This window comes from Gorilla gorilla, chromosome 2 (genome assembly GCF_029281585.2).
Source record: "Gorilla gorilla gorilla isolate KB3781 chromosome 2, NHGRI_mGorGor1-v2.1_pri, whole genome shotgun sequence".
NCBI lineage: Eukaryota > Metazoa > Chordata > Mammalia > Primates > Hominidae > Gorilla > Gorilla gorilla.
Genome location: NC_086017.1, coordinates 83,682,984 through 83,827,162, shown reverse-complemented (window position 1 = coordinate 83,827,162; position 144,179 = coordinate 83,682,984). Strand labels below are relative to the sequence as shown.

Sequence of the window (144,179 nt, the reverse complement as noted above, 5' to 3'; positions counted from 1 at the left end):
TTGTGTCCCAAGGATCTCATGAGAATGAGGGAGAAATCCACAAAAAGCCGAGACCCTAGATCACAGAATGTTACTTTATACTTTCTTTTCTTTCAAAACCCTTGAGAAATTGAGAAGCACACAAAATGGGTTAGGCTGTCAATTGCTTTTCATTTTTTTGAACACATTTGTTATTTGTTTTAATTAAAGTGACAAGAGAGAATGACATTGAAAAACAATGCCATTTATTTCACAGGTACCCAACACCAGGTTTTATAAACGATTCTCACAGCATCACCAAAACAACTTGCCTTAAAATCAGGGGAAATTTTATGTCTAAAGCCCTACCCTCAACTTCAAACCATGTGTATTGCCAAAAAGGATGTGAAATGCTCTCCCTGACAAGATTTGTATAGATTTTTTCTTTCCAGGAGTGACAGATGAGACAGAAATGCTTCCCCCAAAGCCTGCCAACCACAAGAAAAGAAAGCATTTTCTCACCCTCCTCTTCCTCTAGAAATAAGGATTGTAATGATTTAACTTCTATTCTGATGCCAGTTAAGATGTGATGGATAAAATTCCGCTAAAATTAGATACCTTTAAAAAGTGATAATTACTCTGGCTTTTCAAAGATCCCTTAATAAACAGCACAATCAAAATGTTGTCATTTCTCTGTTGTTTTGCTAGATGGACACTGTTAATAAACTCAAGGCCTTGCTAAAGGAGACTTGGAGGCTACGGTGCAGGAGTTGTCTCCAACCCATCCATGTGGTGGTCAGTGTCCAGGAACTGGGACAATGAGATAAAAGTCAAGAGACCCAGCCCGGGGACAAACCTAGAAGGTACGCATTCATGAGTTGCTTTAGCCACACTTTACTCAGGATAGCATGAGTAATCATGTATGGTATGGCAACTCAAGTCAGTTGCTGATCATGAACATCTACAGCTTTTGGTTCCGTTTCTTATTTGTGTTAATCCTGTGCCCGGTCTGGCCTGAGGAGCGTGATGGGATCATAGAGGAACCCATGTGTGGTAGATTAAAGTTCACAAAGCCAGGTTAGGATTCAAATTCTTTTGCTTGCAAGTTGTATAACCTTGGGCAAGTCACTTGATCTTTCTGAATTCATTTTCCACACCTAATTTACAACTTATCCAGATTTTTTGTAAACAACAACAAACTCTAAAATTGCTTACACATGGAAGCCATTACCAAATGTGCTCTCCCTTCCCATTGGAAAGCTATAGACTGTTGACGATGACCTAATAAATCATTCATTCGTCATGTAATAGGTGATTAATTCATGACTCAAAGAAGTTGTATACTTGCCCAGTGGCATGTAAGGAGACATACCCAACTTCTCTCTGAAGTTGGAGAGAGCTAGATGACAGTCCTCTTTCTGCTACTTGCAACATGTATTTTTTGAGCAAATTAGATAGTCTCTTAAGTCTCAGTTTTCTCCTCTGGAAAATGGATATAGTCATAATCCGACTTCATAGGTTTGTTAGGAGGATTCAATGAGATATTATAACCTTATATAATGTTAGCATAATATTTGGCAAATAGTAAGCAGTGAATTTTGACAAAATAAAAAATACAGCATTATTCTGATAAGAAGCAAGATGTGGCTTAGGACTAAATATTAAGTGTAATCAGACTAGAGCATCAGGGAAAAGAAGATAATCATGACGTTAGATGAGGAAATAGGGATGAGGTCATGAACACAGGATGAGCAGGGCTCAGAAAAGCAACATGCTCTGCTCTGCTGGGTTATAAGATGGCTCAGTCGCCCTGTGCTTTGCTGGGCTTTCATCTGTGCATCCCAAGTAATGCTGAGTTCCAGAACTCTGCTGCATATTGTAGGCTCAGCTGAAAACAAGACAGACCCATTTTTGCCTTAGTCCTTGGAGCTGATGATCCAGCTGGGAAAAGTTGAATAAGCAATGATGGAAAAAGAGAAGGCTGGCTCAGCTGAGAGAATTTTGTATATGACAGAAAGGGGGTAGCTTAAGGGCACATTGGGCTACTTGAATGGAAAATGCGGTAGCTTGGTGGCCCTCCTGGCTGGACCCATGTTCTTTTGGGAGCCCTGTACTAGAAACTAGTATTGGCAACACAAGTGTGTCCAATAAACTTTCTTACACAGCTTGAGCTCATGCTCCATTTATTTATTGTGAGACCTTTGCTTAGAGGATGGAGTTCAGTTTACTCTGTGACAGAGGCCAGGCTATTCACAGTAATCTGGAAATACTAGTTTAGGTCAGAAATTTCTTAAAATTTTCTATGCCATGGGTGCTTTGCAGCATGGTGAGGCCTATAAATCCCCATTAGTATACTGTTTCAAAATGAATAAGATAGCAGAGGAAGCCAATTATAGTAAAATACAGTTATCAAAATATCAAAGACGTTTGTGATATAATATATCCTTCCTTATAATGAATAATAAGAACTAGCTATGAATCCAATAATTCTAATTTCAAAATAGTAAGTGTAAATGATTGAGATATCTGCAATAATTGTAATATGATTTGGCAATATTGCAATTTTCATTAGTGACAAAGTCACAGTTACTGTTTATCCTACTGTGGCTTGTTTCCAACAACTACAAAAAAATGCTGCATTTCAGTTAGAAGTTAGTGCAAAAAGCAATACTGAGTTTGCCCATCCAAGTTCATGGGCACTGGATTATATCCATGAAATTGGAAAGGTGTGAACCCCAGGTTAAGAATCCCTGTTTGGACACAGACAGCAATAAAGCCATGACAAAGTCTCTCATAGCCAATGTTTCAGATATAGATAATTTATGACAGAATATCCATCTATTCAGATATTCACTCCAAAAAAGAAAAAAAAAGACAAAGAACCTTTATTAGTCTCCTCAAGCTGCTGTAACTGAATACCACAGACTAGGCAGCCGAAACTACAGAAAATTATTTTCGCACAGTTCTGGAGGCTGGAAAGTCAAGGTGCCATCAAGGTTGATGTCTGGTGGGGACTCTCTTCCTGGCTTGCCGACGGCTACTTTCTTGCTGTGTGCTCACATGCTTTTCCTCTATGTGCATACTCTCTTCCTTTTTTTTATTTTTTTTATTTTTTTTTTTTGAGACTGAGTCTCGCTCTATTGCTCAGGCTGGAGTGCAGTGGCGCAACCTCGGCTCACTTCAATCTCTGCCTCCTGGGTTCAAGCGATTCTCCTGCCTCAGCCTTCCAAATAGCTGGGACTACAGTCATGCACCACCATGCCCGCCACCACGCCCAGCTAATTTTTGCATTTTTACTAGAGTAGGGGTTTCACCATGTTGTCCAGGCTAGTCTCGATCTCCTGACCTCAAATGATCCGCCTGCCTCGGCCTCCAAATGTTCTGGGATTACAGGCATGAGCCACCACACCCGGCCTCTTCCTCTTCTCATAAGGACACCAATCCCATAGGGTTAGGGCTGCACCCTGGACCTCATTTAACCTTAATCATCTCCTTAAAGGCTCTGCCTGCAGATACAATCACATTGTGGGTTGTGGCTTCAAAATAAGAATTTAGGGGAAACAAAATTCAGCCCATAAGAAGACCACTCAGCAGAGATGGTTCACAAGGAACCCACAGTCAGATCCAAGTCAAAAATGAGATTTGTGTGTCTGCATAATGTTGGCCCACGCATAGATTTTTGAACTCTGTAAATTAATTTTGAACATTAAGACATCAGTATCTTTCAGCCAAACAGATTTGATTTCCAATTTCTCTAGATTTGGAAACCTCGGGCCCAAATTCTCACATCTTATTTGGTTATAGTCACTAAAGCATGGTAGCGACTACCCCGTTTATAACACCAGGCCAGCCTTGCTCTTGTAGATACCCACCTGGACCCTGTTAGTATTTGAGAATGCAGCCTCTTGTAGAGATAGTATTACGGGGCACCCTAAGAGGCTACAATGATGCCCAGAACAGCCTCTGATTGGCAGGTAAAAAAGAGCGAACAGCTAGAAATTCACACAGTTTGATTTAATAGACCATTTAAAGGTGTTTCCTTTGTGCTTCATTATTAGTGGGAAAGGGGAAGGGAGGTCAAATTACATGTCTAGACTCTTATCTCATTACTGAATTATTCTAACATCACCACATCTGTCAATTTTCTCTACTACTGTCCTGAATTGAACTAGGGTCTGCATATATAAATATTCTTCCAAAACAACATAATTTGCACAGAAAGGATGAGGCTGCACAAGATACAAAAAATAATTTTTAGAAGAAAAGAGAACATAACAAGGTTGATTTTTGTGAAGGTGGATGCAGAAGGTAGATTATCTTCTTAATTTGCTTGTTATAAATTTTACACACACTGAAAGGGGAAGTAAAAGGCAACACATTGTGTTCAGCCAAAAAAATATATAGATTTTACCCAGACATTAGGATCAGCTCCTGTTGGGGCCTTGACAGTATCATTCCAGGAAACATAAAATTTACCAGACTCACTATTATATCTCAACTTAGCCTGAAAACAGGTGTTTGACCTCCCCCGTCTTCCTGGTAAAATTTGATAACAATCATCCTAGCACAACACACCTGTTCATCAACCTAAGCTTGGTAAACATGGCCTTTCATACTTGATTTTTCTTATAGCATGGATCTATGGTACAACACTTACATGCTCCATACTTCATTTTTTATTTTTATTTTAAGTTCAGGGGTTCATGTGCAGGCTTGTGACATAGGTAAACTTGTGTCATGGGGGTTTGTTATACAGATTATTTCATCACCCAGGTATTAAGCCTAGTACCCATTAGTTATTTTTCCTGATCCTCTCCCTCCTCCCACCCTCCATCCTATGAAAGGCCCCAGTGTGTATTGTTTCCCTCTATGTGTCCATATGTTTTCATCATTTAGCTCCCACTTATAAGTGAGAACATGCGGTATTTGGTTTTCTGTTCCTGCATTAGTTTGCTAAGGATAATGGCCTCCAGCTTCATACGTGTCCCTGCAGATGACATGATCTCATTCTTTTTTAGAGCTGCATAGTATTCCATTGTGTATATGTGCCACGTATTCTTTAATAATCCATGCTTTTTAAAAATTTGTTTACTTCGAACATTTTTCAAGCTTGTAGAATATTTGCAAGCATAGTATAAAGAACTACTCTATACCCTTCACTGAGATTCAACTTTAATAATTTGATACATCATTTATTCTCTCTCTCTCTCTTCTCTGCCTCTCTCTCTTTATATATATACACACACAAACACATATATACATACACATATAAATAAACCTATGTGTATATATACGCACACAAACATGTCTTTATTGTAATTGTTATTTTCTAAAACGTGTGAGAGTAAGTTTCAGTGAATTATTTTGCCCTGAGAGTATTTCTATTTTTCCAAAGAGTGTTAACAATGGTCAAGTTCATAAAACTACCTAAAAGTCCATTTTAAACTATGCTGTTTGTCAAATTGCAATACCAGTAGTAACACTGAATACTAAGAACACTGTAGAAAAAAGAGGAATGAAAGAGACCTTGTGTGCCTTTGGTATGGCCCTAATTAAATTTTCGAGTAGGAATTTTCTTACATATGGCATCGCCCTTTATATCCTAGGAATATATTGTGAATCAAAATGCACCCCTTTCCCCCTCAGATTTCTCTTGGACCACCCACCCCTTGGCTTTCCTAAAGCTACTGCATGTTATGTGGCACCTACCCATCTCCAGGTACCCAATCCCTCACTGTAATTGACTTTACCTAAAAGTGTTAAGAGGGGGTAAGCTGATTGACCCAGTTTATACTAACGTGTGAAGGATGCTATTTACATTCTCAAAGACATTTACATTTCCACAACGACTTCACTGATACAAATTAATTTCCTCAGTGGTGAAAATAAAGGTGATAAATTAAAATCAAATGGAGAAATAAAGACAGGAGAATAAGAAGAGTCAGAAACTGCCACCTAAACAGGAAAAGCCTGCCTCTGTAATCAACTATCTGAAACTATTCCTGCTGTACACATTTTCTTTTTCTTTCCCTGGATGTAAATCTAAGATATCACCAAAATATATGGACACTGAAAATTGGCCAATATTTCTGGCATTTAAATAAATCAATAGCTTCCAAATATTTGTCTGACATTCATTTAAAGTAGGGGTTAAAACACTGCATGAGGGAAGAATTGGGAAATAAAAATCACTTCTCTTAAAGTATTGCCATCCCAAGCAATTCAACCCTGACCCCAACTTTGCATTCTCCTTTCAGCCTAACAAATGGACCAACCTTCTTAGAAGGTGAATTACTGAGGTAAGTGTTTGCCAGTTATGGTGACTCAACTGTCCCCTTGGCTGTATTTGACCGTTCTTGTCACCATCACACCACCCAAAGCACATGTACACAATTACACAAGGCTAGCTGATCAAATTTGCCCTGCCAATCACATTCAGCAGAATTTTGAAGCTTGTGACCTGGGTGCAATATGTTTTGCCTGATCACTGGTTAATAAGAAAATTTGAGTTAGATGCCTGCTTTAAAAAATCATGAGATTTTAACATAAGAATCTGCATTTCCTTCTTCTTTTAAAAACCAAACGATGTCTTCACCCTGCGCCCAAATTCCTGCACAACAACAACGGACTAGAGCCCAGCAGCAACATCACCTGGAGACCCTGTAACCAGGCAGGGTATGCTCCCCATTTGCCACCTGCTGAGCCCTTCTTCCCTGCCCTAACTGTGACCATAGTTAGTTACATCTGCAATCCTGACATCTGAAACTTCCCCTGAGGGAAATCCTAGTAGAGATTATTTTTCCATGCCTTTACTTTTCAGTGATAGCTTATCTTTTCCAATGATATTCTTTGACACTGGCACCTTGGCAAACTGCCCAGATTGGCCATTAATTGGGATCAGAAAAAAAATCTCTAAAACACAGATTTTTAACAAGAGTTTTTGTGGCACAGCAGCTGTTGGGGTAGAGGGATGAGGAAGGAAGGCAGAGAAGGGGCTGTAAAAGGTGGCCTTTGTATCCTTGACAAAATTATGTCAAGGACAGGCTATAAAAATGGAGCTTGGTGATTTTACAGGCCAGTTAAATAGAAGCGAGCATGCTGGCTTATTCCCTTTTCTTGAACGTCTAAGTGGAGTTCTTCTATTCACATTGTGCTTCCTCTTAGAGCAATTCAAACGATTGATGGAGTAAGAGCAGTGGGAATCAAAGTCCAAATTCCAGATTCCTCTCAAACAGAAATTCTCTCAATGATCAATTTCTATCATTTAATCAAATCATTTTTTAACTAAGCAGGAATCTGTCAACTGGTGTTCATTTCATGCCCCATAGCTCTGGTAGAAAGATTTTTTTTCCCCTTTCCTGTTGCTTCCTATGGTGTTAAATTGGCAATTTTCAGAGAGACACCTCCTGCCAATTACTAATGAGAATCAGTCTTGACTTTTACAGATTCAATTTTATAAATTGGTTTTATTGAAAGTGAGAAATAGCATAAAGAACTACAGAAAGGAGAAAGATTAAGAGTGTACCCAAAGAACAGAGGCCTTGTTATAATCTGTCTTTAGAAAAGTGATTGTGTGCTTTGGGTCTGGACCTAGCACGAGATGGCTTACGATTCTCTTCCAGATTCAGACACTCTCCTTTCCCACCCTGATCTATACACACAGGGCAGTAAATTATCATCACTACATAACACTGAGGTATTGCAAGGATTAATGACTTACACAGCAACCTGCATGCTAGGATGTAAAGGGTCTCATTGCAGAGAAAATTATTGTCATAATTCTTTGAACATTACATTGTTCACCCAAAGAGGTGATACTACAGAACTCTACCCAAAACTGAACCCAACAGGAACATTTTCTCAACTTTCATTATTTACTGTGTCAAGATTATAAAGAAGCCAACTTTCTTTGTTTTTCTGATGTATACATATTTTTCATATTCTCTTTTAAAAAGTCAATTTTGAGGGTTGATGCTTTATACACAGAAATTTAAATTGGTCTAGCATATCTGACTTGTATCTAGTATTTCTTATTTCTCTTCAAAGAAGAAAAGATGATTTATGGGGCGAAATTTGACATAGAATATCAAATCCCACTGATCTACTTTGACAAGAATGCTTCATCTCATCCAAATACATAAATCTACTTTATTTTAGCATGATGTGATTTTCAACATAATGTTTTCATGAAATGTAAAAGAATAGCAAATACGTATCGAATACTTTAGTGTTCCATGAACTGCGCTAAGCAGGCACTTTAACTGCATTAAGTAGCTTTATACAACCCAATGAGGTAAAGATTAATATTCTCCTTTTTAAAAAAAAGAATAAAGAAACTGAGGCTTGGGGAGATTATATGATTTGCCCAATTTCACACAGTTATTTAGTAAAGGAGCTGAGAGTCAAACCAGCTGGTCTACCTCCAGCACTGTATTGCAAAATAAGGCTAGTGAACTTTGCATCCCGTGTGCCCTCCTCTTTGGGAGGATATGAGCAATGCCCTGTAGTGTAGAAGCCTATCTAATTTCCCTTTACCTAGCATTTCTAGAAGTTACTTCACTGCAGAACCTCTTCTCCCCCAGAGTGCTGACTAATATTAAGAATCTTCAGAACGTAGTCAGGAAAGCTCTGCCTTAACCATCTGAGTACAGATTATCACACTACACATGCTCGCTCACACAACTCTCTCTGCCTGGGATGCCCCATCTCCATCTACTCAAACACCAGTCATTTAAAGCCTGGCATATCTTTTTTAACTTCCTTTGGGATATCTTTCCCAAGGATTCAGAATGTTCTTTCCCTTTGCTTAACAAAAACCGAATAAGCAATAGCACTTTTCTAGCACTAGAACATTCTCTTGTTACTGCCTTGTTCTATGATTGTCTCCACTATTTGACTGTGAGCTCCTTAAGGGTCTGCTTGAATTGTTGTATGACTAGTGGCAACCACAGACCTTGACACAAAATAGATATTCAATGAACACTGATGGAATAACTTATTGGTCCTCTTGTAAGGAAACAAAGTATTTCACAGTTATCCATTGTTCAAGAAAACAGAGGCAATAGAAAATGGTGAGAAGTTAAGAGGAGAAAAGAGGTAAAAAAAAAAATCAAGCTAAACATACGAAATACTAGTATAATCTTTACTTTTGAGATTTGTAATTTTATTTTTGCAAGTCTATAAATGTAGATATGCTGTAACTCACAACAAATGACAGGAATAGCATTTTTTGAGGGTTTACTGTGTGCCAGTCACCACCGTCCTCTTCACACATAGGAACTTATGGAAGACCAACCTCAACGAAGTAATTGCAATTCGCACACACAGTCTCCACCAACAAGGAAGAAAAAAGTGGAAATTTAATTCCCAGTTTATAGACCGCTCCGGTGAGTTCTGAAACAGCAGGCAAAACAGATGTTGCCCTGACTTCCACTCCCTGGAATGTGACAGCCACCTTGATTGCCCTTTTCCAGCCATTTAATTTGGTTATTTAGCGAGGCAGTGACATTGATGCATCTGTAAGAGGTAGGCTGACATAAATCAGATCCTCTTACATTTTCTAAGGAAAAACCTCTACCCTTTCCATCAGACTATTGCATTATTTCTGTAGTGATGCTGAAAAGGGAGAGAGGTGATTCGTATTCGTCAGGATTCTAAAATAAATGAAATATCTGCTGGCCTGGCAAATAGGTAATGCTGCTATTCAGAAGACTTGCACGCATGACTGGATTACCAACAGATGCCCATAAAATGTTCCTTCTCGCCTCCTGTCACCTAAGAATGAATTCTGTATGTTTCTTTTTCCTTTACTAATTTCCAGAACATTCAACTCCATCTGGTGTTGGTGGGCCCTGAATAAAGGCCCTTGTCATCAAATCGTTCACTATTGATTAGGAAAAGCAGATACACAAATAGCTAACTACCTTCCATACATATAACGGTAAAACTTCAAAGGGCTCCCAGCCAATGAGGACCAACACTTTGCTAGGCTCAATAATGTATTAACCGTCCCATAATGAGGATGCCAGCTGTCAGCCACAGGAAATATTAAAACAGGGAAGAGAATATTTTCAACAATTCAGTTAATGATTTCCATAATGTGCTTGCCAAAGCCCACGCAGCATCTTTGGATCATATTAAGGTCCCTGCTTTAAAATCTTCTCTGGCTCCTAATTGCACACAGGATAAAATTCTCACTCCTGTTTTGCATCCCATGGTGGTATGGTACTGTAATTAAGAGTTTAGCTTCTGGAGTCAGGCATGCTCTAACTTACCTGCTATGTGGTGTGTCAATTATTTATATTTGGTCTTCTCACCTGTAAAATGAGGGCAATAGTAGTACCTACTCAAAGGGTTTGGAGAAATTTAAATGAGATAGTCTATGTGAAATGCTTAGTACAAAATAAATGTAGAAATAATGGTGGTAGAGTAAGTTGTGGTGGTGGTAGTGGTAAAATAGTAGACAGGTAGTAATTCTAGTTTTTAGTTTTCCACAGTATAATACAATGTTATATTAATATATTTGTGTGCATGTATGTGTATGTCATATATTTATACATTCATATGCACATATGTATGTGCATATATGTATAATTTTAATTAGGCTATCTTAGTTTAAAATAACATTTCTTCCATTTATTTAATATTGGACATTTTATTTAACCTTAACTTTGCTTTGATTTATTATCTATAAACTGGAAGTCATAATAATACCTACCTCAGGCTTATCTTAAGGTTTAAACGGCATGAAACATGTAAAGTAACTGACACATAGTAAGTGCCCAGTAAGTGTTTATTTTCAAAAATACCCTTTGCAAAATACCTTTTGAAAGATAAAGCATCTTTATTTCTATAGTAGGAAATATTATTCTTATTCTTATTACTTCCAATTCATAAAAATTATTTATTTCCTGACTCTCCCCTTGAGTTTGCTAAATTCTAATAAATTTAACAGGCATACATGAAACAACATACCAACAGCTGTACTCCTAGGACACATACACAATTTCTGTAGTATGAGAAACTTCCAGTTTAAAGCCTAGAAACTCTGAGTTATTGAAGTTGAAAGTATAGAAATCTACTCTGTCACAGTCACTTTCGATGAAAACTACAATTTGTGATAAGTTCCATAAAACCTGCTTAATTCAACATTTATGAGAGACACTAAAGATAAATGAAAGATATAGAAATGGAAACCTTTCTAATCAGTCATTTGTCAAGAATAAAGGACAAGAATGATAGGCATGAAAATAGACTAGATGTGCATATAAATAACCTGCTGGAAATAAATGATTAAATATTTTTATAAATTTAGCCAAAATAGACTTTGGTCCATAACATAAAGCTTAATTCATGTGCCAGTGAAAGATCAGGTGCACTGGTTCATTCAGCACACCTAGGCAGGCCCAGGTTGGGGTTTGGGAAAGCATGTACATTTCACATATTTCAACAGGAGTAAAAGAAAAGACAAGAAAGCTGATTTCACAAGACTAGAGAAAATCTCCTCTCTCCTTTAATTGCCATGGTGGGTGAGCTGCAGTATATAATTAATCCCCTGGAGGAAGTTTTGTAGCCACATCATATTGTTGGAAATGAGTTAACACTGAAGCACAAAAACAACACTATTAAAGGAAGTGGATAGTTCTATAGAGTGAAGAGGGTATCACAGGTAGACCACTTTTTGAATGTCCCTTTCTTTAACCCAGTAGAAGGGGCAGGTGCAGGAAGCTGGCATGGCCAGATGACCGGATCTCAGTGGGGAATGGGAATATGGTTTACCCTATACTGTGGGTCTTGGCCCCACAGGAAAGCTTTTGTGAAGCACCAGAGATTGGGCTTTCTCTATATGTTCAGTATCCAGTTTCTCAGGACCTTAGGGAATGATAAATTGCTTGAGGAGTGATTTGATAAGTCTCCCAAGTCATGTTATTTTCCACCATTAGAACTTCTGGTTTCTCTTTGCTATTGTGAATAATGCTGCAATAAACATACGTGTGCATATGTCTTTATAGCAGCATGATTTATAGTCCTTTGGGTATATACCCAGTAATGGGATGGCTGGGTCAAATGGTATTTCTAGTTCGAGATCCCTGAGGAATCGCCACACTGACTTCCACAATGGTTGAACTACTTTACAGTCCCAATAACAGTGTAAAAGTGTTCCTATTTCTCCACATCCTCTCCAGCACCTGTTGTTTCCTGACTTTTTAATGATTGCCATTCTAACTGGTGTGAGATGGTATCTCATTGTGGTTTTGATTTGCATTTCTCTGATGGCCAGTGATGGTGAGCATTTTTTCATGTGTTTTTTGGCTGCATAAATGTCTTCTTTTGAGAAGTGTCTGTTCATGTCCTTCGCCCACTTTTTGATGGGGTTGTTTTTTTTTTCTTGTAAATTTGTTTGAGTTCATTGTAGATTCTGGATATTAGCCCTTTGTCAGATGAGTAGGTTGTGAAAATTTTCTCCCATCTTGTAGGTTGCCTGTTCACTCTGATGGTGGTTTCTTTTGCTGTGCAGAAGCTCTTTAGTTTAATTAGATCTCGTTTGTCAATTTTGGCTTTTATTGCCATTGCTTTTGGTGTTTTAGACATGAAGTCCTTGCCCACGCCTATGTCCTGAATGGTAATGCCTAGGTTTTCTTCTAGGGTTTTTATGGTTTTGGGTCTAACGTTTAAGTCTTTAATCCATCTTGAATTGATTTTTGTATAAGGTGTAAGGAAGGGATCCAGTTTCAGCTTTCTACATATGGCTAGCCAGTTTTCCCAGCGCCATTCATTAAATAGGGAATCCTTTCCCCAAAGCTTGTTTTTCTCAGGTTTGTCAAAGATCAGATAGTTGTAGATATGCGGCGTTATTTCTGAGGGCTCTGTTCTGTTCCATTGATCTATATCTCTGTTTTGGTACCAGTACCATGCCATTTTGGTTACTGTAGCCTTGTAGTATAGTTTGAAGTCAGGTAGCATGATGCCTCCAGCTTTGCTCTTTTGGCTTAGGATTGACTTAGCGATGCGGGCTCTTTTTTGGTTCCATATGAACTTTAGTTTTTTCCAATTCTGTGAAGAAAGTCATTTATAGCCTGATGGGGATGGCATTGAATCTGTAAATTACCTTGGGCAGTATGGCCATTTTCATGATATTGATTCTTCCTACCCATGAGCATGGACTGTTCTTCCATTTGTTTGTATCCTCTTTTATTTCCTTGAGCAGTGGTTTGTAGTTCTCCTTGAAGAGGTCCTTCACATCCCTTGTAAGTTGGATTCCTAGGTATTTTATTCTCTTTGAAGCAATTGTGAATGGGAGTTCACTCATGATTTGGCTCTCTGTCTGTTGTTGGTGTATAAGAATGCTTGTGATTTTTGTACATTGATTTTGTATCCTGAGACTTTGCTGAAGTTGCTTATCAGCTTAAATGTGGCACATATACACCATGGAATACTATGCAGCCATAAAAAATGATGAGTTCATGTCCTTTGTAGGGACATGGATGAAATTGGAAATCATCATTCTCAGTAAACTATCGCAAGAACAAAAAACCAAACACCGTATATTCTCACTCATAGGTGGGAATTGAACAATGAGAACACATGGACACAGGAAGGGGAACATCACACTCTGGGGACTGTTGTGGGGTGGGGGAAGGGGGGAGGGATAGCATTGGGAGATATACCTAATGCTAGATGACGAGTTAGTGGGTGCAGCGCACCAGCATGGCACATGTATACATATGTAACTAACTTGCACATTGTGCACATGTACCCTAAAACTTAAAGTATAATAATAATAAAAAAAGAAGAGATTTTTAAAATTACCATAATAATTGACCTATTATCCTCTATGAGTCTCATCATCTGATAAAGATTTATTCTCAATTGTATAAAAATCATCAGTTATTGTTAAATAAGAAACTCAGTATATGTAGACTCCTCCAGTCTCTTGGATTTACATATATAGTTTTAATTGTACAATATTATTGTAAAAGTTAATATCCTTTCAATGTATCTGATTTAAAATTACCACAGAGCATTGTGGGATTAAAGGAGTACTGTGTCAAGGGAAAAAACAAACAAACAAACAAAAAAGAACTTCTGGTTTCCCACACTCTCTACCCCTTGAGTGAGTCCAATGAGTGCAGTTGTGCTCAGTGTGAGGAGTGGCACGAAACCACCCACCTCAACCCAGCCGGGATTCTCCTAGCCTGGAGGTGCTTGAACACATTCCCCTAATGACTGTAATGTACACCCAGGTGGAGGAACACCGCCCAGCCCTTTCTTGACGGAAGGCTTCAGGCTCGGGCTGCTTCCGTATCACTTAGCTCCATTCTCCCTAAGAACTGATTGTCCCTAACACCTGTATCTTCGGATCCACCAGTAAGTTTAGAAAGTCTTCCTACTATTCTAGTCCCTTTGGCCAAAATGAGCCTGATCTGCCTGTCTCATGGGCAACCACTCATTTGGCCCAAGGTAGCTATCTTAATTTTAATTATTTTTAATTTACTTTTGGGCTGCAGCCTAATACAAATAAAACTGATACTTGCTTTTAGGTTTGTCCAGATTCTCAAAATGTGCTCCCCAAATTAGCAGCATCAGCATCAGCTGGAAACTCATTAGAAATGCAAATCTCAGGTCCCACTCAGGACCCAATGAATCAGAAACCATGGAGGTAGGACCTAGAAATCTGTGTGTTAACAAGCCCTCCAGGTGATGCTGATGCACAATCAAGTGTGAGAACCATGGTTTAGCCTCCCGATGGTTCTCAGATTATAGCTGGGTGGGGCTCAAAAAGGAAAGTTTGGCATGTTCCAGCTTCTTTAGAGTTTAACAATGCCTACGAGAAACCTGAACTTCAGTAGGTGACTTTCTTTTATTTAAATTTTTAGAATATCAGTCACAAACTCAAATGTTTATAGAGACCAAGAAAGTAAATAAGTAGATTGAGAATGGGCACGTCACTTACGGAGGCAGTGGGATCCTGGTGAATTACAGAGCACTTGCCCCACTTGAGATATTGACAAAAGAATATTCAAAAACTGCTATGCAGACAAAGCAAACCATTTCCTTGGGGTCCCAATTTGTCCTGCAGGTAGCCTGTTTGTGGTCTTGATTATGTCATATCTCCTGCTATAAAACAGGAAATAAGGGTGGCTCTTCGCTGGACCAAGTTTTTTGGTTCATACAAAAGGGAATGGTTATTTTAAAACAGGTTTAGTCCTCTAATAAGTTGAAGAATTTTGCCTCAATATTTATAAATCCTGTGACCAAGGTGCATGCTGTCCTGATGAATGAGGTCCTACAGCCCTAAGAGGAGACTTAAGGGAGAACATTCTGCAGGAACAGTACATGGACTACCTTAGCTGTTGCTTGGGCATCAAAAGATGGTTCATTTTGCTTCATCTTCCTCTCAACAAAACATACTTGCAGTATGTGAGCCTCCAAAAAAATTATAGTTAACTCACATGAAGGGGTAATATTTAGTGACAATATGTTACCCACAGAAGGGCAATTTGCATTTAGAAAGGATGGAATCCTGGAGAAGGAATTAAGCATTCTCTAATTCCAAGTGTTGGCAGCAGCTTATAGTGAAGTTGTAATCAGGTCTATTAACTATATATTCATGTAGTGTCAGAATTTCTGATATTACTAACTTTGTTATGATTTTTTGTGTACAATTAAATGTTTTAGTGTATTCACAGAGTTGTATAACTATCATCACAATTTCAGAACATTTTCATCACTCCAAAAAGAAACCACATACCTACCAATAGTTACCCCTCAACACTTCTCCCCAACCCCAAAGCCCTAGGCTACCATTAATCTACTTTCTCTCTCTATAGTTTGGCTCATTCTGGACATTTAATATAAAAGGAATTATGCAACATTCAGTCGTTGTGACTGGCTTATTTCACTTGTAGTGTTTTCAATGTTCATTTGTATTGTAGCATATATTATGACATTATTCCATTTTTATTGATGAATAATATTCCATTGTATGAATATAACACATTTTGTTTATCATTCATCAGCTGATGAAAATTTGTTTACACTTTATTTATTATGAATAATGTTGCTACAAACATTTGTGTACAAGTTTTGTATGAACATATGTTTTCTCTTCTTTTGGATACATACCTGGGATTGAAATTGCTAGGTCATATGGAAACTATGCTTAACCTTTTGAGAAACCGACACTGTTTTCCAAAGTAGCTGCACCATTTACACTTCCATCAGCAGTACATAAGGGTTCCAATATCTCCACATTATTTGTCTTTTTGATTAAGGCCATCTTAGCATCCTAGTAGATGTGAAGTGGTATCTGGTAATCTTGGTTTGCTTTTACCTGACGACTAGTGTAACTTTGCTGGTATTAAATACAAATAGTTGTAGATGATTTATGGTGTACTAAACACTGGGAATACTAGAGTGCACAAAGCTTGAATGGATTGTGTACATGTCACATTCTATTGCCTTATAAACCATGTGTATCTGAAAAATAGTAAAGATTTTGGTGGTTTAATGGAGCAAGTTATATTCATTGGGTGCTTACTATATGCCATGGAGTATGCTTTAATGTCTTATAGGTATGATCACAATTATCTCCCATAATAATTCTGTTTTTAAGTAGTATTTTAATTCCCACCGAACATATAAACAATCCAAGGGATACAGAGTTTATGTGATTGTTCCAGATGACAGAGTCAAATGTTGATATTGCATCTACACAAGCTCAAATCTGCTTGCCTCCAAATTCCATGCACTTTACTTCTAAACTGCTCGTCTCATATTTTCAAGTGAAATTTTACATGTAGAAAAAATAAAGCAAGTAAAATTTGCTGCTTGACATTGCATTTGCTCATTCATTTCATGAGAACCAAACAAAGAGTTGAAGCTATGAGTTTGGTTACTTGGGCAAGACCTGAACCAAAAATTCAAGAATGTGGTCTTAATCTCATTCCTGGGTTTAATTGAAAATGAGCAAGTTTACTTATCTGTCTCCCTCTCCACACAAGTGAGTGTGATTAAGTCTAAATTTCCAAGTCTGAAATAGAAAATATTTTGATATTGCTCAATGAATTACCCATGCTAACTTGTTGGATTTAAAATGGGTTTTCTTGGGTTTGTTTGCTATAATTTAAATTTAAATGATTTCTGTGACAGTAACCAAAGCACCATGAAATTTCATTTCATATCAGTTTTATTATTAAATTGACAATGTTACATATGTATTTATATGCTCATCTTCTGACAACATTCTCTTTACCCGCCCACCATTTGCAACCAGTTTACTGACTCGGAATGAATGACAGATTAATTCTAATTATAAATATGAACACCCTTTCTGAAGTTTCCATTGATTTGTTTTTGTTAGCTAAGATACTGTAAATGTCAATGCTCCTTTTGATTCTCACAAAAATCTATGTGGATAAAAGGCAACAATTTCCTGAACATACTGATTATTCCCCATTGACCAATAATAAAAGGATTTATGATGTCTAAATAACATGGGCAAAAGTACTGATGACAATACATTGCTTCTCTATTTTTACATTGACTAAATTAAGCTCTCAGAAAAATTTTCTCTTGGTGCTTATTGCATTGATAATTTCTCCTTCTAACAGGCTAGGAATTTTTGTTTGCCATATTTTCGTTAGCGGTTTTCATTGTTCTGTGTGCCATTTAAATTCCCAGACTCCCTCATCTAATTTCTTCATGAGTGTCAGTTTGGTATCTCTGCTTGTTCAGTGAGTTCACAGCTTAGTTAGGCTTACTTCTTTCAGTCACTGTAAGGAAAGTGATATACTTTAAAGATTTTTAAAAGGCCAATTGCTAAAAATAACCTGAATAAACCCTTTGAACAGACCAAGCATATTTTGTGATTTAAAAAAAAATTCTGGCATTAGACTAGCTAGTTGTAACTACAAAGTTTATATATTATTTCTATATTATGTTCCTATTCAACATTTTATTCAACGTCACCTTCCTACTGAGATATCTCAATTCCCATGGTACGTGTTCTTCTTCTCTGCAATGACTAATAATCTCCATTTGTTAATCACGGATGTGTTCCTGGTGGTCTTTGGCTAGAGGTCATTGCCAAGGGAAAGTTGTGGACTCTGCCAGAGATGTCCTTAAAGTACAGGGAAGATGTGACAGCACACAGTCGAAGGCAGTTATTGGAAAAAAAACCAAAACGAAACTGTGGACCATTTCATGCTGGTGTCCTGCCCTATTCACACTGTTCAATCAACTGGTTATGCTTATTTTACTCTTTGTTCGCTAAAACTGAAGATACAAGAGTAAACTCCAGTCTAGTTCCAACCTACAAATCTCAAATTGGTCATGTCAAAATTAATTGATTGTGGCTGTCTGTTGCTCATTAATGCACTTCAACTGTTATGAAATATTTTTTGAAAATAAAATGTAGCGTTAGGAAAATTTAAAAGCATGAACACATCTAATCCTCACCAGCAGGAGTAATGGCTTTTATTTCTTCTACTTTCAATTCAAATCTGCCTTTGTCCCCATTTACATAATCACATGTAATAGTTGTTACTTGACTTGCATTGGCATGTATAAATATGTGAAACGTACTTAAAAATCAAGTTTGCAATAATAATATCAATGAAATGAAAAAATTGAAAGAGCCAGGCCAGCTTGAAAGTGTGACCAATTTGATCCAACTTAATCCTTATTTGCATGCAAGTAACCTTAAAATTTCTCGCCGGAGCTCATTCCACCTTTCTCTTTTCCTCACTTCCTAATAAATGGACGGGTAAATAAAAATTAAGGTAAGCTTATTGTTAAGCTAGAATATTTCCCCTCTTTTCTCTTTTTTAAAAAAATATTAGTATAGTACTTTCTCTCCCTACTCTCAGTTGCATCTCTGGGTCCCCAGTTTAAAATATTTCGGAGTTCTATTAAGATATAGACCTCTCAATACCATCATTTCCAAATAGGCTATTTATCCCCCTCTTCCACACCCGCCACCCATAGCAACACTTTCTATTGTTTTTAAAAATGTATACACATCATATATAATTCTGGCTCTAAGTTATAAATAGACACAACCAAGTTATTCATTCAAATGGCATTCTCTTAAATTTTTTAAGACTAGAGATGGTGAAATCTGATGAACTTCAACTTGTTACTCTCCATATTCCTTTCCATATAGCAGAATACTGGGGAGATGATTAGTTTATGTCAAGAATATATTTTTTTACTCAATAAAGCTAAATTTAATTCTCAATATAACTGTCTGCATTAACACTGCCAGGCCATTTGAAACCAATCTCAAACCCTTTTTGAAATAACACTAAATATAAATAAAATAACAAAGATTTTTAATAAATAAATGACTGGAATGGATTTCAAGAAGCAAGCTTGCTATTAAATCAACACTTCTTGACCTTAGAATCCAGTAAATTCTGTAATTTTTTATCCTTCATTAAAAATATTGCTTTTTTTTTTGAAGGACCAAACATTTAATCCTAGAGAGTAAATATGAATTTTAAAGAAGTTATTTTATCTCCTTCCAGATTTCTGGAAAAACTAAAATCCTCAAGGGGGAAAAGTAACTATTGCCCATTGAAGCTCTTATTCAGATAGGAATAGCACTGGGTAGTTGCAGGTGGATGGAAAAACCCAAAAACCAGCTAAAACAAGAACTAGGCAAAGAAACCATAGGATAATAGAAAACCCAAAATAAGGAAGAGAGAACAGTCAAAATCCCAATCAGGGTGAGATGCCATGACTCTTCCAGGCAAACCCAAACAAGGGAGAAAGGGGGTGGCAACTGGGGGGGGGGTCCCTGAAATCCCCTCCTTTTCCAGAATACCTAGTAATTGATCTCACCCTAATTAAAGAAACACCATAAAATTAGAAAGCCAGACTCATTGTGAGTGACACCTCAGGACTACCCCTGCACTTCTCTGTTAAGTGTGTACTTTTGCTTTGCAATGAAAGCTTCTTCTGACTTGTCCCTGAATTCTTTCTCAAGATGGTGTCAAGAATCTGAAAAACTGGCTGGGGCTGGAGTTCCACCAGCATCCAGAGGCCCTCCTGAGCCTTCCAGCAACATTATAATCATACTACTTTATGCATCAGGGTCTATCCAAGTATGATATGGAAGGATGTATTGCTAATGGGCAAAACCGTATGTTTGATTTGTCTCAATGAAATATACAGTGTTTAGATTATTATGAGCTGATATCAATGTGGGCAGGCTGTCAAGGTGGCCTTCCCTCTCTGTTTTGGCTCTGGTCTTGAAGCTGAGAACACCACAAAAACTGCCAGGCCACCACAGCAGCATATGATAAAAAGTTCGTAGAACTAGTTTTGTAAACTTTTAGCTTATCAGCCCCTAACTAAAAAGGTATAAAAAAGAAGTATTTGCAGACACAAAAAAGAGGACATACGTTGTTTGACTCCACTCATCTGAGGCACCTAGAACCAGCAAATTCAGAGACAGAGTAGAATAGAGCTTACCAGGAGCTGTGGGGAGTGGAGAATGAGGAATACACAGTTTGTTTGGGATGATGAAAAAGTTCTGAAAATAGATAGTGATATGGTTGCACTACATCGTAAGTGCACTTAATGCCATTGAATTGCACACTTAAGAATGGTTGGAATGGTACATTTTATATTACATACACTTTATCACAAGATAGATAGATATATAGACAAATAGATAAATGAATACATTAACAACATGGAAATTTAAAAATAAAAAGTGCCTGGAAATAGAAGAAACAGGCAGGTTTTTCCTCCTCTCAGGAAACGACAACAGATACTATCTGTGGACATGCTCCTTCTGAGTACGCACTACCCAACAAATCCCAAATACAAGCATGTGTAACTCTTTGACTGCAGGCTTTCTCTAGCTGACTTGTCCTGTACACAAGGTGGGCAGAAGTGAAGGGGATATAACACCCTCAGTGAAAGGCAGAAAGGAATTGGTGGATAAATGTCCCAGCTCATCTTTCCCCAATGGGGATGACTCCAAGCATGTGCAACACTGTCTCCCAAAACTCCCCAATGAGAATGAGTCCCAGTTGCTTTCAGTGGTATAAACTGCTTGATAATTTGCCCCTTATTGGCTTTCTGCCCTTCCCTGTCTCAACCCCCTAATAGTTCTTCCTGGGATCACCTCTCACACAAATAACTTGTACTTAAATCTTGGTCTCGGAGTCTGCTTCTTGGAGAATCACCCTGAAACTTGAAACGTTGAACTAGGATTTGAGGATGCAGGGTTGGTTCCTGGCACACACCAGAGAGACTTGCCTGGCAGGTGAGGAGAATCTGAGTTTACCGAAGAACAGCTTGCCTTCCCGAAGCATGGAAGTAGCAAATGTGCTCACCGATGTGGACCAGGGAGAAAGAATGATCATAAGAACCGTCCTTCCAAGAGGACTCCCTGGAGCCCAAAAGAAGGACGATCTGGCAGAAACCGGATTCTGAGGGGCTGATCATATCTACAGTGGGCTATGCTTTTATTAGGGACATTTGCAAGGTTTCTGAAGAACTCACAAAATTACCCAGAAAATACAGAATTAGTTTTGGACATTTGAATACCAAGAGGTCACCAAAGCAAATGGTAGTTATACCAGCCTGATAAGGTATTTTTTGATACTGACTTCTCTCTCTCTCCTTCTGCTCCTGCCCTGGAGAAACCAGAGGAAGCCCAGAAAGTCAGACAGTGGATATAAAACATAAGGTGAAGAAATTACGAAAGGGCCGGTGAGACTTCCCCCAACTCCCTACTCTAACCTCACGTCAGATTTATAAGCCCAAAGCAGGTCTGAATTGAAGGAGGGAAGTTGTAAGCTGGGTGAGAGTCTGGGATATTTACATGAGATGCAGAAAATTAGTGAGACTAACCTGAGATTTCAACTAAGAGGTGGAAAAGCACATATTCATCAGAATTAGTGAGCAGATGCCATTGTAAGAATGAATAAGCTTATTTTCTGCTTGATTTCTATAGATTATGGTTTGCTCAACAAGCTACTACATAAATATTTTTTTCCATTTTGATTCTTTAAAATAATAGAAAAATTATGTCTATAAAATATCTAACAGAAATGTTAAAAAGTGTTATCAAAGTTGATTAACACCCACATTATGCACAGAGAAAAACTGTGATGCTCTAAAATCTCATAATATTCACACTGTGCTTTTTGCCATAGTTGTACTAATAGAAAATGACCTGATTTTCCTTTGTTCCTTTGGAACATTTAATCTGTCTTCTACAGTATCTTCAGTGAGCATGTGTTGCTTGTATAAATAGAAAATAAAATAATATTAAAAAAGAATATCACCCTATAACAAAGAAGATGAAATTGAGAAAGTTAAATTAATAGAGGCAACATTGATATCCATCATGTTATTAACCAGAACAACAAAGACCAACAGATTGTATTCCATAATTGGAAAAAATAATTCCTGTTTATAATTTAAAAAAACCCTGAGGCCACTGGAAGATCTTGAAGCACCTTCCAATCTTTGAATGTAGATTGATTTCCAAAGCTAATTCTTTGAAAACTAGTCTAGTTTTCATACCCAAGGTAAAAAAAAAAATACAAGGCTACTCGATTTACTAGAAGACCCCATAGTCTACCCTGCCAAATCACAGAATATAATATGTCTTCTTTTAAGTCCTAGTATGCACAAAAAACATTTTATGATGAGAAAACAGGCTTGTATTATTCAGAGTCCTCTACAGTTCTCTATTCTCAGAAATTCTACATATCATTTTGGCTACCAAACCTTCTTATTTGGACATCCCTTTTGTACAGACATCTCTAAATGTTCAGCTGGGAATTTCTGCTAATTAATTTTCTTCTTCTACAATAATTAAAGACCTTTAAAAGTCATGATCTTCTCTTTTTTAATTAGATGCAATGATTAGAAAATATTTTATATTACACAGCACTTTGCCTCTAATTGATTACATTTTCCCTTCCTTTAATTAATTTTTGTACAATGATAAAGCATTTTTGCCTTTGGGCCCTTGTAAATGTTTGTGTGCACATAAAAACACATATGTGTATATGTATAAGTGCTGCTATTTCACTGACTTTGCCCCAAGAACAGTCTTGAGAAGAGAAGCAAATAAAATACATGTTGTATGTGATATGAATATTGTCACCATATCTTATTGTTTGTTTGTTTGTTTTGGTCTGGTTAGGTGTGTCTTTAGCACGTTTTCATTAATTTTCTTGAAGCCCTAAGCATTTGAGGAGTAAGTGTTTATATGGCATTATCTAACTGTTTCCACCTTGTTTTCATCCCCAAACTATTAAGAACAGCTCATCATTTTGCGCTTGGATGGGCTTGCAATTTGGGGCTTTGAAATACCATAGAACACAGTTCATACTTCGATGAACCCTTGTAGCTCTTCCTTGCCCTAGTGAGAAATGCTGAGTGTGGGGTGCCTAAACTACCACCTACAGCAATATTTCCCCCTCTCTGCATCTTCTCATCTTCACCAGAGATCTTGGTGACTTCACCTATAGAATTTCAGATTTCATGCCTCAGAGCTCTCCTAATCCCATGATTATTAGGAAGAGCTGTTTGTTTTGGCTTCTTGGGATGGGTCATTATATGTATAGTGTTCTATATGTGACAAGGAAACAAATGCCTATGCAATAATCACCATAGTCAATGGAAAGACAGCAGCTTCCCTCCCCTTTCTGTCCTGTAGAAGCACTGATTTCTCATTCTGTACACTTTTGCAGTTTTATTCACCCTTGTATTGCCACATATACGCCTTACTTATGTGTGCTTTGTCATTCTATATAAATTGTAAATTTCTCAGAGGAAAGACCTACATTGCATAGTTGTTGACTAATGTGGAGGTCAGGAAGTACTTGCTCAACAAACCTGACTGAATCAAGTTTAATAGTCCAATGGTCAAAGCACAGGATTGGAAAGCAAAAATTATTTCCAAAGAATACAATTACTGCAAAAGTTGCTATACTCTCTTTATTCTCTTCATTTGAGAAATGATCTGAATATTTTTTAGTATTATTTTTTAATTTTTTTTATTTGCAAAACTCGAGACCGCCAATCATACAGTCTGTGGTCTTCAAACCAAGTGTGTTCTTCAAACCAGCAGCATCAGCATCATCTGGGAGTTTGTTAGAGATAAAAAATGTGGGACCCCACTCCAGACCTACTGAAGTGCAATGTGTATTTTAACAAGATATCCAGGTGGCTTTCACATACATTAGTTTGTGAAGACCTGATGTAAAATACATGACCAATGTTTTCCACCACCACCATCACCATCACCATCTCTACTAGTAGCATTACTAGCACCACCACCATCACCAACACCACCATGACCAGCAACACCATCACCCCCACCACCATCTCCTATTATACATTGAGTATAAACACATGCCAGAAACTGCACTAAGCCCTTCATATGTGTAGTAGCATGTTCTCACACTGCTAATAAAGACTTACCTGAGACTTGGTAATTTATAAAGGAAAGAGATTTAATGGACTCACGGTTCCACATGGCTGGGGAGGCCTCACAATCCTGGTGGAAGACAAAGGAAGTGCAAAGGGCTCATGGTGGCAGGCAAGAGAGAACATGTGTAGGGGAACTTCCTTTTATAAAGCCATCAGACTCGTGAAACTTATTCACTATCACAAAACAGCGTGGGAAAGAGCTGCCCCCATGATTCAATTACCTCCTACTGGGTCCCTCCCCCAACACATGAGGATTATGACAATTTAAGATAAGATTTGGGTGGGGACACAGAACGAAACCATATCAATATGCATTATTCTATTTGGCACACAAGTACTCTATTTGACAAATAATACTTTATACTCATTTCACATAACAAGATATGACAGCTCATAAATGGAGGATCTGAGTCTCAAATACAGTTCCGTTTGGGCCTGAAAATCTGCTCTGCATTCCAGTGCCTTTCATTTTCAAGTGAGAGTTTATATCAATTACAAAGATGGATCATTTTGAGTGGAAAAACCATCTAGTTGACAGAAAAAAAAAAGCTGTACTTGAATAAAAAAGCTTTTCCTGCTGTATAAGTGTCTGATTAATTTCTGTTGAAATGTAACTTAAAATTTTTTAAATTATTTTTTCTCTTTGAGTTTTTATCCCCACGACCCCTTCTGTAATTAGCCTTCAGTTGTTATTTTGAGAAAAGGAAACACTAAAGAGTTTATAAATTATAAATTATCACAATCTTTAATCTTATTGAACCTCTTAGCTTTCATTTATTCCTTTTACAGGTTGGTGCAAAAGTAATTGCGGTTTTGGCCATTATTTTTAATTACTCTTAATGGCAAAAACCACAGTTACTTTTGCACCAACCTAATACTTAGGAAATTTATCTTTTAAAAAGGGAGGGAACAAATGCTGTGTCCTCACATGGCAGAAGGCAGAAGGGTAAAAAGGGGTAAAGGGGGCCTAGCTACTTATCGCCTACTCTTTTATAAGGCATTAATTTCACCTATGACAGTGGAGCCTGCATGGCCTGATTGATTACCTCCTAAAGACCCTTCCTCTTTATGTACTGTTACACAGGGAATTAAATTTGAACATGAATTTTTGAGGGCACACAAACACAAAAACCATAGTAGTAACTATGTACCATTTTAATTGCAATATTCGGTAATAGGATCACTATTTTCTTGGTTGATGTCGTTTTGCATTCCCTAACTATCAAGAGCTAAAAACTTTCCAGTTCATCTCAAATCTAGTCAAATTCATAATCCTCTTCCATACATTGTCTCCAGCAACTAATCTTGTGTCCCATTACTCTAGATTTTCATAATCTCTTGCAGTAATCTCAAAAATGATCTCTCTGAACTTCCATACACCCAATCCATACTTCCCAACGCCTTCAACTCTGTCCTTATCCATCATATATGACATCATCTTCCAATTTACAATTTTTTTATGGTTCCACATTGCCTGTATTAGTAATAGCTAATGCTTTCCTCATACTAATTTAGTACTGCACAGGGCTAAATATCTTGTGTGCATTAGGTCATTTACCCCATCAGCATTCAAGTAAGGTAAGAATTGCTATCATGCCCACATTACCAATGAATCTCTGAGAAACCCGGTAGTTTGCCTAAGACCACATAGCTATTAAATGTTGGCTCTGGGTCTCAAACTCAATTTTGCCAGATTTCAGACTCCCACACCTGTAGCTCACATGCCTTATTGTCTGCAGAATAGATGGCAGCCCACATAATCTGTTATCCAATACTCTCCATGCTATGACTTGATGCCATCCTCCCAGCTGTGCCTTCTACAATATAGAGCTCAACATTTCACTGTCTTTGAACATCCCTTGGACTTTACAATGTCTATGATTTATTTATGCTATTCCTTCACCTCTATTGCCATTCCCCCTTTTATGGCTGTTCAAGTTGCCCTCAGTTCTTGGATGCCAACACCTGTATTATATTTTCTGTAATTTCTTTTTTTTTTTTTTTTTTTTTTGAGATGGAGTCTCTCTCTGTTGCCCAGGCTGGAGTGCAGTGGCGCAATCTCGGGTCACCGTAAGCTCCGCCTCCCAGGTTCATGCCAGCCATTCTTCTGCCTCAGTCTCCCAAGTTGCTGGGACTACAGGCGCCCACCACCACGCCTGGATAATTTATTTCCTTTTTTTATTATTATTATACTTTAAGTTTTAGGGTACATGTGCACAATTTATTTTCTGTAATGTTTAAGTTAAAATTAAGTTCCCCCTCTTCCATATCCTAATAGCACTTTTTTCTTGCAACACATGTAGTTTTAATTACAGGTGGATTTGCCATGTAAGGTTCTCGAAAGCACAGTGCCCAGTAAATACCTCTTGAGTAAAATTGAATAAAAATTTATTCTCATTCCACCTCTAATTTCTTACCTTAAAATGGATATGGTTTAATAGTTAAAAAAATAATTTTTGTTGGATGCAGTGGTTCATGCCTGTAATCCCAGCACTTTGGGAGGCCAAAGCGGGAGGATTGCTTGAGCCCAGGAATCTGAGACCAGCCTGGGAAAAATAGACCCTTGTCTCTACAAAAATTAAAAAATAAAAAATTAGCCAGGCATGGTGGTGCATGCCTGTGGTCCCAGGTACTTGGGAGGCTGAGGTGGGATGATCGTTTGTGTCTAGGAGGTCAAGGCTCAGTGAGTCATGATTGTGCCACTGCACTCCAGCATAGGTGAAAGAGTGAGACCCTATCTCAAAAAATAAGTAATTTTTAATTTGCTGTTCACCTGGATTGTGTAAATTAGCAAATGGAAATCAAATCTCGTATTTTTACCTTCTCTTTTGGGATCTTCCTTACATTAAACTAAAAATTGACTTTTGATTGAGCTGTTATTATTACTTTTTGTTTTTGTTTTTTACAGTCATGAAATTTTACTAAAAGAATTGTCCCCTCAATGTGTAGAAATATATTTAGTAGGTTCCCTCTTCTTAACCAGGAGGCTAAAAAGAAAATGTCAACACATAGAAATTAAAGAATGTACCTGTGAAGTCTCCCCAGATGTGGTACGTGGTGGTGGACAAGGGTCACGGGGATACTTTTCTGTTCTTTGTAACTTTATGAAAGCAAAAAACCTTAGTTACTTTTGATTTATAATAGTGGCAAGGTCATCTTTATCATGAAAAAAAAAGAAAAACAAGGTCCATATTTTCAGACCCTGAGATTCAATTTATCATGAAGATCAATGACAGTTTTATTCTCTAGAGAGATAAACTATTCCTTTTGCTATAAAATTATCACCTTTGTTCAGACCTTGTGCTGTTGCTAAAGTACTGTGAAGCTGGAGTTGTAATAGAATAGTTTAACAATAGAAAAACATTACATTTGAACATTCGTTTGTATAGCTGTCTTCTCTTTCCAAACAAAAGATAGTATATGAATCCACTGCGTGAGTTGTGAGGACTGAGTGAGAAGCAGCCTAACTCATTAAACTGGTGATGTAACTAGAAGGTTAAGTGTTTTCTGAGAGCCATCTAGAGGATGAGAAGGCAAGAGATAAGGCCAGAAGTATTTGGAGGAGAGTTCAGGGGGGCAAAAAAAGGATAAAAAGTAGAAGAGAAATCCTTGCTGACCTAAAAACATTATAGAGCAAAAGGGAGAAAGAAAATAAATTAAACTCTAAATAGGAAGTATACTAAGTATTAGACATTGTTTCTGAATTTCAGAATTCACAGACTAATCGAGGAATCAGGTATACAGCCATTCTGTCATTTATTCATTCATTAAAAATTTACTCAATGTCTGTGTACTATCTACCAGGAACCAGGATGGGTGCTAGGGAATAAGATAGACACAAGCCCTACCCTCACATCACTGTCAGTCTAAGGAGATGCACAGGCACTGTAAATGTCATCTCAATAAAAAACATCACCAGCAGGGCCGATTCTAGCAGCTTGTCCCACATTTATATTGCCCAGAATTTACATGATCAGAAGAGTGGGACTCCACTTTTTTCCTCCAGTGATTTTCTTTCCCAGGAGTCATGCCGAAGAATATAAGTGTAGGTTAGTCCCAGCTGCCATGTGCTCTTGCCAAGTAGATCTGAAATTAAGACATGACCACTGGATGCTGAAAGAGTCACAGTTGATGTCAATGCTTGTAGCCTCAAGCATTGAATGTTGTTGCTACTGCTTCTCTACCTCTTGATGTCACACATTGGTGAAATTACTGGTGATGGATACTCACTGCTAAATGTTATAACTCCTAATTAAAACTTTTAAAATCACTCACACAGACTTTCCTGTAGGATGACAGGGTTAGGAAACAATCTCTCTGACAAAACCCCAACATTACTCTTCCATATAAAACAGTTTTCAGAGAGATTAGTCCACTAGTCCCAGTTCCTTCGACCTTGATTATGAATTATTTTAAGGGCCTCTGTGTACTTTCCTACTAGTAGGTCATGGTCAGATCCATCCCTGTTGATCTGATCCTTCAGTAATAAGGTCTCAAAAGTTACTTGATCATTCTCCAATCCCAGAAGACCTCTCTGCTCCTCTGTAATTTTATGTAATCTCCACTCAACCCTAGGCAGCAATATCCACACTCCATATTCCCAATGAATCTGTTAAAAGTGTGGTAACATTATCTCTGTCTGCTTACAGATTCTGCATCCTGATACTGGCTCACTCTGAATGTCCTGTCAAAAAGTGATTAGGGTTAATTTTTGTATAAGGTGGAAGGAAGGGGTCCAGTTTCTGTTTTCCTCATATGGCTAGCCAGTTTTCCCAGCACCATTTATTAAATAGGGAATCCTTTCCCCCTTGCTTGTTTTTGTCAGGTTTGTCAAAGATCAGATGGTTGTAGATGGTGGTGTTATTTCTGAGGTCTCTGTTCTGTTCCATTGGTCTATATATCTGTTTTGGTACCAGTACCATGCTGTTTTGGTTACTGTAGCCTTGTAGTATAGTTTGAAGTCAGGTAGCATGATGCCTCCAGCTTTATTCTTTTTGCTTAGGATTGTCTTGGCCATACAGGCTCTCTTTTGGTTCCTATGAAATGTAAAGTAGTTTTTTTTTTCCAATTCTGTAAAGAAAGTCAATGGTAGCTTGATGGGAATAGCATTGAATCTATAAATTTCTTTGGGCAGTATGGACATTTTCATGATATTGATTCTTCCTATCCATGAGCATGAAATTTAGGCTGTGGAGAAATAGGAACACTTTTACACTATTGGTGGGACTGTAAACTACTTCGACCATTGTGGAAGACAATGTGGCGATTCCTCAAGGATCTAGAACCAGAAATACCATTTGACCCAGCAATCCCATTACCGGATATATACCCAAAGGATTATAAATCATTCTACTATAAAGACACATGCACACATATGTTTATTGCAGCACTATTTACAATAGCAAAGACTTGGAACCAACCCAAATGCCCATCAATAATAGACTGGATAAAGAAAATGTGGCATATATACACCATGGAATACTATGCAGCCATAAAAAAGAATGAGTTCATGTCCTTTGCAGGGACATGGACAAAGCTGGAAGCCATTATTCTCAGCAAACTAACACAGGAAGAGAAAAACAAACACCACATGTTCTCACTCGTAAGTGGGAGTTGAACAATGAGAACACATGGACACAGGGAGGGGAGCATCATATAGCAGGGCCTGTTGGTGGGTGGAGGGCAAGGGGAGGGAGAGCATTAGGACAAACACCTAATGCATGTGGGGCTTAAAACCTAGATGACAGGTTGATAGGTGCAGCAAACCACCATGATACATGTATACCTATGTAATAAATCTGCGTGTTCTGCACATGTATCCCAGAACTTAAAATAAAATAAAAAATAACTAAATAAAAATGATTAGGGTGGGTATCTGTAGTACAACAGTAAAAATATGCACATGATGGAATATAATCAAGTATAAAATGTGCAGGGCTGACTGTACATCTCCTTGGTCCTCTTCTACACCTTCACCATAAGGAGCTGTACTTTTTCTCACTCCACAAGTCACTATCACTGTCCTTCAAATAAAGCATCACTCTCTTATTTAAAGGACAGAAGAGTCATATATGAGTCAGAGGAAGAAAGATGAGAACTGGTAGCTGATTCAGGACTTTCCCATGAGTCTTTCCTGATTGGTTCTAAGATTTTACATAAATGTTGTATACTTGCAAACACAAAATAAGCCTCTAATAAATGTTTATTGAACTGAATAGAACATCACTAAAACTACTATGAGTATACAGATATACATTGAAGTTGCACCATCACATTAAATTTTATTAAATATCATCACTTCTCCTATAAAAGAAAAATAAAGCAAAGAGACAACCAATTTAAATAATGCAAAAGAGGTAAATAATTAAACAATGCTGACAATGCCACCCAACAAACACATGCCCTAAAGTGAATGGGCATGAGAAAGATGTGAAACTGCTCTGCCTAAGCATGATTTAGTCCCTATGGAAATACATACTGTCGTAATCACATCATGCTGAGTGTGAATGCGAGGACTCACTGTATGCACTGTTTATGCAATATGGCACCTCCACATGAGCTGGGTCCATAATCTTTAGTTGTTGCTCAACTGAAGAAAGCAAGGTCTGTTTCAGTGTTGGAGGAAAACTGACTCTGTTGGACTCGTTGAGAAATTCAATATCAGTTTCCAATGTGGTAGCCAATTTTGCATCTACATTACCAAAAATATAGAGAACAGAAATTCATTAAGCTGTGGTGCTAAGCACTCTAATGACTACAATGTTGAGAAATGAAGTGAAAGACAATAGTAATTTGACCATATATGATTTTCACCTACCTGATATCTTTAGACTAACGCCGCAGGGAGATGCAACTCCATCATATTTATGAAATTGTTCTAAATCTAAGCTTTGGAAACATGCTTTTCACCTACCTGATATCTTTAGACTAACAACCAGAAAGATGCAACTCCATCATATTTATGGAGTTATTCTAAATCTAAGCTTTGGAAATATGTACTTATTAACACATGCCTTATTTTCATTATAATTTAATTTAAAATACACATAGCACAGCTGTGTAACCTTGAACTAGTCACATAAATTCTGTTTCCTCATCTGTAAAACAAAAGGGCCAGACTTTGAACACTCATATCCCTTCCAGTAGTATCATTCTCATTCGGAATACATTAAATTCCATTCTATATGCAGAATAATCTAATTGGGAGATGATTGGTTGAAGCTTCATTATGAAAATCAGAGCTAGGAAGCCATTTCTGTGACATGGAGAATAGTCAGACAGAATTACATGTATGAGCTTTGTGAGTGAACTATTAAGATTAATACTAATGAGATTCTATTTTTATAAGTTGTCCCTTGACAGCAATTCTTAAATAAAAAGATAGGACTAATGTCTCAGGCACAATTCAGTGCACAGTCAGCAAATGAAGAAATACCTTTGTTAAATTACCTTCAAGTCAAAAGCCTGTTGTCTGTGAGATTAGTTCTTATAATCATTTTTTATTAAAAAACCAGCTGCCTTTTATGGACAGGTGTTTAATTTGAGGTCATGTTAGAAAAATAACTATTTAAAACAGTTTTGTATACTTGAAGAATTTATTGGACACGTTTGAAATTCCATTCACAACAAATGCAAGAGGAAAATAAAACAAACATATGATTTCTCATTATTCTCTAGAAGCACTGGGAACTTAACCCTACCAGTCCCATAGTGAAATGATGAAGCCATTCTTTAGTTATGCATATTCTGCTACTCTATTAAGACATTTGCTAAAAAGTCAATTTTTCTTGAGCACATTAATATATATACAAATTGAGGTGTTTCAAATTATATTTTTATTACAAAAGTTTAAATTTTAATCCAGATTTCAGCTTTGCCTATACTTAGAAAGAAAGACTGTCAGTCATGGAAGGAAAATACCATACCCTGTTAAACTCCTTGCAAGAAATTTCTTTTCTAGTAGTTATTTGCTTTGCTCTCAGAAAGCATAATTAGTCACATTTTAATAGTCCCTATGACCTCTTTCTATATAGACAGCTGTGGAAGAAAATACTGAAACTCAGGAATTTGTCAAAGTTAATTGAAAGCAACAGAACCAAAATTTCAAACTTAAGTTATTTGAAATTAGAGTTCAGATTATTCATATGTAATCAGATAATGCTTTGATGTCTTGACCTATGTGTTTTTGTTTCTAATATTTATTGCTATTTCATGGCGCTTCCCCATTTAGGCCCTAGCTTAAGTGTTTTATGTTCAAGATCTCAGGAAAGAATAAAAAGGATGACTCAGAAGAACACAAAATGATCAATTTTTGGCTTTTGGCTTTTAAGATAGCATAATCGTGTAATGACAAAAGATGAGTGCTTTATGAAAGAATACTTTCTGACCTTTGGTCCTTCTCCCTAAACCCCACCACATTCATAACCAAGGGCTGCTAAAACAGGAGAATTAGTGGGGAAAAAGAATGTGGATATGGGTGGGCTTCAAGAAGGACCCCTGAACCCTTGGCTGAGCCCCAAGGTGGGGACAATGGAAAACCTAAAACAACATCTTCTCACTCATAAGTGGGAGCTGAACAATGAGAACCCATGGACACCGGGAGGGGAACAACACACACCAGGGCCTGTCGGGTCCCCTTGGGGTGAGGGCAGAGAGAGCATTAGGATAAATAGCTAATGCATGTGGGGCTCAATATATAGGTGACAGATTGATAGATGCAGCAAACCACCATGGTACACTTTTACCTATGTAACAAACCTGCACATCCTACACACGTATTCCAGAACTTAAAATAAAATTAAAAAAAGAAAAGAAAAGAAAAAAGAAAACCTAGAACAGGAAGGAAGGGCCTTGTCCCAGGTGTAGCAGATTCTCCTTGGTTACCCTCAATACATACACCGTATCTATCTTCTCTCTCTCTCTCTTCGTTAGTAATAGAGATTGCGCATTTTAATCACCACAAAGCCTTTCAGTCAAAGGACTGTATTTCCTGGCATTCTATGCAGCTGGCTTTGATCATGTGACTAAGTATGGCCTATCTTCCCTCTCCCTCATGACTTAAACAAAAAAGAATAGTGAAAACTGGTCTATGAGATGAAGCCACAGCATGAGGATAGCAGAGCAACAAGGTAATGAAGCCTTGATAATGACATATTTAAAGGACTGTATCAGCCTTGAAACACCATATTAGCACAGAACCACCTTCCAGTATTTTCACATGAAGGAGAGATGAACATCTACCATATTCAAGTGACATTATTTTCATGTCTCATAAAACAGCTCAACTACTATCATAATACACTAGCTGAAGCCCAAAAGATGGCCAGATATTGTTTATTTTTTCCACCCAGCACAGCGTGAATGCAGAAAATGTTTCTCTAGGCAGATGGGACTGAGACCTCCTCAGAGAGTTTCAGTGACCACCACAGAGTCTGGAAGGGCCAGGGAGCATAGGAGCAGAGATCCCCAGTACTCAGAGTAGTGCAGGAATGGGGGATGGTCTACCACGTGCCCCCAGATGACAGAGAGGAGAAGGATTGGAAAATGTCTGGCAGTTAGAAACAAGGAGGAATCACAGTAGCCACATGGCCAAAGTCCATATAGGAATGGCAACTTACCAGCAAATGCCAGTGCTAAGAGCTAATAATGACCCAAACAAGCTTGTGCCCTCTCACGCTCTAGGTTAATATGTTCTGACATTACAGACACCCACTGGAATTTAGATACAACCCCAGAAAGGGAGGAAATAGGGAAGCCCTGAATTCATTGAAATTAATTTTTTTTACCACTTAGAGAAATAGAATCTTGTCATAGACATTAAGTTCTAAGACACTCAAGTTCTAAAAACTAAAATTGTTACCAGTTCTTACATTTCTTGGTTTGTGGTCTGTGACTTGTACTTGACACCAAAACAATTGTTAGGTGGTAGAGGACAGTGGAGTTTAAAAGTTATTAAATAATAACCAGTTTGTGGATTATTCATTGCATTCATTCATTTACCAGCCCTTACATAATGTATGAGCACTCAAATATTTCTAAATATCTGTTGAATTATTCCATTTCACTGACTGTGATATTATATGAATAAACTTTCCTGAATAAATTATTACAAGTAAAACTTAAAATTGTCCTCCTCCTCTTTTAAATGTGGAGAAACTGCCTAAAGTTCCTATAAACACTCCCTAATCTATACACCAACTAATTCCTTGAATATACATGTCCAACAGTAGAATCTTTTTTGTAATAGCCTAGTGAATTTAGTGCCAATATTGGGTAACATTTTTCTTTTCAAAGCTATTTGAGTGGTATTTTGCCGGTGATGAAACATTTAATATGGCATTATCCACAGGTAACCTTCCAATTTCCCTTTTTGACCTAATAACCTATTACATATTGTATTAGTTATTTATTTAACACATTTTTTAGCATTCATTGTATACCAGGGGCTGGGTTATCACTGCAAAGACAGCAAAGAACAAACCCCTTGAGGCTCTTACAGATTCAATAACAAAGGAAAGTATTAAACAGAAGGAATAACTGTTTAAGATGAGGCCTGATAGTTGAATTACATTTACCAGGCCAATGGGGTAAAAGATGAGACGAGGGGAAGGGAATATTTTCCAAAAAGGAGAACACATTTGAAGTCTTAGGTAGAGGAAACTGTGTCTGAGGAATTCCAGTTTCAGTGTGACTGTATCATAAAAGGAGAAATAAAGAGCAAATGAAAAATGAAACTGTACACACAAATGCAGATTTGAGGAGCCATAAATCCCTAGAAGGAACCTATGGGAAAAGTCCATGTTCCTAAAAACTATTCTAGAAAAGTAGAGTCCTGCAATCACAAGTCAAATGCTTGCAAATTTGAAGCCCCCTTGAGGTGCCTGAGCTGAAGTCAATCGTTTTCCTTTCCACCTCTCAGGAGAAAGTATCAAGAGATCCAGAGGGAAGAGTGACCAGCAGATTTGACCACTTTTACGACAGTATATTTTAGCAATTATTTAGAACCTTGACATATACTTTAGATTAATTTTATTGATTTTCACAAGATTTACAGTTTATAGATTTTTTAAAGAAAGTTTTCCCTATTCCCATTGCCAGTCCTCAATATGAGCCTGGAAATCTTTTCAGAAAGGAGATCATCAGTTGAGACGAACAGAAACGAAAACTGATTTGCCTTCCATCCCTCACACTATTTTACTCCAGAAACAGGAAAAGGGAATGCCTGAATAAGGGATGATTGTTGGGGACAAAATTCTTAAATTAGAAAAGCTAATTCAGTTCATTAATAGATCATTAATAGATCTTCCCAAACCAACAGAATTTAAGATCATTCAAATATATCAAGAGATAGAAAACTTATGAGTGTTCAAGGAAATAAGAGTATACTTTAGGGAAAAAGTCATATTCCTCACATTCTAAACACTAATTCATTGTGGCAGGATTGCAACCAGATTCCCCTGATGACTTTTGGAGAAGAAACACCAATTAAACAGACGATGACAGAAGGAATCTGAACTTATAAAACAATCACATTGCACAATATTCCCTTAAAATTGCTAAACCAGAAGGCAGATCTATACAGGATGAATTTAAACTCCAGTTCAAGCAGAATTAAGGGGTGTAATGACTACTCCTCAAGGAAGACAGACCAGAAAAATTAGTATGGAATTCCAGAGTTTGTAAGATATTTACTATCCTAGACTACTATATCTGAACCAACTAATTCACTGAATTGTAAGCATTCAAGGCTTAGAAAATAATTGAAAATAGTGAGAGAGGAAAGAACAGAATAATATTTAAATTCCCCAACTGTGCGCAATTCAAAAACTGGCCATACATAAGAAAAATATAAAATACACTACATGACACCCAAAAGCCTTTCCCTTAAAAGAAGATTGTTCAAAGATTCAAAACTATAAACAAAAATAAAATTTGAGTAACTGGGAGACTTTAAAAATAGACTTCAGGTAACTTTCAAGCAATATTCTGGGAGTAGACTCAACAGTGGAAGTCAATAGAACCTATCCTGTCTTTTGTAATGGACTCAAATCTGAAATGGGGACTTGGTCAGAAAAATAATTGGAGTGAGATATCACCAGTTTAGAAGATCTGCAACATGTAGCTGAGTATTTTCAAAAAGTTCTAGAAAGTAAATAAGCTAGAAATAAAAACAAATATCTGATTCTCAGATAAAACAACTAACCACCCAAAGAGCCAAGGATACTCTGTTCTCTAAGAATCAAGAACCTGTAAATGAGGACACTTACAGATATTGCAAACAAAAGTGTTATTGGAAGACCCATGTCACTTATTGGTTGAGAAACAAAAAGACAACTGTACAAATCTGTTGAAAGATACCGCTCCAAGAAAGCTCTTGGAAGCTGCCAATTCCTGTCCTTTCACTAAACTCCAGAGGGGAATTGTTTACAAATATAAATGAACAACAATACACTTTTCTTGTTGATCAATGCCACTCTGTACACCATCAATCCCACTAAAGAAGCAGATCTCATCCTTTAGAGCACTAAAACTACTAAAATGGTGGGATTTTCTAGTGATTCTAAAGCTTTTCCAGTGTTCCAACATAAAATTGTTACTTTGAGACCAATATTGGAAAAACCCTCCTTTCTTTCCTGACACAACTTTTGCAAATTTAATAGGTAAAGATCTACTTTGCCAGTGGAACTGCCAGATTAAACATACTACAGAAGTATTATTTTTAGATGTTTCAGGAAATTCTCCTGCACACAATGAAATTATGGCTGATATGGATATTAATACATCCTCATTATGTATGATTCAAAAAAATCTTAGAATTTAGCTGTGGTTCCAGAAACACTATGGACAAAAGATTCTTCATACGTAGGCAAAAATAACTAGAGAAGACTCTAGTTATTTTTTCTAGACTCTAGATTGATTTTTCTAAAACTTTACCTAAATTTTCTCAATGGCTTCTTAAAGCTGAAGCCAGTGAAGACCTTAAACTAATTGTGACCCCTACCTGGGACACTCCAATTTACCTATGAAATGATTGAAAAAGACATTTTACTGGTGCAGTTATTTGTAAATTATGTAAGGTCTTGCCCCTTACTCAAAGTCTTCACTGTTTTTGTTATTCTCAATAATCTGAAAAAGTAGAAAAAAACAAGTAAAACATTAAAACTGAAATTACCTAACCAATCAGTGCCTTTCAGCTCCCATAGTCACACGTCCTGCTCTAAGTTCTTTTCGTCCTATCTCCCTTTCCCTTCAGGATCTCAAACATTCTCTTATTGCGAACCATGAACTAGTCACTGCCAGAAACATGTGCTAAGGGATAATGTCACCTATACTTGACTCCAATCTTTTGCAAGTTCAATATTATAAAAAACTAACCCAATATACTCGGTCCTATCATTAACAGGCACAGGCTATCTTTCCTCACCAATCACCTAATCTGTGTTTCACGACCTAAAAGCAAGTGAGCTAGTGTACTGGGAAAGAGTGATGTACATTCATGATCTCATACAAATCTTACAGCAACTCTTTGAACTAGGTTTTATTATTATCTCCATTGGACAAAAGAGAAAATTCTTGGTTAATTCATTTGCCCAAGCTCCGATGTCTGGTATTTGAACCCAGTTTGTACAAAAAAAACCTTAACCACTTAGAAAAATGAAGCATGCAAGGATTAGGGCATTAATTGAAATCCAATTTCATTAACACTGGTTAGCTCTTAAAAAATGAAATTAAATTATGTTTGATGTTATATTCCATAGAACTATGGCCAAATTTATTAATGCTTGCCTAAACTCTTCAGTGTTTGGGGTAGTTCTTTCTTCTCTCCTTCATAGATTTGGTCACATTCGTTCATTGGAAATTGTTATTAAAAATGTTGTTTATCATGTGTGCAAAGAACAGGGATAAGTCTTAAAGCTAATGATAAGAGAATGCACAATCCAGCTGTCATACAAGGACCTAACCAAAAACAGTGTTGATTTTTGAGAATGGAGTGATTAGTAAAAGAAGAATGATCAGGTTTTCAGAGTCCCAGACAGTTCCATCATTTTGTGATAGTAGTTATGAAACATGACCTGACTTCTTGAGTACACACTGGGTGACTGTGATTGGGTGAAATTTCCTCCTCCAGCACTTTCTTCTAGATCTTCAAATATGTGATACCGACAGAAATGAAGCTGGCAAATCAATGCATAGAGAATTGTCTCGCATATGTAACTCTACCCAGGTCATACATATGCATATTGTTTTCTCATTAGCATGTACTGAAAGGAAAAGAGCATACAATAATAGAGGCACATCGGCAATCTGCAAAGAAATGGAAATAATGAGGGTCTTATCACTTTTAAATTTCTTTAAATATATTTTTAGAAGGCAATTTTTGATGATCTGTATATTCACTGGTGTGTGTGAAATAGCTCTCCTGGATTTGTTTTTGTTTTGCCATAGACATGACATACATTTTCCTTAAGTCTGAGAAATTAGATGCAGGCCCCACATGATTTTCTCATCCTGAAACTTACAAGCCCTTGATTTATGGGTCTTTTAAAAGTGCAGAACACCCACAGATCTGCCAACTGACTTTTATTTATTATCAATTTTCTCTAGTGTGGACTGAAGTAACTCCATCAGTTATTCTCCACCATTACCATATTCACTATCATCTACATATATTCTTTTTCATTATGCAAAGTATTAATGTTCCTTTCAAATCCCTTTCTGCCCAGTGCTTCTCTTCATTTTCTTTCCCCATCTTTGCCTTTCATTTGCTACGCTAAATTTGTACTTACCTGGTGATTGCTTTCAAACCCTTTTGTATTAACCTTAGATTTTGAACTTTGTCATAAATGTTTTATAGACCCATTTTCATTACCCAAAAAAAGCATACTTGGGTTTCCAGATCCATTTGATTATTGAACCCAGCCATTTGACTTCAATGGGGATATGCATAACAAAGGATATATTTCAAATGTACAATATGTCACACAAAATATCTGGATTTTGGCGGGATCAGTTTTCTCATTATCCCATAGGCTCTAACAACTGAGTCAATTTTAACTGAATTCATCAAAGAAATATTCCTGGATTACTAATGCAATGTGCATCCTTTGCAAGAAGGACCTGCACTTTGTCATGAATTTATGCAGCCCATGAATAAGCAAAATCATGTTCATTTAAAAGACTTGTTAATCCCGAGTGAATTATTTAGATTCTGCCACCAGCCATTTTGTAAATCTAAGGTGTCGCACTGATTTAATAAATGAATGAACAAATGAAAGGGCTGATAGAGCTGTGACAAAAATTTAAAAACCACAGACACTAAAGAAATAGCATATTTTAAAGCCTTTTTACAAAAACAAAGGAAAAACACTTTTCTAGGCATATCCAAATTGTGATCCCAGCATTTCCCCTACTTAGCTAATAAGACTTTCTAACTTCTGCTCATTATAAAGTTAATCATTGTGTTGTAGTATATTGTTTCTTTTCAATTCTGATATCAAAATTACCCTTGATAGCTGCTATATTTGAAGATGATTGAATTGAACTTTTAATCTGATTAATCAAAGAGCTCAAAATATAATCATAGTAATTTTATATAGGAATATATTTTGCTAGAAATCACAGAAAAGCCTACCACAGTGGCTATAAACATATTTTGGTATGGTGGTCCAAGAGTGCCATGGCGGTTCAGTGGTATCAACAGGGATACAGGCTCTTCTATCTTTCCATCCTCAACCTGTAGGCCTTAACCTTCATTCTGTTTGCCTCATGATCACAAGATGGTTGCTCTGCTACTAAACCTCACATCTGTAGTACCAGCAGGAAGGAAGAGAGAACGCAAAGAGGCATAGGTTATTCTTTTTTTCCTTGAAGAGATTTTGCTTTATTTCAATAAAGAGAATTCTGCCTAAGAACGCTGACGTCATTAGCAAAAAATGGTATCCCTTGACCAACTCAAAACTCTTCCAAAACCAAGAATATGAGTACTTTGGCTTTCTTGTCTGTCTACTTGAGGAAAAAAAGGTGAATAGGACTGTGAATGACCATGGTGTAATCTATCTGCTGTATTTCCAGTTTGTTCCTATTGTAGAATCTAAAAGGAGAGCATGAGAGACTACTGAAGATATTTGATAAGAAAGATAAGGGGATCATAAAGACAATAATAATTGAGCATAAGACATGTGGGTTAAGATTGGTGGAATATGGTGGGTGATGCAGCTAGGTAAGTTTGAACCAGATGTTGAAAACCGATGAAACCAAGTCAAAGTTATTAGCTGTGATACTATGGACCACTATTCTCCACTGGGCTATACGTTAGAATCACTTAGGAGGCTTTCCAAAAATGTTAACGCCAGCTAAATCTGAAATTCTTGGGATAAGGCTTAAATACCTATATTTAACATTTTCTTCATGTTATTCTTAAGTACATTCAGGGTTAAAAGAGTGACTCTGAAATTTATTTTGAGAACTGAAGCTTTTAGAGTAAGCCACCAATAGAGCAAACTATTTACAGATTCATTCAAAATATAAATATGGAGAAAAATTAGCTTGTCAATATAAGTGTCCTTTACAGAAAACTCAAATAAATATGTCCTTAATGGATAGAACTTGAATATGGATATACATTTAGATCTTGAATATCTCTTTAGAAATTATTTGAAAAAAAATGTAATAGTATGTCATTATTTGTAGTTTTAATGCCATTAATCATGAAGACCTGGAAAGCCCAAAATTTATCAATGTCAATTCTGAATTACATATTTTAAGGAAATAGCTCCTTCAAAACACTTGAGATATTTTGATTTGTGCAGTAGTCATGAGTATAATGTTTCAAACTTTATGGATTATCTATTTACATTTACTCTGCAGATATTATTTTAAATTGGTCAGGATAGGCTAACTTCTGTAACAAACAACCCATATCTCAGGAAATAAATATTTATTGTTCTAAAATAAGGGAAAACAGTGAACATGGAGAAGAGAGTGGGAAGTTTTAAAGAACTGGGCATGAACTTTGCCCGCTATCTATTGTCCAGAGCTAAGTCAAATGGCCCCACCTAAATGCAAAGGAGACTGAGAAATACAGTCTTCTCTGCCCAGGAGGAAATGGAAACAGAATGTAGGAAACACATGGCATTGCATCTGCCCCAACTACTTAAACACTTTTGAAAGTGACTTTTTGAATAATCTAGAAAAAGCCATAGAACTTCTCCCTAGGAAAATGCATGCATTCACATCATTTTATATATAATTTCGCAGGTTGTATGGATCCAGCTTTAAAAACCCCACTCTCCAACTCTGAGAGTTGACTATGTAGATTCGCCATGAGTACTTTCCATAACAGAAAAAAAAATCATTGGACAATTTCAATGATTATAAAACATGTATACTCTAGTCTGTCTTCCATATCTCCCAATCATTCTCATAGGAGTGCAAACCCTATTGTGAACTGCACATATAAGAGATCTAGGTTGGATACTCTTTATGAGAATCTAATCCCTGGTGATCTTTCACTGTCTCCCATCACCTCCAGATGGAACCATCTAGTTGCAGGAAAACAAGCTCAGGGCTCCCACTGATTCTAGATTACTGTGAGTTGTAGAATTATTTCATTTTACCTTACAATGTAATAATAATAGAAATAAAGTGCACAATAAATGTAATGCACCTGAATCATCCTGAAACCATCCCCTCCCACCACCCCAACCCTCAGTTCATGGAAAAATTGTCTTCCACAAAATTGGTCCCTGGTGCCAAAAAGATTGAGAACTGCTGTGTTCAGCCTTTCAAATATTTGAAGAATTTTTTCTTTCGGTTGCCTAGGTCAGAGGTTACAAACCATCTAAGGACTGGAATGGGCTTGCAGACAGGTGTTATTTAGACTGAACTCCTTTTTTAGGCATTGAGCATGAATGCCTTCACACCAAGCATTTTCTACTCCAGTTTCCACCACACCTTAGTTTATACCCAATGAGTTTCTTCATTAAGTTCATGCCTGGTGCCTGAAGGCATGTGAGTTTCCAACCCTCTGCTTTAAGCTACATCCTTTCTAGGTAAATCAGGAGTGGTAAATAAGTTTATCTCATACGCCAATTTCGTGAAAAATGACAAAAGTGCATCCAGATACAGTGGCAAAGAATCTTGTGACTGAAGGATCATGTCTGCTGTGAAGACAGGAGATGGGAGGAATGGCTTATGTACCATTGTTTGTAATTCCTGTGCTAATCATTTACTGTCCCCTCAAGCATCTTTTAATAACTTCATGTCTAGACTTGACTTTTCTCTACTGCCCTAGTTTATCAGTGAACCTTTTTAAAAATGGTTCGAAGAATGTGGATACTACATGTGGTACAAACAGCAAATGAGGTGAAATGGACTATGACTTCCGTAGACCTGAAGGTATTATGCTAACTCAACCTAGGTTGCATATTTAGTATGAATAACATATAAGTAATTTGTGTCAAACAGATAGTGCCACAATATCCCGGAGTATTCTTCACACAAACTGCAATAGCATCTGACTTTTTTTTATGCCATTTTGGGGGTATGATTTTAAATATTATACATATATATATATAGTGTAGCCCAATAAACTCTCTTTGAATCCTATCATTTTTATCTAAGTTATTTGCTATTTTTCTAATTTTACAATTTTAAATTATCTGTTAATGTGATGACCAAGCATTATCATTTAAGATGTTTTAGCTGCAAGAAAAAGAAGGGCAAGTCAAAGTTGTTTAAATGGCAAAGGAGACTATCAGCTTATTACCAGAAGTGCTGGGGTAGACCTTGCTTTGGAGATGGATGTTTGATCTGTGTTATAATATGTTATCCAGAACTCAGGGGTTTTCTACTCTCCCTTCAGCAACAGTGTCAGCAGCATCCTACGGCTGTTCTTCCTTATAGTCATGGGTTCCTGCTATAGCAATTGGGGCTATACACTTCTATGCTTATGTATAAGAGATGATATACCTTCTATTCTAGTGACAATTTCCCAGAAACTCCAAGAAAATATCTCATTGTTTCCCATGGGGCCACCTCCTCTCAAACCCTGATGTCAGGGAAGTGCTATGAACTGAATGACATAAGCCTGGATTCCAAACCAATCATTGGCAAGGATTATAGGATGGTTACGATGGATTTAACTAATCAAGTCCAATGCCTGGGAATGGTATCAGCATCTAGACCACTTAGTCTTTCACAATGAAGTTGGTATGCAATGAATATCAGCAAGGCAACATCAGTGTCCAGTATACTGGTCGCTTTCATCTTGATCCAAGTCATTGATGTATTTTTTTCTCCCAGGAGTCACATTCTTCCACACTCACCCTTGCAGTTTACCTGGTTCTGTTTTAGTTACCTTTTCTCTCTCATTCAAGACAGCATTTTCTCCATACAGCTTCCTTAAGCTTCTATTACTTTCTCTCTCTCTTTGGTGACCCTATACACCCTATAGAACCCTAATCCTGTCATAGTATGCACGCTATAGTATAGTATGTATCCCTTCCTATCATTAGCATGTTCTACTTTCTTTGGTTTCTCACAATGAACTGCAAGTATCTTGAAGGTGAGACCATGTCTTAATACCTATGGCATCCCCAATGCCTACCCCAAGCACCTGCCACATGGTAGGATATCTACAAATATTCACTGAAATGAAAAAATGTTGAACAAGAAGAAACTACCTTCAGATTGTGTGATCACACCACCTAGAATGTTTCTAAATTAACATTAGTTAATTAATTACTTAAATTCAGTAATTTAATTTAAATAATAATAGTTGAAGTCTGGTTGGCCAAAGAAGTGGCAGTATATCTAACTATACTACCACCCTATCCAAATTTCTTCAAATGGATATCCTGAAAACCTAGAACTAAGCCTTCACTGAAATAGACTGTAATTGGCCCACATTTCAAATTTATCAAATGTCAGAAAATGAAATTCATTTGTGGGACTGGTTCTTAGTAAACCTATTCTAGTTTTCTCTTTTTTTTTTTTTTCCGAGATGGCGTCTCGCTCTGCCACCCAGCCTGGAGTGCAGTGGCACGATCTTGGCTCACTGCAACCTCTGCCTCCCAAGTTCAAGTGATTATCCTGCCTCAGCCTCCTGAGTAGCTGGGACTACAGTTTCGTGCCACCACGCCTAGCTAATTTTTATATTTTTAGTAGAGACAGGGTTCCACCATATTAGACAGGCTGGTCTTGAACTCCTGACCTTGTGATCCGCCCGCCTCAGCCTCCCAAAGTGCTGGGATTACGGCATGAGCCACCGCGCCCAGCACCTATTCTGGTTTTCTAAGATTATTGATGGTTTCTTTTCTTTTATTCCTACATGTCCACAATTAATCTATTCATTAACAACATAAATAGAAATATTCAGTATGGTATCACAGATCTAAGTCGAATGTTTCTAGCCATTGTAATGTAAGGCCAGACTTAAGCACAGACAAATAGTGGATGCAGCAGTTTGTCATGTTGCTAACTGGGTCTGAAGCATGGTTTTTACTTTCTATTAGTGTTATTTTCTAAGTATTGATTATCACCCCTCTCCCCTCAGATTGTCAGCATTCCTGCCTATTGTTATGTGGGGGAAATTCAAAGTGTATGAATAATGTATGCTTTTCTTTTGTTATAAAATTTTTCCTGGATTTTTCTCAGGGAGACTAATTTCGCATAGTATAAACTGAAATTACATATTTCTATAAGACAATCCAGAGCAAAAGAAAAACCAAGGAAAGCAATGTTTTACACGAAACCAATAAAAAGCAGGCAGATTAGCTCTAAATCAACTTGCAGTGTGTCAGAGAAGTAAATTTAACTGCTCAGAGTCACAGAGGGAGAATCCATCTTTGTCTCTGTGGTTTAAGTAAGATTTTGACAAGAAATTTAATAACATGGAAGAATAAATGTGATACTATACACAGTGGTTTGTTTCATGAAAGAAAAGGATGAAAAGTCACTAGATGTAAGTCATTGTTCTCAATTCATTGTTTCTAATTCATTGCATCTATTCATGAAAACAATCCTCACTCAGCCTCTATGACTTTGGCATTTGGAAATAAAAATGGAAGGAGAGAAGGAGTTCCCCAGAGCTTTTGACTGTCTGAGTGTTTGAGGCCATAAACAACAAAGCAATACATTAAAAAATACTGCACCATGAAATGCAATACATTCTTATAGACTGAAATTAAAAATAGATTAATTCTAGATTTTCTGATGGTAAAATTTTGGATAAGTACGTCAAAACTAAATGTTTATCTTTTCTCTGGTATTCAAGTTTTACAAGTCTAATAAACATATGCCTGCCAGTTTTGCCAATTGTGTAATCCCACACTGGAATTTCTATTTGTTCCAATGGGTTTCTACGGTTTCTAACCATTTCTTAGCAATGGGAAAGATACCTAAAACATCAAACATCTTGTCACACCTAAAATGCCGTGTGTGGTTTACATGCATGCTTTATGACTGTATGCTTTATGGAAGAATTGCATTATTTCTAGAGCTTTCCTGGAGTAAGATGTTTCCTAATGAGAATGTGCAGTTTTCAAAGATAAGGTGAAGGATTTTCTTGATCTCTGAATTTCTTAATACCTAATGTAATGTCTGATACTCTGTGGTGCTCAATAAACACTGCTTGAATAATAACAGAGAGTGGAAAGACCATGGTTTCAAAACCATTAAGACCTGAGTTCAGATTCTAACTCTTCTACTTATTAGCTCGGTGACTTGGAGCAATTTCCTTTTGTTCTCTGAGCCTTAAATGAAAACAATGACATCAGCTTTGCAGATTGTTCTGAACACTTGAGACCATATGTGAAGGGAAAAAGAACAGTAAGTATGTTAATTGTGGCTGTCAGTTGCATTGTGTCCCCCCACATTCATATGGTGAAGTTCTAACCCCCAGTACCTCAGAGTGTGTGATCTTATTTGCAGATAGAATCTTTATAGACTTATAGACGTAATCAAATTGAAATGAAGTGATTGGTGAAGGGAACCTAAGCCAATATGACTGGTGTCCTTATAAAGAAAGGAAGTCTAGACACAGAGATTTGCATAAAGGGAAAATGATATTAAGAGACATAGGGAGAAGACAGCCATCTACAAGCCAGGAGAGGGGCCTGAAATGGGTCCTTCTTTCATAGCCCTGAGAAAGAACCAACCCTGCCAACACCCTGATCTTGGACTTCCAGCCTCCGGAACTCTGAGACAATAACTCTCAGTTGTTTAAATCACCCAGTTGAAGCCGGTTTGCTATAGCAGCCCTAGCAAACAAATGCACTACTTCAGTGAAACTGGTTTATTCCTCACACATGACTCTTTGGTTTCATTCTTTTATTGAATTTCTCATTCTTTTATTGAATTTCCCTTCCTTGAACTCCCAGCATTTTCTCTTTGCTGTGTCTGTGGATGTCGTCTAGGAAATGGCCCAGAGTCACCAAATATTGCTCCGGTCCACACTGAATCTTGTCGCCAACAGAACTTAATCACAATCACCATTTTTTGTGTCCAGGCCATATCTGTTTCAAGCCAATTAAGTGGCTCCAATTTAGGCAAGAAAGTCAATAAATGGAATACCAATCAATGGTTGTTGTGTCTAGAAATAAGTAAAAGGTTTAATATAATTTTATCAAGATATAATTAATAACTCCACTGTGGTATAGTGCTACATTTTCTAAAATTCATGTCTAAGAATTAAAAATAAGAATTAAAGGAGAGTTTAGAATCTCCTGGATTTAGCTAGCTTGATTCAAGAGCCCAGATGATAAACCACTCTCTCATCCATTTTCTTGAGTTCAAATTTCTTTCCTGTATACTTTTTAGTATAAAGATAAAAATTGTAACCCTGTCTAGTGTCTTCCTTGGGTAGAAGTAAGAGACGAATCACAGCTTAAAGATTCTGACCCTGCGCTAAAATTGCATTTTGTCCACAGCAAATGGACTGAGGATTTAGTAGTCCTGAATTCAGAATCTTTTAGCTGTTCCAACTTGACACAAATGTGCATTTAACTAGCATCCTGGCAAAGAAGCAATTCCCTACTAGGAATTAACTAAATGATATCTGTTTCCATTATTTGTACTTGCCTCCTTCGGCTAAATGCATTTTCATTTCCCCTTGGGTTTCACTTCTTTCAATATTTCTTGGCTGTGATTGGTTTGATTTCTGACATTTTGGCAGCCTCAGTTCAAGAGATGAATGCAACTAATTTGGTAGATAAAATTCTAATCTCCTCTGTCTTGAGTGTCAATTTTTGAAAGGTAATCTAAGATGATGTCTCTATCCTGTAATTTATTTTGTCTAGATTTGACTAAAGCCAGGTTTGAGCAGTTGATTACATTCTCTGATCCAATCACCTGAAGGCTAAGACCAATGACACAGGCTCTAATTGAAGAGGGGGAAAAAAGCACAGCTCTAAAATCTTTTGTGACAAAACATTAGCCCTAAATTTGCCAGTTGAAAAAAAGTGTTGATGAAGTTGCTAATGAGTGAACTTGGCTTTCTTCCTTGAGGTCTGCCTTCCTCTGCTCTCCTTGGTCCAGCAGAAAACTCTGTTGGCATATTTATGAAGAACTAAGAAAGATTTTCTTTCAGAGAGAATTCCCTTGGCTCCAAAGAAAACTCCATTCCACAAAGCAAACTTGATTTCAGCCTCAACAGGTGCCAGATGCTGGTATCTGGCACTAAGAAATATATTTGTTAAGTTACACATTTAGTTCAGAAGCCATTGAAAAAGGTTTCTACAATTTTAAGTCATCAAAAGTGCTTGCATAGCTCTCACTTTTTATTTTAAAATTATGTGTGTGTATATATACAGATACATGTATGTATATATATATGTGTGTGTGTATAATGTATACACACACACACTCGTTTGGAGCTCACTATCCCTTAAATCCTTTAATCTCTTCATCTTGGAAGATTGTTTACACAAATGACTTTGAATGTTTTCACTCAAATTCTGTGCTTTTCTATTTAATCCAATAATGAGCTTACCCATCCTTCTGCATTGCTAAATGGAAAAGCACCCCCGGTGTCTACTGACATGGTCACCCCATGCTAGGCCAAGGCAACATCGCCTCAACTTTCTCGGGTTTAACCTTTAATGTAGTATGCAGCATCCTGAGACCTGCATGCATGATGAATGGAATCTCTGGCCCATCTGAAAACGACTTTGTGTCGGCAAGAAGATTTAGTATCCCCTGTTCACCCTTGAGATAAAAAATCATCTGGGCTTGTGGGAGCAATTGGTCTAAGAAGAGTAATTTTAGATATTCTTGCAATGACTTTAGAGGGGCTGAATTCATAGTGGTTTTCCCCTTGATTTTATTTCAAACACCTGTTCATCATGAACAGGCATAATTTGAAGCCAAGGTAACGGGGACCCACAGATGCACAGAACACGCAGAACTGATTCGTGCCCTTTGTGAGGTTTCTCTCTACAGATCACATGTGAGCCCGTGTGTGCTTGAAGAACATTTGCTAACACTGGTCCTTGCATTTTCAAAACTAGAGTCTATTATGAGGCACTCTCAGTGTGATAAGTCTAACTGATAAATTATGGAAACAAAAATAGAAAATTGATAGCTGCGATAAGTTTCCTTAGTGCACAGCTGGTGCAAGCATCTTGCTCTCCCATCTGTGTGTCAGCGTCTGCATCCCTTTTCCACCACCACAGGCACTTCTTTTCTTCTCTGAAGTAACTCTCTTTGCCAAAAGTCTGTTTGTTTGTTCTGCTCAACAAACGGCACATGTTCTTAGTATGAGCCCTCTCCCAGTTTTTCACAAGAACACTTTCAAACATTTTTTCCCCTTTTACTTAGACTCTTGACCATGTACAGAAAACTATGTCTTCTCCAGGTAAGGCAATACTGTAAACAAAGTGTGTCTCTGGCCTCCTTGGCATTTCTCTCAAAAGCCAAACACTGCGACAGTTAGCCCATTCAGTTTGTCCTACTGCCCTTTGTGAGTCGGCCAGTCTTAGAGACCATGAGCACAGGGCTCTAAATCTGGAGACATGCAGTCTCTTATGTTTGCTAAGTGTGTGATCTCAGAAGAATGACTCCATCTGTCTTTGGGCCAGGTTTCCTCATCTGTTATTGTTCACAACATCACAACAATGACACTTGTTATATATGAAATATAGGCAGGAGATTAATTTAGGCTAAAGATAGGCTTTATAACACAAAGACCTCGGGACATTAACCCAGTGGCTTAACTAACAGAGAAATTTGTATTTTCCACACCTAAGTGTCTGAAGGCAACATTGCAGATTAGTGGGTGGCTCTATTCAATGCAATCACTCGGAGATCCTTCATTCCACGATATTACTCTGCTATCCCCTTGAAATTCATTTTTATCTTCCAGGTTCAAACAGGCTGGATTTCCATGGGTTCTAGCTTGCTGAAAGGGGGATGGAACATCAAAGAGACCTGACTATAGTCTTATGGCACCAACCTTGGCACCAAACACATCACTTCCATTCATTTTCCATTAGAATGAACATAGTCACATGACTATACAACTGCAAGGGAGGCTGGGAAATGTAGTTTTGCTCAGGAATATGGAAGACAGGTTAAGCATATAGACACAGTTAAGACACAGTTATTGTATCTCTATCACCATAGGAATAGATTATATCTTAAAATCCCAGAAGATTAAATTAAATAACATATATTTGACCTTGACATACAGTCAGTGGTCAATAAATGTAAACACACATTACTACTAGTGGTAGTATTTGACAAACTGAAGTGTTAGAGTGAAAACAGACTACTAGATGACTTAATTTCACTTAGTACTAGCACTAATACAACCCACATCTGACAGGCTATTAGGGATTTCTGCCCCATCCAAAAAGGGATCTGGAATGAGTCTACATCTCAATGCTCACTGATTTGGAACACATAACTTAGCTGCCTAAGCTTCCAATATGGCTCAGAGTCCCTCTTCAATTCTTTGCTAGGCTAAGACACTTCCCACTCCACCTAGTTCCTGCCAGTTTTTTTTTTTTTTCTTCATGATATGGATCCAGCTTTCTCTAACCCCAAGCATCTAATTGGGCTCCCCTGCCTATTTGGCCACCAAGTATAGATTAGGATGGAGACCAGCAGACTAGTTTCTGTGCTTTCTGGTGCTATCATGTCACATGGTTCATCTTATTGTAACTGCTTGCTCACTTGACTGTCTTCTGCCCAAAACAATGAATTAGCTGAGGACTAGGACTGGGTATGCCTTATTTACTACATATTCCCAATGCTCATCAAAGGACCTAGCATATAATAAGTGCTCAAAAACTATCTGAAAGAATAACAAAACAAAAAAGCAGAAAAATATCCCTAGAAACTCAATATATCAGTTAGCATTCTTAGAGATACTAGCAGCTGAAGTAGACAGTGTAAAGATTAAGGCAGATAGAGAATTTATTTGAAAAGGCTAACACATGGGAAGTCACGGAATTATTGAAATAGGCCAAGTGACCAACATAGCACCCAGATCCACACTAGAACCTTGGTCAGAGGAGAGAACTGGCATCACCACTGATTATGATGACATTTGTGCTGCTGCTCTTTTTGCTCTCAGAACTTGATTGTGAAACAACAACCAAACCATGCATGGCAGCTTCTGATTGTTTGAGGCTATGTCACATGCCAGGCCCCTAGGAGTGCTCAGCATTTGTGGTGTAATTTTATATCTGCTTTACCCCCAATAAACTCAGAAAGTGTTAACTGGCCAAAAAAAAAAAAGATAATTATTTATTACACTCAAACATACCTCTTGCTATTTTCATGCTCCAATCCAGTCCAAAAAAATCTGACCTAAGACTCAAGAAAAGTTCCAAGGTCCTATTTCACTTTTTCTTACTTTCTCAGCTCTACATGCATGAATATTTCTGAAAGATTTCTTAATTTATTCATTATGGTACCAAGCCATACTTCAACTCTCTCTGGACATAGAGAAGAATTGCACAAAGATTTATCAAAATCCACTACTTTACAAAGACAAGTGCTTATTCATATGCACAAAATTAAGGAGGAGGCAAAGTCGTGGCATGGTGGTATGTTTCCTCCATGAGAGGACACAAGACATATTTTGTATTTGTATATTTATGCGTTTGTTTATTCCCTTGTCCCTTACAGAATACAGTCTGTAAAGGCATTTGTTTTTGTTTGTTTGTCTTACTGCTGTGTCCCCAGAACCTAGAACAATTTATGATATGGGGTTGGCACTCAGTAAATGAATGGTGAATGAATAAACAGATGGGTATCTGTTACAGGAGTGGAGTGGTTAGCACACAGGTGAACATTCTGACTGGATTTGTTTCTTCTTCACAAAGTGTTGGTCTTTACACGTTATCTTTCCATTAAGTCAGATAGGGGATTATGGGAACCCATGAAGAACTTAAGTCCTGTGCTCTCTACCTCTGACATAGTACCTAAACCCCAAAGTCTGCAGTTCTGAAATTTCCTTCTCTGAACAAAGGCCACCTGCTCCCACTTTTCTCTCCCAACCTCCAACCCTCCTTTGGCTCTCTAAGGCCTCTAGGTTTTTACTATTCATGATCACCCTTGTCCCTTCTTGACTGCCCTGGCAGTACTCTACACTCATCATGTCGAAGGTGCTCTTACCAGCAGCACTAGGTTAAGTAGTGATCTCAAAACCTCACATTAACCCAGAACCTCAGAATGTGACCTTATTTTCAAATAGAGCTTTGCAGTTACGATCGAGTTAAAATGAGGTTATACTGGATTAGGGTGGGCCCTAAATCCAATGACCCATGTTCTTATAAGGAAAAAGAGAGATCCAGAGCCACAAAGTGACATACAGGGAAGAACACCATGTGAAAACAGAGAGAGACTGGACTTATGCTGCCATAAACTGAGGAATGCTAAAGATCTCCAGCAACTACCGGAAGCTTGAAAAAGGCAAGAAACGATCCTCCCCTAGAATCTTCAAAGGGAGCATGGGCCTTTTGACAAACTGATTTCAGACTTCTGGCCCCCAAAATGTGAAAGAATGAATTTCTGTTGAAGCCACCCCATTTGTGGCACTTTGTGGAGGCAGCCACTAGGAAAGTAGTATGCTAGCCCTGGAGTCTTCACCACTCTTTCCTCCAGCCACTGTCATGATTCCCATCCCCAGCCCTGAATCCTTCCTGTTTCTACTGCTGCTTCCCTTTAGCTGAGGAGCCTGCTGGTAAAGCCACACATAAGCATATTTTGTTTTTGTATAAATACAAAATCCCTCCCTCCCACATCCCTGCCCCCATTTCCCTCCACCTACCCCAGCATCTTATTCCAGCAAAATACCCACCTCCCACAATCCTGCTTCATCTAGAATGCCTCTCTCTCACTGGCCCATTTGTAAGCTTGCTTACCCTGAAAAAAGACCTCCCTATGTCCCTCTGACCTCTACAGGACTGCCCTTCTTCTCTCTCCCTTTTACCAGGCTTCTTAAAAGAATAAACGTATACCAGGTGCGGTGGCTTATGCCTTAATCCCAGCACTTTGGGAGGCTGAGGTGGGCAGATCATGAGGTCAGGAGTTCAAGACTAGCCTGGCCAATATGGTGAAACCCCATCTCTACTAAAAATACAAAAATTAGCCAGGCGTGGTGGTGCATGCCTGTAGTCCCAGCTACTCCAGAGGCTGAGGCAGGAGAATCACTTGAACCCAGGAGGCAGAGTTTGCAGCAAGCAGAGATTGTACCACTGCACTCCAGCCTGGGTGACAGAGCAAGAGTCCATTTCAAAAAAAAAAAAAAAAAAAAAGTGCCATCTACCTCAACCTTTAAAACATCAAAACAGCCCCATAAATGTTCTTTACCATCCTTGAGAGCTCTGGTCTTGGGCACTACTGAACCCTCTCTTCTTCCTAAAATCTCTCTCATACACCCAATTCTGAGACTGTTTTGTCCTGCTCTCTTCCCACCTTGACAACTTCTTTTCAAATTACTTTTTCTCCCTCCCATATCCTTTAATAAAGGCATTCCCTTAAGTTTGGCCTTTTACCTTACATTTTTTATTGTTTTCCTTGATCATCATACCTATTTTCATGAATTTCTCTGTCCTTTCTGCTTAATTTATCACATACTTTGGAAAGACCTCAACACATGTTTGAATAAATAAATGAATGAAACCCAAAATCTTGATCTTTCAGATCCACATTTCTAAATGTGTACAGAAATAGGTTTTGTTATGTGTTTCTAATGCCTAGCTGTGTTCTTTACATGCTAAATGAATGAGAATAAATGAATAGCTATTTTTACACAAATACCCCGCTGGCAAAGAAAGGTTCAATAAATCCGGATTTCTCCATCTCTACCCACAAGCCAGCTCTTCCTTTTGACATTTTCCCCCAGCTATGAGTGTTTCACCAATACTAAGGGTTTGCAATCTTGGGATCATTTTTCATTTTCTCTCTTTCTCTTATACTTTATCTGTTTCATAATCTTTTAAATTCCATATCTTTAAAATATTTCAAATATGTCTTTTTTTCACAATCCCAATGCTTATGCTCTAGTTTAGCATTCATTTCTCTAGTGTTTTCCATGTTCCTTTTCCTCCATCTTAAATATCATAATTATAACTCAATGTATTTGTCTGGTTTTTATTGCTTATAATAGAATACCAAAACTGGGTAATTTATAAAGAAAAAATTATTTATGACAGTTGTAGAAGCTAAGAAGGCCAAGGTCAAGGGACTGCATCTGGTGAGGACCTTCTTGCTGGTAGAGAGACTCTGCAGAGTCCCAAGGCAGTACAGAGCATCACATGGCAAGGGCGCTGAGTGTTCTACCTCAGGTCTCTCTTCCTCTTCTTATAAAGCCACTGTTCCACTCCCATGATGATCTATTAATCCATTAATCATGAATGGAGTAATTCATTCATCAGGGCAGAGCCCTCACGATCCAATTCTGGGACTCCATGTTAAAGACCCCACCTATCAGTACTGTTACTTTGGGGATTAAGTTTCAACACGAGCTTTAGAAGGAAAATTCAAATCATAGCACCAAAATTCTCATATCTTATCCTTTTCTATCCAGCCTGATTGTCAAGAATATCAGTTATGGTGTAAGCTGGACTCAGACAGAATCTCATCTCTGCCACTTACTAGCTATGTGATCTTGGGCAAGTAACATAATCTCTCTGAGCCTCAGCTCCTCTTTTATAAAATAGGGGAAATAACAGTCCTTATTTCATAAGTGCAGGGCATGTCACCTGGCATATAGAAAGTGTTCAGTAAATAGGGGGTTCATAAGGGTGAAGGTGGTGGCTGTGGTGGTGGCAGCAACAGTAGCCAGAGATCTGGTCTCCATCCTCCCTTATTTATGCAGTAATCTTTCAGGAGCTCCTGCAAAACTTGCAAGTAGTGACCAACCAACCATTCATTCACAGGTAGCCTCGCAGATCCTGTGAAGAAGAACACAAATGTCAGGAGTCGACCAGCTAAAACCAATTGCTAAAACCAATATCAGAGAATTTTTATAGGAATTCAAAGAGAAATTTTGTATTAAAAAGGTCAGCCCAGTGCCTGGCCTAAATTAAACAGTCAAGAAATGAAATTATTCTTGGAGACATTTTAGAGGGGTTTGAATTGTAATACTAAAATGAGGATGTATACTTATGGTAACCAACTGAGGAGACTGTAGCAGACGTGAAAAGATTTGTATCTCCTTGCCCTCTTGAATTTAGTCATGCCCAAGTAATTTGCTTTGGTCCATGAAATGCTAGCTAAGGTGACCTTTATTAATTCCAAATAGAAACATTTAAATGCTAACACTCAGTTCTCCAAACTTCCCCTGCCAGGCAGAAACTCTCTCTTCACCTTCAATGGAACATTTAGTGTGAGTAAAAAATAATTCTTTGTTTTTTAAGCCACTGCAATTTTGGGGGTGTTTATTACTGCAGCATAACCCAGCCTATCCTGACTGTTAGGGTTGATAACCAGTGTCAGGGAGAAATCCTGTGGCCTCAGAGAGCCACTTAAATATTCTTCTCACCCTTGATCTATTCTTATTAATAAAGTGGGCTACACAGTTTTCAAAGTGGAATTAGTTAATAAGATCCTTGGGGCTTTGTCTTTAATGAGAAATAACACTGACATGAGAACTGGAACTTGCTAGAAAATCAAACACTGCAGGAAGCTCATCTCTGCTCTTTAGCTTTTATAACTATTCCACTGCTACTCCAGAGTTTTCTTTTGGCTTATGTCTCCTGCTCCCCACTTCATGTCCACCCATTCTGCCACAGCTCCTCAAGTTACACTAGATGAATATTATCCTAGTAACTCCATATTTCCTTCCTTCCCACATGCACACTCACTTTTCCCTCTACCTGGAAGGGCTTAAAAAAAATAATCATTCCTTTATCTGCATGACTAAATCTTACCAATCATTCAAGGTCCATCCTAAGTCCTCTCTCTCTAGAAGACTTCTTGCCCTTCCCAGCAGGGAGTTATAATCCCTTTGTGATATCCCTATGGCATTATATGTATATTTTCTTTGACTTACTATTTTTAAATCTTGTATTATTTTTTATCAACTTATATATTTTAAATGCCTTAATAGATTGAAGCTGTTCAAAGGCTTGATCCATGACTTACATATCTTATCCTGGGCAATTTAATAGATTTCTTTGGCCTTAGGATGTCCTCATAGATAATTGTAATGAATGATGATAAATGGAGTATTGATATTTAGCTGTATGACAAGACTTGGCAATATATAACACAAGAAATAAACCGTACTAAATTTTTTTAATGTCACAATTTGTAGAAAACCTAACCACTCACCATTACCTCTTCCAAATTCTGACTCAGTTTTGAAATTGGCCCAGAAGCTTTGAGTGATCATCTTTATTAGTGGTGAAACTGAATTGGAAAAGGTAATTTGGATTGAAGGCCAAAATGGGGCTTCCTACAACAGGCCTCTGGAACTGATTGTGTCCAACCAGTCACAGATACAGCAGCTAGAGGTGTGCAGGCCTCCCTGGCAGACTGGACCAGGAGGGCCTGGTCCTGGTGAGATTATGACATAATGGCCAGAATTACAGGGAGAGCATGCAACACTTGCTGCAGGCTTAAGAGAGAACCAGGCTCTAGGCAAGGCATGAGCAATGACCTTCATCCAGACTCATCAACGAAATAAGAAAGGAATAAGGTTTAGAGAGAAGTATTTCCTGCTTGAGAGGATCAGGAAGAAACTCAGGAAGAAAAAGAGCAGGGTTATCTAACAGAAGACACGCTCATAAACTTAGGTCATAAGAACTAAACTAAGTCACTTAATCACAAGATATAAGAATACAGAAGGAAGGACACACAATTTTTCAAATTTCCTGTGGGTTTGATGTCAGATTTTTAAGACATAATACATATGCTAAGAAAAATAGGCTTTAGATTATGTTTGGAGAATCGTATATGCTTGCATTCTCCAAAGTAAATTATTTAAAAATAACAGTTTTGTACTGTTTAGTTACTCACTCACATACAAGTTTTGCACTTTAATTAAAGGATTATATTGTTAGAGGTCAGAAGATGATACCCCAAAATGAAGGCCTCAGGAGCAAAAGATTCTCTCCAACCTTCCCCTGCCTTCCTGTCTCTCAGTTGGGTTCTCCCTCAAGGCTAGCCATAGAAACTAGAATCCCTCTTCCCCAAGGTGGTCATAGACTCCAGAACCCCTTTTTCCCAAAGCCAGCCGTAAAACCTAAAATATTACTTTAACTTTTGTGCTTTCCTTTCTGTGCAAAAACTGGCCATAAAGAAATTATCTGGCCTATCTTGTTTGATTATAGGTCATAAGACCTTCCACCCCATACCCAGAAGGATGACATGTTGCATGGAGAGGCCAAGAAGAATCTAGACAGACAGACCATGCTGGGATCTCCACTCAACCCGTTAGCACTAAATCATATTTTTTTAATCCAATCATATTTCTACACAGCTGCTGCAACTTTGTTGATTCTAAGCATAAAAATGGACAGCTTCCCCTGCACATGTTGGTCTTCATTCTGAAGGCTCCTATGCCATGTAAAAGTATGATTGAATAAATTTGTATGCCTTTTCTCCTATTAGTCTACCTTTTGTCAGTGATTTTCAGTGAATTTTCGGGGGACAAAGGGGAAATGTTTCCTTAGCTTCTACAGTATTAACTGGGCTGTATTATATTGACCAAAAGTCTTAAGAAAAACAACAGCTTTGAATAGGCACTGCTGTCTACTGACTGCCCAGTTGGGCCCAGGAAGACAATGGTGGCATGTATACACAAATGAGGTCACATGTTCATACTTGAAATCTGCAACATTTTCAATTCTGACACTACAGTCTTCCCACCTGACCCAGAAATGCAAACATCCCATGTTTTTCAGGAAGAATGTCAACTCTAGAGATGTGGCAATTCAGCAAGTAGATGGCTTCTCTGGTGAAAAACTACATTAGATCTCAATAAAATACATTCCATTAAAACTTAGCAGGAGGAAAAAAGTGTGTTACTGCTTTTATTGTCTGAATTGTGTCTCCTATGTGGGTTTGTAATGCAATATTACATGTTAGGGCAGTTACAAAGAGTTTTCTAATCATTAAAAGGCTATTGTCAATAGAATGATGGAAAAAGGATGAGAAAGTAACCCCTCCCCCTCTGCAATCCTCAACCCTCCCCAAATACCAGCACCTAGAACAAGCCATGCTGTGCCTTCATAAAAAGCTGTTGGAAGCCTGAAAAAAAACAGGCAAGATAGAATTAAGAAAAATGGGCATATCCCACTGACCCTGAGTATAGAAGAAAAATGTAGAGAATGTATGAGTTATTAGCACAGTAGAAAAATATTTTATTTAAGAACCACATCTTCACAGCTCTGTCTGAAAAGTTTCACTCAAACTGCAAAAAAAATAAGCGTAAAGATTGAAAGCTCAGGATACTCAAGGATCTATCATGTTGTGTGTAAAAGAATCATATCATCAGCAAAAAGAAGGACACAGTAGGAGTCCCAAATTGTAAACCATTAAGCTCCTAGGCATGTGTCATACTTCATCCCAAGGGATAAAAAGAGGAGTTTCAAGTGAATTCCCCAGCTTTGTTTATGGCACAGCTCTTTCTGACAATAAGGTTTATCTTTCAAAAAATCAAAGTCAAGGTTTGGCTTGGTTTTGCTTGGCATTCATCTTCAGCAACAAATGAAATACATTTGCATTTTAGGTCCTCAAAATAAAAGATTTCAGAGAACCCATTGCCAATTGTTATCAAAGAATGAAAGAGAGAGGAAAGAAAGCAAACAAAAACGCTATATCTTGGCCATTAACATAGTGAGTCCTTGAATGACAATTCATGAGTAACCAGGACAAGGGCTATGTCTAAGAAGTATACACAGCTGCCCAAAACACTGAGAACCTGATCTTCATCTATGTTAAATGGTCTGTCTGTGTTTCCTCACTTCATCTGCACAACAATCCTGTAAGCTGGTGCTTACAGAGAGATAAAACCGTCTTGCTCAAGGTCACACTATTTGTAGATGGCAGAGCTGGAGTTTGATTCCCATCTCTGACTCTAAAGATATGCTTTAAAAGAGGGTTTCTCGACCTCATCAGTATTGTCATTTGGGCAGAATATTCCGTTGTTGTGAAGGACACTACAACGTAGGTCATCCTTGGCTTCTATCCACTGGATGCCACAGCACCTCCCACTCAGTTGTGACAACAAGAAATGTCTCCGGACACTGCCAGATGACCTCTGGGGGGCAAAACGGCCTCTGGTTGAGAACCCCTGCTCTAAACTAGTTTCACTCAAAAACGTAGACTATGCTCTAGTTAACAGACTATGAACATAAGGAGCTTGTGCCAGCATGCAAATCAACTATGTCACTAAGCATACTGTTTACTTCGAATGACATTTTTTTTTCAATAGCAAGACTTTTTTAGTAAGGAAGCAACGTGTGGATTTTCATTTTGGAGCGAGCTCTTTATCTCATCAAAGACCAGCACTATGGAAAGTGCTGCTATAAATTATTGTGGTATATTGCCTCCCTGAAATGGTAATATTCAATAAGGATTTGATAAATTACTTTTAAAGTTATTTTCCCCCTTAAGCCTGTATTAGATAGTCTTTATTCTGGCAATACACTTCTCATCAATGATAAAAAATTATTATAAAGCTGAGTTTAATAAATGGCTCTTAGGTTTGGTTTGAGTGTTTGATTGTATTGCTCTCTCCCTGACCTTCAGGTTACTAGATGACATTCCTGATTGGAAAAGCTCAGTGCCCAGCTAGACAGCTTGCCCCACATTAGGCTATTATAAGGTTTGACAACTTGGTCCAGAATAGTCATTGCAGTCTACAAGTAACTGGAGGCTGTGTGGTTCCCATCCTCTCCCACTCCCCTTAGGGACACTGCAGTTGGGGAAGATGGGAACTACAGAGTCTCCAGTTACCTGTAGATTGCAATAACTTTACTAGCTGTTTTCCCAGTAAAAATTCTATTGTCTTGTCCTCCTTTACCATCTCAGCAACTAATACTCATAAATAGCAACACCTTCTGAGAGTTAAAGTACTAACAGCAACAGCAGCAACACTATTTAAGAATAATTGAATGCTTCATTATGTACTAAGCATTAAGAGCTGCATATACATTAGCTCAGATAGTTTTCACAATAACCATATGAAGTAGGCACTATTATAATATCCATTTTACAGATAAGGAAACTGAGATCAGAAAAATCCAGTGCCATGACAGAGGTATTTTGGCTGGAGTCAGCCCAGATAGAACTCTGAAATTTGTTCATTTTTTTCTTGAACTTTTTATTACATAGAATTTCAAACATAGAAGAAATAATAGACAGAACAATATAATAAACTTCATAAATAAGTCACCAGTTACAACAATTAGCAACTCATGGACCATCTTGCTTTAATCCAAAACCAAATCTGCTTTCTTTCCCTTATTACTGGGAAGCAAATCCCACACAGCATCATCCATAAATATTTCAGTATGTATATCTAAAAGATAAGGACTATTTTTAATAAACATAAGTTTCAAGCCATTATGAGATGTAAAAGATCATTGATTATATCTTAATATTATTAAATATCATCAATTGTATCATAAATGTTATGAATGTTTCTTTTTCTATTTTATGGTTGTTTAGTTTGCATCAGAATCTAAGTAAAATCAATTCATTGCAACCAGTTGATCTATAACTTCAGTCTCTTTTAATCTCTCCTTTCATTTGCAATTTATTTGTCATAAAAATTGGGTTGTTGGACAGGTACGGTGGCTCACGCCTGTAATCCCAGCACTTTGGGAGGCTGAGGCAGGCAGATGACTTGATGTCAGGAGTTCAAGACCAGCCTGGCCAACATGGTAAAACTCTATCTCTACTACAAATACAAAAATTAGCCAGGCATGGTAATGTGCACCTGTAGTCCCAGCTACTTGGAAGCTGCTGCAGGATAATCACTTGAACCCAAGAGACAGAGGCTGCAGAGAGCCGAGATCACACCACTACACTCCAGGCTGAATAATGGAGCAAGACTCTGTCTCAAAAAAAAAAAAAAGTTGGAATGTTAATCCTATAGAGCAAGCATCTGTGTCATCTATTGTTTATTTTTTCAAACTTTTAAAAATTTAAATACATACATACATACATACATATATAAAATAGATCAATAAAATTTAAAACGATCTTTTAACCATTTTTAGCTTGAGGGTGTACAAAAACAGTCAAGAGACAGTTTAACCACTATAGTAGAATGTTCTACAGTCTGAATTTTGAGGATTGCAACCTCATGTCATTAATATGTGTATTAGTCCATTTTCACACTGCTATAAAGATACTACCTGAAACTGGGTAACTTATAAACAAAAGAGGTTGAATTGACTCATAGCTTCACATGGCTGGAGAGGCCTCAGGAAACTTCTCATCATGGCAGAAGGTGAAGGGGAAGCAAGGCACATCTTACATGGCAGCGGGAGAGAGAGTGCAGGGCAAACTGCCACTTTTAAACCATCAGATCTTGTAAGAACTCCCTCACTGTCATAAAAACAGCATGGGAAAAACTGCCGCCATGATCTAATCACCTCCCACCAGATCCTTCCCTCAACACTTGGGGATTACAATTCAAGATGAGATTTGGGTGGGGACACAGAGCCAATATCAACCATATCAACGTGTTTCTCTATTCTTTGTATTTTCTATAAATTGTGGCTGGATCTAAAGCTTGATGGGATTCAGGATCAATCCTTTTGACAAGCTACATCATAGGTGGTGTATTCTTCCACCAAAAAGGACATAATGTCTGGCTTTTATTCTTCCCAAATTTCATTTTTAACATTAATGTTCTGTGTAAGTACTTGATTTCAAAGAACTTCAAAGTATCTTATGGGCACATAAAATACATATATATATATAAATATAACAATATCAAATAAGTGGTTTCCTTATTCTTACAGTGTTTTTTGAGTGACTTCTCTGCTAGGCATTGAATCAGGTATGTGGTATATCGAGATGAAAAAGCCAGAGGCTCTACCGTCAAGGAGTTGTCTTGTGGTAAGTGTTTCGCTGATGCCATGTAGCACAGCCAGTCAAATAACGAACCTGGCTTGTAGTGAACCAGGGAAGCTGCACCCAGCAAGAAGGAAATAGAATGATAAACATTCATAGGAAATAGAGATCAGGTTCTCTTGCTCTGGGACAAGGATGCTTTGTAGAATTATGATGTCAGTTGGACTCAAGACAATGGGAAAGACTTATGGAGATGAGGTCAATCATCTCTGTAGATTCCAGTGAAGAGGAATCCTATGAGCTGCAGTACCAGTGCAGAGGGGCATAAGATGTGTGCATGGCCAGGAAGATGAGCAGCTGGGTGAAGCAGAGGGGCTGTTTAAGGGTTATCATGGGCAGACCTATCATTTTAGGCAATCCCATTTATAAAATCTCCAGAATCAGACAATCCTTTGGTAACCATCTAGTTGAGTAACAACAACAACAACAACAAAAACAATGATATCAAGCACATTTTTATTATTTTATTGAGTCTTCATAGCAATATCATTGGGTAAGCGTTATTAGTCTGCATTGTACAGCTGAGAGAAAGGAGTTCCAAAATTCTTCATTCTCCCTCTACTCAAGTTTACCCAAGTTGTAAATGCCAAGGCAAGGATCTGAACTCAGGTCTGTGCTACGATTCATTTATATGGGCACAGATTTCCCCTGAAAGAATACCATGTTGACCCAATCTCTCATGAAGGACCTCTCATGTTGGGGGTTGTTCAGGATTCCACACCCCAGGAGGGGCTACCACATTCCTTCTTCAGATACTTATTTCTGCCCCTAATCATTTAGACGACTTTAAAAAAATGTTTTTTCAAGAGAAGAACAATATGGTAAAATAGCAAGCTTGAGAAAAGAGGAGTAAAGCAAATGAATTGTCATTCTGGTCAATACAGTTGCTCTTATATAAAATCTGTCTCTAGGCACCAAGAAAAAAAGGAAATAGAAAAAAGAAGTAGAGAAGAAACTCATATTTATTGAGACTGTCTGCGCCTGGCACTGTCCTGGCACTAATTATTTAACATAATTCATATAATGTCAAAACACCCCTGTGAGGTAGCTGAGAGATGATAGTTTTTTTTAACTTTTAAGTCCAGGGTACATGTGCAGGCTTGTTATATAGGTAAGCTTGTGTCACCGCAGTTTGTTGTACAGGTTATTCTATCACCCACCCAGGCATTAAGCCTAGTAGCCATTAGTTATTTTTCCTGATGCTTTCCCTCCTCCCACCTTCCACCCTCTGATAGGACCCAGTGTGTGGTGTTCCCCTCTATACATCCATGTGTTTTCAGAGAGATAATAGATTTTTTAAAGACAAAGTTCCTACATGTAGACCAAAAGAAATTTCTCACGTAGGAGGATATTGAGTTATATAAGAGCCAATGCTACAGTATCAGCAAAAACTTTGAAAATAGCACACACAGGGACACCGCTACCAGTTAATACCCAAATCCCTATCCTCGGCCACCTTTGCCTGTTAATACCCACATATTGGCAAACTCATGTGAATGAAATGATCCCACTGTGCAATTTTAGTCTGTCCAAGATTTATATGGGTTCAGACTGAGGTGAGTAGTAAAAACTAGCAAGAGCCAAGAAAACTGGTAAGCAGAAATAATAAGCAGAACAACAATAATTATAATACATGAAGACAAGCAGGTAGTCATCTGAAAAATAGAGTGGAGAGTGGAGAGTAAAATAAGGAAAAAATGCAAACCTGCATAACTTGAACTCCAAAGGCAGATTGGTAAGGCCAACTTCTCCACAGCAGACAGCCTCAAGAGAATGGATTTCTCTGGTTCAAAGTTGGATTCTGAAAGACAGTTTTCCCCACAGATATTTTTCCTCAGTCCAGTCAGTTTAGCCTCAGTAGCATCTGGTGGTAGGAGAACCATGGGGTATCCTGTAGAGACAGAGAGGATGATTTGATTATTCCCATGAGAATATTCATACACAAGAATGTTATGGCTAGATGTTAAATTGAGGGGGGAGGCCGGGCGCGGCGGCTCACGCCTGTAATCCCAGCACTTTGGGAGGCCGAGGCCGGCGGATCATGAGGTCAGGAGATAGAGACCACCCTGGCTAACACGGTGAAACCCAGTCTCTGCTAAAAATACAAAAAATTAGCCAGGCATGGTGACACACGCCTGTTGTCCCAGCAACTTTGGAGGCTGAGGCAGGAGAATCGTGTGAACCTGGGAGGTGGAAGTTGCAGCGAGCCAAGATTGCACCACTGCACTCCAGCCTGGGCAACAGAGCCAGATTCCATCTCAAAAAGAAAAAAAAAAGAAATTTTGAAGTGGAGGGGAATGTCCATTAAAATATCTAGTTCAAAGTGTCTCAAATTAAAGTATTTCCCAAACAAGCTGAAAATAACATTTGTTAAATGAAATTAAATATTTGTATTGAATTTGACCATTCCTTAAATGCTACTAAACTCAACATTTCCTGTGTTCAGACCATGCAGATCTCCTCTTATGATAAACGGTAATTGCCGAATGATTATGGGTAAATATTCCCCTGTCATTTCTTTTGAGAGGGAACCTACCAGGTTAATGTGAACTGGGCTAAAAATATTGATTCCAGAAATGAGTATGAAATGTTGTGATTTCCAATTATTCTAAGAAATTGGTCTTTGGAATCCTGAATTATGAAAGGATAAAGTGGCTCCAATTTAATCTGTGAAACAGGACTCTATTTAGACTCCATGGTCAAGTTCCTAGGAAAAAACTTTAGACAGGAATAATGGTTGGCATCTAATATTGTTGACTGGTGCCCTCCAGTGGCAAAACTTGATGGAGTGCTCAATCCAGTAAAATTCAAAGTGTCTTCTGTTTCAATTCTCAGGCCTTTTGAACATATGAGCCCAAACTTTTTAAGAGCCCAATAGTTGGGAATAAAACCACAAAGGCTTTAGATTGTACTTGGTTTTACACTGTATGGTCATAAAATGCTAGAGAAAAAGGTTGTTTGCCTTTAAAGTAAGGCTGGAAAAAGACTGAGAGCCACAGGAGATTATAATGACTTGGCAGGAAGATATTGGGCAGGCATTTTAGAATCTTTAGGCTGTATCCTCACCCTTTCCCTGTTGTATCAAACTCCTTTATGGTATTTCCTGTTTAGCTGGAAGGAATGACATATCCCCAAATGTGCAGGTCCTGGGCATTGAGGAGATGCCAGTTATCCTGCCTGTTAATATGAATGTGCCCTGAGGATACTGATGTTTTTCACATGACAAATGTCTAGCTTTGGATGTCCTAGTCATACTGTGGGTCATTTATTTTCTTTCTTATTTTAAAGTCTGTTCTTTGGAAGGCCAAGGCAGGTGGATCACTTGAGGCCAGGAGTTCAAGACCAGCCTGGGTAACATGGTGGCCCAGCTATTCAGGAGGCTGAAGCAGGAGAATGGCCTGTACCCAGGAGGTGGAGGTTGCAATGAGCTGAGATCACGCCACTGCACTCCAGCCTGGGCAACAGAGTGACACGCTGCCTCAAATAATAATAATAATAATAATAATAAAGTCTTATCTTGACCTCCTCAGGATGCCGTGTCCCTGGGCCCTCTCTGTTTCCTTTCTGATCTCCTACATTGCTTTCCCCCACCTCCCACCAGGGTCTTCCTTTTAGCATCCATCCATGTCCTCACATCCCTTTTGGTCTGAAGGGGAAGACAAACCTGTCAGCCATCAAGAGAGGACCAGACTCCCTCTAAATTCTTGAGGATCTTGATATATTAAAATATAAAGAAATGCCAAGTTATATTTAGTGGTATATTTTGTTTCTGAAATTGGAGTCTGTTTTCCTGTTAATAATTTTGACACAAATGCAATATAATTGTCTTATTTGTAAGATGATTACAGAGACTATTTTTAAAAATCTAGCTCTAAGAGTACTAAGAGAAGGGTGCTCCAGAACTAGGTCACAGGTATGAAAGTATATGATGACATCATTCTTCTTCAATCCTATCAATACATCTCTCTGACAATAAGTATGAATTTGTAGAGAAAATATGATAGCATTAAAATGCAGTTGCGGCTAGGCACGGTGGCTCACACCTGTAGTCCCAGCCCTTTGTGAGGTGCAGTGGGCAGATCACTTGATCTCAGGAGTTTGAGACCAGCCTGGGCAACATGGCAAAACCCCATCTCTACCAAAAATACAAAAAATTAGCTGGCATGGTGGCGCATATCTGTGGTCTCAGCTACTCAGGAGGCTAAGGTGGGAGGATCACTTGAGCTGGGAAGGCAGAGGTTGCAGTGAGCCGAGATCACATCATTGCACTCCAGCCTGGGCAACAGAGTAAGACTCCATCGCAAAGAAAAAAAAAATGTAATCGCCTACTGGATTCATCTTCCTGCCCACTGCATGGACAAATTGATTAACTGAGACTGCAAGCATTGCAGTAAAGAGTTTAATTGACACGAGGCTGGCCACATGGACATAGTTACCACTCAAATCAGTCTCCCGGAAGGCATGGAGATTAGGGTTTTTGCAAGCATAATGTGGTAGGCAGGGGGCTAGGGAATGGGGAATGTTGATTGGTTGGGATGAAATCACAGGGATGTGGAAAATGTTCCCTGTGCACCGAGTCAGCCTGTGTGGGGATCACAGGACCAGTTGGGTCATGAGTTGCCAGTCTTGGTGAAGTCAGCTGCTTGTCAGAAATGCAAAAGTCTGAAAAGAAATCTCAAAAGGCAAATCATGGGTTCTACAATAGTGATGTAACCTACAGGAGAAATTAGGGAAGTCACAAATCTCATGACTTCCAAACGGTAGCTCATTATCACTTAACTATACCAACATCTTAACAGAACTCAAGTCCCTCTCATAATTCTAACCTTGCGGATTTTCATTGGTTTTACAAAGGCAGTTTAGTTTGGGGAAGAGCTATTATCATTCTTGCTTTAAGGATAAACTATAAATTAAATTCCTCCCAAAGTTAGCTTGGCATATGCCCAGGAATGACTAAAGGACAGCTTAAAGTTTAGAAGCAAGATGCAGTCAACTATGTCAGATTTCTCTTACTGTCATAATTTTGCAAAGGCGCTTTCAAAAAGTCTAAAATTATATATCAATAGTCTAAGCCCTTCCTGAATGTGAACTGTGGCCCAAAGGGTGGCCCAACTTGCTCTGGGAGAGTGAGTAAGAAGTAGGTATATCTATGCGACTAAACAAGGAAGCCAGTTTGGGCACAGAAATGTGTTGGTATTGAGGAAAGTATTCCAATTAGGACAGATAGTTAGAAGTCTCTTAGTAATATCCAACCGCAGAACCCACAGTTAATTCAGATTCAAAGTGCACAAATTTTAACTGCACAAAAAGAATGTGAGTCTCCTCATCCCTGCATCACAGATTTGGGGAGAGCGTGTATCATTACAGTGAAAATAATCACCTGGGACTGGAGCCGATGGTTAAAGGACCTTTGTTTTCAGATGCTCACATCCACTAGAGATAGTTTATATTCTAATGATTTTATCAACTCTTCCTAATATTTTATACCATCTAGAGGAAATAGGAAAAGCTAATTATAGCTTACCTTCATTATCCTTGTCATCATAGTTAAACTACTCCAGTCTGTGTTTGCAGATTGACATAGGCAAGCAGACTTTTGAGTGTGAATCAGAACAACTATTTTAGGAAATAATGTTACTATTCTCTGTACCAGTTATCTCCCTTCCTTCTCAGAGCCCTCTGAGAAAGGATGGGGGTCATTCTCACTCAGCCTAGGTCACACAGCTGCCTAGAAGATGTGAGTTTCTTGACTCCCAATCTCATTATCTTTCCATTTTGCCAACTTAAGAGTTCAATAATAATGACTCTCCTGTTGCTAAAATGTTACACATAATCCCTCTCCATTACTGTAATATTTTAACTAGAATCTACCCCTTCATGGATTTTCTTGCTAAGTAATGCTTGAAGAGAAATGTTCAAAGTCAGTACTCCAACACTAAGGAATCGAGACAGAAAAGCAGTGGTACAGTTCAGAAAGATCAAAGTTTGGGGAGGTCATTATGGAAATTTATTTCATTTTGAAAGAATACAGGCAAATGCTTGTATTTAGGGTGTGAACTAATTGGCGATATGCATATAGTGGCATAATTTAACATCTCTTTCTATTCAGTCTGTGATTCTTAGCCTGTTTTGGATCACAGACACCTTTAAGGAGTTATAGAAAGCCATAGACCCTTTCCTCCCCGCTTCACCCCTGACCCAAACCACATAGGCACTAAAGGTTGTATTCAGTTCCAGGGGATTCACTGACCTAGTTTTAGAATCCTTATTCTAGATACGTGGCTCCCGACTGGACAATGTTTCCCTTGGGGGACATTTAGAATGTCTGAAATATTTTTGGTCTTCAAATCTGGGAAGGCACTACTCACATCAAATAGACAGTTGTCAAAGACATCTGCTAAATAGCCTATCATGAATTGTGCTGCCCCCGTAACCAAATATGTTTTTGTTCAAAGTCTCTGAAGTGCCAAGGTTGAAAACATCTGCTACGGATCTGCACTGTCCAATACAGTAGCCAGGAGCTACATAGAGCTCTTGAAATTGTAGCTAGACTGAATTGAGATGTACTAGAAGTACAAAATACACACCAGATTTCAAAAACTTCATACATAGCTGTAAGATATTGCATTAATGATGTTTTGTATTGACTACATGTTGAAATAATATTTCAAATTTACTTGGCTAAATAAAATGTATTGACATAAAGTTCATCTGTTTCTTTATACTTTTTGTAATGTGGCTACCAGAAAATTTAAAATTACATATTTGTCCATAGCTGTGGATGCATTTCATTGGATAGACATGCTCTCGATGCTTTATAAAATTGAACTATTGAAAACTAATTAAGATTCTGATTCTAAAGCAAGGGTGAGCAAACTAAAGCTAAAACTCATCCACTAGGTGTTTTTGTAAGTAAAGTTTTATTGGAACACAGTCACACACATTTGTTTGCCTATTGTTAATGGCTGCTCTCACAAAAGCAGAGCTGAGTAGTTGTGACAAATACTGTATGGCCAGAAAACTCTAAAATATTTATGATCTGGCTTTTTACAGAAAACATTTGCCAATCCCAGATCCAAGGTCATGTCCACTACAGGGGCGGGATAAAAACTTTGCCATCCTGACAGTAGTAATATTTTCATATTTAAAGTAAGCAAATTTGGGACATTTGAAGAAGAGCTGGCTGAAGGGATGGAAGGCAGGTGTAACAGAACACACTAACTGGCTATGCTGTCCTCATATGACTGTATTTTATGTTGCTGTTCAACTGGAATATGGCTCTCTATGACGGAGAATAGGAAAGATAATATCTCCTGTTAAAAATGGGTCACTGAGGCCGGGCACGGTGGCTCACGCCTATAATCCCAGCACTCTGGAAGGCCGAGGTGGGCAGATCATCTGAGGTCAGAAGTTCGAGACCAGCCTGGCCAACATGGTGAAAACCCACCTTTACTAAAAATACACAAATTAGCTGGGCATGGTAGTCCCAGCTACTTGGGAGGCTGAGGCAGTAGAATCGCTTGAACTCGGGAGACAGAGGTTGCAATGAGCCAAGATCACGCCACTGCACTCTAGCCTGGGTGACAAAGCGAGACTCTGTCTCAAAAAAAAAAAAAAAAACAAAGGAAAGAAAGAAAGAAATGAGTCATTGATTCAGCCAACAAGTATTTATTGAGCATCTAATATATGCTAGGCACTGTTCTTAGAGCTGGAAATACAACAGTGAACAGAAACAAAGTCCCAGCACTCCTGGGGCTTATAGTCTACTGTGATAGAACACCTCTCTGAGATGATAAGTGAAATATCGAGAATGTCAAGTATATCAAGAAGAATACTCGAGTACGTCAAGTGGCGATAAGTGCAAAGAAACACAGAACAAGTTAATAGAATAAAGAGCCTTGGGGTGGAGGTGATACAATTGGATTCGGAATGCTATGGTCATGGAAGGCTTCTCTGAGTAAGCACATTGGAGGGTGTAGAAAACACAATTGTAAGCCTTCCCTGAGGATAATCTGATACTATGTGTCTAAATCTTAAGTGTGACCCAGTAATTCTACCTAGTTATTTAACACAAGCAATTATGGAAACTAATGTTCCAGAATGTTCCCTGGAGCATTTTCACCATAATAAAAAAAAAAAGGAAACTACTTAAGTATTCAACTAAATTTATTAATATAAACAATGTACATGGCATAGTAAGCTTTTTAAGAAAAAAGTATTATATTAATGCTTATATAATTCCAGTTTCATAAAAATATAAAAACATTGTGTTTGCAAAGAAAAAATTCTTAAAGTCTTAACCCAAATGTTAGGATCCCTAAAAGGTCAAATTTTAGGTGTCTCTTGCATGCATCTGTATATCTCTCTGTAGCATCATCTTTTAAAAATAACTCATAAACAAATAGTTATTAAAAAAAGAAAGGAGACAAGGCCTGGTGGCTCACGCCTGTAATCCCAACATTTTGGGAGGCCAAGGAGGGCAGATGGCTTGAGCTCAAAAGTTTGAGACCAGCCTGGGCAACATGGCAAAACCCCATCTCTAGAAAAAATACATAAATTAGCTGAGCGTGATGGTGCATGCCAGTAGTTCCAGCTACTTGGGAGGCAGAAGTGGGAGGATCACCTAAGCCCTGGAGGTCAAGGCTGAAGTAAGCCTTGACCACACCATTGTACTCCAGCCTGGGTGACAGAACAAGACTGTTGAAACTGCCTTTGCAAAATTATGACTGAGACAGTGAAAGAGATCTAACTGACTCCACCTTGCTTCTAACCTCCAAGCTGTCTATTCACTCCTGGGCATAGGCTGAGCTAACTTTGGGAGAAACTTAGTTTGTAGTTTATAGTTTAAACAAGGACGGTAACAGCCCTTTCCCAAAGCATATCTCCTTCTTGCCTGGAGACTAGACTAACAAACATTATCCACAGGATTAGAGATTATGGTTTAGGAGTGATGCAGCTGGAGGCTGCAAGATTCTGACCCTCCCTAAACTGCTCCTAAGATCAGTGCTTGAGATGTTTTGCAGACCCTGTACTTGATGGATCAGCTGGTACCACCCAGATTGGTAAACTGGCTCATCTGATCTTGTGGCCCCCACCCAGGAACTGACTTGGCACAAGAAGACAGCTTCTACTCTATGATTTCACCGCTGACCAATCAGCACTCCCGGCTCACTGGCTTCCCACTACCCACCAAGTTGTCCTTAAAAACTCTTCTCCCCAATGCTCCGGAGACTGATTTGAGTAACAATAAAACTCCAGTCTCCCACACAGCTGGCTCTGCGTGAATTACTTTCTCTATTGCAATGCCCCTGTCCTGATGAATCAGTTCTGTCTAGGCAGTGGGCAAGGTAAACCCCTTGGGTGGTTACACTGTCTAAAAAATAAATAAATAAATACATAAATAAAATACAAATAAAAGAGAAGACTGAATTTGTCAAATATGCACATTAAAAAAATTCCCTTTAATGTTAATCCTAAGTATGATAATCTTCCATTGAACCATCAGGAGCTGACAATGAGGAGTAAGAGAATTAACTTAATGAACACAATGAATTGTCTTTTTAAGCAAATCTAGTAGATTCTAGGACACTGTTCTCTTATATTATCTACCAGAGAATAAAGGTCAATCTGATTAATTCCTTATCACACAGCCATGTTAAAAGGCCCAGGATATCAATGAACCAATGGGAAACTCCAGAGAAAGCAGACAACACCCACCAATTGCAACTGGCAGTTATAGATACTACAATAACCAAGACAACTCAAAGTTACTAGAGCTTCTCAAAGTTCAGTCATGAGACCTCTACAGGAGTATCATTTGATAATGGTGATGGTTAGGGAGAGGGAGGAGAAGATGTGTGTTTAAAATGTGGAGTCGGCCAGGCGCGGTGGCTCACGCCTGTAATCCCAGCACTTTGGGAGGCCGAGGTGGGCGGATCACCTGAGATCAGGAGTTCGAGACCAGACTGACCAACATGGAGAAACCTCGTCTATACTAAAAATACAAAATTAGCCAGGCGTGGTGGCGCATGCCTGTAATCCCAGCTACTCTGGAGGCTGAGGAAGGAGAATCACTTGAAGTCAGGAGTCAGAGGTTGCAGTGAGCTGAGATCACACCATTGCTCTCCAGCCTGGGCAACAAGAGCAAAACTCCATCTTAAAAAAAAAAAAAAAAAGTGGAGTCTTGGGTCCTACCCACAACATTACCCAGGTGGGGTCCGTATTTTGCATGTTTCAAAGGTTCCTTGACTAATTCTTATGCGACCAATCTCTTTAAGCTTACAGCTGCTTACACTGGGCAGAGAAAAAGGAAAACCTCTTCTGACTATCTAGAGAGATGTTATTTCTGATCAGAGTCCTTGAGAAAAGAAAAGATAATTTGGGACTTGCCTAATTATCAGTTAATTATTGAAGGAAGCCCTCTTGCTTATGTATGTATAAGTCTCAGTTCTCCCTACAGGGCCATTGTAAGCAAGAGTCCTTTGGCCTACTTTTGAATATTGCTGATACATTTTGTCCGAGAACTGACACCAACCTAATTTCCTGCCCCTGGTGAAACAATTCTGGGACCAGGCTTATTTTCTCATGTGTGTATTAAACAATATTGAGAACAAGCAAAATAAATAGCTGCCTGTTTCTGGAAGGAAATACTTATTTCTGGAAGCTTGGACTGCCTACAAATTAAAATAGCTTACTTATCAAGATGCATGACTTGCTCATTAAGACTTATTCAAAGCCAGGTGCTGTGGCTTACACCTGTAGTCCCAGCTACTCGGGAGGCTGAGGCAGGAAGATCGATTCAGCCTGAGAGTTTGAGGCCAGCCTGGGCAACAAAGCGAGACCCTATCTATTAAATAAATAAGTAAATTTTTAAAAAAGACTCAATATAAAATCTTCTTCGTTCTGAGTCCTCCAATGAAAGCTAATATGTCAAAAAATATGCCCAATCCCAACCATTCTCTACCTTGCAAGACTCAGCTTAAAAGCATTCAAACCCTCCATCTCTTCCCTGTCTTTCCTGTTTTAAAACACTACAAAGACTCTGTCATGTTGGGGGTTTCCCTTATGGCAACAGGCCTACTACACATGGTTTGGCTTAATCAGCAGCCTATTCTGATGGCCCTTGAGATTTTGAAGGTCCAGATGTTATCATTTCAGTTGATGTAGGTTGGCATACTTCAGTCTCCCTGAGGTGCCTGCTGGATATAATTCTTTTTTTTTTTTTTTTTTTTTTTTTTGAGACAGAGTTTCACTCTTGTTGCCCAGGCTGGAGTGCAATGGTGCGATCCTGGCTCTCCACAACCTCCACCTCCTGGGTTCTAGTGATTCTCCTGCCTCAGCCTCCCAAGTAGCTGGGATTACAGGCATATGCCACCACGCCTGGCTAATTTTTTGTATTTTTAGTAGAGACAGGGTTTCTCCATGTTGGTCAGGCTGGTCTCAAACTCCCAACCTCAGGTGATCCGCCCACCTCAGCCTCCCAAAGTGCTGGGATTACAGGCGTGAGCCACCACGCCTGGCTATAATTCTTAAAATTTGGTTTTCAAGCTTCACTGTGTCCCTTTCAAGAAGACTTTTAACCTCTCTTATTCCCAGCTAAGGCTCTTGGCAAACATCCCCAGCTAAGCTTGTATATATCAAAGTATCCAAATAAGGCCAGGCGCAGTGGCTCACACCTGTAATCCCAGCACTTTGGGAGGCCGAGGCGGGCAGATCATCTGAGGTCAGGAGTTCAAGACCAGCCTGGCCAACATGGTGAAACCTAATCTCTACTAAAAATACAAAAAGTAGCTGGGCGTGGTGGTGCGCGACTGTAATCCCAGTTACTTGGGAGGCTGAGGCAGGAGAATTGCTTGAACCTGGGGGGCAGAGGTTACAATGAGCGAGATCGCACCACTGCACTCCAGCCTGGGTGACAGAGCAAGACTCTGCCTCAAAAAAAAAAAAAAAATCCAAATAAAAAGCTGAAAAAAAAGGAAAGAAAGAAATAAACCAGATCTGTTGAAGTTCCTCTAAGAGTCTCTTCTAGTTTAACTTCTAAAGATGCTTGTGAGCAGGGGCAGCTGAGTTCTACCTTCTGTTAACTTTCGTAGTTCCACAGCTGTGTTACTGATGCTTAGGAATTAGAGTATGAGACCCAAGCTTAGTGGAGAAGACAGACGAACATAAGAGAAGTAATCCCAGCCCTTTGGGAGGCCGAGGTGGGTGAATGGCTTGAGCTCAGGATTTCGAGACCAGCTTGGGCAACATAGCAAGACCCTGTCTCTACAAAAAACATAAAAATTAGCCGGGCATGGTGGTGCAAGCCTGTAGTCCCAGCTACTCTGGAGGCTGAGGTGGGAGGATCACTTGAACCCAGAAGGTTGAGGTTGCAGAGAGCTGAGATTGCACCATGGCACTCCAGCCTGGGTGCCAGAGTAAGACCCTGTCTCAAAATAAATAAATAAAACAAAAGCAGCAAAAAAAAAAAAAAAAATGCACAAATGAAGAGCTTGGGCTTTAAGTCAGACATATCATAATAAATATTTGTCTCTCCTCTTTGCTGCCTATGAGATCTTTGGCATCTCAATGTTCCCGAACATCAATGTATTCAACTTTAAAACAGGAAAAAAAAAATTGTACAGTAAGGATTACATGATAAAGCTTAAACACAAGCTCTAGAAATGGTAGCTATTATTTTATTTTTATAAATCATACCTGAAAGCTCTCAGATGAAATTTGAATGCTATAACTTCAGATTTACATTTTAAATATTGGTTCTGTCTCTTACTAGCCTTGTGTCCTTGAGTAATTAATCTCTTTAAGTCTTAGTTTTCTCATCTACAATTCTGAAAACACTACTATCCCCTTGCTATGGTCTGAAAGTTTGTGTCCCCACCCCCATCAAATTCACGTGTTGAAACCTAATCATTATTCAGAAGGAGGGACATCTGTTTTTTGTTTTTTAGGGAAAAGAAAAGAAACCTAATCATTGATGTGATGGTATTAGGAGGTGGGCCTGTGGGATGCAATTAGATCAGGAAAGGGATTAGCACCCTTTAAAGGAGGCCCCAAAGAGCTGCCTGACACTTTCTCCTATATGAGGACACAGTAAGAGGGTGCCCTCTATAAGGCAGGAAGTGGGCCCCCACCAGACACCAAATCTGCTGATGCCTTGATCTAGGACTTCCCAGACACCAGAATGGTTGGAAATAGGTTTCTCTTGTTTATAAGCCATCTAGTTTATAGTAATTTGTTAGAGCAGTCCAAATGGACTAAGACGTCTCTCAATAATAAATAAAATAATGTATTTAAAACACTTAGCACATTGATCCATTCAATCAATTTACATTGAAAACACAGAGTCTAGAGTCAGACTACTTATATGTTAAATTCCTGTTCACGTGCCTTTTTCAAGGTACTTGAACTTTCTGTACTTAATTCATAGATTATCCTGTGTACTGAATTTCCCTCAGAAACAGAGATTTTTGAGATCACTGCAGTGAAACCCACCATTGTAGTAAGGCAAGGTTCGTCTCCTTCTCCCTTCCACAAGGTCTCTGATGTACATCAGTTTGAACTCTAGCCCAACTTTCAAAACACAAAGAAACTCCTACAGTTCTAAGTCTTTGGCTTTTCTCTGTGAATCACAGCTACCTTATTAGGTTTCTCCCCCTTTGTCCTCCTTCTTTTAACTTTTTGTTCTATGCTTCTGCATGCATGTTTTAATCAGAGATTTTTAAGAGACTTATCCACAAAGTAGTCAAGAAAGAGAATTTTAGGACCAGTGATCTGATACCTCTTCCATGACTGAAAATTATAAAATCGGAAGTATGTTAGGAAGAAAATGTTTCCACAGTCTGTTAAGATATTCAGAAGCTTTTCACTAGAACAAGTTTGCATTATTTAACTTCTCCAGGAGCAGGCAAGAAAAATATCAAGAGTCTGCCTTTGGGGAGATGCCATTTCATGAGCGATGAAGCAGTAATGAATGGTAAAGATGGAATATCAAGGAATCATTTTTAAGGGAGAAATGCAGCTCTAAAGCTATTCGGTTCAAGAGACTGACATAGGATGTCCTCACTTTCAACTCTATTTTTTCCAACCACCTATCTGTCCATGCATATTCATTTAGTGACTACAGCAGGCAGTGTAGTATTGAAAAGAAATTACAGGCCATTCACGGTGGTTCATGCCTGTAATCCTAGCATTTTGGGAGGCCGAGGCGGGTGGATCACCTGAGGTCAGGAGTTCAAGACCAGCCTGGCCAACATGACAAAACCCTGTCTCTACTAAAAATACAAAAATTAGCCAGGCATGGTGGCTGGTGCCTATAATCCCACCTACTCAGGAGGCTGAAGCAGGAGAATCGCTTGAACCCAGGTGGGTGGAGGTTGTAGTGAGCCAAGATCATGCCACTTCACTCCAGCCTGGGTGAAAATGAGAAACTCCATCAAGAAAGAAAGAAAGGAAGGACGGAAGGAAGGAAGGAAGGAGAAAGGAGGGAGGGAGGAAGAGAGAGAGAAAGAAAGAAAAGAAAGAAAGAAAGAAAGAAAGAAAGAAAGAAAGAAAGAAAGAAAGAAAGATTACAGCAAGTGCATTGAAGTTGTGTCCAGAGCAAGCACAATGAGACAGCCCAGGAACCTGAAGCTAGAGTCAATATTGAGTATGCTGGGACAATGACAGTAAAAAGGAACTGAAGGGAAATTATACACAGAGCATACTTAAGACCACCTCAGTCTGATGGAGGAAAAGGATAATGTCCTATTACAAATTTGCAAAATAAACTTAGAGGCATGATTCAGTGAAGATGTGAGGTTTCACCTATTCAAGCACATGATCTGAATTTGCATCTGATCCTGAAGTCCTTGCTTCTAACCACTACACTAGTGTCCCTTTAAAATATTTTGTATGTCTGAACAAAAAAATCATTGATAAAATCCCTTTTAATCACACTTTGGTATCTTTTCTTCTCCCATGAAGGCTTCCCAGATTCGTAAGTCTGTTTTAGCTTCCTGCCTTTGTTCTCCCATAGCAGCCAGTTCCTCCTCTAAAATGACTCCAATCATTTCATATCATTGCTGCCTTGTCTCTCTCTCATAGTGGGATACAGGCTTCTTAAGACCAAGGACCACCTCTTGTTCTCTGTAATCTCCCCAGTGCCTGCCATATTATGAATGCTCAGTAAGTGACTGTTGAACATGGGGATGGATGGGCGAATGGGTGGATACATCTGTAAATGATCAACACACTGAGAGAAGTCACCACATAACTGTTTACATAAGAAATGTCTATGATAATTAACATAAAGGTAAATAGTAGTCAGATTGGCTACTGTTTGTCAACTTAGATGTCAGTTATTGATTGAATTGGAATTTGTATTCCAAGGTATAATGGTAAGTTTAGTTTAAGCAAGGAGGCGGTAATTTGATGGTTACTGCTCCATTCTGCCATCTCCAGGGCCAGGCTCCCTGCCCCATAACCACAGCTCTACTGTCATCCCCATGCACATGTGTACTTTGAGTACATACAACTCTAACCCAAAGTGGCTACTGCTCAGCTTTGTCCCTATGATCTAGCCTCAGGCAAGGAAGCAGCTGGAGCTCCTCTGCTGCTCCTTTGCAACTCTTTACACCATGCTAATGGGGGAACAAGGCAAGTTATAAAACACCATTCACTGTAGGACCCCACTTGGGTTAAAAAAAGAAAGAAAGTCTCTTACATGTGTGTAAAAAAGATAGAAAGGGCATGCCCAAATGATAATGGTAGGTATTTCTGGAAGTAGACAGACAACAGATGGAGAATTTTCTGGCTTTTTATCCCTATTTCCTAATCTTTTCTATAACTATACTAGATTTCTGATAAAATAAAAACTACACTTAAACAATAGCAATTCTGAATTCACAGCAACAATTGTGATGACTATTGCTTTATCATTCAATATATACTGCCTTTCCAATTCACAGTAAGTTCCTTGGGATCCGGTCACGTGATGCCCTGAAGTGTCAACTTCTTAGCCCTTAGCAAAGTGCTCTGCAGAGCAGGGTCTAGATAGCAAACAAATGAACTCTCAGTTTCTGTTTATAATTCGAACACTCATGCTTAGGAATTTTTCAGATTCTCCTCCCAAATTTTGTGAAAATCTAAAGGATATTTGTACATTTGGGGATTGTCAGTCCTTGGAATAATGTTGGCTTGAGGTCAGAAAGAAGAGAAAGTAAATGCCCAGTCAGTTATGCAAAAATATGCATTGATTCTGACGAGCTTTTAATGGTAATCCTTTTTCATCTTTTTTCCTCATTTTTTGTAAACACATTATTTTCCATTGCAAAGCAGACCTGTCTTCATGGTGTGTTTGTGCACAGGCTGAGAATCCAGGGAGAGACAAGGAGGCCAATGTTTACTTTTAAATTAATCCATCTCTTCTGAAACTGCCAAACGTGCATGGCCATAGCAAGACTGGCAGGGTCTTACTCAGAATGCATTTCACTAGGACTGTCATTTCTCCTGGGCTTCCAGCAGACCTGGTGAAGGGCTGACCTCAGGCCTCAAGCAGGGTCAACTTCGATCATAAATACCAAAGATGAGTACAGTACAGGAGGACTATCATGTGGTTGGATCTTGATTTGTGCCTCACAAATTAGGGCTATGTATATATCTTCCAAATGGAATCAGGAGAGACTCCTCACACAATATGGAAAGAAACTTCCAGGAGAACAGGGAACAAAGAGTTAACAGCACAAGCTTTGCCATCTGGTAAACTTTAATTCAGTGCTGTGCTCCACTGGACCACTGTGGGTCAATGTCTCTTAACCTCATTTTCCTCATTTGTAAAATGTGGATATTGGTGGCTATTCCACAAATTCCCTGAGAGGTTTAAAACAGATGACATGTGTGTTTCACTTAACAAACTGGCAGTGCCCAAAAGACATTTTTATTAAAATGAACAGTTGTAGCACAGCAACGTGCGATAGTTGAAGAAAAAAGCCAAAACACCATAATGAGAGAGAGGCTGTGGGTCCAATCTCTATTTTGCCACTAACTACATCATCATGGACAGTTGTGTAATTTCTGGTTCTCAGTTCCTTCATTGGTGAAATAAATAAGTTGGCCTGAATTTAGGATTGCAAACTGGCCGACTACCAATATGGTTTATTTGGAAATTGGAGAAATTCCCCCAAAATTGAGAAATTTCTCTAAAATACCTATATGCCTGGTTTCTAACAAAACTCATGAGAGCATTTCCATATGGCTATAACTGAGCAGCAGAAAGCCTTTAAACAGGGCATCTACTCTCCAGTTCACCACAGTCTCCAAAACGTCTTATACAAAGATTACCTAATTAATTTGCATTAATTTCCTGCTCCCTGTAACCATTTAGGTTTGCAACCATGGATGAGACCAGTGGTTCTTAACTTGGGTGCATGTTAGCATCACCTGACAACTATTTAAAAAATAATAGTGCTGCAGCCTCCCCGAGACCAGTTAAATCAGAATTGTCAGTAGAGTCTGGACATCTGTATTTTTCAAACCTGTATCGTTAAAAAGCTCTTCAGGCATTTGAAATCCACAACCAGGGTTAAGAACTGCTAGACAAGGTGTTTTCTATGATTGTGTCAACGAGGTAGTATCTTGATTTCATAATCATTCATTTTAATACCACTCTAGCCTACATGTATAGACAACTATTATATAAAAATTATAATATATGTTCAAAATACGACTACTATTCATTAAAACATGATGAAACACAGCAAATGAGAACCTAAGTTAATTCTGTCTGTGTCTTCCCTTTAATAGCCACAAGAACTTGGAGATTAATTTTTTGCTTATTCCCAAAATTATTTTATTTTTTAAAAAATATACAATCTTTGTCACTTTTATGTTTTCTTTTTTGCATCTTATTAGTTACCAGTTCCTACATGAAGCTTTGAAACTTTTTCTAGATTTAATGTTTCGATGTTCTCCTGTAATTACTCTAGGCAAGGAAGAAAATGCATGCTATTACTCACATGCCCCATATTGCAAAGTAACATTAAAAGAAGCCATTAATTTCTTTAGAGAGGGACACCATTTCCAAATTCCAAAATATTCTCTTCACCCTCCCTTTTTCCTTTTGGTTCCTCTGAATATTTAGAGAACCTTCTAATAAATTTTCTCATCTACTTACAACTTTTAAAGTTTATTTTAATGCTCTTAAACTTTTAATTAAGAAAAGGAACATGTCTGATTTTATTACTTTAATTCACTTACAGTTGAATTTTTCATTTCTGTCCACTGTGCTGTCTACAGAGTTTGGAGCAAAAAGTTCAAAAGCAAAATTAAGGTTGATATAAAGCAGTGATTTTCAATCCAGGGAGATGTTGCCCCCCAGGGGGCATTAGGCAATGACTACAGATATTTTTGGTTGTCATGACTGGGTGTTGATCCTGCTGGCAACTAATGGATAGAAAATAGAAACGGGGTTAAACATCCTACAATGCACAGGACCTCACAACAAAGGGTAGGCTGACCCAAAATAATAACGGTGCCTAAACTGAGAAACCTGATATAAAACTTTTTTTTTTTTTCACTTTGCTCCACATGGGTAACTAAGTTGTGGGCTTTCAATCCCTGACCACGGAAAAATCATTAAGAATATGCCTTCAGTTTAAAAACGTGAACTATTATTCTGCCCCCCTTCAAAGAACTTTGTGCTCTGAAATGAAGGGATATGTACAAATTCTGGCCAATTAGTCTGTGGCTTATTTCAGAACAGGAAGAGGACAAGGTGTGGCAAGGACTCAGGAAAGGAGGCAACCAAAAAAAAAGTATTTCATTATATTTATGCTAGTTCTTCATGCTTTACGTCTTCATAAACATGGGAAATTTGTGCAGAGAATGATAGCTCTTTCATGGGAAATGAGAACTTGCTGGTATTAACTGGCATAATTACAAACTGGCATGGGGGATCTGTGCATTATACTGTTTAAAAAAAATGCATTATCCACAAAGGATGACCAGAGGTCTGTTCAAAAGTCATATGGTCAATTTCTAAGACTTGACTCCTCTGGCTTTTAAGATGATGCTGGGTTGAAATGCACGTTCTTGAATTAGAAGTTCTCATGGACCACAGTTATACAGCATTCATGAATTTTTTTTTAAAGATGGCTTTTGAAATGTGACTGGGATAAGATGAAAAACACCCTATAACAGCTTTTTCTTTTTCTTTTTCTTTTTTCTTTCTTTTTTTTTTTTTTTTTAGAGACATGGTCTCACTCTGTCACCCAGGCTGGAGTCCAGTGGCATGACCTTGGTGCTCACTGGAGCCTAAGCCTCCTGGGCTCAAGTGATTCTCCCATCTCAGCCTCTAGAATAGTTGGGAGTACAGGCATTCGCCACCATTCCCGAATAATTTTTGTCTCACTTTGTTGCCCAGGCTGGCCTTGAACTCCTCGGCTCAAGCAATCCTCCCACCTTGGCCTCCAAAAGTGCCTGCAGGTGTGAGCCACCACACATGGCCCCAAAACACCCAATAACCTGTTTCCTTTGGTCAGAACTGCTAAATTTATTTGGTAAAGGGTTCTTCTTGTCTCTAGCTCTACCTGGCCATTTCACGAAGCTCAATGAATACATCAGGAGTACAAACTACAAATTAGGTAGTGCATGTTTCAGATAACGGTTGAAAGAGATAAGAACAGATAAGACACATCATGGAACCAAACCAAACACACCTTTGTGCTGGGTCTAGCCCACAGGCCACTAGCTTGAAACTGATAGACAAATAAGCTCTAAAGTCTCTTTCAGTCCAAAAATTGTATGGTTTTATTTTTAGCAAGAAAACTCACTGCTGCTAGGCATATTTTTAAAATGGGGTTATTTCCCTTATTGTGTCATTTCCCTGCTCAAAAGTCTACAGTCTACAGTTGTTCCCTACTGTCCCTCAAATTAAATCCAAGCTTCTAAAAATGCAGAGCTCTACAATCTGGTCCAAGCCTCCCTTTCCCCCCTAATTTCACAGCATCTTCTGACATTCATTCTAGCTTTCAGCCCCAGAAGATTTCACGTTGCCTCAACCAAAACATCACCTTCCTATCATACTTCCCCTCCCTATCATACTTCCCCTCCCTATCATACTTCCCCTCCTGGAGTCTTTCTTTGCCCAATCACTATCTCAAAGCAGACTACTCTCTTCCACCCTGTCTTGTCCAAAGCCCATCATGCTCCACTCTCAAATGTCTTCCTTTTCAAGTCCTTCCTAATTCCCCCAGAGAGATGACTATTATCTTTAACACTTGAATACACCCCTGGCCACAATCTACCTGACAGGGTGAAATAGATAAGATTTGAGTCCTGGGCATCAGCTTTACCATTAGCTAGCTCTTAACTCAGGGCAATTTATTTAACCTGTTAAACCTCAGCTCCCTCGCCTCGTTAATGAGCATGTCACCCAGGTTTGAGCTGTAACCCTTGTTCTCAGCAGGTGACTGCTTAATCTCTCCATCAGTTGTGCTTAGTTCACAAGTTGGTTTCTATAAGAAATCTAGTTATACCATGCATTGTAGAAGCTCATGCTTTTAAGTAAACACCTCTTTTACTTAAACAAGTATTTATATCATCTTCAAATTCTTCCCTCTACCTCTCCCACCCCACCTCCTCAGCACTTTAACCACTCCCCCAGTTCTGACTTTTTTCTCTCTTGGTCTCTTCAGACATCGTAGATGTATCCACTTTGATTATGCAGAAAATTTCACTCTGTCTGTGATCCTACATTCATGCTTACAATCCTGAAGTCATCTTCCATTTTCATAAAACAAGGAAATTCTTGGCTTCTTAGAAAGTGCTGGGATTGCAGTGCTATTTACAATAGCAAAGGCATGCAATCAACCTAAATGTCCATCAATGATGTACTGAATAAAGAAAATGTGGTACATATATACCATGGAATACCATGCAGCCATAAAAAAGAATAAGGTCATGTCCTTTGCAGGGACATAGATGGAGCTGGAGGTCAATATCCTCAGAAAACTAACACAGGAAAAGAAAACCAAATACCACATGTTCTCACTTATAAGTGGAAGCTAAATGATGAGAACTCACGAACACATTGAGGGTAACAACACACACTGGGGCCTTTTGGAGGGTGAAGGGTGGGAGGAGGGGGAGGATCAGGAAAAATAACTAGACTTAATACCTGGGTGATGAAATAATCTGTACAACAAACCCCCATGACACAAGTTTACCTATATAACAAACCTGCACGTGAACCCCCAAACTTAAAAGTTAAAAAAGTAATGGAGATATTAACAATTTTTTTCTACTAACAATAGTAGTACCCATCTTATGGTATTGTCATACAGAGATGTAATCCATATTTATGTGTTTAGCATAGATCCAGCGCATAGTTAAGTGCTCAAATCTTAGGATATTGTGATTGCAGTTCATCTTGTTTTGTCTTATAAGATTATAGACACGTTAAGGGGAAGACCCTTATTTTATTCATCTTTCAATAAATAGCACAAAATTCTGTTCCCTGCCTTGGCTCCACATCAGTCACCTAGAGACTTTGAGCAAATGCTCAGGTCCCCATTCCACATCAAGCACATCAGAATGCCTCAAGTGGGGCCTGCGTATCAATGTTTCCCAGGTAACTTTACTGTGCACCCTGGCTTGCAACAACCATTTAACTTATTACCTTACATGCAGCAATAATAACTGCTACTGCAGGTCACACTCTTCTTACAGGATAAGTATTATCCTAAGCACTTTTTTGCCTGGATTACCTCATGACAGTAGTTGCTAAAGATCCCCAGGTAATTCCAATATACAGCCAAGTTTGAGAACCGGTTCCTTATTAAACTCTCACTACTGCCTCTTGCAGTAGAGTGTGTTGTTATCCACGTCTTGCAGTGGAAACTGAGGTTTAGGGAGCTTAAGCAATGTGCTGGAGTCCTTCAGGCAGCAAGTCAAGGGCGAAGATGAAATTCTGACTTCATTCACACGGTCTCTCCAGGCTTTCTTAGTAGGAAACAAGTAAGTGTTGCTAGGTTGAGTTCTCTTGCCCTTAGCCTCACAGCAGTTGTTGCTAAGTGGCAGAAATGTTCTTGTGATGCTCCATTTTCTTTTCCCTGTCACGACCCAGGTCATGTTTTTCACTAGCTGTTCATATTGGTACTGCATTTCTACCCTCTCCATGATGCTTCTTAGCCAAAGGGATTTAAAAGCCCTGATATGTTATTTTGTACCGTAAAATAAATCCTGAGATCTTGCCATAATTAAAGGAGGACTTGCCTTGATTTCAAATCCGTATTTGCAAATAAGAATATTCTCCCATCCTGTGCATTAAGATATTTGGTAATAATAATGACCTACTTTTGTTATACTGCTTTATGGATTTTAAATGAGGTAAGGTGGAATAATGTCTCTTGAACTCTAAAAGGTTTGCAGTTTGGGTTCTAGCTATGCGTGTGAGTAAAATTTTAGTTACCTAAGACATTTAGCTTAATCTCATAAATGATTTTAATGTAAGAGAAAGTAGAAAACAATCTAAGCCAACATTTCCCTTAAAGTCTTGATAGAAAAAAACCATAATTCTCTAGCTGGAAGAAAGAAGTAGCCAAGTCATAGTGTTGCCAATACATAAAATGTATGTTTACCAAAATGAAATATTTTTGATTTGCTAATTTATGAAGCTGTGCAGTTGGGCTAGGCTTTTCTCACTGGTTCCTCCTTCTCCCTACACTACTGTAAGCATGCAGGATTCGCCTTATCCCCCGTTCACCTGCTCTATAGAAGCCCCCGCTTCCAACATCCAGATCAATGGTTCTCAAGCTTTAGGACACATCAGAACCACCTGGCCAGCCTGTTAAACCACAGAGTTCTGGACCCCACCCCCAGAGCTTTTGATTTGCAATTCTAGGAAGTCCAACTATTTGCATTTCTAAAAAGGACCCAGGCATCACTACTGATCCAGGAATAACACTTTGAAAACCATTAAGTTATATGATCAAATGATCTATTAAAAGCTGAAAAATTTGTGCTTTTTCTGAAATTTCAATAATCAGGAGCATGAGGGTAAGGCATGAATATCTTTTCATGTCTAAAGAAGCACTTTGACTAACAGCTGCTGACAATAATATATTAACAAGAAAGCAACAGGTATTTATCGAGCCCTGCTACAGTCTAAGTAGATGCCCCTGCGTCTACTTAACATTGGCAAAAGCAACGAGGTATTGTGAGAATTGTAGCAGCCCTGGTTACCTGTAGGTGGCAGAACATTCTAGCATAAATGACTTTTTAAATTTTTCTCGTAAAATGATTGATAACTTTCAGAAAGATTTACCAAAATCACTGTTATTTTTAAAAAGAGAAGGAAACATTTTAAAGTATAATGGATATAATATTCTATACAAGAAAAGGAATGTTATAATTTGCATCATGTATTTGGTAGGTATTGAAAAAGCAACATTTAATAGTGCTTATGAAAAATAAGTATTAAACACTATATGCAAAGCTATGTATTAAGTGTTTTACATGAGTTCTGTGGCTTAATGCTCGTGGCAAGCCTATAATGTTAATATTCCGGTTAAATAAAAAAGAAATCTAAGGTTCAAAATTCTACTCATTCTTCAAGTCCTGTTACATGTAGGCTTTTAGTTGTTTCATAAAGCTTTTGCTTAGCATCCCTTTATAGGAAGCAATCTCGTGCCTTCTTCCTCCTCTGCATCTCTCATAGTAGTTTTCATATTGTTTGTTGGATCACTGGTGTTCGTGTAGTCATCATATTCCTCCTTTAAAAGAATGTTGTAAGAATTAAAATTTTAAATGAGGCAATGTATATAAAAGTAATTTGTAAACACACACACATACAAACTATTATAAACATATTCTGTTTAGTGTGTTGAATGGTGGACCTTGTAAAAGAAAATCTCAGAACCCCAAAAGAAAAAAAAAAACTAAGCTGAAAGCTGAGTCCTGCAAGAAACTGCCTTTCATTTTGTTCCTAAGCAGATAGTTACAGACGAAAGGTAAGATATCTCCACAGCGAGCTGCTCTAGGTTCACTTTATCTTTATGTAAAGTGATGATTTACTGAACATGAGTCAAATATACAATTGACTATTCTGCTCCTTTTCTCTTGCAACATGTGGATTCAGTAATATGACCATACCCTCCCCCTTTCCCCTGCAGCCTGCTTTTCCCCTTTAAATATTGAAGCCCTCAAAATCATCTTTGGAAAAAGGAACAGACCACAGACTGCTTCTGTGATTGTGTATTTCTTTTTTTTTCCGGCCATGTTCTTAACCTTGGCAAAATAAACCTCTAAATGATTGAGATCTGACTCAGATACTTTTGGGTTTAAACCCCAAAAACGGTATGTTCACATCCTAATCTCCAGAACCTGTTAATGCAACCTTATTTGGAAAATGAATCTTTGCGGCTGTAATTAAATTAAGGATCTCAAGATTAGATCATCCTGGATTATCCCAGCAGGTGCTAAATCCAATGACAAATGTCATTAAGAAGACATACAGAGAAGACAATCACAGAGAGAAGAGAAGGCAATTTTAAAACAGAGGCAGAGACTGGAGTTAGGCAGCCGAACACTGAGGAAAGTCTGGAGCTATGGAAAACTGGAAGTGGCCAGGCACAGCGGCTCATGTCTGTAATCCCAGCACTTTGGGAGGCCGACGCGGGAGGATCACTTGAGATCAGGAGTTCAAGACCAGCCTGGCCAACATGGCGAAACCCCATCTCTACTAAAATTACAAAAATTAGCCAGGTGTGGTGGTACTCACATGTAGTCCCAGCTACTCGGGAGGCTGAGGCAGGAGAATAGCTTAAACCTGGGAGGTGGAGGCTGCAGTAAGCCAAGATCATATCACTGTACTCCAGCCTGGGTGACAGAGCAAGACTCCATTTCAAAAAAAAAGAAAGAAAAGAAAAAGAAACTGGAAGAGGCAAGGAATGATTCTCCTCTAGAGCCTTGAGAGAGAGTATGGCCCTGCTGACACCTTGACTTTTGGACTTCTGGCCACAGAACTTTGAGATAATTAATTTCTGTTCTTGTAAGTCACACAGTTCATGGCAATTTGTTACAGCAGCCCTAGGGAATCAATCCACACTGTAATAATAAAAGCTAAGATTTATGGAGCTCTCAGTACATGTGTGCCAACCCAACACATAAGTTCGTTCAATCCACATAACCAGCCTATTAGTTGAGTCCTCTTAGAATCCATATTCTATAAACCAAGAAACTGAGGTCTAGAAAGGTTAGGTAACTTGCCCCAGGTCACACAACTACTAAAGGGCAGTTAAGAGACTCCAACTCCAATTGCCCTGACTCTAAACATCCATCCAGCCACTACCTTTAAAACTTTTTGGTGTACTATAGGAAATAAAAGGTGAAGAGACATTCCTCCTTTGTTTAATGAGTAGGTTCATAACTTTTTAATGAAGGAGGATTTAACAAATTCAGAAGGAATGTTTTCTTAGTAACATTGTCTTAATGGCACAGTCATTAAGATTGTTAGGAAGAAATTTTGTTTTAGGTCTATTAGCAAGATAACATCGGAGCACAGAAATTGTCAAACCGAACACAGTCCCCACGATGTGGAGAAGAAAAATCAGAATCTCCATGGGGAGGTGATGCAATTATAGTTTGAAGGAGCATATTCAAAGTTACAATTTTATATTTCTTAGGTGAAAAGAGTTACTTTTCTTTTTAATATTTGTTTATTAGATAGGGTCTTGCTATGTTGACCAGGCTGGTCTCAAACTCCTGACCTCAAGCAAAACTTTCATCTCAGCCTCCCAAAGTTCTAGGATTACAGATGTGAGCCACCTTGCCCGGCCAATTTTTTTAACTTAAGGAATTTTCTTCTGGAGTCTTCCTTTAAGTTCATGTTCCTCAACATGTAGCCATTACTTGTTTGTTTGTTTTTTTAATTTAAGAGATAAGGTCTTGCTATGTTGTCCAGACTGGTCTCGAACTCCTGGCCTCAAGCAGTCCTCTAGCCTCAGCCTCCCAAAGTGCTAGGACTGCAGGCGAGAGCCACCACGCCAAGCTAGTGAAGCCATTTTACTCCGAGTGCCTACTTCACCTAAGTGCTTGGTTTGTTGTTCTTGTTGTTTTTAAAAAAGAAAACTCATGCCCAGACCTACTCAATCAGAATCTCTGCATGTGAACCTGGGTATAAGCCTTTTAACAAGCTCTGAGGTTCAGCAATAAGTTGGAGAACTCTTGCCTTCACATTGTCCACAACTATGGTGCCACCAAAGGAAGATTTCATATTACAGCAGCCCTAGGGAATCAATCCACACTGTAACAATAATAAAAGCTAAGATTTATGGAGTTCTCAGTACATGTGCACCAACCCTACACATAAGTTCATTCAATCCATATAACCAGCCTGTTAGTTGAGTCCTCTTAGAATGGAATTGGTTTTAAGTCAGTCAGTGGATTTCAGATAGGGTCTTAATGCCACTAGTCACTTTCTAATCTTGGGCATCAAAACCCTGAAACTCAGTACAGTGAGTGGTGTATCATCTTTATGCTAGGAGAGTAAGGGTGGTGGATGGTAAATTTTAATGTAAAAACATAAAGCAAAAATCAATGATACTTAAAATTACTCTTGAAAAAGGAAAATAATTTCAGTTGCCCAGCATTGAGAAATTTCTGCTTCTTCCATTGTAAATGAAGACTTCTTGCTTTTAAGGAGTGTGTGTGTGTGTGTGTGTGTGTGTGTGTGTGTGTGTGTGTCTGTGTGTGTATGTGTGTTGGGAGGGAAGATGAATGCATCTTTGAACACTTGGCTTGTTCTCACCCCAGTGTGATTTGTTTTTCACCCAGTGAGAAGAACAAAGTGGTGGGGATTAGGGGCAGAAAAAATAACAGGTCTACCTCGTCTTCACATCAACTCCTGGACACAAGATCTTTATGTAGAACATAGAACAAATTTGGAACATCATTTTTTTTCTCCCTTATTCCTTCAGCTTCTTTCTCCCTTTCTCTTTTTGCCAAAGGACTGTCATCAAATTCACACCAGTGAAATAGATTAATGATGGGATTCCAATACATTCTCCTCCAAAAAATGGATATCACACCTTGAGAGTGTTTTAAATTACATCCTTAGTGCAGTGTCTGGCATGTCATAAACATTGAGTAAAAGGGAGTGATCTTTTTCAAAGCTGCTCCTGCTACTGTCATTAGTGTCAGGGATGTTTGAGAATTAAACAAAATATATATCTAAGAAACCTAGACTATAGTAGATGCTTTCAAAAATAGCTAGTATAATTATTTTCATAGCATGGCCAAATACCTAGGCCTTGAAGATGCTGAAGACATCCCTGCAGATTGCCATCCTGTATAAGAGAGGAACATGTCATACTGGCTACATGAAGGAATTATGAGTTTGTGTTTACATGGAGGGTTTTTTTTCATCTCATATTATACTTTCTATCAACAAAGAAGTCTTTGCTTTGAGAATAAAATACCTAGGAATGCAGCTTACAAGGGATGTGAAGGACCTCCTCAAGGAGAACTACAAACCATTGCTCAATGAAATAAAAGAGGACACAAACAAATGGAAGAACATTCCATGCTCATGGATAGGAAGGATCAATACCATGAAAATGGCCATACTGCCCAAGGTAATTTATAGATTCAGTGCCATCCCCATCAAGCTACCAATGACTTATTTCACAGAATTGGAAAAAACTACTTTAAAGTTCATATGGAAAGAAAAAAGAGCCCCCATTGCCAAGACAATCCTAAGCAAAAAGAACAAAGCTGGAGACATCACGCTACCTGACTTCAAACTATACTACAAGGCTACAGTAACCAAAACAGCATGGTACTGGTACCAAAACAGAGATATAGACCAATGGAACAGAACAGAGGCCTCAGAAATAACACCACACATCTACAACCATCTGATCTTTGACAAATCTGACAAAAACAAGCAATGGGGAAAGGATTCCCTATTTAATAAATGGTACTGGGAAAACTGGCTAGCCATATGTAGAAAGCTGAAACTGTATCCCTTCCTTACAACTTATACAAAAATTAATTCAAGATGGATTAAAGACTTAAATGTTAGACCTAAAACCATAAAAACCCTAGAAGAAAACCTAGGCAATACCATTCAGGACATAGGCATGGGCAAGGACTTCATGTCTAAAACACCAAAAGCAATGGCAACAAAAGCCAAAATAGACTAATGGGATCTAATTAAACTAAAGAGCTTCTGCACAGCAAAAGAAACTACCATCAGAGTGAACAGGCAACTTACAGAATGGGAGAAAATTTTTGCAATCTACTCATCTGACAAAGGGCTAATATCCAGAATCTACAAAGAACTTAAACAAATTTACAAGAAAAACCCCCATCAAAAAGTGGGCAAAGGATATGAACAGACACTTCTCAAAAGAAGACATTTATGCAGCCAACAGACACATGAAAAAAATGCTCATCATCACTGGTCATCAGAGAAATGCAAATCAAAACCACAATGAGATACCATCTCACACCAGTTAGAATGGCAATCATTAAAAAGTCAGGAAACAACAGGTGCTGGAGAGGATGTGGAGAAATAGGAACACTTTTACACTGTTGGTGGGACTGTAAACTAGTTCAACCACTGTGGAAGACAGTGTGGCAATTCCTCAAGGATCTACAACTAGAAATACCATTTGACCCAGCCATCCCATTACTGGGTATATACCCAAAGGATTATAAATCATGCTACTATAAAGGCACATGCACACGTGTGTTTATTGCAGTGCTATTCACAATAGCAAAGACTGGGAACCAACCCAAATGTCCATCAATGATAGACTGGATTAAGAAAATGTGGCACATATACACCATGGAATACTGTGCAGCCATAAAAAAGGATGAGTTCATGTCCTTTGCAGGGTCATGGATGAAGCTGGAAACCGTCATTCTGAGCAAATTATCACAAGGACAGAAAACCGAACACTGCATGTTCTCACTCATAGGTTGGCATTGAACAATGAGAACACTTGGATACAGGGCAGGGAACATCAAACACGGAGGACTGTCATGGGGTTGGGGGCAGGGAGAGGGATAGCATTAGGAGAAATACCTAATGTAAATGACGAGTTAATCGGTGCAGCAAACCAACATGGCACATGTATACATACGTAACAAAACTGCACGTTGTGCACAGGTATCCTAGAACTTAAACTATAATTAGAAAAAAAAAAAAAAGAAGTCTTTGCTTTAAAATGTTTGCCAGACCAGCAGTCTCCTGAAATACTGATCTACTCCTTACAGGCCATTAACCCAAACCCAGCTAGATATTTTCTTCTTCTTCTTCTTCTTTTTTTTTTTTTTTTTTTTTTTAGAGAGAGGGTTGCCCAGGCTGGTGTGCAGTGGCACAATTATAACGATCCTTCCTCCTTAGCCTCCCCCAGCTGAACAGTTCTAATTGGCTAGAGAAGAAAAAGCTAGTTTGAATGACCAGCCTCTTTCCTAATTTCTCATTCCTAAAGATATTGAGGAAAGAAGAAGAGATGTCTTGACATGTCTGTACATTACCGTGATCAGTTTCTCCACGGAGCTAAATTTGACCGGTCATTTTTGGAAACATAATATTATTTATTCATTTACAAAACCACAGATCCCTGTCTGCAGTTCTGTTCTTGTATCATTAGCCCTCTCCACTGGATGGAATTATTTGCTGCATAATTGCATTCTCAGACTCCTCCATGCTTGGATCCCTGATGTGATTGACCATAATGACTCCTCTGGTGCCCACTGGTATATTTACACAAGCCAATAAGAAATGCAGCAAATCACTCAATATGATATCTGGTTTTAGGCACTGCATCTGGGATATAGCACATCATCCTTAAAAACTGTAAAGAAACCTAGAAATGTAAGAAATCCAGGATGAGGTGAGATCCATCAGTCTATTTCAGTTTCTTTGGTATTTTTTAATCTTATGGAAAAGAAAATAAGAAGGAAAGCTGAAAAACATTCAAATGAGCTTCCAATTGACAAAAGGCAACAATGAGAACAGATATTTAGACCTCACTGTAGACAAACTACTGAGAAGGAAGAATTTAGAACAGTTAAGACACATTGCTGTTTTTTAAAGAGCTTCATTTGCTTTCCTTGACTTAATTTATTTTAACATGTAAGCTGTATCATCTATTTAGGGACTAACAATTCTTTAGTTTGTGGAAGCAGTATTTCATCACAGCATTTCAAGGCTTTACACACATACACTCTAAGGACATACCATACATACCAGATAAGTGCAAAATGGAACAAGGTAGGGCTCAATTTTCTTTGACAAAGTAGATATACCCATTTAAGTAGCAATTAGATCAAGAAATAAGACATTACTAGCACCCTAGAAGGCCTACTCAAGCCAAGGAGCTACTGTCCCCCAAAAGGTAACCAGTGACATCTAACACCAGAGATTTACTTCACCTGTTTCTGAACTCTTAGACTCATCAATTTGTGTTCTTTTGTGCATGACGTCTTTGCTTGACATTATATTGCTTTGATTTTCCCATGCCATTACATTTGCTTGTTCTCATTGCTTTAAAGGGTTCCATTGTGCAAGCTATAGTACTTTTTACACATTTTATTATGGATGGACATTTGGATTGCTTCCAGCTTAGGGCTACTGTGGATAGTATTGTTATGGACACTCTAGTACAAGTCTTTTATGCACAGCCTGGCCAATTATTTTGGTTATATAGATAGGAGCGAGTTTGCTTACATATGTTTAGCTTTACTAAATATTGTCAAAGAGTTTTCAAAGTGGTTATATTTATTTGCATTTTTACCAGCAGTACGTGAAACTTCCAGTTGTTCCATATCCTTACCAATACTTCGTATTATCTCCCTTTTAACATAGCCTTTCTGGTGGTCTGAAATAATCTCTTAGGTTTAATGGCATTTTCTTGACGACTGTTGAAACTGAAAACCTTTCCTTGTGTTTTTGAATTTTAATTGACACAAATAATTGTACCTATTTATGGAGTACAAAGTGATATTTCAATACATATACATAACCTGTAATGATCAAACCAGAGTAACTGACATTATCCATCACCTCAAACATTTATTATTTATTTGTGTTCAGAACATTCAAAATCCTCTGTTATAGCTATTTGGAAATGTACAATAAATTATTAATGATAGTCACCTTACAGTGCTAATGAACAGTAGAACTTATTCCTCCTATCTAGCTGTAATTTCGTGTCTATTAACCAATCTCTCCTTATCGCTCTCATCACCCTTCTCAGCCTTTGGTAATTACTACTCTACCTCTCCAAGCTCAACTTTTTTAGTTCTCATATGTGGATAAGAACATGTGGTCTTTCTTTCTGTGCCTGACTTCTTCCATTTCATGTTATGTTTTCTAGGCTCATCCATGTTTCCATAAATGACATAATGTCATTTTTTTCTATGGCTAAATAGTATTCCACTGTGTATATATACCACATTTTCTTTAGTTGTTCACCCATTGGTAGATTTAGGTTGATTTCATACCCTGGCTACTGTAAACAGTGCTGCAATAAACATAGGTGCAGAGAGATCTCTAATATACTGATTTCCTTTCCATTGGATAGACACCTAGCTGTATGATTGCTGGATCATATGGTAGTTTTATTTTTAGTTTTTTGAGAAACCTCCATACTGTTTTCCATAATGGCTTTACTACTTTACATTTCCACCAACCACGTAAAAGATTTCTCTTTTCTCCACATCCTTGCTGGCATTTGTTATTTTTTGTCTTTTTGATATAGCCATTTTAACTGGGGTGAGATGATATCTCACTGTGGGTTTGACTTGCATTCCCCTGGTAATTAGTGATGTTCAGCATTTTTTCATATATTTGTTGGCCATTTGTATGTCTTCTTTTGAGAAATGTCTATTCAGATCCTTTGCCCATTTTTTAAAAATAGGATTGTTTGGTTTTTTGCTATTAAGTTGTTTGAGTTCCCTGTATATTCTAAATATTAATCTCTTGTCAAAGGAAGAGTTTGCAAATATTTCCTCCCATCCTGCAGGTTGTCTCTTAGCTCTGTTGAATGTTTGCTGTGCAAAAGGCTTTAATTTGATGTAATTCCATTTGTCCATGTTTGCTTTTGTTGCCCATGCTTTTAAAGTATTAACTATGAAATCTTTGCCCAGGTCAATGTCCTAAAACATATTCTCTGTTTTCTTCTGGTAGTTTTGTAGTGTTTGAAATTAAAGTATTTAATCCATTTTAAGTTGGTTTTTTATATAGTGAAAGACAGAGGTCTAGTTTCATTATTCTGCATGTGGATATTCAGTTTTCCCAGCATCATATGTTAAAGAGGGTATCCTTTCCCCAGTTTATGTTCTTCGTACTTTTGTCAAAAATCAGTTGACCGTAAATACATGAATTTATTTCTGGGTTCTCTATTCTGTTCCATTGGTCTATATGTGTGTTTTTATACCAGTACCATGCTTTTCTGATAAATATGGCTTTAGAGTATATTTTGAATTCAACCAGTGTAATGTCTCCAGCATTGTTTTTGTTTATTTATTGTTTGTGGTTTTTGTTTTGTTTGCTTAGAATTGCTTCAATTATTCGGCATCTTTCATGGTTCCTTACAAATTCTAGAATTGTTTTTCTTTTTGTGTGAAGAATATCATTGGAATTTTGATAGATATTCCATTGAATCTGTAGATCGCTTTGGGTAATATGGTTATTTTGACAATATTGTTCTTCCAATCTATGAACATGAAATGTCTTTTATCTTTTTCATGTGTCTTCTTTGATTTCTTTCATCAATGTATTATAGTTTTTATTGGTAGAGATATTTCACCTCCTTGGTGAAATTTATTTCTACATATTCTTTTTTGTAGTCATTTTAAATAAAATTGCTTTCACAATTTTTTGCAGCCAGTTTGTTATTACCATATAGAAATACTACTGATTCTGATTTTTGTGTATTGATTTTTGTATCCTGCGATTTTACTCAATTTATTTATCAATTCTAAGGGTTTTCTGGTAAAGTCTTCTAGTTTTTCTCTGTATAAAATCACCTCTTCTGCTAACAGGGACAACCTGACTTTCTTTCCCAATTTGGATATCCTTTATCTCTTCTTTTGCCTAATTGCCCTGGCTATGACTTACAGTAATATGTTAAATAAGGTGGAAGTGGGCATCCTTGTCTTATTCCAGTCCTTAGAGGTAAAGCTTTCAACTTTCCCCTTTCCGTAGGATGTTAGCTGTGGTTTTGTGATATATGGTCTTTATTTTATTGAGGTACTTTCTTACCATATCTAATTTTTTGAAAGTTTTTATCATAAAGGGATGTCAAATTTTATGAAATGTTTTTTCTGTATTCATTGAGATGTTTATATGATTTTTGTCCTTTATTCTGTTGATGTGACTTATGACATTTTTTTATTTATGTATGTTGAACCATTTTTGCAGCCCTAGGATAAATCCCATTTGATCATGATGTATAATCTTTTTATTGTACTATTGGATTTGGTTTGCCAGCATTTTGTTGAGGATTTTTATACCTATGCTTATCAGGAATAATGTCCTGTAGTTTTATTTTTCTGTTGTGCCTCTTTCTGGTTTCGATCTTAGGATAATGCTGGCCTCATAAAATTAGCTTGGAAGACTTTCCTTTCTTCATTATTTTAGAACACTTTGAATAGAATTGGTTTTAGTTCTTCTTTAAAAGCTTGGTAGAATTCAGCAGTAAAGCTATCCAATCCTGAGCTTTTCTATGTTGGAAGACTTTTTGTTACTGATTCAATCTCATTACTTGTTATTTGTCTGTTTATGTTTTCTATTTCTTCTTGGTTCATGCTTGGTAGGTTATATGTTTGCAGAAATTTATCTGTTTCTGCTAGGTTTTCCAATTCATTGGTATACAGTTGTTTATAATAGTCTCTAACGATCCTTCTTCGTTCTGTGGTATCAATTGTAATGTCTCCTTTTTCATTTCTGATTTTATTTGGCTCTTCTGTCTTTTATTAGTCTAATGGTTTGTTGATTTTATCTTTGAAAAAAACCAACTTTTTGTTTCATTGATCTTTTGCATTTTTTTAAAGTATCTATTTCATTTACTTCTGTTCTGATCTTCATTGTTTCTTTTCTTCTACTAATTTGGGGTTTGGTTTGTTCTCGCTTTTCCAAGTCTTTGAGATGCATTGTTAGGCTCTTTATTTGAAATCTTTCTACTTTTTTGATTTATGTTTTTATTGCTATAAAATTCCCTCTTAGTACTGGTTTTGTTGTATCCTATAGGTTTTGGTATTTTGTGTTTTTAAAACTTCCTTCTTAATTTTTGTACTGACATATCGGTAATTCAGAGGCATGTTGTGTAATTTCCATGTATTTGTACAGTTTTCAAATTTCCTCATTGATTTCTAGTTTTATTGTAATCTGAAAGGGTATTTGATAGAATTTTGATTTAAAAAAAAATTGAGACTTGTTTATTGGCCTAACATATTGTCTGTCCTAGAGAATGTTCCATGTGCTGATGAGAAGAATATGTATTCAGCAGCTGTTGGATAAAATATTCTGTAAATATCAGTTAGATTTATTTGATCTATAGTGCAGTCTAAGTCTGACGTTTCTTTATTTTCTGTCTAGATCACTTGTCCAATGCTGAGAATAGGGTGTTGAAGTCTTCAACTATTATTATATTATGGTATATCTCTGCCTTTAGCACTAATAATATTTGCTTTATATGTATATATGGGTGCTCCAGTGTTGGGTGCATATATATTTACAGTTATTGTATTTTCTTCCTGAACTGATTGCTTTTTCATTATATAATGACACTTCATTATATGAATGACACTCTTTGTCTCTTTTTATATTTTTTGACTTAAAGTCTATTGTATCTGATATAAGGATAGCTTCTCCTCACTTTTAGTTTTGATTTGCATGGAGTATGTTTTTCCAGCTCTTTACTTTTAGTCTATGAGTGTCTTTACAGGTGAAATGAGTTTCTTATAGGCAGTATATACTGGAGTATTGTTGCTATTGTTTTTAATCCTTTCGGCTAGTCTATATCATTTAATAGGGAATTTAAACTACTTAAATTCAAGGTTGTTATTGACAGGTGTAGACTTACTCCTGTCATTTTGTTAACTGTTTTCTGGTTGTTTCTGGTTGTTTAAAATATCCTATTTTCCTTTCTCCCTTTCTTTCTGTTTACCTTTAGGGTTTGATGGCTTTTTGCAGTGATAAGGTTTAATTCCTTTCTCTTTCTCAGTTGTATATCTGTTTTACCAGTGAGTTTTATTCTTTTGCATGTTTTCATGATGGTAGTTATCATCCTTTTGCTTTCAGATGTAGGACTCCCCTAAGCATTTCTTTTAGGGCTGGTCTAATGGTGATGAATTCCCTCAGTTTTTGCCTCTCTGGAAATACTATTTCTATTTCAGTTTTAAAGAATAGCTTTGTTGGGTATAGTATTCTTGGCTGCCAGGGTTTTCTTTCTTGGCCTTTAAAGTTTCTGCTGGGACATCTGCTGTTAGTCAGATGGGGATTCCCTTATATATGATTTAATGCTTTTCTCTTGCTGTTTTTAAAATTCTCTTTGTCTTTGACTTTTGACAGTTTGACTCTAATGTGCCTCAAAGAGGATTCAAAGGGATTTTTGAGCTTCATAGATCTAGATGTTCATACCTCTCCCAAGACATGAGAAGTTTTCTGCTACTATTTCATTATATAAATTTTCTATGCATTTTCCTATCTCTTCTGCAATTCAAATGCAAATGTGAATATTTGTTCTCTTAACGCTCTCCCATAAGTCCTGTTGGCTTTCTTCAATTTTCTCTTCTTCCTCTTCTTCTTTTTCCTCTGCTTCTTCCTCTTTCTCTTCTTCTACCTCTTCCTGTTCTTCATCTGTGTTATTTCAAAAGATCTGTCTTCAAGTTTAGAAATCCTTACTTCTGCCTAGTCTATTGTCAAAGCTCTATTCCATTTTAAAATATTATTGAAATCTTCAGTTCCAAGATTTCTGTTTAATTCTTTTTTTATAATAGGTATCTCTTTGTTGAATTTCTCATTCAGATCCTGAATGGTTTTTCTGATTTCATTGAATTGTCCATCTATATTTCACTGAGTTTCCTTAAGATCATTTTCAATTCTTTTTCTGGAATTTCATAAATTTTATTTTCTTTGGGGTTTCTTGCTAGAAAATTATTGTGTTCCCTTGGAGATGTCATGTTTCCTTGTTTTGTCATCTTTCTTGTGTGGTGTAATAGTCATTTCTTTTAATTTTTTGAAGTAGCTTTCATAGGGAAATACCTTTTCCTGTATATGTGCCCTATAGCATTTGTTGGGTAGTATGCTTTGACTTTGGTTCTGGCTGGGCACAGGCGTGTAGTTTCCAACAGTATCAGACTCCAGACAAGTGGACTTCTGACCCTTTTCATATGGGTGAGATGCACAGAAGCTCTGATGCTGGGTGGGGTTGCTGGCAGCAGCAGGCCCAGGTGGGTCACTTCTTAGGCTCCTGGGTGGGGGGACATGGGCACTCAGCAGCTCCACTACTGAAGTGGGCAAGATTGTTGGTTGTGGGCCCCAGGCAAGCTGGCCCTTGGGCCCCTGGGGGTGGTATGTGGATGCTTAGTGGCAGAGTGTGTGAGGTTGTCAGTGAAGACAGGCCCCAGGCTCTTAGCTCTCAGGCCCTGGAGAGTGCATATATTGGCTCCCTCTGTCTTTGAGGTTGCCTCCCTGCTGTGCTGGACAACCCCAAGGTGCCAGGTGCTATGTGGGCTCAGGTGCCAGGTTTATGGCTGCCTTGCTGAGTCCAACAGAGGTTGTGCCCCTGCAGCCTTTTGTGGGTGTAGTAGGATAATGTCAGTACTCCAGAGATGTGGAGACACAGGGGCTATTGGGCCCCTGGGCAGAATGCCTTACATATATTAACCTTTTGAGTAACTCTTTTTGGTCAGCTGCCTGTTCAAGTCTTTTGCCCATTTTTCTATTAGGTCATGTAAATTTTATCTTATTAATTTGTTGAAGTTATTATATATCTGGTTCCTAATCTTTTCTCTTAATTATGTTCTGTAAATATCTTCTACTTTTTCACCCTTAAGTGGTATTTTTGGATAGACATTATTTAAATATGATTCAAATTACAATTTTTGTTTTTACAAGAGCACTTTCTGTGTTCTAGACCTACTCTAGGTCAAGGAATATTGTTTTATTTTTCTAAAATTTTTATCTTTTTCTTTTTAAGTTTTATCTTTCACATTTGGACCCATAATCAATCTAGAATTGAGGCTCTTTGTATGTTTGTGTGTGCTTGGAGTGAAGTGCTGCTCAAGATTCACTATATGCTATATAGATGTCTAATTCCACACAAATTTTGTTCTAGTTACTTAGACCATTTCTCCACTGAACTATATAAATTATAACTCATTTTTCCTATCATTTTGCACAAAGGATATTTTCAAAAATTGAATCACATTTTACTTATTTTTATACTTTATATTTTGTAACCTAGATTTTATATCAGTTTGTCATAAACCTCATTAGAATATAGATCTGCATTACTACTTTTTATAACCATATAATATTCTACTGGATGGCTGTACAATAATTTATTTAATCCATCTTCTATCAATTGATATTTAAATTGGTGCAAATCATTCAGTAAAATAATCAGTGCTATCAAGGTGATCTGTGACTATATAGTTTTGCATATTTATTAAAACACTTATTTTTAATACAACCAAGAATTAGGATATCCACATTTTCACGCTTTTAATCAGAAGCAGCTATATATACTGTGAATCTAATGAAGCTTAACCTTCAGGGTCCTTCATTTACTCAGGCTCTTTTCACATTCCTGTGCCAAATTTCTTGTTTATAATTTTGTGTCCTTTAGCAGTGATTAAGAGTGGTCATTTTCCTCCATCTTTGCCCCATGTGGCATCATCAACTGAAGGTATCATTTACAGGGTCCATTGTGGCATTGGGTGTAGGCTACCTTGGGCTTGTTAAGTCCACTGATTACTTTTCCCTGTGCTTATTGTCCAACTACTAATTTGTTAATGGGAAGAAGAACTTAGCTTGCCCAGTTATACAGTGTGCCTCTCTAAAGGACTTCTGGTGACATTTTGTACTGATCTTTTCATAATAACAAAGAATGTCATCCATTTCAATCCCATTAAGAAGGAAATAGTGAGTACATGCTTGTCACTGTGTTGCAAGGAAATAACAGTATTCAGAGGTGTATGTGTGACAGTGTAAATAGCAAAACTTTAAAAAAAAATTTATTTTTTGGAATTCAAGTGATCTGAGCTTGATTTAAAATGAAAGTTAAAGTCAAACTACCATACCATCTGCTTATGTTGCAGCTTTATGTCTTTATCCATAAATTTTCAGTATAAATTTTTTCTTCTCAGGCAGATAAAAATATGAGAAAAGGAGAAATAAGGGTATTGAGCCTGTTTTTGCTGAGAGGTGTGATAAATACAGTATAATCTGATCTGCTTTTCTGTTTAAATCATTAAAATTTTTATCTAATCTCAGTCACTGAGTAATCATAAGAAATGAGTGATAGAACTGCTCTCTGCCCCATTTAAAACATACACTCTAACTACCCTTCACTTAAAACTTAGGGAAAAAATAATATAAATGTTGGAAGCCCTATTAATAAAAAGGACATTGTGGGAGTCATTCACATGGAACATTAACAGAAAACCTACTTGATTTATAAAGCATTCCAATTCGTGTTCTCCCTCATACTTATCAAAACTTTTATTTCCAGTTGGTGGCTTTTTTTTCCTTTTAAATGCCCTTTTCCTCTTTGAGTTTATACACACCACTCTTTAACAGAACAGCTTGTTGGCCATTTGTGCAAGAAGTAAAAATGCTTTCATGAATACAAGTTACTCATTTTTTGATGTAGGGTTTGGCTTTGACCATAACTTTAGGTAATCGTTGCAGTCAACAGATGTTAGAGGGTGCCGTCCATCAGGATGAACAAACCCACGCAGTCAGATTAAGTAAAGGCATCTGGAAACAGCACAACTGAGAATAGGTTTTATGACACCTGGCAAGCAGCCTTCTTTTCTTGTAATACCTAAAAGTTTCTGAGTAAAGAGGGCATTGGCTGATAAGCTTTGTAGAAATGTCACCCAATATTAGGAGAAATGATTTCCTTTCAGAACAAAGACCAAAATGATAAAACAACTCAAATGGGGAATGATATAAATAAATAAATAAAACCCTAAGTTTTTAGGGGACCTCTTTTGAAGGTGGATTTTTTTCTCGTCAGCTGAATATTTCCTAAATTCTGTTTTCCATTTTCATAGCCAAATCTACTTATGTGGATAGCTTCACTGAACAGGCACTTTTCTGGGCTGGGGATGACATAGAAAAGAACTAGAAAGGCCCTAAATTACATCATTTCCTTCCACCATAAGAATTTTTAAAAAATATTCCTGAAAACACTGCATGTTCAATTCCATCCAAGTCCTGAGGGTTCTTGATTATTTTTAAAAGGTGTTACTGTGAGATATTTCAAACATGCTGGTAAGAACGAATAAAATTATAAGGAATACCCGTGCATTCTCCAGTCAACACTGTTATTTCATTTCTTCATTAAAGAATTAGACAAAATATAACTGAGCTCCTCTTGTGAATTCCTCTCTGATTCATGTATGTTTTTACAATTTTATTATTTTATATTCATAAATATTAACTATTGTTCTGATATTTTAAAACATTATGTATAGGGTATATTGTACTTCTATTTTGTAACTTGGTCAGATTTTTCAATGTTGAATGATTATGTAATAATCTATACTATTTATTCATTCTTCTATTAACAAACATTTAGGCTTCCAATATTTTGTTCTAACAGGTGTGTATAAGAGAGGAGATGGAATTGCTCAGATGATAGGTATGAGCATCTAAACTTCAGAAATGTTGCCAAATTGGAAATATAGCTGAGCAATAGGGTTGTACCAATTTTCCTCCTTATTTCTTAGATAGTTTCTACTGTTTCTATTTGAAAGTCAACTATTATTAGTCTTCTTATTTATCCTTTGGAAGCACCATGGCTTTTTTTTCTCTGGGTGCTTTTAAGATTTTCTCTTGTCCTTTTGTTTTCAACAATTTGATGATACTAAGTCCCAGAGTGGTGGTTTTTATTTATCCAGTATAGGATTCACTGAGCTTATGGAATCTTTGAGTTGAGGTCTTTCACCAGTTTTGAAGCATTCTTTGTCATTATCTCTTTAGCCTTTTGTCTAGTCACCCAGCATCCCATGTATACTCCAGAACAAACTGTCTCATGGGGAAAACCAGCCAGATCTCCACAAATTTCCAATCCATCCGCCAGGATCAAGCACTCATAAAAGTCCTCAAATTTGTTCTTTCCTCTAGTAGAGTCACTGTGTTTGGATTAAGCCTTACCCTGTCTGCAGCCCAAATCAGCAAATATCCCAGGAGAATAAATGACTGGTCAGCTCAGGTCTGAAAGTTTTCCCTACCCCCGAATTCCAAGTTATCTGGTCTTTGTTACTTCTATAGCTCCCCAGTATCTTTAACTACACAACTTTGGTAACTTATCTAGCTTTTTCTAGTTTTTGCACTGGGAGTGTTGATCTGCTACAAGTTATATCATGCTACCTGGAAGCAAAAGCATTCACTGCATTGCCTAAAATTTGAGAGATCCAAAAGTTGGCATAAACACTTTACAACTGCCTTTGAGCTAGCTCCTGCCATCAAAACCATAAGCTAATCTCGACAATTGAATATTATGAAAAAAATTAACAAAATGGCCTTTAATCAAAATTTTTAACTTTATTGTTTTAGAAGGCTCCTTAAGAAACAAGGAAAAGGTAAGCCACAGACTGGGGTAAAATATTTCCAATAACTACATCTAACAAAAGGTCCATATCTAAGATTTATATTTAATCTATAAAGAAAACTAAGAGGACAAACTCCATTTTTTTAAATGGGGAAAGCTTTTGAACAGATATACAAGTGATCAATACGCATTTGAATAAGTGCTCAGCGTTATTATTCATCAAGTAAAACCACAATGAGTAACACTACAAGCTCACCAGAATGGCTAAAATTTAAAAACTGACACCTCCAAATGTTGGCCACGATATGCAGCCACTTGAACTCTTTATTATAGCTCATGGGAGTGTAAAACCATGCAAATACTTTGGAAAAAGACTGAGATGTTTCTCTCAAAAGTAAACACAAGACTGACCTAGAACCAAGCAATTCTACTCCTAAGGCATTTACCCAAGAGAAATGAAAGCCTATGTCTTACACAAAACTTGTACATGAATGTTCATAAAGCTTTATCCTAATAGCCTCAAACTAGAAACAACACAAACATCATCAATAGGTGAATAAATAAATGAGATATAATCCCCTTTAAAAGAATTACATGGGCCGGGCATGGTAGCTCATGCCTGTAATCCCAGCACTTTGGGAGGCCGAGGCAGGCAGATCACGAGGTCAGGAGTTCAAGACCAGCCTGGCCAACATGGTGAAACCCCGTCTCTACTAAAATACAAAAATTAGCTCCGTGCGGTGGTGCATGCCTGTAATCCCAGCTACTCAGGAGGCTGAGGCAGGAGAATTGCTTGAACCCAGGAGGCGGAGGTTGCAGTGAGCCAAGATTGCACCATTGCACTGCAGCCTGGGCAACAGAATAAGACTCCGTTTCATAATAATAATAATAATAATTACATGTTATATTTTTGAAACATCATTAATCAAGTGACATCATCAAGATTTTTTCCTTTGGAGGAGTAAGGAAGAATCATTATTCATGCATTGAAATCTTTTTGTTGTTGCAAATATCCATTATTCCAGATATTGTACTTGGTAATGGTTTAGATATACAACGATGAACAGATTGGGTATGGCCACTGCCTTCACTTACAATCACATGACCAAACTTCTGAGTTTACAAAGACAAAAGTGTTTATGGACTGTTTATATTTGTGTGTTTGTTAAACAGCAGAGGGGATAGTTATTATCGATCTTGATGTAGCATCTGGAAATAAGTTTCTATTTAAGAATTTGCACTCCACTTAAGTTTGCCTAGGTGAACGTTTTATAGTTTGGGTAGAGAGATGATGGCCACTGAGAAGCTTAGAGCTTTGATGCTAATCTCTGCAGCTTCCTTTAACAAAACTTAGGGTCATTTGATCTTTTTGCGTTTTCATCCCTCCTTCTTTAAAAATAATCCCGATTTTAGGTGTGGGGTGTTAAAGGACCTTTAGCCTGATATAACCACCCACCTTGTATTTCTGACTTTAATAGTACTAGATTGCTTATAATCTGGGCAATTTCTCTGCTTATCTGGCTGCTCACTTCAGCTCACTTCAATTCCTTCTCTTCCTTACACTGCACATGTGTTTCCCCCCCCACCCCAGGCTTCCTTTGCTGTTTAACTGTACTTCATACAGGCAGGTATCATGTCTTTATGAAGGTTTTCAAATTAAGGAGGGTACCACTCCCCTCTGCCCACCTCTACATACCTCTGTGTGCCTAACTTCATTATATCAATGGATGAAAATCCCACAGCTGAAAATAGGCACTAAAGCACGTCACAGTCTGAAGCTGGTCCAACAACATGTTCTAAAGGCTTATAAGTAGTTGCCCAAAAAGTCCCTATCACAATGAAAAACTCCACCTGCTATTTCTAATTCACAAAAACTGACTACTTGAGAGGAGAAGGGAGTCAAAGTCAGATGCCAAATACTTTCCTCAACAGTACAATCCCTTCCCATGACCCCTTCCCAAGGACTTCATCACACTCCACCATCCAAGTGAGAAAGGTTTTGAGACATCCATGCACAGAAAGAAGGCATGCATGAAATGAGGGAGAGACTGGCAATTCTTGCCCTGGTTGGATGTCTGCTTAGGCAATGGACATGGTTTCTTTCTACTCAAGGGAAAAGAAATCTGGAGAAAGAAGGCACAATCACTTAATTATCACAGTTTAAGCCACTTTACTATTAAATCGCCCAAGAGAGCTGCCTCCCAGCCAAGAGAGACACAGCTGGTGGTTGTGGGGTGGGCCACCAAGAATAGAAGCTGAGGGGGTGGAGGAGGGGGCCGAATGCAAATCTGACTCTGGGGTCAGCTGCTGCTCCCAAGTACCAGTTCTGTATCTCACGAGCTATGTGAGCTTGGGCAAAACACTTAATTTTTCTGAGTCTTAATTTTCTCATCTGTAAAAAGGGATAGTCTAAGTATTGATGTTATAGGATTTTAATGAAGCTTACACAAAATATTAGAAAAAGATATGCTTCACACAGCACTTAGCATGAAATGAAAGCATATTTAATGGTACTAAATATAATAATTGTGTTCTCTGCTTCTAAAACAGACTTTATCCCAGATCTTTATTGGAGTTGGATTCCTGAACCTTCTTTCCCTCTCCCCTCACCCCTGGCATGCCTCATCCAACCAGTGCCCAGCTTAGTTTCAAGGTCTCGGTCTTTCTTATCCTATTGCTGCATATCTTACTGTAGTTTAATTAACTATGTCTGCCTGTGTCCACATATCATTAAAGAGCTGAGTTTGGTAGTGCAAACATTTTTATCCTACTTTCTAGAATACTCTGAATTGTGTGATAAGAAGGTACTCTGGAAACTTGCAACAGCCAGACATTTAGCAAATCCCAGTGCCCATATTTTGTAAAGAAAACACACACCCTGAGTGTAGCGGTGCTGCAAAACTCATAAGACAGAGCACAGTAAAAATACTAAGAGGATGAATATACAATGGAAAATGACTAGGCCATGTATAATAATAGAACTTTGACCTGCAATCTGCAGCAGCAGTCCAGGAAGCCAGGCTGTTCTAAGTCAGACTTGTAGGAAGCCAAATTGCTATCTCGTTACAATCCAGGAAGCTAAACAACAACCCCTGTAGCATTTGGCCCCAGACAACCAGGGCTTGATTAGTACCTGACAGCTTCCCTAATTGTCGTCCCTGCTTACAACAAACCAAAGAAATCCAAATGTGCTCCCCTAACCAAATAGATAGGATGCATTACCTCTTAGCTCACCTACAGCTTCCCTGTGTCAACAGCTTCCAATCAGGGCATACTTGAAGCCTGCCCTTGCTGCCTACTATAAAGTTTTCCCACTCTTCTGCCAACCTTTCAGCCTCTGCCAAATGCGAGTGACAGTGGCTGACTCCTATACTACAGCAAGCTTTGAATAAATAGTCTGCTTGTCCTGATTTGGTCTCTGTTTATTTCCACAATATTTAAGTACCAAATCTTATTTCAGTTTTATCTTAATGAAATTTGGCCACATATTAAGCTTTGGCTATGTGGTATCATGCATAATGGCTGGTCTCACTGTGGGGTGCCACAGAGGCTTAAGCTTAACCTTTGGCATCTCGAAGGCACCCAAAAGTGAAACACAGCTGAATAAGAAATATCAAGACCCCAGAGTACCTGCTGGGAAGGAATCAAATATTTAACAAGCTCTAAAAGTGAATGAGGACTTTGCCCTATTCTAACTAGGTTAACTTTAGGAGAAGGTGACCTGGCTGATCTGTAAGGTAATTAGCAAATGTCACGTTAAAATTAGTTACACAGTCTGATGAACCATTGAGTCCCACTAACATCATCATAAATAGTCAACTCATTTTCTCTATTTTTATGTTACCAATAAACCCCAAATGTATTGGGAATTACCAAACTTTCTGCAACAATTTTTATTGGCTATTTTTCCCTAATCTCTGTATAACATCATTTTTAAAATAATGGAAAGTTAGGCCAATCTATTATTTAATAAATAGAGTATTTGGGCCTATTAAGAAATGTTCAACTTTGTTCAAATGATTTCCTCTATTTCTTTTATTTTAAGGCCAAAAGAACTAAGCTGTTTCAGAGAGTTAATTGGTATGAGCGAGGAGGGGAGACGGGAGACCAATCGTACCATCCCATGGAACTTGGAAGAGAATTACTCTTGAACTTTTTTTCAAAGTATATTTTGACAATAATATCCCCAGGCTATAGAGCTAAATTGCTTTGTTCATTTATGAGAATCTGTGTCTCCTCAGTGTCTTTAACTCCCACAGGGGAACAATAAAGCCAGAGATAGTGGTCATTATTAATCCCCACTACAGTGGGGAGTTCAAAATAAGGCCTGCTTGTCTTAGACAATAGTTTCATGTATTAAGTTATTTTATATATGTATATAAAGAGAGAACGAAATTTAAATTTGTTCCATCTGCAGCCTCTTGTGCCTACACAGGGAGCATCAGTGAGTGTAGGTGGCAGCTAACAGCACCTCCCTCTTACTCTTTAGGTCTCAAACTCTGCATGACCATCATTTCCTCCCAGAAGCTAATCTGCCTCCCCCGATCCTCCATCCCCTAACCCCACAAAGTTCTACCTCTCTTTCCCCCTTCCCCCACACTTTACATTGTTTCACTTTGGCATTTGTTTAGTATGACTGTCTCTTTAACATTTGTTTCCCTAATAAAACTGTAAGCTCCATCATGGTAAAGACCTAGCACAGTTTTGCTCACTTTTCCACAGTGCCAGGTTCTTAGAAGGGACTCAAATATTTTTTGAGTGAATAAATATATTAGTGCCTGTGGGGTGTGGTTGGAGTGGTAGAAGACTGAGACAAAGAAAACTAAACTTTTCTAATTCAAAAAGCAAGAACTGAGGAGTTAATACAAGCCAAACAGCAAGGAGGCCCTGGTGCCCAGGTAATGGATTAAAAAAATGGTGGGTAGGCAACATGGCAGTTGGCATGGGGGTGTAATGGAAGCCATGGTGTTAGTTGAAGCCACTTATATGAAATAAATAGCTAATGTTCAATTTGTTGGTTATTTGCTAGCTATGAATGATGGGAAGCCATTTCATATCATGGAAGGACCAGTAACATCCACTATCAACACAGTCTTGAGTGAGTAGAACCCAGTGAGAAAAAAGAACACAGAGGCCCAAACAGAACGGAGAGGAAACCTTAGGAATAAACTTGGGACAAATGTTCTTTCCTCACATCTCCAAATATACTAGAGAGAGGTGGCCAGGGTCGATGCCAAGGCAAGTATGGTACAGAGGTACCACTTGTTAAAGTACAAAATCACTTTCATACTGGCTAGTAGAATCACTGATGTTGACCTTTTTCTCAGGATTTCTTGGAGGACTTGAGCCCCTTCCTGACTCACAGGGTGGACTCACAGCAATCACAGGGTTAACACCTACCATAGAAGAGGGGGTCCAGGCCAGCTATCTATCTTTATTATTGCTCCAAGGGGCACCCAAGGAGGGAAGACAGAGGCTAATATCTAGGTTTTACTCCAAAGCTGCCTCAGATGTCAGACCATAAAGAACAGAATACCAGTGAGTTTCAGTGGTATCTCCACAATGCTTTCACTTGTTCCACTTTTAGAAATATTGCCAATTGATCATCAATATGATTGTGCAAGTTATCCTCCCACCTACAATGTATGAGTTTTTCTCCACATGCTCATTGTACGTCCATACAAAACAAAAATGAATGTCCACCACAGCTTGAAACATAAAGGCCCCAAACCACAAACAACCCAAACATCCATGCACAGATGAATGAATAAATGAGATATATGACCTATACAAGGATTACATGTTGGATTTGTGTTATACTTTTATGATTATTCACATCCATCCTCGAGTATTTTAAGTTTATATCTAGAAGAAACTATCAAAACTTTTTCTAAAGTGGTAGTACTACTTTATACTCTAATTATGTATGAGAATTCAAATAACTCAAAATAATTACCAAATTTTGTAGTGTTAAACTTTAATTTTTGTCATTCGGGTGGACATGTAGACTATCTAATTGCAGTTTTAACTTGCATTTTTGATAGTAAATTAGGATACTAATAACTTTTCCATGTTCTCCCCTTTCCTTGTTTCTGTAAGTTGGGTTATTTGTCTTCTTAACATTTAGTTGTAATTCTTTATATACTTTGGACAAAAATCTTTTGCCAGATGTATTTCATATATGTAGTGTGTGTATACACACACACACACACACATATACACACACACATGAAAAATAGAAAGCAAAAGAAATTAGAAAATCTTAAAGGCATCCAGAGAAAAAAGACAGTATTTTCAAAGGAGAAATAATAAGTCTAAGAGCTGAATTTTCAGCAGAAACTATAAAAATATGTATGTTACACACACACACACATATATGTAGTAACATATATTTTATATATATATATTACTATATATACTCTATCTGAGTTTGGGGCTTCTCTTTTTATTTTGTCAAGGTGTCCTTTAAAGAGCAAAATTTTAAATGTTTGCTTAAAGTTCCATTTATCATTTTGTTTTATAACTCTCAAATTTTGAGACTGATGTATTATTTGCATGGGGACTTTAATCTCAGAGACAGTTGCAAAATGTTTATACTGTCCTTATACTAAAGATATCAACTCACAGATTCTGTGAGCTCAATGATATCCATGTAGGATAAATAAGGAAAACCATGGTTGGATACACTATTTTCAAACTCTTGAAAAGCAAAAGAAAATGGAAAATCTTAAAAGCATCCAGAGAAAAAAGACTCACTATTTTAAAAGGAGAAGCAATAAGTCTAAGAGCTGAATTTTTAACAGAAACTATGAAATCTAGAAGAAAACAGAATGGTAGCTTCTAAGTACTGAAGGGAAAAAATCATGCTAGAATTGTATCTCCAAGAAAAGTATCCTTCAGATATTTGTATAAAATTGAGACAAAAGCACTGAGAATTCATTACCAGCAGACTTCTATTTCCAGAAATTTTAAATGGAAGTTCTTTGGCTAAAGGAAATAATTCCAGATGGAAGCATGAAATAGTAGTGAGGAAGGAAGAGCAACATACAGATAAAAAATTAGAATAAGAGTCAAAGAATATTTACTGTTATAATATTAATCCTACTAGTGTCTTGTGTAGATTATAAAGTCTGATAAAATAAGTGGCATTCATAACTCAGTGGGCAGAAGGAGGATAGAGTTAAGTCCTCTTAAATTTTTTGCTTTGTTTGGGAAGTGATAAAAGTACTAATCTAAGATAAACTGTCACAAATCAAGGATGCACGTTGAAATCCAGGGTAACCATAGAAAGGATTACAAACAAATGTACAATTCAAAGCCAATAGGAGAGAAAAAAAATAGAATAGTCCTTTCAAAAAAGAAAGCCAACAGAAATAGCAGAATCAAACTGTAAATAGACCACAGAGGTCACCATAGCTAACAAAATATTGTATTTCTTTCTGCCAAAGTATGTAATCACAGTTCCTAATCCATTACCCACCTCATGGCCTGCATTCATCCCAGCCTGGTAGATGAGTGTTTTTATGCTGAACATGAAAAAGAGCATTCCTCTTTTCCAGACACTCAGCTATAAACTTCATGGTCAGAGGCATCGACACTATGATAATCTTCTGGCCAAACTTTCCTCTCAGTATCCATTTTTAAGTGTTGATTATAGATGAAACAGGAAAGAGGAGAACAGAATAAAATAAACACACTGTATTAGTTAGGTCTCTTTAGTTTATGCTGCAATAACAACCCTGAAATCTTAGTGGTTCAAAAAAATAAAGGCTTATTTCTCACTCATGTAACATGACAATGGAAGTCAACATTAGCTCTCCTTCAAGTTGTCTTCATTTCTGATCCTAGCAGAAGGAGTAGCAAAAGGGTAAGAGAGATTACCGAACAAGGCCATAACTTAAAGTTTCTGCTCCAAAATGCACAGGTCACTTCTACTCACCTTTCATTGCAGAAGCAACTCCCATGGCCAAGACTGATATCCAAAATGTTAAGTATTGTTCTCCAGCAGGGTCAAGCCATATGGGGTGGTGTATTAGTTCGTTTTCACACTGCTATAAAGAACTATACAAGACAGGGTAATTTATAAAGGAAAGAGGTTTAAGTGATTCACACAGTTCCTTGTGGCTAGGGAGGCCTCAGGAAACTTACAATCATGGCAGAATGTGAGGGGGAAGCAAGGCATGTCTTACATGGTGGCAGGGAGAGCGAGGTGAAAAGTGCCACACTTTTAAACTATCAGATCTTGTGAGAACTCACTCACTATCATGAGAACAGCTTGGGGGAAACTGCCCTCATGATCCAATCACTTCCCACCAGGTCCCTCCCTCAATATGTGGGGATTACAATCTGAGATGAGATTTGGGTGAGCACACAGCACCAAACCATATCATTCCACCACTGGTGCCTCCCAAATCTCATGTCCTTCTCGCATTCCAAAACACAGTCATGCCTTCCTAACCGTTCCTCAAAGTCTTAACTCATTCCATCATTAACCCAAAAGTCTAAGTCCAAAGTCTCATCTGTGACAAGGCAAGTCCCTTCTGCATATGATCCTGGAAAATAAAGAACCAGTAAGTTACTTCCAAGATACGATGGGGGTACAGGCATTGGGTAAATGTTCCCATTCCAAATGGGAGAAATTTGCTAAAACAGAGGTGCTAAAGGCCCCACGCAAGTCCAAAACCCAGCAGGGCAGTCATTACATCTTAAAGCTTCAAAATAATCTCCTTTGACACCATGTCTCACATCCAGGTCATGCTGATGCAAGAGGTGGGCTCCTAAGGCCTTGGGCAAATCTGCCCCTGTGGCTCTGCAGGGTACAGCTCCCATGACTGCTTTCATGGGTTGGCTTTCATTGATTGCCTGTGGCTTTTCCAAGCACACGACACAAGCTGCCAGTGAATCTACCATTCCGGGGTCTAGAGGATGGTGGCCCTCTTCTCATAGCTCCACAAGGCAGTGCCCCAGTGGGGACTCTGTGTGGGGTCTCCAACCCCACACAGTTGGGAACCTCTGCATTGCCCTAGTAGAGGTTCTCCATGAGGGCTTTGCCCCTGCAGCAGACTTCTGCCTGGACATCCAGGAATTTCCACACATTCTCTGAAATCTAGGCAGAGGCTACCAAAGCTCAACTCTTGCCTTCTGCACACCCACAGGCCCAATACCACGTGAAAGCCTTGAAGGCTTGGGGCTTACACCCTCTGAAGCAATGGCTCAACAGCTATCTTGGCCCCTTTTAGCCATGGCTGGATCTAGAGCAGCTGGGACACAGGGTGCCATGTCCTGAGGCTGCACAGAGCAGCAGGGCCCACAAAACCCTTTTCCTTCCTAGGCTTTAAGCCTGTGATAGGGAGAGCTGCCTTGAAAATCTCTGACATGTCCTGGAGACATTTTCCCTGTTGTCTTGGCCATTAACATTTGTCTTCTCTTTACTTATGCAAATTTCTGCAGCTGGCTTGAATTTCTCCTCAGAAAATGGGAGAAATGGGTTTTTCTTTTCTACCACATGGTCAGGCTGCAAATTTTCCATACTTTTATGTTCTGTTTCCCTTTTAAACGGAAGTTCCCATTTCAGACCATCTCTTTGTAAACACATATGACTATATGCTTTTGGAAACAGATAGGTCACAGATCAAATGCTTTGCTGCTTAGAAATTTCTTCTACCAGATACCCTAAAATCATCTCTCTCAAGTTCAAAGTTCCACAGATCTCTAGGGATCTGTGGGGAAGAAGCAAAATGCCACCAGTCTTTTTGCTAAAGCATAGCAAGAGTGACCTTTACTACAGCTCCCAGTAAGTTCCTCATTTTGATCTGAGACCACCTCTGCCTGGATTTCATTGTCCATATCACTATCAGGATTTTGGTCAAAACCATTCAACAGGTCTCTAGGAAGTTCCAAACTTTCCCACATCCTCCTTTCTTCTTCTGAGCCCTCCAAAGCATTCTAACTTCTTCCTGTTATCCAAAGTTGCTTCCACATGTTCAGTTATCTTATAGAAGTGCCCCACATCTCTTGGTACCATTGTTGGTGGCCTGAGAGGAATGGGTCTGGAAGAGAGAAGCAGTGACTATTTTGAACAAATACTATGATCTACCACATATGCGATATTTCCTAACCATTGTATTTTTGTTATGTCATCATTCAACTATTATTTAGAAATTATTTCAGTTCATGTGAGATTGTGTGATTAAAATGCTTCTTCTCTAAGGCTGAGGCCAACATGACATTGTTTCCCATTGTCTTTTTTCCTTATAGATTCTTCTGCTCATTTCTAAACTTGATGTTTCTATATAACATGTATGTGTGTGTGTGTGTATATATATATGTGTGTATACATATATATAAATATATATATTTATATGTGTATAATGTGTATATATAATGTATATATATGTATAATGTGTATACATATATATAAAACTGTGTGTGTATATATATACATATATATACGTATATATGTATATACGTATATACATATATATGTATATATATATACACACACAGTATATATATATACACATATATATGTATATATATATACACACACACGTATATACATATATATGTATATATATACACACACACAGTTTTACATGTATATATTTTTTCCTAAGAGATATATTTGAACTAAATGTGTTAATCAATATCATTTTAAAGTACCCATTTTAGGCCAGGTGTGGTGGCTCACACCTGTAAACCCAACACTTTGAGAGGCAGAGGTGGGAGGATCACTTGAGAGCAGTAGTTTGAGACCAGTCTGGGCAACATAGTGAAATCTTGTTACTAAAAAAAAAAAAACTTAAATAAAATATCCATTTTATGTACCAATTCTACCCATGTAAACATGAAGCAGACATATTTTCTCATTTTCACAAGAGCTATTTATCATGACTGTTATTTATCATGACTGTGTGAGAGCAGAGTTCTCACCTGAAATCATATAACTTATTTTCCACATAGTTGATGAATAGAGTAGACAAAACATGGACTATATCATAAAGAAAAAATTTTATAGCTGACATTTACTGAAAGTGTTGGACACAGATGCATCTTTTTTAGTAATCAACAATTATGAGCTTAAAAGTGACTTCCAGAGTCAAGACATCAATCACCTCTGTAATTCTCTGCCCCATGTTTCCCATAAAATTGCTACCCATGGCATCAGGAGCTAGCCAAAACAGAAGAGGAAGAAGGGACAAGCTGTATAAAAACAATAATAATGGTATCTTACACATACACCATGCTTTGTAGTTCACAAAGCAGTTACATGTCTATTTATTACCTCATTTCAACTTGAACACAACTTCGTTGTGAGCAACACTGGTGGTGTTATCTTCATTTTATTCAAGAATGAAACAAAACTGAAATATTAAGTGACTTGTCCAAGGCCATCCAGCTTTTTAGATATAATATTACCATCCAGTAAAACTCATATGGCAGAAATGCCCTGTGCCCTGTCATTCCTTGGAGACAGCTCTAAAAAGGTCAAACGCCAGGCCTTGATAGGATGCCAATTCACTGATGGACATTACCAAATAATACTCCCCTTATCTAAAAATCCACATTATAGACAATTAAGCGCTTCTATTTGCTTGACTGAGTTTTCCTTTCCACTTAGTTCTTTTAAAATGACTTTGAACATCAGGATTTGCAAACCAGAATTTTGTAGGACTAATACATGTTTAACGAGAGAAGTCAAGAATAATGTTTTAGAAAGATGTTTTTTTACTTATCAGGCAGGTCAATATCAAAGAAAAGTCTCTTTGTGAACAATGACCTGGTGATTTTTCAAAGATGGAACAAGAAACTTTCATGTCACCATGAATTTAATACTGTCTCTTGTGTTTTCCTTTGCAATCTCTTTGATTGGATTATGTTCAAGGATACACGGGGCTCTTGTCTTTTGAGTGCATTTAAGAGTTCATTTTCCAGCTTTGACATTCAGCTCAGGAGTTTCAACAGCAATTAATCAGAACTATCCATATCAGAAACATTGTTAATCTTTACCAGACAGAAGTCGTTATGTTTGCAACTAAACTTCAATAGACTCTTTGGACGTAGGATTTATTATTTTGCAAATGTTTTGAAAGGGAAGACATAGCTTTGAAGCAGAGTCAGAGAAACAGTTTTAAAGAGTTAGAACCAAAATCCAAGAGTCACTCAACCAGACCTGGAAGGAAACATTTGTTTCTGCTGCAGGTTATAAGAATAGTCACTTCAAGGTTGAACACCATCCAAGCGTGCATTAGGGTATATGGTTATTCATCCTCCAAATTTCAGTCCTCAACCCTTCTCTGCCCTCTCCCCTGCATGAGCTCATTTATTCCTGATTTCAATTATCACCTCAGTGCCTCAGTGTAGATGACTCACAGATTCATTGGTTACCCAGCAGGTATTGAATTCCCACTGCAATAATATATGGCATCACAATAGTTTCCATTTGTTGAGTTCTCACTATTGTCAGATGCTGGGCTAACCCTCTCTGTGCACTGACAGAAGTAAAGTATGGTGGTTGGGATGGTGCATGGTCTGGAGGCCAACTGCCTGGGTTCAAATCCTAACACTGCCACTTGCAAATTTTCTTACTTTGGGCAAGGTAGTCAGTTCTCTGGCTCTGCTTTCTTATCTCTAAAATGAATATGAAGAGTACCTACCCATAGGGTCTTGTTTGTTTTGTGCTTAGAATTAAATAAAAGATTCCACGTAAGATACCTTACTCATAGTAAATTTTCAAACATTGGTTATAATAATTGTTACTAATTATCACTCATTTTTTATACAATGACACAATATTCCTAAGTTGAAGGCACTATTTTATCCAATTTAAAAACATGCCTGTCTTCTTAATCAGCATGATAAGGGCCTCTCTAAATTATGACCCATGGGAATAACGCGTTGTTAGAAAAGATATCAGTCCTAGACTGCAATTTGCAAGAATATGCAAATAAGAGGACTGAGATAACCATAACAATCTCACAAAGTGCTATGAGAGCTCAAGATCCTAAATGTCTATCTGTAGCCTTGTTCCCCTAAGCTGTTCAGAGTCACAGAATGTCAGAGCTGAAAGCACAGTAAACACAAAAACATAGAACTGTAATCACAATAAAATGCTCCATTTAAAACAAATGGTATTCATCTCAGAGGGTCGAGGGATGTGATGAGAGTCACACAGTTAGCCACACAGGCAGAGCTGCAGACAGACCCTGGCCTCTACTTACTATGTAGATGCCCCACCATCAACACTTTCCAACATGTCTAAATGTAAACATATCATTAAACACATTCATTACCTATTTGCTACTGTTTGGAAAGTCCCATGTTTAGATGCTCTCTTTCTTACATACACCACATTGCAATTCACCAAAACTATCCACATTGAAAATATTTTTACTGTTTACCAGACAGAAGCAGCTATGTATGCAACTAAATTTTAATGGGGTTCATCATTTTGCCAATGCTTTGAAAAGTGAGGTGATATGGTTTTGCTGTGTCCCCACTCAAATCTCATCTTGAATTCCCACGTGTCATGGGAGGAACCTGGTGGGAAGTAGTTAAATTATGGGGGCAGGTCTTTCCTGTGCTGATCTCATGATAGTGAATGAGTCTCACAAGACCTGATGGTTTTAAAAATGGGAGTTTCCCTGCATAAGCTCTCTTGTCTGCCGCCACGTGAGATGTGCCTTTCACCTTCGCCAAGTGGAAATGTAAATCCAATGAACTTCTTTCTTTTGTAAATTGCCCAGTCTTGGGTATGTCTTTATCAGCGGCATGAAAACGGACTAATACAGGAGGCATGGCTTTGAAGCAAGGTGAGAGAAGTGCTGCTTTTTGAAGTGCTCAGTTAAAACAAAACACCAAATTGTTTGTTGAATTAGTCCTGGAATGAATCTTTTGTTACTGCTGCAAGATATGAGGGCTCATCCCCTCATATCCTGTCCAGCAGGAAATTCTGTTGGCTGGTAACATGTCCAGAATCTGACTGCTTCTCACCTCTTCCAGTGCCACCACCCTGTTCCAAGCCATGAGCATCTCTTGCTTAGTGTACTGTGGGGCCTCCGACTTATAAAATCTGCCTTTACTTTTACACCTTAAAGTGTATACTTCACAAAGAATAGACTCCACAAAGTGATACTTTTAAAACAAAGTCAGATTATGTACTTGCCATATAGAAACCCCCAATGCCTTCCCATCAGACTCGGAGAAAAACTCAACTCCCTTCTGATGACCTAAGGTTCTACACTCTCTGCTCCCTACCCCTACCTTCCCTGACCTCATCTCCTACAGCTTGCCCCTCATTAATTCACTCTAGCTGCATGAACCCCTGACTACACACCCCCAGCCCCGCATTCCTTAAAACTTTAGAATCTTGCCCTAATTGTTCCTCTGCTTCTCCGCCTGGAGCAATCTTCACTGAGATACCTGTGTGGCTCACTCTCTCACTTTCTTCAGGTCTTTGCTCAAGTCCCTCCTCAATGAGACTTAGCTGGATCAGCATGTTCAATTATTGTATGGGGCCCGGAATGTGCACACATACACACCTGAGTCCCATTAACTGCAGTTATGAATTTATATAGCATCTAAAGTAAACCAGGATATGTTTTAGAGCTAAAGGGGATGCTGCTAATAGTTATGCTGGCACAACAGAAATAAACTAAGGCTGCCTTGGGCAAACTGGGACATATATCCACCCACATATAGCATGCTCAATTTTTTTTCCCTTGGCATTTATTGTCTTTTGACAAACTGTAATATTCACATATTTCTGATGTGTTTCAGTTATTGTCTGTCTCTCCGTCTTAAAGCATAAGCTCCAAGAGAGCAAAGACATCAGTTTCTTTCTTGATGTATTCTAAGTGTCTAAAATAGTGCCCAACAGCCTGGAACAGAGTAGATTCTCAATAATATTTTTCAAAATAAATGAATAAATGATATAAGGAAGTCAAAGATTATCTCAAAAGTTCTTTCAAACTTTTAGCATCGGATGCATTTTTCAGTTCAATTCTATCAAAAATGGCGAAATGAACAAGATGAATATGCAAAACCAAAATTGGCATCAGAGCAATGAATTCTAGATTCTTAATACTGGATCTGGAAGAGAAATGAATGGATGATCTGGCTCTATTTTCATTCCTTGAAGAAAGCAAATGTTTAAATCAGTATTCTCCAGTTATTTTCCTGCTGTCCATCTGTGTTAGTCCATTCTCACATTGCTAATAAAGACATACCTGAGACTGGGTAATTTATAAAGAAAAGAGATTTAATGGACTCACAGTTCCGCATGGCTGGGGAGCCCTCACGATCATGGTGGAGGGCAAAGGAGGAACATAGGCACAACTTACATGGCAGCAAGCAAGAGAGCTTGTGCAGGGGGAACTCCTCTTTATAAAACCATCAGATCCCATGAGACTTATTCACAATCATAAGCAGCACAGGAAAGACCCGCCTCCATTATTCAATTACCTGCCACTGGGTCCCTCCCATGACATGTGGGAATTATTGGAGCTACAATTCAACATGAGATTTGGGTAGGGGCACAGCCAAACCATATCACCATCCTTGAATGTCTCTGACTTGCTCCTTTTCATGTTTAAAAAGCTCAGGTGGAAATTCTTTCCTAAAATTTCCCATTTTCTTCACTCCCTCAACCTAAGAAAAGTCATACTCACAAGACAATGTTACTGTTCTCTTATGATGTTATTTCTGTACCTCGTACATGTTCTACAAATGTATATGTCTGCTTACATACATTCTGCCCTGTCACTTTCCACAGTTTACTATTTATAACATCTTCCATGTCTTCCCTGTGCCTTCAGTGGACTATAAGTTTCTTAGAAACAGGTGCTCTAACATTCAGTTTTGACTTCACAACAACTAGCACAGTACGTGGTACACAGTGAGCATCATACTTGTATTCATCAATCTGAATTGGACTTCATTTGATGACTATTAGATTGGATTCAATGACAACTGCACTAACCAAACTACCCACTCAGACTTGGCTGTGTGACGCTACATTCCAGTTTAACTCTTCAGACTTTACATCATTGTAATATCAAAGGCCCTTTCTAGCACAATATTTTCAATTACTTATAATTCCTTTCCCTACAACTGACCCCACCCCCAGCTATACATGATCTTTAAACACTTGTTGCCATATTAGAGAGGGCTACTGTTTTCCCTGTAATACTAAAAATAAGGAGTCTAAATTGGGTCCTTCTATTTATTAATGAATAAAACAATTATTAAAAATGAATTTGAAGCTATCAAATCTAATCTATCTTTACATGAAAACTCCTGCAGTTGTATTGTCAGTCATAATTTCCCATACGCGTAATGGAATACATACACACCCATGTATCTATCCCTAAAATATACGGAATAGATATTACCAAAACACATATTCTAATTCCTTAAGATTATTTTTTGACCCTCTAATATTTTGATGCCTGTTGGCCAAGTCCTTATTGACTGTGTTACTGAATAATTTGTCCATCTCTGCTCATATTTTCTGCTTCCGAGTGATTCATCATATTTCATCCTGAGATGCTTTTACCATATGTTTAGTACCACTCATCTCTGTTTCACCTTAATTATATTCAATGTCTACTATATTCTTAGCTGGAAACCATCTCCTTTTCATCCCTCAAAGCCTACTTTAGATCTGACTCTCCCAACAATGAAATGCCCTGAAATACAGCATATCATCTAGGCAAGACTATTCAGACTTGCCATTAGCTGTCAAGTTTCATGTATTTCACCTTCTACAAATCCATCCCTGGAGCCTTCTGCCATGAAAGTATCCAATGTGAATAGGTGTTAATCTCCATCATTTTAAAATATCCCCCTATTTGCTCCATCAGAAAATATAAAATGTAGCATATTTTCACCCAGACTTTCCCAGCATGTTTCCTTTGTTCAATCTAGAATCAGCCAATTTAAATGACAGGTACACTTGATTTAAAGTCTGCTAACTCCCCTCCCCACCAGTAATTCCAGATTCTATCTTCCTTAAATCATCATTCCAATGAGGAGTCGGGAGAAATAGACAAACATTACTGAAAATCACAAAGGCAAGTTTCTCACCAGGTTGTGTATATCATCAGATGATCTTGACAAAGTCCAAAAGCCACCAGGGGTATATTGGAAATAGTTGCAAGGGTCAAGCCCTCACAATTACCAGAAATTCAAGCTGCCTTATATATGTGTGGAAAAGATGTGTAAACTACTGGCTCTCCAAAGCACCTTCAGGAAAACATCCTGTTCACTCAGATGATATCTGTATTTCAGCAGATGTCAGCAAGTCCACATACTTTGGCAGAACAAATGTTATTTTTACTTTCATTACTGTCCTAAGAGGAATTGTGCAATCCTATAGATTATCGCATGGAGCTCTCATTGGCGTGTGGCCAAGGCTGAATGCTCTTCTCCAGAGGAGGCAAATTGTGAATTAGATTCACCGCTGGCAAATTGCTTTTTGTGTTCGATTTAATTTCGTTTTCATGATTTTTCCTGAGGGCTCTTCCGGCCTTGCTCAACTAACTGGTTTAACAGATCAGTTTAAGTTCAGAAAAACCTCAGTATTTCCAAGATTTCAGAATGCCTTTTTATTGAATTCCTGATTAGGACAAGTGAGAATAACAAACGTTTTACAGGTGTTCAATTCTCTAACACAGATATTGCTTAGAAGAAGGGGGGAAATCACAATAAATTACATTGAACATAATTTTACTCAAATTTGGGAGCTGGGGAGACAGGGGGAGGAAGAGGAAGGAAGAGAATGAGTAAGCAGCTTTTCACTTAAAGTGAAAGTTACATTATCTGGACAGTAACTTCTTTAAAAGTACATTGTGGGGTGGGGGGAGGGGAGAGGGATAGCATTAGGAGATATACCTAATGCTAAATGACGAGTTAATGGGTGCAGCACACCAGCATGGCACATGTATACATATGTAACTAACCTGCACATTGTGCACATGTACCCTAAAACTTAAAGTATAATAATAATAAAAAAAGTACGTTGAACAGTCCATGAGTAGCAATAATAAGACAACAAAGAAAATTAAGGATACATGTTCAAAAGAAGGGACATGGAGCCATGACTCAAAATGTACAGAAACTTGTTTTCCATTCACACTAACCAGGTAGAACAGTTAGCTGTGAATAAACTCAAGATACCAGACTGGCTCCATTAATGAAACATTATCATTGGAATAATATAGTTCATAGATTTTAATGATAAACTTGGGGGATGTGTTAATTGCCATTAGATTCAGGTGCATAGAACACATACATGGAAATAAAAATTGAAGTAGTTGAAATGAGGCAGAAATGTATATCTTCTTTACTTCAAAGAATTCTGGACATAGGTAGTCCAATATGGAGGGAATAATTCCCTACTCACCAAGGACCCAAACTCTCCCTATCTTTACACTCTACAATACTATTATGTGTCTTCAATTCTTAACATTGCTTCATGTTCCAAAATGGCTGCTGAAGCTACAGCCTTTATGTCTGCTTTCCGGGCAGGAACAAGAGGGAAAAACAAAAGGCAAACACCTCTTAGCTGAGTCAGCATTACTTGTAGAACCTTCCTAAAAGAAACACCCTACTAGCTATATACATGGAGAGTGGAAAATGTAGTATTTTAGCTAGACATCCTAGCCAAAATATTGGTGGGAATTACATCCTAACCAAAATGTTGGTTCGGAATGTGACTATTGATTAGGCAGCTTCAGTCTCTGTCACATGAGTAAAGTAATATTTTTATGAAACCAGAGAGGAGACACTTTGAAGTCTGTTGGCTTCTTTCGATCATTGTCTTTATCTTACATAAATAGTTTCTTAATGCAAATGCTTATTTGGTTCTTTTTATTTTATGGCAAAATCATCCTATGAACAAGTAAAATGTCATGCAAGAGGACACATTGCTGGCTTCTCACAAAATGGTAGTGCTACCCTCAACATGGCACCGGGAAGCCTCATCAGATCAAAACTACCCATAATATATTGCCTAAAGCATCCATCATAAAAGTTACTGCTTCTACATCAAGATGATGTGCTTTTAAGAAATCTCACTTACAGTGAGTATGTGTTAACCGTTATGCCATTCAGTTCCATTAATCCATTTCTCTGTATTAGTTTATCAAATTAAATATCGTCATGGAAAATATAGAGCAGGGCTCTGAAGGAATAGAAACAAGTTAGGTACATTTCCAAGAGGTAGGCGGGAGAGAAGTTGAAGGCAGGGTGTGAAAATGAGGGTGAATTTGGGAGAATCCACCTAGCAAGGCAGAGTATGTAATAAGAATTTCATTTCTGAATAAATGAATGAATGAAATAAAAATACATGCACAGAATAACTTCTCAATAAACCTTTCTGGTTGACTATTAGATAAATGCATGAAGAGATAGATTAATGTATGAATAAATCCTCAAAGGTGAATTTTATCAGTGATGATTCTTTTATTTCTTCATGCCACTATCCTTGCTGTATGTGTGCTCCCTATAGCCATCATTGGGAGTTGTTGATTATGCTAAATATTAGAGTAACGAATACAAAAAGGACACTCAGAACCATAGATCACATCCCAAGCTAAGCGCTGAAGCACCAATGAGGCTGGCCAGAGAAGTAACCATTGGGTTATTACTATCAGCTTTAACATGTAATTATTTCATCCAGCACTGAAACAGAGAGGCACTCAAAATATAAACACTCAGCATAAGACTAACAGACAAAGACTTTCTATGCACTTAACTATGCACTATATCATAACTTTGAGTAGGACTTCCTTTTCTGGTTTGGAGGCTGTGTGGTATAATAGTTAAACACATCAGTTATGGTTTCAGGAAAATTTGAATTCAAATGCTGCATCTCCACTTGTTTCACAGCATTGAGCAAGTTACTTAACTGTTTCACATCTAAGCTCCCCCATCTTTAAAATGGAAGGAATGCTGTTGCCTACCTTGTAAGTAATTGTGAGGAGTAGATGAGGACTCAATGATATCAGCCATAGTTATTAGTCATTATGTGCTGGGATCATGAGGGACTATATAAGCCAGAGTTCTTCTGAGAAACAGAACCATTAGGAGACATATATGAGAGAGAGACTTAGTTCAAGGAATTAGCTTATGCAACTGTGGGGGCTAACCAGTCTACATCCGTAGGGCAAGCTAGCAGGCTGGAAATTCAGTTGTGTTGGTGTTGCAGTCTTGAGTCTGTAGGCTGGCAACTCGGGCAGGGTTTGTATGTTGCAGTCTTGAGTCAGAATTGCTGCTTTCTTGGGAAATCTCAGTCTTTGCTCCGAAAGCTTTCAACTGATTGAATGAGGCCCACCCACATTGTGGACACAAATATGCTCTACTTAAAGTCAACTGATTTAAATGTTAATCACATCTAAAATATTTTCATAGCAACATGTAGACTGGCATTTGATGAAACAACTAGGTGCCATAGCCTCACCAAGTTGACACATAAAATTATCACAGGGACACAATAAATATGCCCATCCACACCCGCATTCTTCACAGAGAAACAAGACATAAGAGTTGCAGATTGGAAAGTGCAACTCTAACCTGTATGACAGATAAAGACTAGGATGGAAGCTGTGGTTTGTATTTGCAGGATTCAATGGCTTCAGATACTCCCACCCGCAACCCTCTGGCAGGTAGGTTAACACAACCAACCCAGGCAGTGGTGCCACATAAGACTTACAGCATGGAGAAGCTGGGAAGAACTCACATTTCTGCTGATGAGTTCATATCTGAGAGGACAAAAAGGAAGAGCTAGTTTTTCTTCTGAAATTTTCCAACCAGATAAGTCCCTCCTCTTTGCTAGGGTAGAGACAGTGATGCCACAGGTGAAGCCCCCACTGTTTCTGTCAATTGCACCCTTTCACAGAAAGGAACTATCATGAGCCAAGAAGAAACATTTCCCTCAATATCCTCCTCTCCTCACTACCACCATTGTTTTTATCACCAGCAGACTGTACTGTTTATATTTCTTGTTGGGACCCTCTAAGACTTAGCCTCTGAAATGGAAACTCTGGAGGGTTCTGAGGCTTCCAAAACCTAAGGAAATTTTCCAAGACATATCCAGAGAAGTACAATCCTATATTCAACCAACAGCATATTTCCTCTATCCTAGAAATCACCCTCCTTCCCCATCCCCCAAAAACTTCAGTTGAGAACCAGCTGGAGTTTACAGCACCAGGCTTAGTGTGGATCTCTTGACACCTCTGAAACAAGTTCCCCATCACATGGGAAAACTGCTGTGTCCTTCCACACCAGTCCTGGGAGCCTCTTCCAGCTTGATGCTGAAGAAGCCTGACATCCCCCAGGTAGGGGACAGCCGAGATCTCTTGGGCTCTGTTGGGGCCCGCTTAACTGTCCTTTTAAAGCATGCACCTTTCCCTCATCTGTAAAGAAGTCTGAGGGCAGAAACCAGATGTGCTGACCTCACCTCTCACCTCTCTCCCCCTGGCCTGGAATCCAGGGTTGTTCACTTCCTATTCACAAGAAGCAGCTTGTCTGGGCAAGACTGGCGTCATACTTCGTTTCAGTCAGCACAGGAGAGTGGAAAGTTGCCCGCAAAAGGCAGATGAAAAATTAAAGTGATCTTTGGCCAGCAGATTCGTTCAAAATGCAAATCCACTTGGTGCGTAGGAACAGTATGGCACAGCCCCCATGTGGGAGATTAGAATGCAGCCTTTCACCACAGCTCTTTATTCCAAAGCCGGCAGAAACTGGCTAGGCTTGGCGTTTATCTTTTTGCTCTAAAGCACGTTGGGGAAATTCCTGAATGAGTCCCTAAAATTCCCAGTGATTGGGGAAACCTGAAGGAGTCTAAGGAGCCACTATTTGCACCCAGCCCAACCTGATTTGAAGAGCTGTATGGAACCAGGAACCAGGAAGAGAATGTGGGCTTTTGAGCTAGTACGCCAACTTACCAGCCCTGAAATCTTCAGCTGATTATTTTATCTCTCTGAGAAACGTATTAACCTCTCTAGGCCACATTTTGAGGGGACTCTAAAGCTGACATTTTTGGAGCTAACATTTCCCCTGCCAGGAGAAATTACATGTGTATTAGTCCATTTTCACGTTGCTGATAAAGATATACCTGAAACTGGGAAGAAAAAGAGGTTTAATTGGACTTACAGTTCCACATGGCTGGGGGGACTTCAGAATCATGGCAGGAAGTGAAAGGCACTTCTTACATGGTGGCATCAAGAGAGAATGAGGAAGAAGCAAAAGTGGAAACTCCTGATAAACCCATCAGATCTCGTGAGACTTATTCACTATCATGAGAATAGCATAGGAAAGACTGGCCCCCCCCATGATTCAATTATCTCCCCCTGGGTCCCTCCCACAACATGTGAGAATTCTGGGAGATACAATTCAAGTTGAGATTTGAATGGGGACACAGCCAAACCATATCACTCCGCCCCGGCCCCTCCAAATCTCATGTCCTCACATTTCAAAACCAATCATGCCTTCCCAACAGTCCCCCAAAGTCTTAACTCATTTCAGCATTAACCCAAAAGTCCACAGTCCAAAGTCTCATCTGAGACAATGCAAGTCTCTTCTGCCTATGAGCCTGTAAAATCAAAAGCAAGCTACTTACTTCCTAGATATAATGGGAGTACAAGTATTGGGTAAATATAACCATTCCAAATGGGAGAAAATTGCCAAAACAAAGGGGTTACAGGGCCCATGCAAGTCCAAAATCCAGTGAGGTGGCCAAATTTTAAAGCTCCAAAATGATCTTTGACTCCAGGTCTCACATCCAGGACATGCTGATGCAAGAGGTGGGTTCCCATATTCTTGAGCAGCTGTGCCCCTGTGGCTTTGCAGGATACAGCCTCCCTACCAGCTGCTTTCACAGTCTGACCTTGAGCGTCTGAGGCTTTTCCAGGCGCACATTGCAAGCTGTTAGTGGATCTACCATTCTGGTGTCTGGAGGACGGTGGCCCTCTTCTCACAGCTCCACTAGGCAGTGCCCCAGTAGGGACTCTGTGTGGGGGCTCCAACCCCACATTTCCCTTCCACACTGCCCTAGCAGAGGTTCTCCATGAGGGGCCTGCCCCTACAGAAAACTTTGGCCTGGGCATCCAGGCATTTCCATACATCTTCTGAAATCTAGGTGGAGGTTCCTAAACCTCAGTTCTTGACTTCTGTGCACCCACAGGCTCAACACCATATGGAAGCTGCCAAGGCTTGGGGTTTCCACCCTCTGAAGCCACAGCCCGAGCTGTACATTGGCCCCTTTCAGCCATGGCTGGAGGAACTGAGACACAGGGCACCAACTCCCTAGGCTACACACAGCACTGGGCCCTGGGCCCAGCCCACGGAGCCAGTTTTTCCTCCTGGGCCTCTGGACCTGTGATGGGAGCTGCTGCCATGAAGGTCTCTGACGTGGCCTGGAGACATTTTCCCCATGGTCTTCGGGATTAACATTAGGCTCCAGGCTACTTAGGCACATTTCTGCAATTGGCTTGAATTTCTCCCCAGAAAAAAATGGGTTTTTCTTTTCTATCACATAGTCAGGCTGCAAATTTTGCAAACTTTTATGCTCTGCTTCCCTTATAAAACTGAATGCCTTTAAAAGAACCCAAGTTACCTCTTGAATGCTTTGCTGTTTAGAAATTTCTTCTGCCAGATACCCTAAATCATCTTTCTCAAGTTCAAAGTTCCACAAATCCCTAGGGCAGGGGCAAAATGTCTCCAGTCTCTTTGCTGAAACATAAGAGTCACCTTTACTCCAGTTCCCAACAAGTTCCTCATCTCCATCTGAGGTCACCTCAGCCTGGACCTTATTGTCCATATCACTATCAGCATTTTGGGTAAAGCCACTCAACAAGTCTCTAGGATGCTCCAAACTTTCCCACATTTTCCTGTCTTCTCCTGAGCCCTCCAAACTGTTCCAGCCTCTGCCTGTTACCCAGTTCTGAAGTCACTTCTGCATTTTCAGGTATCTTTTCAGCAATGCCTCACTCTACTGGTACCAATTTACTGCACTAGTTCATTTTCATGCTGCTAATAAAAACCTACCCAAGACTGGGAAGAAAAAGAAGTTTAATTGGACTTACAGTTCCACATGGCTGGGGAGGCCTCAGAATCATGGCGAGAGGTGAAAGACACTTCTTATATGGGGGCAGCAAGAGAGAATGAGGAAGAAGCAAAGGCAGAAACTCCTGATAAACCCATCGGATCTCGTGAGTCATATTCACTATCACAAGAATAGCACAGGAAAGGCAGCCCCCATGATTCAATTACCTCCTCCTAGGTCCCTGCCACAACACATGAAAATTCTGGGAGATACATTTCAAGTTGAAATTTGAATGGGAACACAGCCAAACCATGTCAACATGGTATAGTGGAAAGAGCTAGTTAGGTCTGGTTTAAATTTAAGATTCACCATGTGTCCCATGCGACCTTAGACAATTGCTTAACCTCTCTGGTCCTCACTTTTCCCATCTATAAAAGGGGAACAAGTGGCCAGGTGTGGTGGCTCACACCTGTAATCCCAGCACTTTGGGAGGCTGAGGCGGGCAGATCACTTGAGGTCAGGAGTTCGAGACCAGCCTGGCTAACATGATGAAACCTTGTCTCTCCTAAAAATACAAAAAATTAGCCAGGCATGGTGGCACACACCTGTAGTCCCAGCCACTTGGGAGGCTGAGGCAGAAGAATCGCTTGAACCCAGGAGGCAGAGGTTGCAGTGAGCCGAGATCGCACCACTGCACTCCAGCCTAGGCAACAAGTGAGACTCCGTCTCAAAAATAAAAAAAAAAAGGGGGGGGCGGGGGGAACAAATAAAACTATCTTCCACAGTAGCGTCAGGAGAATTAAAATAATAAAGCTCTTGGTAGTCTTCCAAAAAGTGTGCTTGCTTGCCCTTTGGTGTCTTTCTTAAAGACTTTGATATTTGGAGAACTGAGATTCAAGTTTCAGGTACAGACAACCACCCTTTTCTGTATTTCTTGATTTTTTTTTTCTTTTGGCCTCTAATATCTTCTATTTCTCTTATGCTTGTCTGGGATACTCACAAGAGGATCTGTGGCAATAGTAGTCTGCTTGATTGCTTGATTCCCTAGCATCAATTTGTTCATTGGGTTCTTAGGGAAGGAGTTGAGTAGATAAGACAAAACGTTCCCCAAGTTTTTGCCTAAGCAGCTTGGCACTGATGAGTACTGGCAGCAGCTCCCTGAACTGTGTTATAAATTTCTGACTGCTGCACAAATGTACCACGCGGGTCAAAGACCAGCAGAGCTGCCCAATTCTCAGAATAGAGTTTGTCCTCATCAGAAAACACCCGGAAGGCCTGTAGTCCCGACAACAGAGTCTTATACCTAAGAAGGTTATAAAGTAAAAACATTTTAAGACAGAAACAGGCTCCAATAAAATTATAGTAATATTGGTTAGCAGAGTTGATGAGACTAATGAGATCAATGGAATTAGTATCTTTATAAAAGGGACCCCAGAGAGCTTTTTAGACCTCTTTGGGCTAGAATTGTTAGTGGTATTTTTTAAATTTTTTTAAAAGAAATGAAAGAATTTGTGTATCTGCATACTAATCCACATCATATTTTTAAAATACTAGTATGCCATATTTATCAAGTGCTTAATTTTTGTGGGGTGCTTTTCATACAAAACCTCATTGAATCATCATAATGATTTTAAGGCACAGGCATAGTGACTGTTCATTTTTAAGATCAGTAAATTAAGGCACAGAGAAGTTTGATGACTTTCCCAAAGTCTTATAGCTACATGTAAACCCATTTTATAGCCACTACAATGTAGCACCCTCAAAAATAGCAACTACCACTGTTAGAGATACAATATTGGGCTTTATACCTACTCTCTGAATTCATTTAATGTAATTATCTCTAAAAACTCAGAAGATGGTGTAATTGACTGAATGTCTGTGTCTCCTCCAAATTCATATGTTGAGACTCTAGTCTCCACGAGATGGTATTAGGAGATGGAGCCTTTGGGAGATAATGAGGTCACAAGGGTGGGGCCTTCATGACTGAGATTAGTTCCCTTGTAAGAGAGACCCCAGGGAGCTGTTTTGACCCTCTTTCTGAAATAGAGGAATACAATGAGAAGTTGGCAGTCTGTAACCCGGAAGAGGGCCCTCACTAGAACTCAATCATGCTGGCACTCTGATCACAGGCTTCCAACCTCCACAGCTGTGAGAGATTTCTGTCATCTATAGCTTATAGTACTTAGTCAGTTTAGGCTGCTATGCTAACAATGACAGATGATATTAGTACTCTAAGTTATAGATGAGAAAACTGATACTCAAATATACAGAGCATTTTCCCAGTACCACACAGTGAGAAATCTGGGACTCGAATCCAGGCCAGATGGCAGGCTTCTATCTCCACAGAACATCTTGAACTTCACACGGACTTCGCTCCATGTTCCTCACGCACAGAGTGCTTTATTATCGTAGATAAGGTGTTCACAGGTGACCCAAGGCAATCTCACACGTGCAGGAATTACGTTCCACCACTCAGTTTCCACAAGGCTCGCAAAAGGAATCAGTAGTTCTCACTAAGTATTCCTCAGCCTCCGCCTTCTGCACACACAATAGGATCACACCCCCAAGCCCTTAAGGTTGGATGAGGCCATGTGACTGGTAGTGACCAATGAGCTATAAGCACATGCAACATGTGTCACTTTTGGGCTGAAGCATTTAATTGTCAATTTGACACCATCCAGAGCTCTTACCAGCAGCATTTGTGATGGCAGCTGCTCCATCAGTCTGGATCCCTAAATGACTATCATAGCAATCCTGATGGGCATGTTTCATGAGCAAGAATTAAATGTCTGTTATTTTAAGCCATTGTGATTTGGGGGTTGTATCGGTCTGTTCTCACACTGCTATAAAGAAACACCTCAGACTGGGTAATTTATAAAGAAAAGAGGTTTAATTGACTCAGAGTTCCACATGGCTGGGGAGGCCTCAGGAAACTAACAGTCATGGCGGAAGGTGAAGGGGAAGAAAGGACCTTCTTCACATGGCAGCAGGAGAGAGAAGAGCCAGCAAGAGCAGGGAAAATTGCCTTATAAAATTATCAGATCTCATGAGAACTCATTATCACGAGAACAGCATGGGGGAAACTGCCCTCATGATCTAATCACCTCCCTCCAACGACGTGGGGATTGCAGTTCCCTCCCTTGGCACGTGGGGATTACAATTCAAGATGAGATTTGGGTGGGAACACAAAGCCAGACAATATCAAGGGTATTTTTAATATAAACTACAAACAAAACTAGTCTACGCTGACTGACACAGAACCAGACCCAAAGGAGCTTTTTAAACCCCCCCAGAGACCCAGCAGGTATCAGAATTCTCTACACCCAGAATCATAAACTCAAGTGCTACAGGGATCAGGTAGGGCAGGTAACTAAGGAAAGCAGCTGAGCACATGATAATAGAAAGGGGAAGGGACTGGGTCAAACTGGTGAGCACATGCCAAGGAAATGTGGGCTCCCTGTTGCTAAATCTTGCAATTTTTCAGAAGAATTTGGATATTTGTGTGACTTTTCCCAATGGATAAAAAATTGTACGAATAAAACAAAACTGAACTGCAGGTTAATTTCACTTCAGGGTTTTCAATTTATAGCCCCTGACCCTCTGCCTCAGGTTCACAAGCAGGCTCCCATTTATCAGCCATAATTGAAAGATTTAGAGCCAGTCCTGTCAGTTACTTGCTGTGGGACATTGGAGATGTCAGCCTGGTCCTTAGTACTTCCATCTGTAAAATGAGTCCGTGGGAGAAAACTGATTGTTCTTTGTCTTTCTCGGGTACGACTGCACAATAAAATTTCATATACACACAAGCATGCAATCTTATTTACATATTTTGTGGTTTCCAATGATGCTATAAACCTCAACCCTTGACTACCCCTCCCCACAATAGATCCATGAAATCAAGGCTAAGAAATCTGGGCTATATAAAGCCAAAGTTTTCGTCCATCTGAAAATGTCATTTTATCAATGTCAGTGTATCAAGAGGAATGGGATATTTTTCTTCCTGCTGGAGATTCTTAGCATGTCTTCTACTAGAAGAACCCATGGCTCTGATGTTATAGTTGCCTGTGTTCCACATAAAAAGATGGGTCTACAGCTTTTATCATGATATTTAAAATGGGATGGCACCTCTCACACTTGTACACTATTGTGCATCTAATCAGAAGGAGACCTAATAGGTGAGTAGATATGTTTGGTTATATTCCTCTTTGTGAATTTCTAGGTTCCAATTTAATTCCAGTGGTTCTAATCTAGTTATCCTTGGCCTCCTTCAGCTTTGTAATTCAAACCACCAAATGTATCGCTGCTTTTAAAAACAATCTTTCCAAACTCACATCCAAACTGCCTCCCTCTCAGTGCAGTTGATGAGTGGTTTCCACAGAAAGTCTTTAGAATAAATATTCTGTGGTCATGTTCTCAGCTTCAGTCTATAACCCTTAAAAATACATCCAGATAGGCCTTCAGAGGGAGCAATTGTAATATTTGTGGGGCCAAGAGCATGAAATCACCCAAGTGAGCATCAAATAAATGAAGCAAAGTTCTATTCCAAGTGGACTCTGATTTTTGTCCCATTTTGATAGCATATGCTGTTAATACTTTCATCAATAGCACCTTTTACAGCCTGTCTTTAATAAGGAGGATCCCCACTCCATTTATCAGGATCCTGAGTATATGAAACTGGTCCCTGGGAACCCCTTGATGTGGTTGGAATGAGGCTGAAATTTTTATTAAACAATCATTCAGTGGGAATAAAATTTATCATAAAGGGCAACTCTAACATGAAATCTTTATATGTAGCAAAGAGGTCTTAATTTGAAACAAACAATAAAGTGCAGAATTCAATTATGTCAGGAAACAGGTCCAAGGTCATAGGATGAACGAGTCATAACAAAAACTTTAAAGCTAGAAAGAGAAAACTAAATGGTATTTAAAACTTGTACTACATTAATTCAAGGTAGCTACTGCAAGATGCAGTCATACCCAAAGGTACGTAGAAATTTCTGGAGATAATCTGATTCTTTTTGGCTGTCCTGCCAACTTCATGTAATCCTCCTGTCAAGAATAATTATTGTATAGTTCCAAATAGCTAAAAAAAAAAATAATTTTGAATGTTCTCAACAAAGAAAAAATAAATATTTGAGGTGATGAATATGCTAATTAGGCTACTTTGGTCATTCCGCAATGTATACATGTGTCAAAACATCACATTGTAACCCATAAAGGTATACAACTGTTATTTGTCTATTAAAAATAAACTTTGAAAGGAAAAGGAATTTGGGCTGTCTCATTGCTCATATTCTTGAAATGTGCGTTCAATTCAACAAATATGTAGTAGGCTAATGGTCCTTTTATTTGCAAGGTACCTTACAAAGTTCTGAAGGGACTGCCAAATAAAAAGACTCCTAATTTAAGGCAATAGTTTCCTAAAGTGGATGTGTAGGCTGGTGACATCTGAGGCATCTTGAGTACCCTAAAAATACATATTCCTGGGCCCCATTCCAAGCCAACAAAATCAGAATCTCTAATGGTAGGATCAAGAATCTGCATTTAAAACATATTCATCAGATGAAACTGACACAGAGTAGGTTTGGTCCTACATATGCCAGAACTTCTCCGTTATAAGTGACAGACATCTAACCCCAGCTGGCTTAAACCAAAAAAGGAATCCATCAACCCTAGTAACTGCGAAGTTCAGTGAGGAGAACAGGCTTCAGGCACAGCTGGATCCAAAGGCTCAAACAATGACATCAGAGATTGAGTAGCTTCCCTGTCAACTCTGCCTTCTTCTGCACTGGATTTATTCTTATGCATCACAGAAAGTACAATCATAGCAATAATAGAATTCGTACTGTTTTAGCCACCACACTTTATCTGTATTGTCACATTTAGTTTTTATGAAAATAATATGAGGTAGGAAGTATTATTTCCATTTAACCAATGATGAAGCAAGCTCAGAGAGGCAACATGATTTATCCAAAGTCACACCGTGATCAAAAGAGATGGAAAGAATTGTATCCAAGGCAGTTTGGTTGTTGCTCCCGCTCTCTTGCCCATACTTATGTACTCAGAGGTAAAGTAGGCCAAGGATACATAAAATGCTGAAAGAAAAATGAATGTTAGAAGGCAAAAGAAGGGCAAGAGAGTATAATTCAGAGGGCAATCCTTATTTGTGCTTATAGAATGTCCCATATGACCTCTCTGTAAGGCTATAATAGGCCCAGGAATCTGTACTTTAAATGTTTCTCCAGTTGGTCTAATTCACACCTCCTACAACTACAAGAATGGTGATTCATCACAGCTCAAGATTTGCTGAAGTGTTTGCATCCATCGACAGCATGCACAGGACTACTGCTGGACTTCGGTTTTAGTAAAGAAGGTACGGAGGGTCATCAGCAAAAAAGTAGAGAAAATTGCTTCAGGGCTGCTGGAGGCAGAAGGCTAACAAAATCTTTGTAGCTTCTGGCTGATAGAGGCTGATAAGCCGTAGACTGGTGGTCTCACTATGGAGGGGGTAAAGGGTAGAAGAATGTAACACAGAGAAGCAAGATTTAATAATTAAAAGCATATAAAGCATGAAGACAGCTGTTTATACAAAGCAAATATTAAAAATGGTTATGGGGGCTGGGTGCAGTGGCTCATGCCTGTAATCTCAGCACTTTGGGAGGCTGAGGCGGGTGGATCCCCTGAGGTCAGGAGTTCAAGACCAGCCTGGCAAACATGGCGAAACCCCATCTCTACTAAAAACACAAAAAGTAGCTGGGCATGGTGGCACATGACTGTAATCCTAGCTACTCAAGAGGCTGAGGCAGGAGAATTGCTTGAACCTGGGAGGCAGAAGTTGCAGTAAGCCGGGATGGCACCACTGCACTCCAGCCTGGGCAACAGAGCGAGACTCCAGCTCAAAAAAAAAAAAAAAAAAAAAAAAGTTATAGGGGCTAATGAGTTCCAGATTATTTCTAATTAGGCCTGTCCTAAGAAACTGTGGTAGACTGTGAACCCCATAAACCATGACTTCTGGCGTTCCAACTTTGGGTTACTCTGAAATTGGTCATATGATTTGATTTTATCATGAGACACATCACACGAGCAGAGACTCAATAAGCACTTGTATATTAAGGATTATCCTGTCGGAATTCTCCCTCTTGCAAGGCTAACTGGAGACTGCCATGCTACTAGGAAGTTCAAGTTCACCACATGGAGATGAAATAAAATATTGTGATAAACATCCCCAGCTGATCACAGCCTCCAGTGAGCTGTCAGCTACACATATGATCCCAAGTCACATGTGTGACCCCAAGCAAGATCAGCAGAACAATCATTCAGCCAACCCACAGAACCCTGAAAAAATATAAATCATTATAGTTTAAACCACAGGTTCTGGGGTAGCTTGTTATGCTGCTATTGATAATTAAAACAAACTGGAATATTTTCATCTAGATGACAATCTACTCAGTTGTTGAATCCTTTGTGTTTCCCTCTTTGCCCTGGTTAGTAAGAATCTCAGAGCTAAGTTGTATGTTCATTGCTGTGTCTTTCTTCAACCAGGAATTCTCATCAGAATTGGTCCATTTCTCTTTCAGATTTTTGTCTTTTATATTAGTTGGTTTGGGTCTTACTATACCTCTGGTTTTCCTTTAAACTGACTAAAATTATTTGGAAAGTAGTCAGCGTACCGGTAAAATAATAAATAAAGGTTAGTGGTAGATGAGTAAAAGAATAATGATTGCTATAGGGAAAATAATAGTAATTATTAATATGTGAATACAACAAAACGTTAATATATTTTTAAGCCAGGCCCTATTCTAAAATATTTTCATGCATCCTATTATTTAATTCACCCAGCTATTATGAACAAGTACTGCTATCTCCCATTTTACAGGTAAAGAAACTGAGGTACAAACTTGTCGTGGCTTTCCCCAAAGTCTCATAGCTAGTAAGTGGCAGTGCCAGGGCACAATTCAGGCCTGCCCAATGTCAGAGCCCACACTAATAACCATTATGGAACATTTCTTCACATGCCTTTTCTATTGTGTTTAGCTTATTTTGCTGTTGTATCAAAATTTACAAGACAAGGAATTATCTCCTAAGAACTTTTAAGTGTAAAACTTGTCATCAGGTTATTTAGTTCTATAAAGAAAAGATTAGAAAGTTGGAAATGGAGCAGCCGTTCCTGAATCGGGCAAATATTGCATTCAAAGAAAATTAATTTTCTCCACTTTCAAAAAAGAAATTCAAGCCCTAGTTTCTGATGCCACAATCATTGCAGTTAACAAAGCCATTTTAATAACCTCATTTTGTCCTTTGATAGATGGCTGTTCTTTCAAATGTGTATTCTTAGAGAAACTAGTGCTTTTGCAAGACTATCTAAAATGCTCTGAAAAAAGTAAACTACTCTGTAAATAAAGGGCTTTATTGTCTGCAGGTGATCCTCAAACTATACAACCAACATATTGAATTTAGCTTTTATGCTTTTATTTTTAAATGCGTACAAATTCGAAAGCAAGAGTACTGATTCTAATGATCAAGTGTGTTGAAAATTAATGAAAACCATAAGTTTGAAAGAAGTTATTAGGCATGCCAAATGTGAACTACTTCTAACCCCAGAAGGATTAATTTTACTCTTAGGTGGTCAATTAAGAAGGAAAGGAACAAAATTTTAAAATGTGTGTTATGGAGCTAGGTCATTGAATTTTGTATCAAAAAGGTAAAATATAAATCAGAAATGTATAATTTTTAGTTTTTTACATTATGAGCAGGAAGTCTGCAATTGCAGCATTCTTTTATGTCTAACTCAAAAATTGGACAGCCTTAATGAGAGATTCAAAATTACATTTGTCAATTTCAATGTAAGTTCAGCCCTGAACTGTTACTTCATTAAAGTTGAATATGCCTTTTTGAGGGATATCTGCCATAGGACGGTCACTTTTCTGGTGTCCTTTATGTATATCCTGCCCAAAAGCAGGATGCTGGCCAGGTTGACCTCATGAGACTCACTCTGCCTGAAAGATTCCACTCTCCAATCAGTGAGACTGGCTTTCCGCTCCCCAAAGGTAATTTGAACTTGAACAGCCCAGAAAAGTGAGGAGCTTCTCTGTCCTGATATGTTCCTAACAACCATGTTCTCACAGGGCTAGGGCCCCTGCCAATCAGACCCCCCCATTCTGCCCCACACAAGTGCAGATATGAATCTGGCCCTACCTCTCTGGCTTTGTCTAGGCTACAAGTGAGAGCTTTCACTGCATGAAGACAAAACTTTCTGTTTCCTCTCAAATTCTCAATGACAAACACACTGACAAAAATATTTTGGTACAGTTCTTTTAAATGTTCACTCTTAATGTAGTGTGGGAAGCAAATGTTTGCTAAAATAAACAAAGTGCTAAGAAAATACTATCACTAGCAAAGCCATCACTCTATAGCTAATAATTCATGACCACCTCATAAATAATTGTCAGCCTTCTAATCTGAATGTGTGGATGGTGGGAAACAGGCCTTTCCCAAATCCCCCTTCGATATTTTGTCATCCCTCCTTGCCTGTTTTCTCCTCAGCATCATTAATTTTCAATCACCATGGATAGGGGGACAAAGTTCTGTTTAGAAGTTATTCCTTCTTCCCAAGGATAAGATAGTTCAAAGGAAGAGAAACGTCACCCTGTCCTTATTTTTTTTAAGTAAGCTTCACTAGTCCCTATGCTGAAGAGAGCAATTTCTTATATTGGTGAAGAACAAATGCAGGAAAAGATTACTAATTCTCCAAGGTTGTTGACAGCTTTTGTTCCCATCCTAGGATTCAAATCACAACAAAGAACCACTTCAAAGTTACCAAACTAAAGAGTTCTCAAATTTTAGTTAATAGTAAGGTTTCTGCCTATCCCAAGTCTACTGGGTACCAGAAAATCTTTCTGTAAGTGAAAAAAAAAAATCACATGTTAAATATATGTTCTTCCCCATGCCCCCTAAAATATTATTTACTTTCAAATAAGAGAGAAGAGAAGAGAAAACAAAGATAGACCCCTCAAATTTGATTATTTTTCTACATGGTTTTGGGAACGGGTAGCTGAATACAGAACAAGATAATTTGTGAAAATTTTGCAAGTAAAGTCATTGACTAGTCAGGATCTTTTTCTTCTAAAATTATAGCTATTGTTTTCAGGGTAAAGTGTTCAGAAGCGGGTGATGAGCTTCTAAAACTCCTATTTGGTATGACTTGGCTAAACTTTAAAGCTGAGAAAAAAAAATCCATACAAGCAGGTGCTACTGAAATAATGAATGCCATAAATGTGAGAGCTTTAAATCATAATGGCAAAAGTAATTAAACAGAAAGGTGACCAACAAACATAGAAAAGGGCCAGAGATAAGATATAAATAATTCGTTCCAGCTGCTGGCTTGCTCTTAGAAGTGATGCAGCGTGTGCTATTTTTATCTCCAAAGGGAGAGCTTTTTTTCATCCTGTAATTTTTTTTTTATCCTAAATTGAGTATGAGAGCTTTGAGGTGAAAGGAAAAAAAAAACTTACCAATGACTCTCACATCTCAATTTTCCTTGTACAGCCACTTCAAATTGGCAGTGTTTCATCTGACCCGTCAGGGGCTGCAGGCAAATTTAGAAGTCTAAAACCCAACCATTTTTCTGGAACCAAAAAGCAAAGATACTATTGTTGAGCCACTCTTAGGGGAACAGACATTTTGAATTGGTTGGAGATACAACATAGACATATACTTATGTCTGTTGAATCCTCTTTCTTCTCCTCCCCCAATCCAGAATCCCCCAGAACCCTCCACACACCCCCTCATTTCCACCCCCAAACCCCACCATCCCTGCTGCAGACCCAGAAAATTGCAGCTGCTACAGTGGGGTCTCTAGTCACATAGAGAAAGTCATGAAGAAAAGTGAAAGGGTGTAGCTTTAAATGCCAGTTCTGCCTCCTCTTAGCTGTGTAACATTGGAAGAGTCACTTTCTGAGCCTTGGTTTGTTGTCTGGAAAATGAGGAAGCCATAATTTCTAACTTTTGGAGATGTTGTGAGGATTCAGTCACATGACCCACAGAAAGCTCCTGACATGGGCCTAGTAGGTATGAGGAATTTAAGGTTGACTACTGATCTTGGTCCCCATCTCCCCTCAGTTCCTAACTCCATTTTGACCAGCCCCAGCAACGCTGAAGTAGTGTTAAGGGAGAGTGTAGAAGAAAAGAAAAGACAGGAAACAGGAGGGCAGAGCAAGGCCACAGGCCCTGGAGCAGTGACCATTCTTCTCCCTTCTTTTCACCCTCATGTTAACAATAGCAAACAGCAACCACAGCATTAATGGTAGTTAACACTTTTTGAGCACTTAGTGCATTCCTGACACCACATGCCGTATCTTATTTGATGCTCACAAGAAATACTATTGTTTGTTCATCACAGGTCACATTAGATTTTTTGCAGCCCTGTCTATTATTTATTTGCACTGAGTCTCCTCTCAGTCTAAACCTTGAAGTCTCTTCACTTCTTATACTTGTACAGTTAGTGTTAAGCATGTCTTCTGTATTGTTATCCAAGTCGTTGATAAAACCCATCTCTTTCTAAAACACTTTCAGCTGGTCCTTATCCTAGTAGGTGAGTCCTTTTGGATCTCCAGTAGAGTTTGGGGGACAAATTCTATAATATATTCCCACTGTTTGTAGCAATTGTCTGGGAACACCAGCTGGTCCACCTCAAGGTTCTGGAGACCTTGAGGCCAAACAGGACTTACAGCTACTCCTTGACAGAAGGGATACCCCAACCCCATTAGAAACCATGTGCAGGTGCATCCCCTCCCAATGAGGGTTGAGGAGTCCTCCTCGGGTCCACCTGGTCCTTGCCTGGTCAGCCCAGGCTGAGCTCTCACAGCCACATTTAGACAATTATCTAATCTTAAATACTAAAAAAAGTTGAATTTCTCATGGGTTTCCTTGGCCCCTTAGAAAGAACTTATTTCTGCTTTCTTCCTTTCCTCCTACCCTCACCTGCCTCTCTCTGTCTCTCTCTCTCTCTGTCTCTCTCTGTCTCCTCTCTCTCTCTGTCTTTCTCACACACACACATACACACACACACACACACTTCCTATTCCTCCCTCACAGCTCCCTAAAAGAGGGGCCTGCTCTGCCTGTCCTTTGGTTTTCCTTCATAAGGGTCTCTCTCTCTCTCTCTGCTTCTCAGGGATGACAGTGTAAGACCTGCTCTCCCTCTTAAGAAGACTCAGCCAGCTCTCCTTCTCCTTGTTTCCCTCCCTTGCTTTTTCTTTGAACACTCCCTCATCCCTGTGGCTGGTGTAGTTTCCAAACTCCAAACAGATACTAATGTTAGGGATTCAGAAATAAAATCAGAATTCTCCAGAATACCCCAAATCATAAATTGTGATTAAAGTACTTCCCATATTCCTCATGTACTAGTTCATTAGGAAGATCAAAAAATTGTTCAATAAGTAAGATACGCAGGTTTAGTAAGACTATTTACAAAGAACTGTAGCCTAGATTGAATATATAAGAACCAGAAAATGTGAACATTATTGGGTGGCTTTTAAATGATGTAACATTCTAATCTTTTAAGATTAACAGCTCTACACAGAACCATGCGTAGAGATCAATTGAAGAACTTATTTTGCTTTCAAAATTTTTTATTTCTTGGAACACCACCCATAGGTTTAGTAGAGAGGATAACATGTGAAGAACCTTAACATTCACTTTAATTGTAAGAATTTACCATTAGTGACAGACAGCGTCAGAACTTGTATTTATTACATGGCCATAGCTACAAGCAAAAGTGGTGAGACAGTGATTGTTTCTCCCCTTCTTTCCCCTGTCCTAGTTACTGGAAATGTTGACTTTGACCTTCAAATCTGCACACCAGCTTTTCCTGCTCTTGCTTTCTTCTTGACATTACTGCATTCCTTTGAGAAGTAACGTCTCTAAGTTGAATGTTAATCTTTTATTCTCACAGGAGAATTGCAATACTTCCCCCTCCCCATTTTTCTGATTTCTAAAACCCATTTTTCTCAGGATGTGGGATTCAGAAAAAATATATAATTTTCCCAAGAAATGCCAGAAGGGAACCCCCAAATGGAAACTGTTATAATGATGAATATCTATTGTTCTGGCCTAACCAAGAATAATTTCCCCTACTTTTTGTTCATTTTGCTTGTTAGCAAGTTATTTTGCTTGGAACCAGGAAAACCTAACTGATTCCAATGGCAAGGAAAATAGGCTCCAGAACTACTGGCTTGGCTAAGAAAGATTTGATCAAATGGCCCATAATATGTCTGCTCAAGACATTAGGCTAATTTTCTCTCTCTCATTTGGACTTGCATCTTTTTGCTGCCTATATACATTTGGCCTAAAATAGATAATCTTACTAACAGATTAGATGTCCAGGATTTTGGTGTGGGACTTCACAAAGTGATTCAAAAAAGTCCACCAACCATATAGCTTTGGTAATAGATCCCAGATTAATTTTTAGCCCAAGCAACAGGAAATTCCTCTTAGGCCTTAGGGCCTTACCCTGCAGAAATATTTTTGTTGGTGCATATGTTAGTCAGGATTGTCCAGAGAAACAGAAACAACAGGAGATAGATAGATAGATAGATAGATAGATAGATAGATAGATAGGTGATTGATTGATTGATAGAAAGACAGATAAAAGCGATTACTATAAATTATTGGCTCATGCAATTATGGAGGCAGAGAAGTCCCACATTCTGCCACCTGAAAGCTGGAGACCCAGGCAAGCTCTTGATGTAGTTCCAAGGCCTGAGAGCAAGAGAGCCAATGGAGAGCCAATCGTAATCCAGAAAGGCACAAGCCCCATCACTAGAATCCTGAATGTTGGAATCCCAAGAGATCAAAATCCCCAAAATATAATTCTAGGAAAAATAATTTTAAAATTATCTAAAATATTTATTTACATTTTTAAAGGAGGATTTATCTAAGAAACATAAAAACATGAATGAATACTTCATGGGCCACTTTATACGATAAAATAAGCAATAATATACATATGTTTGTGAGTATAAACACTCAGATATTCTAACAACAGTCACATGGGTATAACAGTTATGAGCATATGTACTGTATTCATAAAGAAGACAAAAAGGGAAATGTATAAACACATATCACTGTGGTTGGTAATTGTGTGCACCTAGCTTTATAACTGAGGTCATCTGAAACACCATGACAAACCACCTAAATCTTTTGATGGGACCAATCAAAACCACCATTTACACCATCCCCCAAAGAGCTAAGATCTTGAGAAATTCTGTCTTTCAAAATGTAGATGTACAGAAAGGATATCTCTTTATTTATTGAGGAAGTTTCAGCATTTTTATGTATATGCATAATGTTTAAACACAGTCCGCATTGTGATATTGTACTTCATGGAATCAAATTTGAAAATGCATAAAAAGTATTAGAATTCTCCAAAAGTTCCTACACCATTTACACCTCCAGTATTGAAAATGATACAAAGATGAAATGCATAGTAAGTTGTAAAAAATAATACAATTTAAAATAGTAAAAAATAAAACTAAGAAAGAAAACCAAAAATAAAATTTGACATATGAAAAAGTATATTATTACAAGGATAGATTGTGGCCAATTGCACAGAAATAATCCCTAAGAACTGGTAGACTTTCACAGTCATTAACTATATTTTGAAGTCTTTCATCACAATGAATAGTTGCTTCTTTCTTTTAGGGCATGGCTCTCTTCAGATAACATGTTTAGATTCATTTCCAATGTGTCACTGCTCTTTATGAAATTCTTCTATGATTCTATGTATACTGATATGAGCATTTCCTATTAAAGCTTTCTACCTTCTGTGCCATGCTTCTGTGCTGTTTAGGGTTTACAGAAATCCATTTCACATGCCCTCATATACAGAACACAAGTTTGGCAGAAACAATGCTGGTGATCGAACAGCAATGCCATTGTGAACATTACATCTTCTCATCCTACTGTGCACATAGTAATTTTTGAAACAGTCAGTAAGCTTTACTGGCTTCTTCAGGCAAATTCAGCTTTAATTCATTAAAACCTCCTGAAACGTCATCAGTAGGAAGGTATATGGTGCATTTTTAAACTGAAGTTTACTTTGTTGCTGTATGCAGTGGCTAATCCACTCATTTGACTTTTCCACCAAATGCAAATAAAGACAATAACAAGATAATAGTTTTGCCTGACATGATGTAACTATCCTGCATACAACTGAAAATGCACTAATCCATTCCCCAGACTTTGGCTTTCCGGATTTCAACATTTGGGATTTTAATCTTTTGGGATTGTGAATTTCACAATTTTAGACATTAGGAATTTTGATCTTTCAGGATTTAAACTTTCGGAATTTCATCATTCAGGATTATGGCATTTGGAATTGTGTCTTCCAGGATTATGATCCAAAGGCAAGCCACTGATATAAATTCCAGTCTAGAGCTGAAGGGCTGAGAACTAGGAGCATCAAAGGCAGAAGAAGATAAATGTCGCAACTCAAGAAGTTAGGCAAAGTTAATTCAAACTTCTTCCATCTTCTTGCTCTATTCAGGCCTTCAAAGGGTTAGATGATGCCCACTCAACATCGGAGAGGGCCATCTGCTTTATTAGTCCACCAATTCAAATGCTTATCTCTTCTAGAAACACCATCACAGACACACCCAGATATTTTAACCTGGTATTTGTCCCCCTGGGTCCCAGACAAGTTGGCGTATAAAATTAAGTATCACAGTGCGAATAGTATATTTACTTTAAAATGTTGTGAATATTAGCTTGTTAATTAAAAATCTATGGATTTTACTTTTTAAAAATCAGGATTTCCGTTTTCTTTTAAACAGGTAAAAATATCAAGAAATACTGAAGCCCATGTCCCAGAACAACAGTCCTTTAGGTGGATCATACATTCTCCACTACGCCAAGCTCTACTCAGTAAGTTTTGCTTCTTTGCACTTAACTGCCCAGCCCCTGTTGGTGACCAAGTTTGCAACATCTGCTCTGCATGATCCAGTGGAGCAGAGAACTAGAGTTTGAAACTAAATCCTCATTTACATATGCAATTTCCTTGTGCACCTAAAAGGATAGTAGATGGCTAGTTAAAAATGGGATTAGGCCGGGAGCGGTGGCTCACGCCTGTAATCCCAGCACTTTGGGAGGCCGAGGCGGGCGGATCATGAGGTCAAGAGATCATCCTGGCTAATATGGTGAAACCCCGTCTCTAATAAAAATACAAAAAAATTAGCCGGGCGTGGTGGCGGGCGTCTGTAGTCCCAGCTACTCACGTGGCTGAGGCAGGAGAATGGCGTGAATCCGCGAGGCAGAGGTTGCAGTGAGCCGTGATAGCGCCACTGCACCCCAGCCCAGACGACAGAGTGAGAATCCGTATAAAAAAAAAAAAAAAAAAAAAAAAAAAAAAAAAAGAATGGGATTCAAAAATTCAGTATTCTGGGTCCAGGTCAACTTTTAGTTTTTCCTCATATCCAATAAGTTATTGATTTGAGTATAAGCTGCTAAGACAAAGAAAAAACACAATAGCAACAACAAAAATACAGTAGCCCAAACAAACCAGAGATTCATTTCTCTTTCCTGAAATATTTCAGAAGTAGGCATGTGATGCAGGCTGTAGGCAGCTCCTCGCCACTAAATTACCCGAGCATCCATGGGTGGATGCTTCTTTCTTCTTCCTTCTCCCATAGTGCTCTGTCACCCTCTAGTGCGTTTCTCACCAACCTGGGTAAGAAGGGTTCACACTACACATCCAGGTTCCTATTCATGGGGAGGGGGAAAGAGAGAAAGTAGAGAGGAAACAAATTGCATTTAAGGAGGTGGCTCAGCAGGTCTGCCTGTCACTTCCACTCTTGCTCCATTGGTGATAGCTTAGTCACAAAGCATTACTTAGCTGCTGGGAAGCATTTCTAATATTTCTAATTGGCGGCCATGTGACCTGCCAAAAAGCAGTGAGGGGCTTTCACTCAAAGGAGAAAAGAGCAAATTCAAATTGGAGAACAATTGCTGTTCCCTGCTTTAATGATCCTTTAGGGAAAAAAAAAAAGAGGAGACAGAAAGGCCTTTTTTTCTCAGTAACCCCACACACACACACACACACACACACACACACACCCATAACCACCACAGCCAACAACATCTATCTATATGCCCTGAATATTCACCATTTTTTTAAACCAAACTGCAACAAACAGTGAAATTATGAGGAAATGATTTTCTTATTAACTTCATTGGACAACAAACTCTGGCTTTCAATGCCTCTTTACAGTTCTTCCTTTTATTTATTCACCTAATGGGTAAGACTTCTAATTTAATCAGTATGAAAATTAGACATTTCCTGAAATGTTTGGAGTGGAAAAAGTCCCTCCTCATTCAATGTTTATATTTAA

The 144,179-nt window shown here is 38.4% G+C and overlaps 1 long non-coding RNA gene across 1 annotated transcript; it reads right to left on the bottom strand.

Moving 5' to 3' along the window:
* Positions 1 to 54,015: 54,015 nt before the first annotated feature.
* On the bottom strand, positions 54,016 to 124,329 carry LOC115934051 (uncharacterized). The gene is made up of 4 exons (XR_004069903.3): positions 124,217 to 124,329; positions 123,463 to 123,511; positions 63,677 to 63,862; positions 54,016 to 54,830 (listed from the first exon to the last, which is right to left on the bottom strand). It is a non-coding gene; the product is annotated as an uncharacterized lncRNA (long non-coding RNA).
* Between the last annotated feature and the right edge of the window lie 19,850 nt (positions 124,330 to 144,179).